General features: G+C 41.2%; 6 protein-coding genes across 7 annotated transcripts; 3 read left to right on the top strand and 3 right to left on the bottom strand.

The window, feature by feature from the left end:
* Positions 1 to 15520: 15520 nt before the first annotated feature.
* LOC139448573 (sulfotransferase 1C2-like) lies at positions 15521 to 24594 on the top strand. Its single transcript, XM_071230142.1, has 6 exons — positions 15521 to 15683; positions 21236 to 21392; positions 21748 to 21929; positions 22589 to 22692; positions 23955 to 24135; positions 24497 to 24594. Exons 1-6 carry the CDS (start codon positions 15521 to 15523, stop codon positions 24592 to 24594), a joined length of 885 nt encoding a protein of 294 aa, XP_071086243.1.
* Positions 24595 to 37494: 12900 nt separating this feature from the next.
* Positions 37495 to 41446, top strand: LOC139448929 (uncharacterized). Its single transcript, XM_071230441.1, has 2 exons — positions 37495 to 37558; positions 41148 to 41446. Exons 1-2 carry the CDS (start codon positions 37495 to 37497, stop codon positions 41444 to 41446), a joined length of 363 nt encoding a protein of 120 aa, XP_071086542.1.
* Positions 41447 to 46193: 4747 nt separating this feature from the next.
* LOC139448492 (uncharacterized) lies at positions 46194 to 59148 on the bottom strand. Its single transcript, XM_071230038.1, has 4 exons — positions 59049 to 59148; positions 57463 to 57635; positions 50069 to 50152; positions 46194 to 46885 (listed from the first exon to the last, which is right to left on the bottom strand). The coding sequence occupies exons 1-4, from the start codon at positions 59083 to 59085 to the stop codon at positions 46478 to 46480; spliced, it is 702 nt and encodes a 233-aa protein (XP_071086139.1). The 5' UTR covers positions 59086 to 59148; the 3' UTR covers positions 46194 to 46477.
* Positions 59149 to 60709: 1561 nt separating this feature from the next.
* LOC139447060 (zinc finger CCCH domain-containing protein 13-like) lies at positions 60710 to 102329 on the top strand. 2 transcript variants are annotated; one of them, XM_071228216.1, is made up of 21 exons: positions 60710 to 60879; positions 62803 to 62942; positions 63921 to 64141; positions 66281 to 66426; positions 71376 to 71423; positions 78122 to 78213; positions 80147 to 80263; positions 81209 to 81835; positions 82299 to 82951; positions 83564 to 83653; positions 84355 to 84405; positions 84750 to 86112; positions 86784 to 87063; positions 87473 to 87629; positions 88575 to 88658; positions 89554 to 89639; positions 91876 to 91997; positions 94472 to 94644; positions 96266 to 96478; positions 98957 to 99144; positions 99382 to 102329. In XM_071228216.1, exons 1-21 carry the CDS (start codon positions 60754 to 60756, stop codon positions 99532 to 99534), a joined length of 5130 nt encoding a protein of 1709 aa, XP_071084317.1. In that variant the 5' UTR covers positions 60710 to 60753; the 3' UTR covers positions 99535 to 102329. The 2 variants fall into 2 exon arrangements, with proteins under 2 accessions (XP_071084317.1, XP_071084316.1); XM_071228215.1 differs by having other exon boundaries at positions 89554 to 89645.
* LOC139448928 (involucrin-like) lies at positions 99593 to 101777 on the bottom strand. Its single transcript, XM_071230440.1, has 2 exons — positions 101745 to 101777; positions 99593 to 100207 (listed from the first exon to the last, which is right to left on the bottom strand). Exons 1-2 carry the CDS (start codon positions 101775 to 101777, stop codon positions 99593 to 99595), a joined length of 648 nt encoding a protein of 215 aa, XP_071086541.1.
* Positions 102330 to 115860: 13531 nt separating the features above from the next.
* Positions 115861 to 143437, bottom strand: LOC139448159 (sulfotransferase 1C4-like). The gene is made up of 6 exons (XM_071229678.1): positions 143230 to 143437; positions 128964 to 129190; positions 125891 to 126020; positions 122467 to 122561; positions 121372 to 121549; positions 115861 to 116448 (listed from the first exon to the last, which is right to left on the bottom strand). The coding sequence occupies exons 1-6, from the start codon at positions 143378 to 143380 to the stop codon at positions 116336 to 116338; spliced, it is 894 nt and encodes a 297-aa protein (XP_071085779.1). The 5' UTR covers positions 143381 to 143437; the 3' UTR covers positions 115861 to 116335.
* Positions 143438 to 144179: the final 742 nt, after the last annotated feature.

Here is a 144179-nt window from a genome sequence, read left to right as displayed (position 1 = left end):
ACATATTACCACAGTAAAGATACTTATTACTGCCGCTTATTTCTCATACAACGACAGAGGCATACAGGTTGTTGAGATTACACGGTATCAAGTAACACTTCACATTGCGGCAACATGAAACGCTTAGCGAGGTGTCACCTAAAAGCTGCACTGCATCTCAGTCATTGTGGTATGCGCTCCGTCGTTTGACAGTGACGTTTGCACACAGATATTATACAAGTTGTTTGAAAACTTTGAACCAGTTCGAAAATATTTGATTTAGCTTACAATTTTGAAATAAGTTCAGAGCAAATTCTACAAGCAAAAGTTGTGGCCAAAGCAGGGTCCACATATGTTCATTTTGTAAATTGTTCTTTGATTGTGCCACAGAAAAGTAGGCTTGAAATAGAAAGGGTGGAAACTAGACGTTGATGTAGGCTACTGGACACGCTTGCCTCGGAAAGATGTGCAACATTACAAAAACACGTAATCCCTCCACAAAAAAACATGGTACATGTTTTCACCATAAAATACCAGCCATAGAGCAGTAATTATTAAACAAACTACAACTTAAATCAAATTGTGAAAGTTTGAGTCCACAAATTGTTGTCTTGGAAATAGATTGTGATATTAATTCTGCAATTGAACTTTAGTTTGCAAATATTTTGTTTGTGTAAAATTAATCACTTCTAACCACATTGTTCATGATGAATCCTATATATGTTTGCTTAAAAACGATGTACAAAGAACTGGTTAGGTATGCCAGTTAATCTTTTTCCAAAGTTATATTTATCGTTACTGGATGCAAGGCATGGTAAAATGAATTGGGTTTCTTAATTTTAGCACTATTCAGCATTGGTATTGGTGTATGATAGCGGTTATATTAACTTATGACAAGAATGTTTTGACTATGTGATTCACGACACTCAAGTAACACCCATCTATGTACATTGAATGTTTATTCAAATTACCTGAACATGGTTTTATGAGCGAAATATACACATTGTAAGTCCAAATGATCTTATTAAAAGGGTCTCTTACCTTTTGCTACAACCAATATTCTTGATAACATATACATGCATAACATTAGGACCCACATCACAGTTAGCGATAACATCAAAACAAAAGCAAAGTATATATATCCATATGTATCCATAAGTATTCCACACAGGTATGTTATGATTAATGTTCCAATTCGGTCGCCAAAACAGCATAAGCACATGATAAAGGGAGAGAAATCCACAACCTGCCGGCCCCATTCTGCTATACAATTAAAGTAATATCCTGACATTAAGCCAAACGATATGGAGGTGATCCATAATCCAATCCTTGAGTTTACAGCCCACAAATAGAGCGATACAAGCGTCACACTGAGGCCAGTCAGTCCTGCAAACATTATCTTCACTTGACTCACCCATTTTGATAGACACATCACTACGGTTTTCCCACATAACATTGACAGCCAAAATGTCCCAGTCATTTCAGACAGAGTCTGAACACTGAGGTTCAGATCTGTTCCCAATCCAAACGTGACGAGATATTGCCCGTAGGTCAGTGCAATGCTATATGCAGGGCCGGTGAACATCACCAGCATGATGACGAATGTGCACGAATACAGAGTGTAGGCTCTAGGAGTTTCTGGTATAGGCTCATGGGGAGTATCTTGCAGTGAGTCTGGTTCCTTGGGGAAAATATGCAAATAGACAAATATTCCACATGGAATTATATTCAAAGAACCTAGCAGTGCATAAGGGATTAATAGCCTTCCATTGTAGCTATTTCTTGTAACATTGTATTGAGACAAGGAATCGTTTTCTCCACTGGAACTGTGATCAGTGTCATTCGAATACAGTGAAACATTCCAAGAAGGGTTCCACACAGTCGGGGTGTGTTTATAGTCGCTAAAACTGTGGGTGGTATTGGGCATCGGTGAGGGTAATTGGGCATCACTCAGAAATGGTACAATCAGCAAAGGAGATATAATACCACCAATGGCAAAACCTAAACCCAACACATGAAAGCATATGGGACTGGAGGGCCACAAAACGTGCATCTGACAATATCCACCTGAAAATAAAGAAAATATACATTGTATTATTTTGTAGTACAATGTCTAATGTTAATGTCTCATTGTATGATTAACAAATTTATGACACATTAAAGGCATTATTTATCATAAATAAATATCATCAAATGGTATCTGACAGATAAAAGGGGCGTTTAACTTTGGTTACCCTTTTCTATAGAAGATTTCCCTAAAACTAGATGCATGAAATTCCACTCATGGGAAGATTTGATTCTGTCATTGATACCGTTCAATGGAGCTGTATAAAGTCTGTGCACCTACCCGTTGATAGTACAGCCACAGATACTCCTAAACAGAACACATCAGACATGAGGAGGACATAGGAACCAGTTACTGGAACGAACGTCAGCGTGACTCCACTGATGAACAGGCATGCAGATATAACAGCTTTGGCTTCGAAACTTGAGAAGATGTAAGTTGCACCCATTCCTCCCAATAGGGTTCCGAGGTACAGGACCAGCATCATGAAGCTAACCTGAGACAGGGAGATCTGGTAGATCATCTGCAGGTCGGGGAAGGAAGGTCCAAGGATTGCCATTGCCATAACCTGTAATATAAAAATGATATGATTTACATGATAGACCTCACTCTGATAACTGTATCCCCAGGTAGTGTACTGTTGTTGACATACGAGGTTAAATCGAACCGTTTTCTGTAATTTGGGGTGTTTTTTAACTGGTGTATGAATAATATCTTCCCTTGGAACACCAAGTTACAGATTACAACATGCATTTGGTTTGGGGAAGTCAACTGAAGAATATGACTGGTGTTGAGAAAGTGTGACAATGGAGAAAACAGAATGACAAACTGTAGTTAAGTACCTACATAAATCTGCCTATAACCAACAATAAAACGAACAGGAAAAACATTCTTGTGGATGACTTTCGATCTTAATCAAGTGTTAAGGAGTGGTCTACAAAATTTAAGTGAGGAAGAAGCAGCACAGAAATTGGCTTTAGGTCTCGTCTTGCTAGAGGTGCAAAGTCTGAATCGTAGGCGTTTCCAACAACATATGGAATGGAAACATTAGGCTGATTAATCACAGCATTCAGAAATCTGAAATCCTTTGTAGCCACTTCACTAGCATACTGCTTGAGTATAGATGATATCATTACATTTCATCCATGTTGGCGGCCATCTTTGAGTTTCGTCGCCATCATACGGTATTAGGTCTTTGAAAGGCATTTAGAAGTGATACACATACGGAAGAGAATATATGGATGTCAACTTCTTTATTATGAGGAACACAACGTTTCAGAGCATATATATGTACATAGAAGGACAACCAAATTAATAAGATAACAGAAGGTGGAAAATAACAAAGGGTAGAAACTAACAAAGGAGGCTAACAGATGATTGGCGCTGATAGGTGTGGTGAATTCTATTCATCATTGATGTTTCATCGTATTTAGAAACAAATACACTGAAATTGTTGACATCTTGCGGTGCATCATTATGCATAAAGACACATTATACAAAGAGATATACCATTACATACTCTGCAAAAAAGGTAAGGGACAGTGGGAACCAAAAAGCCATATCTTCTGATCTGTATGGTACTGGTAAATAGAAATGATATGATCATATCTACTGGGGATTAGGCGATAGGATCTAAAGGGTTCTAATGGTTGGTGAGATGAGAGGGTGACGCACTAGGTTGTCAAAGTGGTCGGTGGTCAAATTCGAAATGTTCATTTTGTAACCAAAGTCAATAATATCGGGTAAAACCACTTCAGACACTTCTTTGAAGAATGCTTCTGATGAGTCGACTAATTGTCAGCTTGACTGATGTTGTTCCAATGAAATTTGATTTTGACGTTGACATAAACGTCTGCCAATGTCCGAGATGTGTTCAATGGGGAAAAGGTCAGGAGTGAATGCTAGCCATGGCATGACATGGATGTTTTGCTGTTGGAGAATTGGGTCACTATCCAGGCACAATGAGCATTATCGTCTTGAAAGATGAAATGTTGACCACGACGTTGCCCACGGGTGGTGCAATGATATTGTCCCGATAGGATTGGCCTGTAGCTCTGCCATGGAAAATATGAAGCACAGTTTGGCCAGTCGTTGTGATACGTCCCATTCCATTATTGACCCACTCTAAAAAAGGGGTGGTGTAAAAATGCAATTAACAACAATGCTGTACTGCCTTAAAAAATATGATACGTGATGTTACGTCCCAGCATTTGCACAAAGGGTGGAACCTAATTCTAAACGACGTCGTCCCGCCCCTAAAACGATCGTGCTTTACATCGATTTGTCAGACATTTTTTCCAACGCCGATTATCACTTAGTAACCCTTTTAGCGAACACCTGCTTTCATCACTGATATTCAGTGATCGATTCACATAGCGTTCACCGCTATTTTGCATTTTTCCGTGACACAGACAAAAGTGGAATATTATACGTTATTTAATTACGTTAGAGCACTCTGCCCTTTGAAGTGTTTGTTAGCATAGCATGAGGTTATGCATTCAGTAACGATATAGATATGCTACATCTATTAGCGCATCACCGAGAGGCTTACAAACATCCCTTGATATTGTACATACATATGCCTCAAGTTGGCGACTAACATATGATCCATCAAAAAGTGCAACAATTGTGTTCCCCAAAGCATTTTAAAGGGTCTTGATAAAAGATCTCCTTCAGAATCTACTATTTCTACTATTACTTTGGACTTTGGACAATTACTGCATATATTGATAAATGCAAACTTTTATTTCTTGGTCGTTTATGCAATCTGAACTATAATAACTTTGCAAAAGATATTTTTTGCGCGTCCATTGCAAGCCCTGTCAATTCAAAGACAATCTGTGGAGAACTTAAATCAACACTTGATGAATACAATCTGGGTCCCTGCCTTCGTACATACACTCAGTACGGTACTTTCCCTCCACAATTGAAATGGAGAATTCATGTTACTGAAACTATATGCAAGTACAAAGAACAACTATGGCTCACAGATGTATCAAACAAAGCTAGCATGTCCTGTTATAAGAGAATCCATACGAAATTAACATATCATGAACTTTGGCAATTAGCTTTTTTCTGTACACGGAAAATCGACCTGCTTTACAACTTGTGCTCTCTAATAGGCATGCTTTCGACTATCACAGCCACATTAGTTTACATTGTGAAGCTCTTATATCAGAAAGAAATGCGTTTTTCTCTACTCTCATTGACTTAATTGACGTTCAAAAATATGTTGATTTTTTTTATCTATAAATACATGTACATAGTGTTTATTCCTACTACAGCGTGATAACCTCTTTATCATATAATGTCAATCTATAATTCTATGCTTTAAAATCGCTTTCCCTCTCTCACAAACATTACCGAAACATTGCGACTTTTCCTGGAATGCGCGCATTAATATTTTTTACATCACAGGGTAAGTGATGTGTCAGTCGGACAGTGACAGTAGCCAATATAGTTCCAACTGAAATCTGTTTCTTATACAGTGGCGAAGCAACATATACGCAAAACAACAATTGTTTTTAATTGCCTTTCGCGGCAATCCATCGATCTGTCCGCTAGAGTAACTGCCCTTTGGGAAGGGAAGCTACTCATACCCTAGTCTATGAGACGTCACGGCCACGGTCAGACGTTGTTGACAGTCGGTCTGTCCTGTCATAACGTTAAGAAGTGTAGTCAGATGTTCACACAGCGACAAAACGAAACAAGGTAACAATTCAAACATATTTCGGCCAAATACAACTATTTTAATTTGTGGAGAAGGTTTCAACCCGCAGAGGTCTACAAGCACAGATATTGCTTCTGTTCCCGCTTGGCTAGGCCTCGTGCCCTCCCGATGGTTAATTTTGACTCGATCGCTGAATGACGAGGGCGACGCCATGTTTGTTTATAAACAGTGAAAGTAGTCCCTACTTGACCTTTGATATTTGCATCTCTATCCGCATATGACCCCAACGGATATCGTTTTTATCCGTTGGCTTTATCCTGCAGAGAAACCTACCCATTATATGATGAATATCTTATATCTGCACATTACAGTCCAAGAACAATCATGGATGAAACAACTAGCCACCGCCGTGACACCGCCATAATATTCGGAAAGGTATTATATGTGTGGCAGTGACACTAGCAGATGTTTAATCATTTGCATATGGCTCGGGTTCGGTCACTTAAGCTTTCATTTTCAATACCTGGATTATCCATTTCAGCATTCAGTTTTGCGTGCCATGTGTTTAGGAGTTCAAATTGCGTCATAAGACTTTTGCTAAAAAGTTGTTTGATCAGTGTAAAATATATTCACGTCCTTATTAAAGCTTACAAAACGTTTTTTGTTAGACGTGTGGAGAACATGTATTCCCAAATGTGACGAATCTGTGACCAAAATGATGTCCGATGTAATTCCCTATTTTTACTTGTACCTCATGTTCCCATTGGGTTTTTTTCAGCAGGACGATTGACTCGCGTGTATTTCAGATAGATGCCACCCATGGAACATACTATGCTCACATTTTTGCGAACACCTGGTGTCATCACTAAGTAATAACGATTCATGGACATGTGCTTATGCTTTAGTCGCAATCATAAAATGGACACTGCTTTTGGTATTAATTTCTTTAATCTAATAAATCGACATTGATTATCATGACGCATGTTTTCTGGTTTCAGCTCAACAAATAGTTCAAATATGAATAACATATGCAAACAGCATTATGTACATAAATTTCATGATTAATAGCTGTAAACTATGAATGAACATTAGACCCGATCCAGTATTACATACATCATAAAGTAAAAGAGAATATTAATGAGAATAAATGAAAATGTGAGTTCATTTTGTTCTCCTATTCTCTTTGAAGCTTTTGTTACATCGGATAGAACCCAACGAAGCAGCACGTTTGCATACAGACATTTCATGACGCAGATTGCCTGTAGGTATGAAATCAGTTATATTTACTTTTAGTTTGTCATTAATGCATTGATATGATCCTAAAACGACACTTAGTACACATAATTCATTCATTTATGTTACATTTCCACAAATAATCAAAACTAAAGATGTCATTCGGGATTTTTGGTCAAAAGTATATATCTTTGTTGGGCCCAATTGGAACTGTTACATTTCTAATGTTTGCAATAATACTTTAAATACAAGCCTGTATAAATTATTTCAAATATGTCGATGATCTGATATCTTTCAATAACTATCAACTAGCCAATCCACTTCCACTGATTTACCCAGCAAAATCGGAAATAAAGGAGACCAGTGAGACCGCCCTCGTCTGTTTCATATTAAGATTTCTGCGTAAAAATGACACGTGACAAAACACTCTCCACACGACTGCATGACAAGAGGGATGGCTTCAACTTTCTAATAGCCAACTTTCCCTTCAGGTCGAGTAATACTCCTGTAGCTCCAGCGCTTGGTGTTTACATTTCACAACTTTTGAGATACCATCGAGGATGCTCTTTCTACCGCGATTTTAAAGAGCGTTCTTACGACTCTTGCTCAGAAGTCGTTCAAGGCATCAGTAAAGCTTTCAAAACGTTTTATGGTAGACATGTGGAGGATATTTCCACATTTGGGTCCGATTTTGCCCGATGCAATTTCCTATTTCGACTTATACCATATGTTCCAATGTTTTCTGATGAACAATTGACTTGCCTTTACATGTGTTTGTGATGGGTGCCATCGGTGGGGCAGAATACACTCACTCACCTGGTATCAACACTATTTGATAGTGATTAATGATCATGACATAGTCAGAATCGTACAATCGAGATTTCCATTGAATATGGAAAGGGTTTTGTCGCTGTTAAATATTATCATTCTGGAAAGGTCTTAGTCGCTTAAATTCACCGAGATTACAAACATTTCATCATTGCAGAACAATCATCGGTTATATTGTTTTCTTTATGAATCTTAACAATAACTTTTTCTGCGGATAAATATACACTCTTCAAAAAAAGAAACGCACAGGTGTTTTGAGAATTCCAATTTAGACTCTGTTCCCAGCAATCGTCATAAAGACAATTCTTATGTTTGATTCCCGTTAATCATGTCATGTTTGATGTGCACTGCGCGCAAACACATCTCAAAAATGCAAAGGATACACGGAAATTGCTTTCAGAAAAGGTTTTCAGCACAATGCACGTGCAAAATGTTGGAAACAAGAGTAGAGACACCGACTATAAAAGACCGTACAAAATTCACCAGTTCATTACGAATTTTCTGACGTGAACGGAGATCGAAAAAAAGCCAAAATTAACTGCAGCTGACCGAAATATCGCCACTGGACGTTTGGAAGCAGGGGAGCACCATACCTCGACTATTGGATGGATATGCCCGCATTAATTCGACTCAAGATCATCCCAGGAGTGGAAGACTAAGACTGCATCATCTTCGGGTGGATTTACTACAGCAACGGACACTGCAGGACAAGTGCCTGGTATGCGAAGAATTTCCGACCGAACCATCAGAAATCGTCCGAGGGAAGTGGGAATTCGAGCGAGACGACCAAAGGTTGGACCTGTCTTGCGACGTCTACATCGTCAACGACGTGTCCGGTGGTGCAACAGGGTACAGGCATGGCATCTCAGGAACTGGCGACACGTTTTGTTCAGCGATGAGTCACGTTTTCTTCTACAACGACGGGACCGCCAGAGGGAGCTGTTCCAACATGACAACGCTCGGCCCCACACAAGACGTGCAACAGTTAATTTCCTTGTTAATGGACTGGTCCGTCAGCGTCACCAGCGTCCCCACACACTGGCACAACTCGCGAACGCCTTACAGGAGGAATGGCGAAGAATTCCCCACGACAAAATCCGACTATTTGACGCCCCCTTGTGGCTACACATGTGCAATGACTGAACTGAAAACATGCTGACAATGACGACAATGCTTTTGTCGATCACCGTGTCTAATTTCATTTGATTGTGTCTCGCATATTCTGTGCAGATACTTTTACATCCGCTTAATAAATATCCTTATTTTTTAACTATGCGTTTCTTTTTTTTGAAGAGTGTATGAGGTATATGCAACACGAATCAAGCCTGATTCTCAGGGATCTCCGTCATATAAGCTCATATACTTAGCCTTTGCTGAAATACACGGGAGCACTTTCCGAAAGCTGTTTTCTGATAATATAATTGCCACATAAAGAAACTGTGCACGGAGAAAATATATTCTGGATTGAAATACAACACAGCAAGAACAAAATGATGCAGACGCTGTAGCAGCTGAATGATCGGACCATAAGAAAATGTCAACGGGACCTGAACAACATCTGTTACGATGACGTCAGAAGATCAAAATGGAGTAGGGGGTCAAACGACAAAGTCACAAAGTCAATAACGGGTATGACCACCCTGTGCGTGAATCACAGCAGTGCATCGGCGACGCATGGAGTCCACCAAATGGGCATGGAAGGCCTGGGGAATGGCCTGCCATATCCTCCTCAAATCCTGTGCCAAGTCACGGACGTTATCTGGAGGATGTGGAAGACGACGCAGACGGCGCTCCATTTCATCCCACACATACTCTATTGGGGAGAGATCTGGAGAATTTGCAGGCCATGGCAGTAACATGACATTGTTATGGTGAAGGAAATCCATTGCGATCCTAGCCGTGTGACGACGAGCGTTGTCCTGATGAAATGTCAATCCCGGGCCATGACGTTGTAGGAAAGGAATGACCAAAGGCCTCAGAATCTGATCTCCGTAGCCAACACCGGTGAGATTGCCCTGAACAACCACCAAAGGGTGCCGTGCTGTTATCCCACCCCAAATCATCACAGAGCCACCTATAAAACGATTCCTCTCCACAATACAGTTGCGTGCATAACGCTCTCCCAAACGCCGGTAGACACGTTGGCGCCCGTCACTGTGGGAAATGTTGAACCTCGATTCATCTGTAAAGACAACATTTCTCCACCATATTCGAGGTTGGCGAACATGATTTCGACACCATCTAAGACGGTTGACTCGATGACGGTGTGTCAGGATGGGACGTATGGCAGGGCGTCGTGGTCGAATCCCGTACTGACGTAAACGATTCCTGACAGTGTTGGGATGGATACGGCGCAGTCCAGGAATTGTCTGGGACGTCGTTACTGCCGTTTGGAACCTGTGTCGGAGATGTGTAACTCGAATCCATCTGTCCTGTCTTGGCGTTGTTACTCGGGGACGTCCTGAACGTGGATGGTCGGCAACGTCATTTGTGTTCTGATAACGCCTCACCAATGCCGATATCGTGTTACCATGGCATTGGAAATGTGTTGCCACCTGTTGTTGCCTCATTCCCGCTCGGATCATTCCAATGGCTTCATGACGCTGTGCAGCTGTCAATCTTGGCATGATTTGCTTGTGATATGCTTGTGTCTGCGCCTGAGAAGTTTTGAATTTTTGAATGACCACAGATCATGCTTTCCAAAATGACAGCGAATTTTGAGTTGCACATGCTGTGTACAGCTGCACAGGATGCACGTGCAGTAACACATTGCACGTCCATAGGCCCCCATCAATGACGTCATATCGCCTGGCACGTGCATGAGTGTTTGAATGTCGCCAATAATTGCTGTGTTCAAACCTATATTTCATATATGGACGGTGTGCCCTTATATCTATATTTTCTCCGTGCACAGTTTCTTTATGTGGCTAGTATACTTCCAGTGTTAAGTTGCACTACATCGAAGTTATGATAGCTCTGCAGGCATGAAGTGTATCAGATTATAAATGCATAAATTATATTACATATTTAAAAAGGATCCTTAGGAATTAAGTTTGTGCAGTGTATCTGTTTTAAATTTTTAAAAATGAAATTATCACTGTTTTAGATTACAGATTCATGAAGGGCTCAGTCATGTGAAATTCAAAATGAAGATTAATTTGTTTCTGTCACTCATTCGAGAATGTTTATGGCACACGTAATGCGGACAGTCAAACGTAATTCATTTAAAGTTAACATCTTTGTAAATATCATCACACTTTATTATCATAAACAGCAGGAACACTATTTCATTGTTTGCTCAACTGGCAAGGAGGCGTCGTCTAACAGGCTTATTTTTCTTCCCTCTCCAGAGCCCAGAGCCCAGAACAATCCTTAATGTCTTAATTTCGGGAGCTTTTCATAATCATGACTTGCCAAATCATGATACGTTTATTTATAATTTTTTTTTTTTACTTTTTTACATATAACTGATATAAAATGAATACTCAAAAGTCATACATGTGCTCAGCAATACACGCACACTTATACAAACATATCAAATTAAGGTATTACATTTTGCAGTGCAGATGTCTATTGATGTATATATGTATAAAAAACACATTATTGCTTTGTTTCTGTGGGAATATGAAACATAAGTATAGAATATGGACCGTTACATTGCTGGGTCAGATCCAATTCAAATTAGCTTCATCTGTTACAATCATCTGATCCTTGTCAAGGCAAACTGGATGTAGATACTGTAGGTCAGTAACATGTAAATCATTTGACGTTTGCAACACTGTTAATACAACCGACATTATTGAGATAGAAAAGTATTATGAATTCATTGTTTTTAATTTGTCAGATACAAAAGCAGTTTAAATACCCTTGAATATGTATTTGAACTATATATAGGCTCTTTTGTTTCTACAAATATACGTTTCTAATATCCAAAATAGAAAAATACCATAATGCTATCTATCTTATACGATCAAAACTGTGATGTGATCATGGTAGTAATTAGCAGCAAACAGCCACAATTCACCAATTCAATCTTTTTATACACCATGCTCCAATCCTTACAAATACCAAAAAGGATTTCGGGATTTCCATCCCGTTTATTTAAAACATGGTATTTTGATGTGTAGTATTCACGATATTTTTTGGCCAACCTCACGTTGCATAAGACCTTCACATTTCGCGTACTGCCTCGCCTTGTCGCTTTACGGAAATACGTGCATGTATACAATTAAAATATATTTCATATTTGAATATGCGGTATTCAAACATCAATGGCAACAATGTAAATGCCGGTTGTCAAAATGTCAACAAAGCTACCTAGAATTAACGATCAGTTGATCAGGTGACTCCGGATGGCTTCAAGTGGCTTATAATTACACTATCAGCAGTCGTGCTCATCTCTAATACAGCACTGAAACACGGGACATATATTTCAGGACATGACAATGGATACGTGAATGTTGCCGACAAAGGCGAAGGCTGTTCGGGGCTTACAAGAAATGATTTGGCGTCATTGAGCCCCGAGCGCGCTGTAAACAACTGATCTGGCTGACACAATGTTTATTATTAACAGGCCGACGCTTTGCAGCTGGAACAATGCTGGTTAAGACATAAAACAACACTGAATTACTCCCTCATAACATATACAATGTACTGATATATTTTGAATTTCTTACCTCGAAAGTGGCCAGATACATACTTAGTCCAGACTGGAAATAAATATTATGCACTAGCTTGTGCAGTGTTCTTAACATTATGATCTTTCTGTTTGGTACTGCCGAGTGCTGTGTGTCTGTAGATCTAGTTTCTGCGCATGTTTGTATTATAATCTAATAATTACGCCTACAGGTTTGAAAAAAGTATGTTAATTATCATTGTTCTACGCGTTTATGAATAGTCTGTATGATACAGAATGTAATTACTACCAGCAACGATTAAATACAACAGCTGCGACTTTACCATGAACTTGATGGCTCCACCAATGAAATTATTTATATAAAAGAAAAATGTAGACATTTAATGTAATGTGGATTTGGAAATAACACAAACAAATCATCTCAATTAAAAGCATTTTTGATGTTGTTTACAACCAATGAGGACGGATTTGATGTTGACAGAGCAGGAAGAATAGCCTGGATTCGAACCCTTGACCATGAGATCCTTCCCGCTAAGAGGCGCAACTCTTGATGTGTCGAGTCTAGTCACACGTGGTCCCTATGTTCAGTTTGATATGGAAAATACATTTGCCAAATAAAACAAGCACTGACTGATAACGTTGGGATCTGTGAGTGATGCTGTGCTGTGTCGTCAACTTAATGTGGGAGGAACGCCAGCTGTGACACAGGTCGTAGACGTTTGTCCACGGATTGTTTATATATCAATTGAATACAACTGCCGAAGAATCCATGCTCAGGTCCCCTGCAAAGTACCTATAGTCCTCGGCGCTACAATCACGAAATATTGTTATAATAAATTACCTTTTTGTTTGTTTGTTTGTTTGTTTGTTTGTTTGTTTGTTGTTTAACGACCCACTCAGCAATGTTCCAGCAATATGACGGCGGTCTGTAAATAATCGAGTCTGGAACAGTAATCCAGTGATTGATATCATGATTAACATCCATGCAATTGGAGTGAGTGTGAGTATTGTTTTACGCCGCTTTTAGCAATATTCCAGCAATATCATGGCGACGTGACGAGCGAACGCTTTGACCACAAGGCTACCCGACCGCAATTGGAATACTATGACATGCATCAACCAAGTCAGCGAGTCTGACCACCCGATCCCGTTAGTCGCTTCTTACAACAAGCACAGTCGCCTCTTGCGGCAAGCATGGGGCACCTGATAATACTCAATAGTCTGGAGCGGCAGTATAGTCATTCAGTTTTTTGTGATTCGCCCTCTTATTTGATGCATCCCCATTCTTCTGAATTCAAATCAACCATCACTGGTTCATTGACATGCTCCCCATATTTGGAAGTAATCCCTCGACATCAGGCACGGGTTTCCAAAGTTAGATGTACATATCTAGGTAAGATAGCAACAAGATATGGATGCATATACAGAAGTGTTTGCAGATGGAGAGTGTTTCCAGGTACCAGTATCCTGTCTTCTCTGCTTTTATAAACGTACGATGACGCTGAGCATACGTTATAGTATGGTGGAATTTCCTTGTCCGTATTCACATCTGTTGAATTTACTGGTAAAGTATGTTCTGTGACTGGAGTTGACAGTTTGACAGTCACCGAGCTTGAAACCCTCGCACCCAGGATGCAAGGTACAATGTCCAGACCTGAGTATTTGCACGCCACATTTATATGGCTGTCATATTGCTGGTTTTGCAATGTAGTTGATATTTTAACCACCGAATTGAGACACGGTCTGGTTCCTGCTACCAGCTCGTGCTCCGATCAATGAGCACTCAGTTTAGATCCCGCCATGCAAGCGGTAATGTTCCTCGCTTGACAACATTGTGTGGCATCCTCACTAAACAAAGCTTCAGGCAGTGATAGCTTCCGCAAAATGTATGAGAATAGCACCATACGTTTAAGAATAAAGAATTATACACTTATACCATACTATATTATCAAATTCTTTGGTTTGTATATAAACTTTCTGATAAAATTATATGCTGGTGTCAGGAATTCCAGATTATCTAAGAAAATGTTCAACTATATTTGATGAATACTGTTATAAGTCGAAACACCAAGTAAATGTAGATAACGTTCGCCAAAAAGGACATACACTCTTATGTGAAATAATGTTCTCCAGCTTATAAAAGAATACCTTTATCTTGGTATCTTGTTTACAAACACCGGAAGACTTTGTGAACTCCAAGAAAGACAGGTCAGTCAACGAATGGCAACTAATAATAACCCGAGCACAAATGGTCCAGAGGAAACACCTCGACCTACAATGGTTAAGAACAAACTGCAACTCAAACAACAATGGCCAAGATAAAATAATATACCAAGCTACAATGCCTTAGTACAAATAATAGCTCTAGCAACAATGGTTTAAAACAACTAGTTCCTCGAGCAGCTTAATGAGACATTCTGGGGTGATGGAGTGTGTGAGTTGGGTTCAAATTTTAGTTTCATCACGTCATGTCAGTTTAAAGTGGGAGGAAAGCCCAAAGCGATGCAGGTCTCAGACGTTTACTACATTGTTGAAACCCATGACCAGAGGCAAGGTGCTGGCGAACCAACAAACAAGAACCGGGATTCGAAACCACGTTTCTGTTGTTCCCACGCGACGCAACTCTGCACAGTGAATTCAGGCATTAGATGATTGTACCACCTAAGCCCCCGTGTTATTCTGGTAATGGTAGTAACCTTGAAATATGTTAAGTATATATAAGCGAAATACATCATTATCAAAATCATAAAAAATCTCTCCCAAAAGCAGAGTCCATTGTTCGATTCCGACTATATCCGGTGCATTTGAATTTATCGAATTGTGACCAGGTGTTTGTGAAAGATTCCAAAATATTTTTCAATTCAACCTTCCATGGATGGTCGTTTGTTTTGGAGGAGTGTTTTGCCAGAGATCTGTACCCAGTGGCCCTTCCCACAATGACTTAGCAGTCTCACTGGCAAACCCTCCAGGTGAGGCCAGGTCAACGTGACAGTCAGCGTGAAGGCTTCTTTATTCTCATTTGTGATTAGAGTGTACCTGCCTGACACTGTCCGTACATATATATGACCAAAGGTTACCTTCAACAGTACAGTGACGACCGTGTTCTAACATGGCCAGCAGGGCTGAGGAAGCCATGAAATGTGGCTTTGACATGCCGCTTGTTACGTATGAGGAACGGATCACCACGACACTAAGCCTCCCTCATCTTCTCACTATGAAGACTCGTCGCTTACGTGAGGACGATATATTCATAACCTCCTACCCTAAAACAGGTACTTACATTTAATTTTTATTGTCATAGTTCTTAGAACTGCATTCGTTGTTCCTGTCGTGTCTGTTCAACGTATGTGAGGTATATCCCATGAATCTGTTCACAGGGTACACACAGTACATAAACGACACTTTATCTGAAGTGTCTGTTCAATGTATATAAGGTATATCCTATCTATTGTGTCACTAGGTACACACTGTATGTATACAACGTGTTCACTGTCCCTGTAGTGTCTGTTCAATGTGTTTGAGGTATATCCTATGTATTGGTTCACTAGGTAGACGCTGTACACATACAACGTGTTCACAGTCCCTGTAGTGACTGTTCAATGTGTATAAGGTATATCCTATCTATTGGTTCACTAGGTACACATACAACGTGTTCACAGCCCCTGTAGTGTCTGTTCAATGTGTTTCAGGTATATCCTATGTATTGGTTCACTAGGTACACACTGTACACATACAACGGGTTCACAGTCCCTGTAGTGACTGTTCAATGTGTATAAGGTATATCCTATCTATTGGTTCACTAGGTACACATACAACGTGTTCACAGCCCCTGTAGTGTCTGTTCAATGTGTGTCAGGTGTATCCTATGTATTGGTTCACTAGGTACACACTGTACACATACAACGGGTTCACAGTCCCTGTAGTGACTGTTCAATGTGTATAAGGTATATCCTATCTATTGGTTCACTAGGTACACATACAACGTGTTCACAGCCCCTGTAGTGTCTGTTCAATGTGTTTCAGGTATATCCTATGTATTGGTTCACAAGGTACACACTTTATGTATACAACGTGTCCACTGTCCCTGAAGTGTCTGTTCAATGTGTGTCAGGTATATCCTGTGTATTGGTTCACAAGGTACACATACAACGTGTTCACTGTCCCTGTAGTGTCTGTTCAATGTGTTTCAGGTATATCCTATGTATTGGTTCACTAGGTACACACTTTATGTATACAACGTGTCCACTGTCCCTGTAGCGTCTGTTCAATGTGTTTCAGGTATATCCTATGTATTGGTTCACTAGGTACACATACAACGTGTTCACTGTCCCTGTAGCGTCTGTTCAATGTGTTTCAGGTATATCCTGTGTCTTGGTTCACTAGGTACACATACAACGTGTTCACTGTCCCTGTAGTGTCTGTTCAATGTGTGTCAGGAATATCCTGTGTATTGGTTCACAAGGTACACATACAACGTGTTCACTGTCCCTGTAGCGTCTGTTCAATGTGTTTGAGGTATATCCTATGTATTGGTTCACAAGGTACACACTTTATGTATACAACGTGTCCACTGTCCCTGAAGTGTCTGTTCAATGTGTGTCAGGTATATCCTGTGTATTGGTTCACAAGGTACACATACAACGTGTTCACTGTCCCTGTAGTGTCTGTTCAATGTGTTTCAGGTATATCCTATGTATTGGTTCACTAGGTACACACTTTATGTATACAACGTGTCCACTGTCCCTGTAGCGTCTGTTCAATGTGTTTCAGGTATATCCTATGTATTGGTTCACTAGGTACACACTGTACACATACAACGTGTTCACAGTCCCTGTAGTGACTGTTCAATGTGTTTCAGGTATATCCTGTGTCTTGGTTCACTAGGTACACATACAACGTGTTCACTGTCCCTGTAGTGTCTGTTCAATGTGTGTCAGGTATATCCTGTGTATTGGTTCACAAGGTACACATACAACGTGTTCACTGTCCCTGTAGCGTCTGTTCATTGTGTTTCAGGTATATCCTATGTATTGGTTCACAAGGTACACACTTTATGTATACAACGTGTTCACTGTCCCTGTAGTGTCTGTTCAATGTGTTTCAGGTATATCCTATGTATTGGTTCACAAGGTACACACTTTATGTATACAACGTGTTCACTGTCCCTGTAGTGTCTGTTCAATGTGTTTCAGGTATATCCTATGTATTGGTTCACAAGGTACACACTTTATGTATACAACGTGTCCACTGTCCCTGAAGTGTCTGTTCAATGTGTTTCAGGTATATCCTATGTATTGGTTCACTAGGTTGACACTGTACACATACAACGTGTTCACAGTCCCTGTAGTGTCTGTTCAATGTGTGTCAGGTGTATCCTATGTATTGGTTCACAAGGTACACACTTTATGTATACAACGTGTCCACTGTCCCTGAAGTGTCTGTTCAATGTGTGTCAGGTGTATCCTATGTATTGGTTCACTAGGTACACACTGTACACATACAACGTGTTCACGGTCCCTGTAGTGTCTGTTCAATGTGTGTCAGGTATATCCTATGTATTGGTTCACTAGGTACACACTGTACACATACAACGTGTTCACTGTCCCTGTAGTGTCTGTTCAATGTGTATCAGGTATATCCTATGTATTGGTTCACTAGGTACACACTGTACACATACATGTTCACTGTCCCTGTAGTGTCTGTTCAATGTGTGTCAGGTATATCCTATGTATTGGTTCACTAGGTACACACTGTACACATACAACGTGTTCACTGTCCCTGTAGTGTCTGTTCAATGTGTGTCAGGTATATCCTATGTATTGGTTCACTAGGTACACACTGTACACATACAACGTGTTCACTGTCCCTGAAGTGTCTGTTCAATGTGTGTCAGGTATATCCTATGTATTGGTTCACTAGGTACACACTGTATGTATACAACGTGTTCACTGTCCCTGTAGTGTCTGTTCAATGTGTATCAGGTATATCCTGTGTCTTGGTTCACTAGGTACACACTTTATGTATACAACGTGTTCACTGTCCCTGTAGTGTCTGTTCAATGTGTATCAGGTATATCCTATGTATTGGTTCACTAGGTACACACTGTACACATACATGTTCACTGTCCCTGTAGTGTCTGTTCAATGTGTGTCAGGTATATCCTATGTATTGGTTCACTAGATACACACTGTACACATACAACGTGTTCACAGTCCCTGTAGTGTCTGTTCAATGTGTGTCAGGTATATCCTATGTCTTGGTTCACTAGGTACACACTGTACACATACAACGTGTTCACTGTCCCTGAAGTGTCTGTTCAATGTGTGTCAGGTGTATCCTATGTATTGGTTCACAAGGTACACACTTTACACATACAACGTGTTCACTGTCCCTGAAGTGTCTGTTCAATGTGTGTCAGGTATATCCTGTGTATTGGTTCACTAGGTACACATACAACGTGTTCACTGTCCCTGTAGTGTCTGTTCAATGTGTGTCAGGTATATCCTGTGTATTGGTTCACTAGGTACACATACAACGTGTTCACTGTCCCTGTAGTGTCTGTTCAATGTGTGTCAGGTATATCCTGTGTATTGGTTCACTAGGTACACATACAACGTGTTCACTGTCCCTGTAGTGTCTGTTCAATGTGTGTCAGGTATATCCTGTGTATTGGTTCACTAGGTACACATACAACGTGTTCACTGTCCCTGTAGTGTCTGTTCAATGTGTGTCAGGTATATCCTATGTTTTGGTTCACTGGGTACACACTGTACACATACGACGTGTTCACTGTCCCTGTAGTGTCTGTTCAATGTGTGTCAGATATATCCTATGTATTGGTTCACTAGGTACACACTGTACACATACAACGTGTTCACTGTCCCTGTAGTGTCTGTTCAATGTGTGTCAGGTATATCCTATGTATTGGTTCACTAGGTACACACTGTACACATACAACGTGTTCACGGTCCCTGTAGTGTCTGTTCAATGTGTGTCAGGTATATCCTATGTATTGGTTCACTAGGTACACACTGTACACATACAACGTGTTCACTGTCCCTGTAGTGTCTGTTCAATGTGTGTCAGGTATATCCTATGTATTGGTTCACTAGGTACACACTGTACACATACATGTTCACTGCCCCTGTAGTGTCTGTTCAATGTGTGTCAGGTATATCCTATGTATTGGTTCACTAGGTACACATTGTACACATACAACGTGTTCACTGTCCCTGTAGTGTCTGTTCAATGTGTGTCAGGTATATCCTATGTATTGGTTCACAAGGTACACACTTTATGTATACAACGTGTCCACTGTCCCTGAAGTGTCTGTTCAATGTGTGTCAGATGTATCCTATGTATTGGTTCACTAGGTACACACTGTACACATACAACGTGTCCACTGTCCCTGAAGTGTCTGTTCAATGTGTGTCAGGTGTATCCTATGTATTGGTTCACTGGGTACACACTGTACACATACAACGTGTCCACTGTCCCTGAAGTGTCTGTTCAATGTGTTTCAGGTATATCCTATGTATTGGTTCACAAGGTACACACTTTATGTATACAACGTGTCCACTGTCCCTGTAGTGTCTGTTCAATGTGTTTCAGGTATATCCTATGTATTGGTTCACTAGGTACACACTGTACACATACAACGTGTTCACTGTCCCTGAAGTGTCTGTTCAATGTGTGTCAGGTATATCCTGTGTATTGGTTCACTAGGTACACACTGTACACATACATGTCCACTGTCCCTGAAGTGTCTGTTCAATGTGTGTCAGGTGTATCCTGTGTTTTGGTTCACTAGGTACACATACAACGTGTCCACTGTCCCTGTAGTGTCTGTTCAATGTGTTTCAGGTATATCCTATGTATTGGTTCACAAGGTACACACTTTATGTATACAACGTGTCCACTGTCCCTGAAGTGTCTGTTCAATGTGTGTCAGGTATATCCTGTGTCTTGGTTCACAAGGTACACATACAACGTGTTCACTGTCCCTGTAGTGTCTGTTCAATGTGTATCAGGTATATCCTATCTATTGGTTCACTAGGTACACACTGTACACATACATATTCACTGTCCCTGAAGTGTCTGTTCAATGTGTTTCAGGTATATCCTATCTATTGGTTCACTAGGTTCACAGTGTACACATGCAACGTGTTCACTGTCCCTGTAGTGTCTGTTCAATGTGTGTCAGGTATATCCTGTGTCTTGGTTCACTAGGTACACATACAACGTGTCCACTGTCCCTGTAGTGTCTGTTCAATGTGTTTGAGGTATATCCTATGTATTGGTTCACAAGGTACACACTTTATGTATACAACGTGTCCACTGTCCCTGAAGTGTCTGTTCAATGTGTGTCAGGTATATCCTGTGTCTTGGTTCACAAGGTACACATACAACGTGTTCACTGTCCCTGTAGTGTCTGTTCAATGTGTATCAGGTATATCCTATCTATTGGTTCACTAGGTACACACTGTACACATACATATTCACTGTCCCTGAAGTGTCTGTTCAATGTGTTTGAGGTATATCCTATCTATTGGTTCACTAGGTTCACAGTGTACACATGCAACGGGTTCACTGTCCCTGTAGTGTCTGTTCAATGTGTATGAGGTATATCCTATCTATTGGTTCACTAGGTTCACAGTGTACACATACAGCGTGTTCACTGTCCCTGTAGTGTCTGTTCAATGTGTATGAGGTATATCCTATGTATTGGTTCACTGGGTACACACTGTACACATACAACGTGTTCACTGTCCCTGTAGTGTCTGTTCAGTGTGTGTCAGGTATATGCTATGTATTGGTTCACTAGGTACACACTGGGTGTGGGAGATTGTCAACATGATTGTGGCAGGCAATGCTGAGTATGCTAAACACTGGCAGAACCATGCATTCCTTGAATACAGGAGTGAGGCACAGCTGGACGAGATTCCATCTCCGAGAGTCTTCTTTACGCATCTCCTACCTAGGTAAGGAATATCGACAGTCAGCAAACACCAACACAACACAACACAACCACATAGTAGCCAGGAAGTTAGCCTCAGCAACATTACAATGGACCTCGGTGACCTGGTTGATAGTATGTCATGGAGTAAATCGTTACTCATAACATCCATCACAGGTCCTGCGTCCAGGGAGCTGAGGTATCCAAATGAGTTTAACATACAGAATTATATCAACCCTGTGTGAACCTTTGTTTAGAGTTTGTTTGATTTGATACTGGAGAGGATAAAGCCCTAAAGCCACCCACACGCACTTGATTACATCTGATTGATATACTGCTAATATTACATTGAATCTTCTCTCACTTCATTCTAACACCAGACAGATGCCAGAGGAGGTGTGGGAGCGGAAATGTCACGTCATCCACATAGACCGTAACCCAAAAGACGCCATTGTGTCTTTTTATGTACAGCAGACAAACCAAAACTGGATCAACAAGTCTAAACCTGCAGCGTTCACAGGCACGTGGGATCAATATGTCAATGCCAACATCTTGGGAACTGGTGAGTCTAATCTGGTCCAGGTAGGAATGTTTGATTCCGGGCTGATTCCGGATTAGAACTGGTGCCTGTAACCTCAGCTTGTGGCAAGAGACGACTTAGTGGATCAGGTGGTCAGGCTTGATGACTTCGGTAATAGTGTGTCACCTTACTGATTTGTGAGACTTGACTGTTTATAGGCTGCTGTCATATACTTGTAGGATTGTTGAGATCGGCAGTACGCGGCAAACAAACACAATATACAATAAATGGTCGACACATCAATAACGTTCGAGAATTTACTAACAGATGGCACAAGTATAAGTTAAAGCAACTGTCATTCACCAATAAAATAAGCAATATATATATTATGTAACTAACAACATCCATACATCCCCTGTGTTAATATCTGGATTAATGGGGTCATTGAAAACTGATTTGTTTCCATTTTTAGGATAAGATAAGAAAAAAAGGTCAATGATCTTCACAACAGCTAATCACTTGTCTACTTTCCTAAAGTAAAACATGTCGCTATTAATTTTACCAATAGACAAATCTAACATTCATCCTAATATATTGCAAAGATACAAGAATGTTTTTAACGGTATTGTTCAAGTGTGTGATACCTCTGCTCAAATGACCATGTACAAGTGGATGATGATCTACAACCTCGATATTTCCAGTCACGTTTGACTCCATTCTGGGTCATGTCTTGGCATGGAGTAGGATCCCGGAACTGCACCCGGCTGTGCCCTACTGTCAAGTTCAGTTTGAGGATCTGAAAAAGGTCAGATGTTTTTTTTCTGTATGTTTTCTTTTTTCTTCTTCATCTTTGCACCATTCTGTCCTGATCAAATATGTCCAGATTACACAAAGTATGTTTAATGTAATGCTGAAACGTAATTTGTATCGGATGGTATGACTTTATTTGCTGGTAAAAGATAGCCAGAATTTTATATTGTGTCATCACAAAATTAAAAACATGTTTAATATCGAGTTTCCTATGTAAATCTGTGAGAAGTGGCTATATTACCGTATTGTATTATATATTACATTTTAAGACGTTAGATATTCTAGTCACAGTATGACCGTAATACTGACGACGTGACCATACATTTGAACTATGGTTCATCACTTATCGTCATGACGTATATGGGTTTCGTGGATGCGACCTCGTATAATCTTCGACTGACACAATGATACAATGTATGCCATTGTCTACCTGGAATGTATCTGATTTGACACGCACTACAACCCAACGGACATTCATGGTTAGAATAGGTCTCCAGCACTCTAGAAGGCACTATGGATCGGGTGGTCCGGCGGTGTCATTGTACCCTGGCGCCGCAGGACGTCACGCATAATATCAATCACTGGTTTGTCTAGTCCAATGTATTATTTACAGGCCGCCGTCATATCGCTGAAATATTTGTGAAGGCGGGTAAAACAGCAATTAAGAAAAACAATGATATACCCTAGTTTTACGAAATATTTGTGAAGGCGGGTAAAACAGCAATTAAGAAAAACAATGATATACCCTAGTTTTACGATGTCAAGACAGTAAAATTGAAATAGATAGAATTTGTAGATGCCATCTTCTTTATAATGAGGAACAAAACGTTTCGGGGTATATGTTTACTCCTTCATCGGGTGAATGAATGCTAGGATACAGAGAGTATATATATTTGCATATGTACATGTAAAAAGATAAAAGGTAATAATATAGCAAAGGTGGAAACATTAACAAGCGAATCCAATAATTAATTAGCGCTGATTGGTGATTGGTGATAAGCAATGGACAAATAAAGGCCAGGAGTTAAATTAGAACTGATGACATTAAGCAATCGACAAATAGAAGTTTGTCGTAACTTTTTCATTGCTAATTATCACCATTGCTAATTAACCCCCTGCCTTCTTTTTGTGTTCTTTTGACATCCAAAACTTCGTATGTGCATGACTTCTAAACGCCATTTTAAGACCTGTAAATTTATAGAAACACATGTGTACAGATATCTAGAAAAGATATATGTATTTTATTATCCTACACAGGACGATGTGGCTGAGGTAAGAAAGCTGTCGCAGTTCCTGGGACGGCCGCTTGCGGACAAGGTTTATGTAGAAATAGCAGAGGCCTGCAGGTTTGACAAACTGAAACATGCATCTGAAAACTTGAAGGATCAAACCTTCCACAACAGGTGGAACAAGGGATCGACTGGATACTTCAGGAAAGGTACTGTTCACATGTGACGATTAACTCCTAATAATTGATACAGTTCGAATAATATTCAGTGGGTTCTTTTATGCCGTAATCGTTTTCCAGCTGTGTTTGGACAAATATGAATATGGGCTAGACAGAGTGAGCATGATCAAATTTGTATTAGTGGTCCAAAACATAAAAACGGCGAAAACAATTAGTGGTCACTAACAGATTTTCTGAACGTTTTCTTGTATATTTTCTTTAAGTGTTATAATTTCTCTTTTCTTTTACAATGTTCACTTACTATTTCTCGTATTTTAAACATTTCTAGAACTTTAGCCTATTTTCAAGGATCTCTTTTCACTATGTGTATGGTATCCTTCTGTATATCCAGGAGAGACTGGTGACTGGAAGAACTGGTTCACAGTGGCACAGAGTGAATCTTTTGACAAAGCGTATGAAGAAACATTTAAACAGACATTTCCATACTGAACATGTGTTTATTTGACCTCCACATTACGAAGAAGCTTTTCTGAAAAAGACGTTTTTGTTTGTGGTCACGTGAACGTGAAGAGTCAATTTAGCCAGAGACTGTGTTGGTGTTTTACAACCATTACTGTGAGAGGTTATCTCCGATATAATGCCAAGATTGTAGAGTTGCGAACCTTAATAGCACAATGCCAAAATTGTAGAGTTGCGTACCTTCATAACACCAGATTGAAGAGGTGCGTACCTTAGGAATACCATTCCAAGATTGTAGAGCTGCGTACCTTTGTAACACAATTCCAAGATTGTAGAGCTGCATACTTTAGTAACACCGTTTCAAGATTGTAGAGCTACATTCTATAGTAACACCATTCCAAAATTGTAGAGCTGCGTGAAATAGAAACACCATTCCAAGATTGTAAAACGGCTTGCTTAAGTAACACCATGCCAAGATTGTAGAGTTAAGTACCTTAGTAACACCATTCCAAGATTGTAGAGCTGCGTACTTTAGTAACACCATGCCAAGATTGTAGAGCTGCGTACCACAGTTTCACCATGCCAAGATTGTAGAGCTGCGTACCTCAGTAACACCATTCCAAGATTGTAGAGCTGCGTACTTTAGTAACACAATTCCAAGTTTGTAGAGCTGCGTGCAATAGAAACACCATTCCAAGATTGTAGAGCTGCGTCCTTTAGTAACACCATTCCAAAATTGTAGAGCTGCGTACTTTAGTAACACCATTCCAAGATTGTAGAGCTGCATACCACAGTAACACCATTCCAAGATTGTAGAGCTGCATACCACAGTAACACCATTCCAAGATTGTAGAGCTGCGTACTTTAGTAACACCATTCCAAGATTGTAGAGCTGCGTACCACAGCAACACCATTCCAAGATTGTAGAGCTGCGTACCACAGTAACACCATTCCAAGATTGTAGAGCTGCGTACCACAGTAACACCATTCCAAGATTGTAGAGCTGCGTACCTCAGTAACACCATTCCAAGATTGTAGAGCTGCGTACCACAGTAACACCATTCCAAGATTGTAGAGCTGCGTACCACAGTAACACCATTCCAAGATTGTAAAACGGCTTGCTTAAGTAACACCATGCCAAGATTGTAGAGTTAAGTACCTTAGTAACACCATTCTAAGATTGTAGAGCTGCGTACTTTAGTAACACCATGCCAAGATTGTAGAGCTGCGTACCACAGTTTCACCATGCCAAGATTGTAGAGCTGCGTACCTCAGTAACACCATTCCAAGATTGTAGAGCTGCGTACTTTAGTAACACAATTCCAAGTTTGTAGAGCTGCGTGCAATAGAAACACCATTCCAAGATTGTAGAGCTGCGTCCTTTAGTAACACCATTCCAAAATTGTAGAGCTGCGTACTTTAGTAACACCATTCCAAGATTGTAGAGCTGCATACCACAGTAACACCATTCCAAGATTGTAGAGCTGCATACCACAGTAACACCATTCCAAGATTGTAGAGCTGCGTACTTTAGTAACACCATTCCAAGATTGTAGAGCTGCGTACCACAGCAACACCATTCCAAGATTGTAGAGCTGCGTACCACAGTAACACCATTCCAAGATTGTAGATCTGCGTACCACAGTAACACCATTCCAAGATTGTAGAGCTGCGTACCTCAGTAACACCATTCCAAGATTGTAGAGCTGCGTACCACAGTAACACCATTCCAAGATTGTAGAGCTGCGTACCACAGTAACACCATTCCAAGATTGTAGAGCTGCGTACTTTAGTAACGCCATTCCAAGATTGTAGAGCTGCGTACCTCAGTAACGCCATTCCAAGATTGTAGAGCTGCGTACCTCAGTAACGCCATTCCAAGATTGTAGAGCTGCGTACTTTAGTAACGCCATGTCAAGATTGTAGAGCTGCGTACCTCAGTAACACCATTCCAAGATTGTAGAGCTGCGTACCTCAGTAACACCATTCCAAGATTGTAGAGCTGCGTACCTCAGTAACACCATTCCAAGATTGTAGAGCTGCGTACCTCAGTAACACCATTCCAAGATTGTAGAGCTGCGTACCTCAGTAACACCATTCCAAGATTGTAGAGCTGCGTACTTTAGTAACACCATGCCAAGATTGTAGAGCTGCGTACTTTAGTAACACCATTCCAAGATTGTAGAGCTGCGTACCTCAGTAACGCCATTCCAAGATTGTAGAGCTGCGTACTTTAGTAACACCATTCCAAAATTGTAGAGCTGCGTACTTTAGTAACACCATTCCAAGATTGTAGAGCTGCGTACCACAGTAACACCATTCCAAGATTGTAGAGCTGCGTACCTCAGTAACGCCATTCCAAAATTGTAGAGCTGCGTACTTTAGTAACACCATTCCAAGATTGTAGAGCTGCGTACCACAGTAACACCATTCCAAGATTGTAGAGCTGCGTACTTTAGTAACGCCATTCCAAAATTGTAGAGCTACGTACTTTAGTAACACCATTCCAAGATTGTAGAGCTGCGTACCACAGTAACACCATTCCAAGATTGTAGAGCTGCGTACCTCAGTAACACCATTCCAAAATTGTAGAGCTGCGTACCACAGTAACACCATTCCAAGATTGTAGAGCTGCGTACCACAGCAACACCATTCCAAGATTGTAGAGCTGCGTACCTCAGTAACACCATTCCAAGATTGTAGAGCTGCATACCACAGTACCGCCATTCCAAAATTGTAGAGCTGCGTACCACAGTAACACCATTCCAAGATTGTAGAGCTGCGTACCACAGTAACGCCATTCCAAGATTGTAGAGCTGCATACCACAGTACCGCCATTCCAAGATTGTAGAGCTGCGTACCACAGCAACACCATTCCAAGATTGTAGAGCTGCGTACCACGGTACCGCCATTCCAAGATTGTAGAGCTGCGTACCACAGTAACACCATTCCAAGATTGTAGAGCTGCGTACCACAGTAACGCCATTCCAAGATTGTAGAGCTGCGTACCACGGTACCGCCATTTCAAGATTGTAGAGCTGCGTACCACAGTAACGCCATTTCAAGATTGTAGAGCTGCGTACCACAGTAACGCCATTTCAAGATTGTAGAGCTGCGTACCACAGCAACACCATTCCAAGATTGTAGAGCTGCATACCACAGTAACGCCATTTCAAGATTGTAGAGCTGCGTACCACAGTAACGCCATTTCAAGATTGTAGAGCTGCATACCACAGTAACGCCATTTCAAGATTGTAGAGCTGCGTACCTCAGTAACACCATTCCAAGATTGTAGAGCTGCGTACCACAGTAACACCATTCCAAGATTGTAGAGCTGCGTACCACAGTAACGCCATTTCAAGATTGTAGAGATGCGTACCACAGTAACGCCATTTCAAGATTGTAGAGATGCGTACCTAACTCACTTGAATCTCTTCATACAGTCATTTTCATGCAAATCTCTCAGGATTTTACGAAACATCATTCACTGGACAGGTCGCACATTTCCACTGCTGCTTTATTGAACTATATTGCCTCTGACTCAGTTTTAACATTTAAATACCCAACGCTGGCGCAAATTCCATTTTTGCCAAATGTGTATATTTTAAAATGCTGTACGTAGATAAACAATGTGAATAATCCTACACCTTGATGCACCTTAATGCACCTTGGTCTGCAAGTTCATCTTTTTTTTTAAATACTTACATGTTGAAGAACACTCAAACCCATCCGGTACTTTTCAACCTACAAGGTGAAATAATGTGTCCATTAAAAGCGGGACATGTTATAGACGAGGTGATGCCCATTGTGACACTTCCGTCAACAAGCTAATCTAAATGTAAAGAGAGAAAGGGATTGAGGATTGTAGCACCTTCAAGGAAGAGAAAGGAAAGAGATTGACTGGTTCAATCGCGTTTGCCAAGGATGTCATTTTGGAATACAACTGTGCTCGTTTCTATGTGTTTATTAATAGCATTTCTCTCGTGCTCACATTTTATCGTTCTTTGATTGCAGTAATAAAGAAAATAATGAACAAACATCACGTTTCATGTTATTACACAATTACAAAGGAAGAGTCAGAGAATGTGTTGAAGAATGAATTTGCATTGGTATTTTTCCCGATAAATTGTGACCATATGAATACTGAAAAAAATATAAATTAATCCTTGAAGTTCGGTAAAACAGATTGGAAGCTATCTTAGTTTCGTGGTAAAGCAAACTAAATCAAAACAGACATATTTATACAACTGTACTGTATAGCAATGTTGTTACAAGTTATCAATTGTAGCCATAGATACCATCTTGAACAACACAAAAGAGCCTTTTGGTTCAACAAGTTTATTAATTGACATGAACTTGACAACATGCATCTTCTTTGATCTAGGCTAGTGAACACGCTTGCCTCGGAAAGATGTTCAACACTGCACAAACAAGTAATCCCTAAAAAACCCGAAAGTTCTTGGATATGATTTGACCATAAAATACCAACCAAAGACCAGTAAATTTTAAACTAACTATATCGTAAATCAAATTGTGAAAAGTTTGAGTCCCAAATTGTCTTTAGTGAGTAGATTGTGACACCAATTCTGCAATTAAACTTTAGTACGTTAATATTTTGTTTGTGTTAAATTAGTCATGACTAATCCCATTGTTCGTGATGAATGTGGTAAATATCCCATATATGTTTGCGTATAAACGATGTATGAAGAACTGGTTAGGTATGCCAGTTACTCGTTTTCCGAAGTTATATTTATCGTAATAAGATGCAAGACTAGCAGAGTAAATTGGGTTTCTATATTGAAGTTGCGACTTTATATAATTTGGATTTGGATAAAGTCTGTTAATAATCCCGAAATCATACGAAATTTGGTAATGTGTTTTGCTAACAGTGTAAGATCACACAGACAACTGGTTGCAAATGTTGTAACTATGTAACATGGGCCGATGGTCTAACAATAAACATAACATGTGACAAGGATGTTTGGGCTATGATTAACGACACACAAGTAACACCCAATTATGTACATTGAATGGTTACTTTTATTACCTAAACATGGTTTTAGGAGCGAAATATACACATTGTAAGTCCATATGATACTTTTAAAAGTGTCTCTTACCTTTTGCTTCAACCAATATTCTTGATAACATATACATACATAACATTAGGATCCACATCACAGTTAGCGATAACATCAAAACAAAAGCAAAGTATATATATCCATATGTATCCATAAGTATTCCACACAGGTATGTTATAATTAATGTTCCAATTCGGTCGCCAAAACAGCATAAGCACAAAATAAAGGGAGAGAACTCCACAACCTGCCGGCCCCATTCTGCTATACAATTAAAGTAATATCCTGACATTAAGCCAAACGCTATGGAGGTGATCCATAATCCAATCCTTGAGTTTACAGCCCACAAATAGAGCGATACAAGCGTCACACTGAGGCCAGTCAGTCCTGCAAATATTATCTTCACTTGACTCACCCATTTTGATAGACAAATCACTACGGTTTTCCCACATAACACTGACAGCCAAAATGTCCCAGTCATTTCAGACAGAGTCTGAACAGAGAGGTTCAGATCTGTTCCCAATCCAAACGTGACGAGATATTGCCCGTAGGTCAGTGCAATGCTATATGCAGGGCCGGTGAACATCACCAGCATGATGACGAATGTGCACGAATACAGAGTGTAGGCTCTAGGAGTTTCTGGTATAGGCTCATGGGGAGTATCTTGTAGTGAGTCTGGTTCCTTGGGGAAAATATGCAAATAGACAAATATTCCACATGGAATTATATTCAAAGAACCTAGCAGTGCATAAGGGATTAATAGCCTTCCATTGTAGCTATTTCTTGTAACATTGTATTGAGACAAGGAATCGTTTTCTCCACTGGAACTGTGATCAATGTCATTGGAATACAGTGAAACATTCCAAGAAGGGTTCCACATTGTCGGGGTGTGTTTATAGTCGCTAAACCTGTGGGTGGTGTTGGGCATCGGTAAGGGTAGTCGGGCATCACTCAGAAATGGTACAATCAGCAAAGGAGATATAATACCACCAATGGCAAAACCTAAACCCAACACATGAAAGCATATGGGACTGGAGGGCCACAAAACGTGCATCTGACAATATCCACCTGAAAATAAAGAAAATATACAATGTATTATTTTGTAGTACAATGTCTAATGTTAATGTCTCATTGTATGATTAACAAATTTATGACACAGTAAGGGCATCCTTCATCATAAATATATATCATAAAACAGTATCTGACAGATAAAAAGGACTTTAAACCTTGGTTATCCTTTCCAAAACATGATTTCCCTTTAACAAGATGCGCATAATTCCACTTGTGAGAATATTTGATTCTGTCATTGATACCGTTCATTGGAGCTAAGGTTTGCTTCAGTGTTGTATAAAGTCTGTGCACCTACCCGTTGATAGTACAGCCACAGATACTCCTAAACAGAACACATCAGACATGAGGAGGACATAGGAACCAGTTACTGGAACGAAAGTCAGCGTGACTCCACTGATGAACAGGCATGCAGATATAACAGCTTTGGCTTCGAAACTTGAGAAGATGTAAGTTGCACCCATTCCTCCCAATAGGGTTCCGAGGTACAGGACCAGCATCATGAAGCTAACCTGAGACAGGGACATCTGGTAGATCATCTGCAGGTCGGGGAAGGAAGGTCCAAGGATTGCCATTGCCATAACCTGTATTGTAAAAATGATATGATTTACATGATAGACCTCACTCTGATAACTGTATCCCCAGGTAGTGTACTGTGGTTGACATACGAGGTTAAATCGAACCGTTTTCTGTAATTGGGGTGTTTTTTAACTGGTGTATGAATTATATCTTCCCTTGGAACACCAAATTACAGATTGAAACATGCATCTGGTTTGGGGAAGTCAACTGAAAAAATTGACTGGTGTTGAGAAACTATGAAAATGGAGAAAACAGAATGACAAATTGTGACTAAGTACCTACATAAAAAATGCCTATAACCAACAGAAAAACGAACAAGAAAGACATTCTTTCGTTCTTTATCAAGTGTTAAGAAGCGGCCTACAGAATTTACGGGAGGAAGAAGCTGCATAGAAATTGACATGAGATCTAGTCCTGTTGGAGATGCAACGTCTGAAACGCAAGCAAGAAAAGATACATGCAAAAAAGGTAGGGGACAGTGGGAATCATCAAGACTATCTTCTGATCTATATGGTATTGGTAAATGGAAATAATATGATCGTAGCTGCTGGGGAGTATGTGATCAGATCTAAAGGGTTCTAATGATTGGTTAGATAAGATGATGGCGAACTAGGTCGTCAAAGAGGTCGGGGGTCAAATTGGAGATTTGCATTTTGCAGCCAACGTCACCAATATCGGGTAAACCCACTCTGTTGGATGAAGAATGGTTCATGACTAATGTCAGCTTGACTCATGTTGTTTCACTCATCAGAGAGAGCAACACAGAGTTCATTGAAATTTGATTTTGACGATCACATATTCCAATGTCACAGACGTGTTCAATGGGGAAAGGGTCAGGACTGAGTGCTTGCCATGGCATGATATTGATGTTTTGCTGTTGGAGGAATTGGGTCACAGTCCTGGCATGATGAGCATTATCGTCTTGAAAGATGAAACATTGACCACCACGTTGCCCACGAGTGGTGCAATGATACTGTCCAGATAGGACTGGACTGTGACTCTGCCATGGACAATTTGAAGCGCAGTTTGACCAGTCGTTGTGAAATGTCTCATACCCTTATGGACCTACCCTAAAAGAGGGGTGGTGTAACAACGCAAATAACAGCAATGCTGTACTGCCTTAAAAAGTATGTTACAACCCCAGCAAATTGTGGGATAATGCTATACGACGCCAACGTCCATAAAACGCTCATTAGGACGTCTCAAAACTCGAGACGTCTAAAAAAAAGTCGAGAGTGAACATGGATTTGTAAGAAAACATGACATTAGTCCAACGTCGATTATCCCAGAGCTGACATTCCCTACACAACTGATATCTCTGATTCAAATGACGAGCAGTAAGTTGTAAGATGACACGTGTCATCTGTGCACCGCCTGGCCTGTAGTTTTACACCTGTTGCCTGTTGCAACCGATTTCGTAATGCCATCGTTCTGACTAATCTGTCCTCGGATGGGCTTGAGTGTTTTGGCGTCCAGAACGGCGTCGATCATTGACATTATGGGTTTTTTATATCGGGCCCACACCTTGCTGATGACAGATTGAGAACATGCATCGTATGGGCAACACTATTCTAATGCGTGCCCACCTGATGCATGCCTGTGGCATGAAAGCCTTCAGCACGTTGCGGACGTTGCATGATCAATGCTGTTGCTTCCTTAATGAGTGTATGTTTAAAAAAAGTGTCTTTGGGTGTTTGGTTCCAAGAAAACAATATGCGTGACAATAGTAAATCTGACATACCACTCCTTGCACGTGCTGTCCGAGGTCACGTGCTTCATGACTCTCACAATGTTGTGTTTGGGAGTTTGATTGCTTCGGAAATGATCTTGCCACATAAATCACTTACTTTCATAGCCAGACAATGTGTGTTTTATTTTGCCCTATTTTTCTTGCAGAGTATCTTCGCCCAGAAGTATGTTCTTGGAATAGTTCCTTTTGACTATTCGATTAAAGAAATAATCAAAGCGTTGTAGACCGCTTGAAACGTCAAAAAGAGTAATTAGAACAATAAAGGTATATTTAGTTGTATTTGTTTATATCTTTTTAAATATTTTCACAGCCTTTTTCATATATATAGATTTATATTTGCGACAGTTACATAACTAGCGACCATGGTACTGACGCCAACAGAAAAATGGACAATTACGCATTGACCGCTATCAAAAGGTAATATATCAAGCTGGGATTTTTACTGTGTTCAATGTGTTCGATGGAACGATTTCTAAAATTATTTTGTATATTTGCTTGTGATGATCAGAAATTATGTGACAATAGTTATTCATTGAATGGTTGTTCTTGGAAACAGTTATCTTCGTGTTTTCATTTGATGGAACATTGTTGTCATTCAGCTGTTGGACAATGAGTGATTTGTTAGTGGGTTTGACCTCCACAGCCTGGCTGGTTTACACCTAGTTACCCTTTTAGCGAACACCTGGTTTCATCACTGATATTCAGTGATCCATTCACATAACGTTCACCGCTTTTTTGCATTTTACCGTGACAAGTGGAATATTGTATGTTATTTAATTCGGTTAGAGTGCGCTGCCCTTTGAAATGTTGATGTTAGTTGGAGTCGGTCATATATTCAGTAACGATATAGATATGCCATGGGCATAGTTGATTTAATTCGTCTAAAATGAAACAACCAAAAAACTTGACACACCATGGCAAAAGATTACCTTGCATCAGACTTTTTATGTATATTGAGTGAGTGGCGGGTACAGCCGGCAGAGCTGGACATACCTACACTTTTCGCGAACACCTGGTGTCAACTCTGAATTTCAGTGGTCCACCCACAGATTGTTCACTGCTGTTTTGCCTTTTGCACTTTTGGTTATTTTATTAGGCTGACCTTTTATCTTGTCACAATAATACTGTATCATCAGCTTGAATCAGAACTCAACGTGACCTCGAGTGCGGACTAAACACTGAGTTTGTTAAAGTGCGGGTAATGTGTAATTAAGAATCCATTGTTTGTTATGATGCATGACTACTCATTAAACATTTTCAGTTTGCTACATTTCAATAAGCATAATTTTACAGTTTTTTCTTTGTTATTTTTATTCGAAATAGATGTACTGGAAATGTGATTGAAAACAATTATTCATAGGCAGAACTCTGCACATTACAGTCCTGGAACAATTATGGATGAAACAACTAGCCACCGCCACGACACCGCCATAATATTCTGAAAGGTAATTGCATATGTGGCAGTGACACTAGCTGATAATTAATCATTTGCATATGGTTTGTGTTCTGTCACTTACCATTTCATTTTCAATACGTGGATTATCTATTTCAGCATTCAGTTTTGCTTTCCATGTGTTAAAGATTTCAAAGAGCGTCATAAGACTCTTTTGGTGGTCATTTCATTAATCTAATAAATTGATATTGTCATGATGCATGTTTTCTGGTTGCAGCTCAATAAATAGTTCAAATATGAATAATCTAATGCAAACAGCATTATGCAAATAAACGTCATGATTAATAGCTGTAAACTATGAATGATCACTAGCCCCGATCCAGTATTACATACATCATAAAGTAAAAGAGAATATTAATGAGAATAAATGAAAATGTGAGTTCATTATGTTCTCCTATTCTCTTTGAAGCGTTTGTTACATCGAATAGAGCCCAACGAAGCAGCACGTTTGCATACAGATATTTCACGACGCAGACTGCCTGTTGGTATAAAAACAGTAATATTTACTTATGCGTACCACATACTGTTTAATTGCTCATTAATGCATTGATATGATCCTAAAACGAAACTTAGTATATATAGTTCCTTCATTTATCTTACATTTCCACAAATTATCAAAACTACATATGCGATTCGGGATTTTTGGTCAAAAGTATATCTCTTTGTAGGACCCAATTGGAACTGTTACATTCCTAACATTTGCAGTAGAGCTTTAAATACAAGCCTGTATAAGACTCGTGTTTGTGTCATGTTTTCGGGTCTGTGAAACCTTGAGAACCATGGAAATATTCGACGTTGTACACCATTGTCGCATATCTCCGATTGTCTAAACGTAGCGGCATGTAATGTATTTTCTCGGAAGTTCTCATCATAACAAGTTTGATCACAACGAATATGTTAATGTGAGTATGTAGATAGTATATGCACCACACTCGTGATACGGTCAGCATTCACAATTTTGGGCTACAATCGAACATTCTCGTCTTACGAACATTTCAAACGGTGGCATAAGATTCTTGCTCCAAAGTTGTTTCATCAGGGTTACATCACTGAAGGATTTAAAGATTTTAGAAAGTGTTGTGGTAGACATGAATGAACATTTCCAAATTTTTTCGCATAAGCGACCAAAATTTAGTCTCTATTTACTTGTAGCGTATGGTCCCGTGTTTGTTTAGTGAACACTTGACTTGACATGTGTTTGTGACTGGCGCCACCGATAGCATAGACGTATTTCATGCCCATGATATAGTCAGTGTGGTGCAAGGCACACTGAATTTTGCAATCTCATAAACGAACCAAGTTCCATTCTGTTAAACCATTTGATTTTTCAACTTGGTACACCACTATCTCACATGACAAACCCTAAGGGAAAACTTCATTCCTTGATCCATGGGGCTTTTGTCTCAAAACGTGATGATGAAGGATGACTTCAATTTTCCAACAGTCAACTTGTCGAGCAATATTCCAGCAGATCCAGCCTTTCGTGTTTACATTTTAACATCTTTTGAGATAAAATCAACGTGGTCTTTAAACCAAGATTTCAAAAAGCATCATTCCACTCTTGCTCTGAAGTTGTTCGATCAAGGTTACAACATTCAATGCCTCGGTAAAGCTTTCAAAATGCTTATGGTCGACATCTAGGGGACATTTCAGTGACAAAAATGATGTCCGATGCAATTCCCTATTTTGACTTGTACCATATGTTCCCGTGGTTTTTTTTCAGTTGTACAATTGAATTGCCTTTGCATGTGTTCGTGACGGATGCCACAGGTGGGGTAGGATACGCTCACCTTCTTGCGAACACCTGGTATCTTCACTGTTGTATAATGACTCATAAACACATGCTCGTGATATATTCGGAATCGGACAATCGACTCTTTTCGTTTTAATTTTTATCATTATGATTCTGGAAGGATTTTGTCACTTAAATTCACCGAGATCACATAACTTCGATCATTGCAGTACAGTCATCGTGTATATTGTTTCCCTTGTGAAGCTAAACAATTACTTCTACAGACAATGATATGAAGTGTATGCTTTTTTTAAATAAATCATTTCCACGTGTCATAAGATATTTCGAAAATATTTAGTTACTATTAATGTGTGATGTCACACTTTTTAAAAATAGAAATATGTCTTGATCTGGTTGGACTATATTCACAATGTTTCACAAAGTGATATACGTCATTGATGAAAAGGGAAATGAAGAGGACTAAACAATTGTTTCGTTTTGTTTGTTTATTTGTTGTTTAACTACGCACTTAGCAATATTCTACCTATATGACGGCTGTCTGTAAATATTTGAGTCTGGACCAGACAATCCAATGATTGACATAATGAGCATCGATCCATGCAATTGGGATACGATGTCATGCATCAACCACATGATCCCGTTAGTCGCCGTTTGCGACAATCATTGTCGCCTTTTACGGCAAGCATGAGTTGAAGATATTTTCTATCCCGGATCTTCACGGGTAAGAAAACAATTGTTCCAAGCCACGTGGACATTCAAAGATAGATAATTCTTCATTCCCATGTACGTACCATAGCTTTTAAACTTGAAAATATAATTGGTTAAAACATATTAAATATTTTACACTGCAGAGTCTAACGATTAACTACATCAAAATGTGTTCTTTCCAATCAACATAAACTATTTCTGAACAAAAGCAATTAAAGTGAAAATATGGCAAATAGGTAAATAATTATCTCCAGCTTGACACTCAGAGATATCCGTTATATAAGCCCATATACTGAGCCTTTCCTGAAATGCACGGGAGTACGTTCCCTTAGCCGTTTTCTTATAATACTTCCAGCGTTTAGTTCAACTTTTTCGAAGGTGTAAAAATAAATCTGCAGGAATGAAGTGTATCAGGTAATATATGTATCAATTATATCATATATTTAATAGGGGATCCTAAGTAATTTTTGTGTAATGTATATTTGTATTTTTGATGTTTGAGTGCACGGTAAATAATCAAAATAACGAAAACATCTATTGATTTATGGATGAGTTAGAAAAGGCTGATATTATCAGTGTTTTAGATTATAGATTCATAGAGGGCTCAGGTCAGGTAAAATGCTAGGTGAAAATTCATTTGTTTCTGTCACTCATCCGAGAACTTTCGTTGCACACGTATTGCGGTCAGTCAAACGTAATTCATTTAAAGTTAACATCATTGTAAATATCATCGTCCTTTATTTAGTTATAAATAGCAGGAACACTATTTCATTTTTTGCTCAACTGGTTTATGTCGTCGCAAGCAGGCGTCCCCGAACAGGTTTATTTTTCTTCCGTCTCCACAGACCAGAGCCCAGAACAATTCTTAATTTCGGGAGCTTTTCCAAGAGCGGATCTATAATTATTATATAATAAGAAGAATAACAGAACCGACTTTAAATACCTGCATGTCAATATTTCTCCTTACATCTCATTTCACTCTTTTTCTTCTGACCATATTTTTTAGAAATATACCAATTGCAAATCGACCAAAAAGCTATCAAGCAATCAGTTACTGAGTTGAAATATACGTACCCAATAAAATGTGTTGGATACACAGATACATATATATATTTCCTATAGATATATCTAAATGCTACATTTCTGTATATTTTATTTGTTTTAATTATAACTGATATATAATGACTACTCAAAAGCCATACATGTGTAATGCAATACTACAATACACGCACAATGTTACAAACATATCTTATTAAGGTATTACATTTTGCTATGCAGATGTCTATTGATGTAAAGAAATAAAAGCATAACATTATCGACTTATTTCTGTGGGAATATAAACCATAAGTATAGAATATGGAAAAATTAATTGCTGAGTCGGATCAACTTAAAATTTAGCTTCATCTGTTACAATCATCTGATCATTGTCATAGCAAACTGGATGTAGGTCAGTAACATGTAAATCATGTGACGTTTGCAACACTGTTAATACAATCACCATTATAGAGATTGAAGATAAGTATGAATGTATTGTTTTTAATTTGTAAGATATAAAAAGTAGTTTAGATAACACCCTTGAATGTGCATTTGAACCCGCATTTCGAATATACGCATATATCTATCTAGGCTTTTCTGTGTCTACAAATATACTTTTCTTATGTTCAAAATAGAATAAATATCATCATGCTATCTATCTTATACGATCAGAACTGAGATATTATCATGGTAGTCATTAGCAACAAAAGGCCACAATTCACCAATTCAATCTTTTTATACACTATGCACCAACCCTTACAAATACCAAAAAGGATTTCGGGATTTCCATCCCGTTTATTTTCAACATGATATTAAGATATGTAGTAATGACATCATTTGTCTGTTTCTTTTACAGTCCCTTGGACACATCTGAGTCACCTCCCTCAGTCAAATACCTACTAAATACTTGTGTCACATAATATTCGCAATATTTTCTGGCCAACTTCGACTTGCATATGACCTTCAAATTTCAAGTACTGCATCACCAAGGCTCTGTACTGAAACACGTGCATCTCGCATACGCGGCGATAATATGCACATAAATATTCCTATTTATATAATTAAAATATGTTTCATATTTGAAAATGTGATATTTAGACATCAAAGGCAACAAGTTAAATGCCGATTGTTAAAACGTCAACAAAGCGACCTTGACTTCGGACGGCCATCAAGTGGCTTATAATTTCACTATAAGCAGCCGTGCTCATCCCTAGTGTATCATTGCATCACCGGACATATATTTCAGGACATGAGGTATATTATTCTTAGGCAAAAAGACAAAATGCACATACACCAGCGTGAATGTTGCCGATAAAGGCGAAGGCTGAACGGGGTTAACCGTCTACAAGTGTAAATGTAGCATTGCCGCTCGCACGGCACATACCACACACGCTATAAGTTCAGGTTGGACCTAGCAGGTAAGTGAAGGGGCGATACATTAAAAAAGATCGCCCATGTTCAATATGGCCGCCACACCCTTTGTTAGATGTCTGTCTTTGTTGACATATTAAACTGTTGACGACATATAAAGGTGAGCTTCAATACCGTTGCACTAGTTTTAGAGTTTACAAAGAAAGGGTCTTACAAATATGATTTGGCTCATTTTGTGTCATTGAGCCCCGAGCATGTGGATCGTTGCTATCAACCGCTGGTCTGGCTGACACAGTGCTTATTATTTACTGGCCGCCGCTTAACACCTAGAGCATTGCTGGTTAAGACATAAAACAACATTGATATATTCACTCATCACATATACTGATATGTTTTGAATGTCTTACCTCGAAAGTGGCCAGATACAGACTTAGTCCAGACTGGAAATAAATATTATGCACAAGCTTGTGCAGTTTTCTTGACATTATGACCTTCCTATTTGATACTTGCCACGCTGTGTGTGTCTGCAGATATAGCTTGAGCGCATATATGCATTATAATCGATAATTACAGGTACGCCAATCATCATTGTTCTACACGTTAATGAATAGTCTACATGATATGAAACGTAATTGCCTCGAACAACGATTAAATACAACAGCTGTTGCTTAACCGAGACATAGCATAACCATTACACAAACTAATTAAAAGCATTTTTGTGTTGTTTATCACCAACGAGCAAGGGTATGAGGTTGACAGCCTGGACTCGAACCCTTGATCGTGAGATCCTTGCGACTAAGAGCCGCAACTCTTGATGTTTCTAGACCAGTCACGGGGGGGCCTATGTTCAGTTTGATATGGAAAAAAACATTTGCCAAATAAACAAGCACTGAATATTAACGTAGGGATCCGTGATTCGGTAATGTTGTGCTACTTAAGTGCCGTCAGCTTAATGTGGGAGGAACGCCAGCTGTGACACAGGTCTAGGACCTTTGTCCATGGATTGCTTATATATCAATTGAATACAACTGCCAAAGAATCAATGCTCATGTCCTCTGAAGGTACACTCCGCCTAGTCCTCGCCACAATACAAGAATCACGAACTATCACTACATGCATCAACTAAGTCAGCGAGCCTGACCAACCGATCCCGTTAGTCACCTCTTACGACAAGCATCAATCCAACAAGCATGAACGTACAATGACTCTGAGCATACGTTTTAGTATGGTGGTATTTTTGTCTTGCAAGTGCTGCTGATAGTTCCTTGCCCCTTTTCTTATCTGTTGAATTAACTGGTGAAGGATGTTCTGTGCCTTGAGTTTACAGTTTCACAGTCTCTGTGACGACTGAGAATTTCGGCTGACACACTTGTGTAATGCAGCATTATGTCAGACAACTGGTGTGTATGAGATGCAGATTTCAGTTTTCTTTTGTGCTGCTCAAACATCATCATGCGCCGTGTCAGTTTATGTTTTTGTTGTTATTTATCGCCGTAGTCATCCTAATTTAAGCTTTATCATAGCAACCAGAAAATTATCTTCATCAGACAAACCAGTGGTTGATATCATGAGCAACATGCTAGGTTGTTGGTTACAATTAGACCCAATCAACCTGCCACCGAGCCTAAATCCCTCTAACCCAGAGTGCTAGGTGCACTGCCAGGTCCAGACTCCAGGGTTTAATATCAAACAAACAAGGTACAAACCCAGCCTGACCACCAGTTCCATTTAGTCGCACGTGGGTTACCGATGGAGAACCAAAAGGAAAAACGTTACCTAAATATATCACAGTGGAGTTCCCTTTCTCCACACACAACCAGTGTCCCAACTACCAGTGTTCCAGCTACCAGTGTTCCCAGTGTTCCAACTACCAGAGTTCCAGCTACCAGTGTTCCCAGTGTTCCAACTACCAGAATTCCAGCTACCAGTGTTCCCAGTGTTCCAACTACCAGTGTTCCAGCTACCAGTGTTCCAGCTACCAGAGTTCCAACTACCAGTGTTCCCAGTGTTCCAACTACCAGTGTTCCAACTACCAGAGTTCCAACTACCAGTGTTCCAACTACCAGAGTTCCAACTACCAGTGTATGTGAAGACAAACACAATGGCATGATATTGTGAGCATCGTTTTGGGAAAAAGCCGTTGTCGGAATAAGTGCTTGATGATTACCTTTGAGGGATAGGACAACAGCCTGGTTCAGTTTGTACTTCCAGTTTCACTACAAAAGTCCATAGTGTCCATTCGCGAGACATGATCAAAGGATGTCACACTGACCATGATACATTTGCATTTTTTTAATATTTTCCTGGATATGTCCATAGTGAATTAGAAAGGGGAGGCCAAGGTCGTGTGGGTAAACTGTGGAACACATTCTTTGGTTAAATGTAAAATGTACACTATCGATAATACACGTGTTACTTGAGGTACATTTGACAACACTGGACATATTGACATGGAACTATGAACGTTTTACCATCATTTACGTGTCTATGTTAGGACTTTAATGTTTCCATAGAAAACAATTGGTATCAAAACTAACTAATGAGCCTGAGATTTTAAGAGACGACAACTAGATAGTAAAGGAAAGGGATGTTTGTGGTTTAGAATATTTTTTCGGCTACAGCTGACCACGATAAAACATTGTTATATTTACCTGGATATGTCCATAGTGAATAAGGGAGGGGAGACCAAGGTCGTGTGGGTAAACTGTGAACTAAATTCTTGTAGTGTAAAATATTATTTTTCAAAATTGTGAGATTCAAAACTAGTGATCGATTAATGAAATGAGAAATGAATCGGTAATTTAAGTGCGTGGAGGATTCAGGTAGAATAGCATTGTGGAGCTGCACCGTGTCTCGAGGATTGTAACATGGACATAACACAAACCATACATAGAATACAAAATAATACTTAACTGTATGTGTGTGAATAGCTTGTCAACTAGTTTCTGTCAACAGTACATGCATACCAGTCATACGTTGTTGTTTTTTACGGATTAATTGTCTGCTTTTATCAAAAACGAAAGAGTGAGTTGGGGTTCGGGTCATTATGAACAATATCTCTTCATATCTCAAATATATACTTTTCAGAAAGCACAATCATTATGTATTTGAAAATATGGATGAAATATTAAATGACGTGTTATTGTTTGGCTAAATGTGAACATATGATATCCCATTTAATCCCACCCAAAAAATCATCCCTACCAAACCTCGCCCAATTCTTTTTCCCACTCCGTCCCAAACCCTTCCAAATCCCGTACCTCTAAACCGTCCAATCCAGCCCAACCAAAAGCAACCATTCTCCACCAAACCCACCCCTACACTCCTCCCCTTTAATAGATAACATTTCAAAATAACAAATAGGAACACTGACAAAAGTACCAATACAACCTGATCACTAACTATTAAGATCATGGTACGTCAAATTTGAAAATGTCCTCCACATGTCGAATGTTGGTACCTTCAGCAAACAACTTCTGAGCAAGAGTCGAATGACGCTCTTGGACATCATGGTGGAAAGGGTTTGCTCGATTGTACTTTAAAGATGTGAAATGTAGACACCAAGGACTAAAGCCCCAGACATCAGACACTTGTGTCTGAAGGTAGAGATACATATCTAGTCAAATGCAACATCATATAGATGCATATGTCGGAGTTTTGTTACAGTGTTTTGAGGTACCAGTATCATGTCCGCTCTGCTTTTATGAACGTAAGATGACGCTAAAACATACGCTGATTGTCCGTATTCTGATCTGTTGAATTAACTGGTAAAGTATGTTCTGTGACTGGAGTCGACAGTTTGACAGTCTCTGTGGCGACTGAGAGTATGTGCTGAGATGCTTGTGCCAGGCAGCGTGACGTCTGAGTGTGTGTATGGCATGCAGATTCCTTCAGTGCTGCTTAAACACCATCATGCGGTCATGTACGACATGGGCCTATATCGACTTGACAGTTTATGTTACGTTTGTTTGTGTGTTATTTTACGCCGTAGTCATCCTTATTTCAGCTTTATCATGGCAACCAGAAAACACTCTTGACTAGACAAACCAGTGGTTGATATAATGAACAACATTCCATATCATCGGGGTGCAATAAGAAATAATCAACCAAGTCACCGAGCTTGAAACCCTCGCACCCAGAGTGCAAGTTACAATGTCAAGTCCAGACTTGAGTATTTGCACGCCGCATTTATATGGCTGTAATATTTAATATTTCACTGCGGGGATAAACAACAAACAAGCAAGATACAAGCCCACCCTCTCCGCCAGGTCCATTAAGTTGCACATGGGTTACAGATGGCCGATTCTGTCTCTGTTCCGTTACTCCGTAACAAGTTATTTTTAGTGGTATTCACTCACTCCTCTTTAGCAATATGCATGTGCACTCTTCTGTGTGGAGTCCCTTCTCTGTAAAACTTACTTTGAAACTTCTCGAGCCACCTATCTCACACAACTTGGAGCTTTATGGAAACTTGTTCAAATCAACATGGCCTTTGGTGACATGTGTCCAGGTGACTTGATGTCATTACGTGAAGGAGAAAAACAATTATCAGGTAGTTTTGATTCTTATTGTGAACTATCCGAGGATTATGTTGGTTTTCTCACAAGATCAAGTAGTCTTGAAAGCCAAGCAGACCTCAATTCACATGTTTCTACAATGAAAGAGTATAAGCAGCGTGTTAGTTGTGCTATCAGTAGATTTGATCATCAAATTCAGTCAACATTGGAAAATGCGTCTCACCAATCTTCGGCAAGAAGGTCCTCAAAACAGTCAAGTGCAACTATTAGTTCTAGGAGCACCCAACAGAGTCCTAGATTAGCAAGAAAACTCGCTAACATTGAAGCGGCCAAGGCCGGGGTACAGTATGCCCTTAAAGATATTCTTAAACAACAAGCTGCTACAGACGTGCAGCAACAAATATTCACAGCCAAAGCAATTCGGAAAACAGCCGAGCTCGAAGCAGAACTCAAGTTATTGCAGCAACAGAAAGAAGTTGCACTAGCAGAAGCAGAAGTCGCAGCCTTATGCTCGATGGATGATCATTCTACGCAATCACAAATCATTGATACTTGTTTACCGAATGATGACCCGGCGGAAGGTACCGAGATATATGTTTCGCAACTCCAACACGATATCATATCAGAGATCACGAAACTACTGTGCCTAATCAAAACACAGCTAACAATGCAAGCAATGGGGTGTCTAATCACCGAGCGTTTGTTGATAATGCTAATGCGCCATCCTTCCACCCAATTTCAGAGCTCTCTCTATTTTTATTGAAGAAAGACCTCCTTCTGCCCAGGCTCCGGTACTACAATGATCGACCTGAAGCTTACGGCATTTGGAAGGCAGGATTCATCAGTGTTATGGATGAGATGCAAGTGTATCCTATTGAAGAACAAGACTTACTGGTCAAATGGCTTGGGCCTGAGTCAGCTAAACATGTCCTCAGCCTAAGAGCTGCGAACGTTCACGATCCTCGGAGAGGGCTAGACCGTGTGTGGGAGAGGTTGGACGATAGGTATGGCTCTCATGAAGTTGTTGAATCTTCATTGAAGACTAGACTAGCCAACTTTCCCAGAATCACCAGCAAAGACAACAAGAAGTTGTACGAATTGTCTGATCTACTCTCTGAAATTGAAGCTGTCAAACAAAATGTGAAATACAAGCCACTCCTGTCCTATCGGGACAGCTCTTCAGGCATAATACCTATCGTTGACGTACGGCCTTCAAGACTAAAATGGACAAACCAAGCCTTCAAATACAAGGAGCGTCATGGAGTACCATTCCCCCCCATTTTCAATTTTTGTGGACTTTGTGAGAGAAGTCAGTAAGGTCAAGAATGACCCAAGTTTCGCCCATGAGAATGGTAACAGTTTCCATCCCAGGAGAGAAAAACCCTTTGAGATGAAGAAGCGTCCAAGAACAACAGTATCGTCTAGCAAGACGGACGAGAATCAAAAGTTTATCGTTTTTTAAGGCTCCCGACCCGGGGTTATCTAGACCGCCAGATCACCTCCAGGGGTGAGACGGAATCCCAACGGGTATGAACTGGTACGCATCACTGTTAGATGGCGTACATCTGCACCCACAATCCAAAACACCATGCGTCCAGACTACCATTGTTGTAACTACAAGTGTATGTCAAGTGAACGTCAAGTAAAACACGTTGAGGCTACAAATGGCATGAAATTGAAATCCTCGTTTGGGGAAAAAGCCACTCTCGGAATAAGCGCTCGATGACTACCTTAAGGGATAGGACAAAAAGCCTGCTTCAGTTGGTATTTCTAGTTTCACTATAGTGTCCGTTCGTGAGACATGATCAAAGGATCTCACACTGACCATAATGAATTTCTTTTTTTTCTTTCTTCCCTGGATATGCGTTTTGTGAAAAAGGAAAGGGGAGACAAAAGTCATGTGGGTGAAATGTGAAATACATTCTTTCGTGGAGTGTAAAATGTTCACTATCCATAACGCACGTGTTACTTGAGCTACACTGGACAAATTTACATGGGTACGTTTTACTTACGTGTCTATGTTGGGACTTCAATGATACCAGAGAAAACAGTTGGTATCAAAACTAATTGTAAACCTATAGAAAGTGTGTTCTGTGTTATGATTGGCTACTTTGGATCACATGACCAAATGTCAAAGGGTGAGAATATGATTTGAATTCCCCGAAGTAAGCGACCGAATCACTGTGTAGGAATACATAATTACTCAGCATTTTTTGCATACTAATTAACAGTCATAACGTTAACGTCGTGTCAATCAAACCGGACTCAAAACGAAGCAATCTTTGTGAATAGGTCCAGGGTATATATCACAATAGGGTGGACATATGATACACGGTATAATCGAGGAGGAATTACCAATGTCCGGTATTTCATTTGTGTTGGTTACACTTGCCCCACGGGTTGGTTACATGAACCCAGTACATGTTTAAGAATGTCCGTTCTTTCCTGTATAGAGGGATGAGCATCAATACATGTAGGGACGAGTGTCTCAATCCCAACGGCCAGCGAATTCTGGTGTATGCATGATCTGCATAAACTACATTAAGACTGTCTTCTTACAAAAGCTTCTCCCTGATTGGTCCGATGTATTTCGCTGCCGTTTGGCTACCATTTGGAGTAGCCTTCATTTACTGAACCTTGACCTGCATAATAGTTTCCTTGACCTTGATTATTATAAGTTTGGCCTTGACTTGCAGCGACTTGTGCACGTACTTCAGCCAACTGTCTTTGCATGGTCTTCATTTGCCGCTGCATTTCCCGTTTTGACTTGAACCCGAGTGATCTTCCATAGCAACAGAAATAACATGTTCCTAACATGCAAAATAAGGACAGAAGCAAACCGACGGCGGCCGACACACCTGACGTTGCGATCAATGCTGTAGTGTCGGGGATACAACGTGCCGACAGCTTGACGTCCGATGACCGACAGAACACCACACCGAGAATACCGAAAACTGCACTTGCAATGCAGATTGTAATACACAAGACGTTGAAAACGTAATGTAGAATCACCTGCAAAAGAGATTAAATCGGATTATTCTCACTTAAAGCTACATTTAGTAAATATAACTAAATGCAACAATTAAACAATAAACATTACCCAAACCATAAACTACACACAATAAATAAACAATACACAATACCCAAACCATAAACTATTTACAATAAATAAACAATACACAACACCCAACCCATAAACTACACACAATAACTATATACAATATAAAACACCCAAACCATCAACTACACACAATCACTATACAATATGCAATACCCAAACCATAAACTACACACAATAACTATACAATATGCAACACCCAAACCATAAACTACACACAATATCTATACAATATACAACACCCAAACCATAAACTACACACAATCACTATACAATATGCAACACCCAAACAATAAACTACACACAATAACTATACAATATACAACACCCAAACCATAAACTACACACAATCACTATACAATATGCAACACCCAAACCATAAACTACACACAATCACTATACAATATGCAACACCCAAACCATAAACTACATGCAATATCTATACAATATGCAACACCCAAACCATAAACTACACACAATCACTAAACAATATGCAACACCCAAACCATCAACGACACGCAATAACTATACAATATACAACATCCAAACCATAAATTACACACAATCACTATACAATATGCAATACCCAAACCATAAACTACACACAATCACTATACAATATGCAACACCCAAACCATAAACTACATCCAATATCTATAAAATATACAACACCCAAACCATAAACTACACACAATCACTACACAATATGCAACACCCAAACCATCAACGACACGCAATAACTATACAATATGCAACACCCAAACCATAAACTACACACAATAACTATACAATATACAACACCCAAACCATAAACTACACACAATAACTATACAATATGCAACACCCAAACCATAAACTACACACAATCACTATACAATATGCAACACCCAAACCATAAACTACACACAATAACTATACAATATGCAACACCCAAACCATAAACTACATCCAATATCCATACAATGTACAACACCCAAACCATAAACTACACACAATCACTACACAATATGCAACACCAAAACCATAAACTACACACAATCACTACACAATATGCAACACCCAAACCATAAACTACACACAATAACTATACAATATGCAATACCCAAACCATAAACTACATGCAGTAACTATACAATATACAACACCCAAACCATAAACTACACACAATCACTATACAATATGCAACACCCCAACCATAAACTACATCCAATATCCATACAATGTACAACACCCAAACCATAAACTACACACAATCACTACACAATATGCAACACCCCAACCATCAACTACATGCAATAACTATACAATATGCAACACCCAAACCATAAACAACATACAATATATAAACAATATTCAACACCCAAACCATGAACAACATACAATATATAAACAATATGCAATACCCAAACCATACACTACAAACTTAAATGCGGTAAATATACTTTCAATTTCATTAATAAATAAACTACATACGGCAAACCGCAGGTACCGAAGCTCACCTTTATTAGTTCATAAACGACGTGAGTTCCATGTTTATTTTTCATTAATACATCATAACTTATTCATCTGGAGGGTTGGGGTCCCAGTTGATATTTCACACGACTTTGTTTGAGATACGGTCAAGTGATCTTTGTGTGCAAACATCACTGAATCACAGTCCAGTAGCCATCGGTCACACCGTCCGATTTATCATACTGCATTATATCAGTCGTCAAAATAACTGAGAGGTTTGAGTGCTACGAAAATATTACTGGCCATTTTGACAAATTTATCTTTGATGAACACGTACTGGAGACTTTGACCTTTCAGCCGTCTATTCAAATCGAGCCATTGTCCAAGAGGTCAATTATACCAAGCTAAATTAAAATCGTAGAATGTGTAAGTAGGTTCAAAGCTGTTTGTATGATTATTTCATAATTAATTACCTTGACCTCAAGCATATGCCAGAACAATCATCTATCATATTAAAGAGCTGTTTATGGTACAACCAAACTTCTTGCAAAGTGGCAGACGAACTTGGATATTTGACTGAGTCACATCCTTTTGTTGACAACGAGATACTTAAAGATGTAAAAACAATATTAAACGGTTTCTGAAGCGGCACCGATGTTCCAACAACCTAAACTAAATGTCCATGTTCTGCTTCTAGCGTATTTTTTTCTTGTTTTTCAAAATGATAAGTAACTATTGATGAGCTTGTGAAAATTGTCATGTCAATATGATTTTGATGTCTAATTATTAGAAGAAGAGGTACTGATGGGAGAGCGGGCATCGTGAATACTTCGTATGTATGAACTGTATTGGGATGCAGTTGATATTTTAACCAACGAATTGAGACACGGTCTGGTTCCTGCAACCAGCTCGTGCTCCGATCATTGAGCACTCAGTTTACATCTCTCCATGCAAGCGGTAATGTTCCTCGCTTGACAACATTGTGTGGCATCCTCACTAAACACAGCTTCAGACAGTGATAGCTTCCGCAAAGCATTCATGTATGAAGTAGGGTTCATATGACTTGACTCGACTAGCTTGACTTGATTCCTCGTGTATATACGGGTGATAGTGGAACATTGTAATATACATAGCCCAATATAGGCGACGATGAATTGATTGATTGGTCAGCAATATTCCAGCTATATGACGGTGGTCAGTCAATAATCGAGTCTTGACCAGACAATCCAGTGATTGACACCATGAGCATCGATCAACGCAATTGGGATACGATGACACGTATCCAGACGAACCAGTTAGTCGCATCTTACGACAAGCATGGGTTGCTGAAGACCTATTCTATCCCGAATCCTCACGGGTAGTGACGATACTGACGAGTGACATAGTCTTACATTGACAATGTCAATACGACCGTGGTACACTAAATAGAATCTAATAAATAAAAATAAATAATTGTGAAGCAAAACATGGCTAATACACGACTGAGAAATATCGACAAGAGGGTATGAAAATAACACCCATACGTTTAAAAATAAAGAAATATAGACTAACTTAGATTTGTTTCATAAATGTCCCAATAAAGGAGATAAAAAATGCTCGACTCGATATACACACGTTCTACTTACAAGGGCCTTAACCTTAGTTGCAACGTCGTCTTTGTTGAAGCCAATGTTGGAAGCCTGAAATCCACACGCGGCACCAATGGCAACCTGAAATAAGATATCATTGCAAGATGAGAAACGACATTAACCTTATGGGATGAACGTGGCCCCAGCGTGTTCAGTAACGAAGAATCTGGGTTTTCAGTTTTCAGTTTCAGCTTTGATTCGTAGATATTACCGGTATATCGGCATATTGTGGTTCACACTTTCCCAGATATATATCACAATATCATTTTTAATGCTCGGTGTATCGGGTGATTTCAAAAATTTAATCATGTGTTTAATGTTATACACTTGCCAAATACACTGAGCGAGCATCCGTACGTATTTATCAAATGGGTGTTCAGTATTTTGGAGAAAAAAAAGATTTTTCGAGTATTATGCGCAGACAAAAATGACATCGTATCCCTTCAGCCTATTTTATGGTCTCTGCTTCAGCGAATCCAGGTTAAACCAATGGGTGACAATAAACTTGGTTCTGTACAAATTTGAAATTTGAGATAAAGCATCACTGGACATATTGATGTAAAGTTTAAATTGTAACTCTTGTTCTGCTAGGAACTGTTTTACATGCAGAGATGAAGTTTAACGTGTGTATTTTCTTGTAAACAAAGTCTGAACACACGTTTTCTCCCTGTCGACCGGTGATTCGGGTAAAAATTACCCGATAATATAACTTCAAACATTTTTATGAAATTATCGGAAGAATTGTATCTGAAACAATTATTTTATCAGGAATATCATGGTTTTTTAATTGCAGCTTTTACTATATATATTTAAAATAATAATAGCCATAAGCGTTGCACTTTGGTACAGCTGATCGCTATTGCCGGATATTTCTTACGATGGAACAATTTGACCAGTCACCGGTCCAGGCGCCCGCGCTCGCGATCTTGAGTGAGTGAGTGAGTTAAGATTTAAAGTCACATCGGCAATATTTCAGCCATATAGTGACTAAATCAAGTTATACAGTAATAATACATTCACATAGATATTAAAATCTATCAACAAAGGACAGTAAAAGTACTAGTCTATCACAGATACAGATTTAAAACTAGCATGTTATCATAAAAATGTGACTACTCTGAACAATACATTATAAAAATGGGCTAGAGATCACCAGCAACCAAAGTTAGGACACCATACTAGGGACCATGGGGACTTACGGTACATCTGCTTCCTACATGGGACCCCAGCAGGATTTACACCGTCCCTTTGGCTACTGGTGAGAGTTAGACAGTTGAAGCCAAAATATTTTAAAATAACAAGCATACTACGATTAAAATCCAGGAAAATGAAACATACTTTGAAGGAAGTGGGACTTACGCACCCTCTCAGGGGAGCAATCATTTTACGATACTTCAACCCCCTTTGAAGGTACAGCCACAAACAATCACAGTTATCGAATAATTCTACCAAATTAAAACCACTTATTTTTACAATTCATACAATCAAAATTTATCTATTAACTCAATTTCTCTTAAAAAACCAAGAATTAAATGAGTACTGACATTATTAAAAAGATCCTTTAATGAAGATGAATGATAATATTATTTTTACAATTCATACAATCAAAATTTATCTATTAACTCAATTTTTCTTAAAAAACCAAGAATTAAATGAGTACTGACATTATTAAAAAGATCCTTTAATGAAGATGAATGATAATATTTATCCCTTGTGAGAGAGAAATCGACACAATCAAGCAAAACATGCTTGACGGTGATTCTCTCATCACAAGGGATACAGAATGGAGGATCTTCAGCTTTTAACAAATATTCGTGCGTATAACGAGAATGGCCAATACGACATCGTCGCAGAATGACCTCTTCAAATCTGGACTGACAACCCAAGTAAGTGTAACCGATGGTTTGTTTTATTGCATGTAGCTTATTTACACCTACTTGGGTGTCCCACTTCTTTTGTATAAGGTCCCTGATGTAACATCTAATAACATGTTTAATATCACTGTATGGAATAAAAAGTGGGGTCACAGATTTGTTGAGTGCTGCCTTTGCAGCAGCAGCAGCCATTGTGTTACCCACAATGCCGACATGGCTGAGCAACCAACAGAAGACAATGTCGTATTGGCCAGTGGCAAGGTCATTGTACATTTCTAATATATCCAAGATGAATGGATGACCCGAAGACACGTTTTTAATCGCCTGAAGACAAGACAGTGAATCAGAAAATATTATAAATTGTTTGTGGATGGACTGCTGTTGAATGTATTCCAAAGCTGTGAGTATTGCCTTAGATTCGGCTGTGAATATAGAGCTATTGTCGGGTAATCGGGAAGAGATAGTTTTTGATCCAATGACAGTGGCACTAGACACATTGCCACCGTCCTTGGATCCGTCAGTGAAAATAGAACGGTGAGAATCATAATTGCTCCTCAACTGTAGGTAATCCTGTTGATAGTGTAAGTCATTAGTGTCTGATTTTTTGTTATTAGCAAGCGTTAGATCCACTGTCGGTCGAACCAATTGCCATGGAGGAGATGATAAAAGTCTGTGTGGAGATACGGTATCAAGTTCTATCCTTGCAGCAGTAATATGGGATTTCATCCGAACCCCAAGAGGTGGAACATGTTTGGGTTTCTTCTGAAACAGTTCTTCATATTGTGGATGAAAAACTGTATCATAAGCAGGATTTGATAGATTTGAACGCAGTTTTGCAATATACTGAAGAGACAATTTAATACGTCGTTGGTGAAGAGAAGGCTCATCAGCTTCGACATAGAGGCTATCAATAGGAGATGTCCTGAAGGCGCCAAGACTCTCAGGCCTTGATGGTGGACTGTATCTAATTTTTCGAGATTACTCTTACAGGCTCCACCATATACAATCGAGCCATAATCTAATTTGGAGCGAATAAGCGATCTGTATAAGTGGAGGAGGGTTGTCTGATCCCCTCCCCACTTAGAATTTGATACGACTTTCAGTAGATCTAAGGCCTTCAGGCATTTATTCTTCAGATACTTAATATGAGGCAAATAGGTCAAATGATGGTCAAAAACAAGTCCCAAAAATTTGGCCTCCTCAACAACCTTGATTGGAGTATAGTCAAGAAACAATTCAGGATCTTTATGAGGTTTATAACTTCGACAAAAATGAATACAATTTGTTTTGGATTTTGAAAATTTGAAACCATTTTTTTCACACCAATTCTGAATTTTATTTAAGCAAAGCTGCAATTGTCTTTCAATAGTGCGCATATTTTTGCCACGACACGAAATGTTAAAATCGTCAACAAATAATGACCCATCAATCGAGTCATTTAATACAGTTGCTAAACTGTTAATCTTAATACTAAACAAAGTGACAGACAATATACTGCCCTGTGGGACACCCTGATCCTGATTATAATGATCAGACAGGGTAGAGCCCACGCGGACTTGAAATTGCCTGTCCGTTAAAAACTTTGATACAAATTGAGGCAAACGGCCTCTCAAACCAAAGTCATGTAAATCAGTCAAAATACCATGTTTCCATGTGGTATCATATGCCTTTTCCAAGTCAAAAAAGATTGATACCGCATGTTGTTTATTTACAATGGCATTTTTTATAAACGAATCCAAACGTACTAAATGGTCGATGGTACTTCTGTTTTTTCGGAAACCACATTGAATGTTAGTGATTAAATTGTTGGTTTCCAAGTACCAGACTAATCTATTGTTGACCATACGTTCCATGGTTTTACAGACACAGCTAGTTAATGATATCGGTCGATAATTTGAAGGATCTGAATGATCCCGGCCAGGCTTTGGTATAGGTATGACAATGGCATTATGCCAAGAAGATGGAAAATTCCCTGAAGTCCATATTTCATCAAAGATACAAAGCAGAACTTCTAAACATGATTCAGGCAAGTGTTTTAGAAGTTGATAATGGATGTTATCAGCACCCGTTGCAGTATCATGGGCCTGTCCAAGTGCAGTATTTAGCTCATGAATTGAAAATATTTCGTTATAATCTTCACCATTGTCGGAACTAAAATTAATACTTTTCTTTTCTTGTTGTTGTTTGTATTTTTGAAATTTAGGTACGTAATTAGATGAAGAAGAGTGTTTGGCCAAAGTTTCGCCCAGTTTATTTGCAATGTCAGTCTTATCAGTCAGTAATCTATCTCCATCTTCAAGATGATGAACAGCAGACTTTGAACCTTTACCTTTGATTTTTTGTATCATGTTCCACACCTTTAAAATCGGAGTTCGGGAATTGATTTTTGATACATATCTTCTCCACGATTGGCGTTTTGTTTGTTTAAATGTACGCCGTGCCTTGGCGTTTGTTATTTTAACATTATTAAGATTATGTACGGTAGGATGTCGACGGAAATACTTTTCCGCCTTCTTCCTAATCTTTCTGGCCTTTTTACAATCTGTATCAAACCATGGTTTACGAATGTGTGGTATTACAGAGGACTTAGGAATAGCTTTGTCAGCAAGTTCATTTAGTTTATCAGAAAACACCTGAATGGGATCAGGGACAGTTATTAAAATATCAGTTGTCAATATTTCCTCACATAATGATTTAAATAAAGGCCAATTTGCCTTTGAAAAATTCCATCTTGTTGAAGGTGACTCATCAGCTGGGTTGTTGGCAGTAAGAAGAGAAGGGAAGTGGTCACTCCCACACATGTCATCATGGACTGACCATGTAAATTCGGTTAACAGATTTGAATCTGAGATTGAAAGATCCAAAACAGAATAAGAACCACTAGCAGGATGTAAATAAGTTTTTGTGCCATCATTAAATATACAGAGATTATTATCAGTGATAAAATCTTCAATGACTTTACCCTTAGAATTTGTGCTATCACTTCCCCATAGAGGATTATGACCATTCAGGTCGCCCATGATGATACAGGGTTTCGGGAGCTGGTCATATAACGATTGTAGGTCAGATCGCTGAAGAGCTGAAGAGGGTGGAATATACAATGAGCACAAAGTAAAAACTACGTGCAGTGTGAGTCGAACTGCAACAGCCTGTAGATTGACATTCAGAGGAACAGGATTGTGGATCACATCCTGCCTCACCAAAATAGAACATTCCCCAGAAGCCTTAACACTGGGAGGAGAAAATGAATGATGCGAAAGGTATTTTCGCAAGTCGAACTGATCTGTAGGCTTGAGATATGTCTCCTGAAGACAGAATGCTGACGGCTGAAAGTCCTGTACTAATAACTGTAGTTCATTAAAATTTGACCTAAGTCCTCTGCAATTCCATTGTATCAGATTAAGAGCTCTGTTCATGGAGGTTCAACCGGCGAACGTGAGCGTGTGGAGGGGGCATTCCCATGATCTAGGAGGGAAGGAGAGACCTCCATGGTTAAGGGTTCAAAATGATTTTGAACCGTCACAGTGGTGTTAGAAGAGGAGGGCACAGTCAGATGCTGAAGTGCCCTTGCCTTCTTCTTCAACTTTTTTTTCTCTGTTTTTGTAAGATGTGCATCTCCCTGGGCTATATCTTGTGATGGTTCAGGTGTTGAATCATCAGTTTGACAAGCGGAAGATGTTTTAAAAGTTGGAGGTACTTCCTCTAGTAATCTTTGCATGTTATTTATCCAAGATATGTCTGTTTGACAGGATATAGAAGCTGTGTGAGGTCTTTTAACAGAAACTGGAGCAGAAGAAGAAACTGCAGCCGAATATGAAACAGACGGATTTGGATTTGATTGAACCGGAACTAATTTTTTGGCTTCAAAATAGGAAATATTTTGTGTGCATTTGATTTTCATAATTTTTGTTTCATAGTCAAATGTTGGACAAGATTTTGATGATGCTAAATGTTCACCATTGCAATTTGCACACTTGATGTCACGTGTGCAATCAGTGCTCTCATGAGCTTCACCGCAACGGGAACATTTAGATTTGCCATGGCAAGATTTTGCACCATGTCCAAACTTTTGACATTTAAAACAACGGGGAGGATTTGGCACATATACCTCCACTCCGATGTTGCAGTAACCGGCTTTAATAGATTTGGGTAGAGTTGTCAATCCAAAGGTAAACAGGTACGTATTAGTGTTGATGATGTCTGATCCTTGTTTCCTAGTAAACCGTTTCACAACAGTGACACCTTGAGATTTCAACTCGTCTGCAATTTCTCCTTCTGACATGTCAGAAAGACAGCGTGACCAGTCCCTGACAATGCCTCTACAAGAGTTAAGTGTCTTGTGCTCTGAGACAACAACCTGGGTGTTTACAAACTGCTGTAGACCCAGCAGATTGACAGATTGCTGCCTCCTTACACATTCCACTAAAAGAGAACCACCTCTGAGTCGAGTGACATTTTTTACGTCTCCGCAGACACCTTGGATGCCCTTGGAGACAGCAAATGGATTAAGTTTCAATGGACTTCCATCTGCAGCTTCAATAACCAAGAATTTTGGCCAGGAATCAGACATAAAAGAGGATACTTCTTCATCTGACGAAGAAGAAAGATGTCGTCTTTTATTTGCTTTAACAGAACCAGAGTGTAATGTATTAGCCATGGTAGAGTGATGCGTTTCAGCAACCCTGCTCCCCACCCGCCACCGAGTGTCAACAAGGACGATGTTGCAGCGGAAACCAGACTGCAACATCAGGGCTACAGGGGTGGTATACTCCAGAAATACAGATGTGTATAGCTGAGAGATCTGAAAGAAGAAACGCCAAGATGGTTCGACCTGAGACATTTTTCTTGAGAAACTCAGAATACAGAGGTCCATATCACCAGATTGGCCCATGAGCCACCGCCTTCTGGCATAAGACTCTAGGCAAACGTTTACATAATAATTTGGGATGTCAAACACGTAATACATGACCAAGACCAAATAATACATTAATATAAATCACATTTGTGCAAACACAATAATATGCACAGGGCCTGGCATGACCAGCCGATTGATAAGACCGGGCCCATCTTACCACCCGTCTAGGCGAAGTAAGGGTCGAAGTAGTGTGTTGGGCAAAGGAACACAGTTCCAGGAACCAGTGCCCTCAACTACCAGACTCCCGTCCTCCGCCGACACAGGGACGCAACCCACGGCAAACAGGTTGCCCATTTTAGTCGCCTCATACGACCAGCAATGGGAGGCTGTGGAAATATTCTGCCCCGGTTCCACACGGGGGAAGAGCTATCAGCGTTACCCAGCACTCACCACGAGGAGGTTGCTCTTCACGAGTGCCCGCGATCTTGAAGATTTTATGTTGACATATAAAAGTCAAACAACAACAAATACGACTTTTATTTCACGAGTCAAAGTATGGCATTTATGATATATGTATCCATTCTCTGTCAACTAAAGATACACATTTGTCCAGTATTGAGTCGACGGATTCGCAAACCAAGTAAAAGTAAGCAACGCCTTACCAGTACCCCGCTCCAGACCGGTGCGGCGATAATGTACGGGAACTGTGGGTTCTTGGCAGCAAAGGATACTGCAACGATCCCGGTAACCACGGAGATCGAGGCCAGGCCCAGCTGAATCAGACATATCTTCTTCAAAGCCAGGAACCCTCTGTCACGAAATTTCTTTACCTGTTCTGAAACGCAAAAATACTTTTTTACTGTGCTGTCGCGGTGGCTCAGTGGCCAAGTCATCCGTATTTTTTATGTGTTTCTCATCTATAACCCCAACCAGCAAGAGAGCGCGCGGGCGAAAAAGATAAATTAGAAACAACTTTTTTCACTAATTACGTAACTTATTTTATGAAATTTTAAAATTGAGAACTCTTGGTAATAGTCTTTAAATTAATGTATGACGTAGAACGTGTCGCTTTGCTTTTGAAAAAAATATATAGCTGAAGAGGGATGAAACTGACTTATATATATGTGTTCTTTTATGAGTGCACAATGGTAAGAGTATTTTTTTTTTAATCACATCGGGGCATAAATTTCCACAGCGGGGTGCAACATTGAACTTTTTATTATGTCACATTGGAATGAAAGTTTAGGGCGGGCGGGAGATGGTTAACACAGACCAAATACAGCCTGAAAACATTCGATCATCAACCCGATTATTAGAAACCGGTTTGCTTGCCCATGTGGAAGATGGTGCCCCCTGAAGGCGACGAAAAACGACAACTCCCGCAAAACAAAATTGAACACTGAAATACAATGGTAACAAACCAAGACCAATTATTGGGTCGTATCGACTTATTACCATCACTGGCGGGAGATAAGGGGTGAGGGTGGACAAGTATGCCAGCCTATTGTGTGCCATGGACATTTGCGTCACAGAAATCGATTCCACGTACTTCACTACAACATCTACGTCATCTCATACATATTCAAATTTAACAGTCACTGCGAATAATTATTTTTTGTCTTATGCATGTCTGGAAAATGTCACATATTAATCATTCGCCCATGACAATGCCGCTTTGACTTTATTCATTTTAGGCGGAAGAAATGAGCTACATTCAGTTAGATGGCAAATTCGTTATTTTCCAGTTGCCCCAGCGGTTGAAGGGATGTAACTCTGTTAGCCTGCATATATTCGCTGGCTCCCGCATTCAATTGGGAATTCACGGAAATAGACCCGGCGTGTGATCGGGCTAGCGGCGGTAACCAGCGAACCATAAAATCGGACACAATCGGACAAATTCGCCCCGGAAATAGCCGATCAGTGTGTTGACAATTGTAAGCTATGAGAGTGAGATCATCTTAGCGCTAAGATCGCATTGAGCCAGTGAGACCAGATAATGACGAATTCTGTTAGACAACAAACATGACTCAGCACGCTGCAGTGGTGTTTTCAGTTTTACAACAAAACAGAAACATGATTACTTAAACCGAAATGACACACAAAATTATCGCGAGGACAGGTGAACTGTCGCCTTGATCGTGGTTTGGTTTTGTCATTAACGTGGGCCAAACAATGCAGGAGATATCAATCAATAACCACCTTAATGGCCAGGTGACATAAATAACTATGTAAAAGCTAGTCGGCCTACCTCTTTCCTCGGGGTTCAGGTCATCAAAATCGCCCATTTTTTCACGCTGCAATCAATGAATGGCTATGCTTCTGAAAGTAGGTCTACACTAACTACGTCATGCTTCTAGTTTCTTGTATCTCGACCGTTTGCCTAGAGTTATAAATAGCCGTTTGTCCATTACGGTACATACATCTGTCGCGTAGTGGATCAAGTCTGTAACGTGATATTTTCGACAAACAATGTTTATTCGATATGATGACAGGGTTCATTCTGTCAACAACTACGCTGTACCCAAGTCTTTCGGGCTAGGAGATTGTATACGTATTGGTTTAATTATCCAAAGCCTGTTATAAGTTGCAGTTTGCGGATCTGTATAAATCACAATTTTGATGCTGGCCACGATTGACAGTCATTAGTCCTGAGAAAGTGCTTTAGAAGAGTCAAAATCGCTGAGAAGTGAATGAGTATGGTTTTACGCCGCCCATAGCTATATACAATATCACGGCGGGGGAACACCAGAGGAGAATCGAACCCGGGGCTTCGGTGCGTCGAGCGAACGCTTTAAACCACCCGTGGGTGTTGCCGCAGTGGCGTGGTTGGGGTTATTTCCGGGTGGGTTCGAATCCTTACGTGTGTGTATGGTGGTAGGGAGGGGGGGTGGGGTTATTCCGACACTCGTTTATCCGACAGTCGGCTTTATCCGACACAGATGATGGAAACCGATTTAATCAGTGCTATTTAGACCCGTTAATCCAACAGTCTCGCACTCCGACATACCTAATTTGCAACGAATTGCTGAAATCACACATTAATCAGTCTCGTTAATCCGACACAGTGATCAGCGTACTTTAGGTCAAGTCAGAACGACCTTTCGCGAACTTTGACCGACCATTGAAATTGCCGAAATTACTAACAGGAAGTCGACATTAGCCAGTAAAAATGCAGCTGGGATGAAGCTCCCCATCTATTGCTTTTCCCAATAGTCTGTGTCGCAGACCCGGGAAGCAGAGACCATAAAATAGGTTATGGTCTCTCCTGAACCTCAGTGTATCTTACCTTCCGCCCAGTTCTTTCTATAATGCAAGAATCCTAAATGAAGCAAGTCTAGATCTAGATTTTCCTCAAGTTTAGCAACCAAACTGGGGCTTTTTTTTCAATTCAGGTGTTTTTCTTTCAAAATTATATAAGCTTTAGTCTAAGTGTCCCAATTGCGTGGATCGATGCCCATGATGTCAACGACTGGATTGTCTGGTCCAGACTCGATTATGTACAGACCACCGTCATATAGCTGTAATATTTCTGAGTGCGGCGTTAAACAACAACAAAAACAGAGCGATATTCATTTTCATTAATATCATCAGAAAGTTTGAAAATGTGTGGTCAACAGCTAAGGCTAAAAAAATAATAGTCTTAGTTCTCAGGTACTGCCGACATCATCATAAAGTTCATTGCACATTTCGTTTTTGTTTCCATTTTTTTTATTTTTGTTGTATTGTTTTTAAGTATTAGGATTTTTATATTTTTGGGAAAATGGAAAAAAATGTGCGTCAGACTTAATGATGATGCGGGTGGTGCCTTGTAACCAAGACTATTATTTATTTTAGCCTAATGTAGACACTTGTTTTTAGCGAGGGTTAGATACGAAAAGGATTCAGAGTTGCCTCCCCTCCTAAAGCAAAATGGCTACAATTCACAGCACAAGTAAATTGTGATCATTCGGAAGATGAGCAAACCCAGGAGGAGGGTGACAGTTGATACCGGGAAGCCTGTCTCAGAAGAATCAGAAAAGAGGAAGCCCAGCGTCTTTGAAAGACTGGGACCAGGTGGTGGACAGAGAAAATATGAGGAGGCAAGTGATACCGGACAAACGAACCCGACCTTAGTTTTTAAAACGAAAGACCAACGATCACGCTTTCATCTCCCATCTCCCATCTCCCATCTCGCACAACTGAATTACTCTTGCGACAATGAAGCAGAAATTGCTGTATAGATGCGGGTTGAGATCAGAGCAGTCGCTAATTGCATCCCCGATGTTTAGTTTTTGCGCATTCTTTATGTAGATTACACCTTCTCTGTCATCTTAGTTCGAGGACCTCTCACTCTCTCTCAGTCTCAACAATGTTTACTTTTAGCGACGCTTAGGCTTTGGGAACCTATAATATAAAACTACCTGAATAGAGTAACAAGGTCACTGATGCACAGTTTCAGTGCATATGTTTTGACTGTAACTGAATCATTGTCGCAATCTGAAGGTAATCATGGTAATTAATAATTAGCGAATTGTAGGCCTGTGTGTAGAATAATCATCATGAGCATCAGCCTAATCCTTAACTATTGGGTGGTTTAGCAAGGATCATAGTGCACTTTACCAGGGTTAGAAACTGGCACTAGTCCTGTAGTCCTTGCCAAAGTGCCCAATAGTAAAGGTATCCTAAGGACTAGTAGAATTTTGCCCTTTTTATAGGTTTTGCTATATGCTATCATTATAAGGACTAGTGGACTGAAACTGTTAGTTTCTACCGCTGTTTACCAGGTGCACTTTTTCAGATCCAATTAGCTCTGTGGGGGGTTCGAACGGGCTTCGCTGGTTTACCAGTTTGGCTAATTATAAACTCTTGTCCATTATCATACTTTAAAGTACGTGGAACACCAAAAATATAGATGAAGTGAAGTCCAACCGAAGCTATTTACTTTGCAGTTTTAGTCTTGGTAGCTTTTCCAACAGCTACTCTTGAATAGTTGTCCACGATGTTGCATACGGATGTGTATCCTTTGCTTGGCAACATCTTCTTTCAGTCTATCTGCCAACATGAGTTTGAAAATAAGGCGATGATAGGTTTTCTTATTCCCATAGTTTGAGGGAGTTCCACTGCACTATCACATTGTTCGCTTGAAGCATGAATGGATTCAGCTGAATGTTTATGTGTGATGCTTGTTATATATATAAGATGGTTTACCTTTGTTCAAGGCATAAAAATTGAAATTTCAATATGGCTGACTGGTAGCCATCTTTGATTCATACACCAAAGATATGGTGTTGACATTCTCTCATATTCTCCCCTGAACATCCTAGTCAGACGAAAGAAGCTGACCATGTATCATCATGTATGTTTCTCCAAATCATAAAATTTTAGTGTTAGTTAAGTGTCATAAGTACTGAAGTACTGAAGACTCAAAACTATTTAAGTGACTGTCAGTCAACATTATGAACTGTTTGGTGAGCTGTTGTGTCGTGGAACTATTTTAGATATGTTCCAGGACTCAGTCCTCCTAGCAAACTGAAGCACTGCTAACAGGCCTCCACACAGGAATAAAGTCAGTTGCTATTGCAATTTTTCAATGACATCTGACAACTCAATCCCTATATACAGTTGCCATCTGGTTTTCTTTCAGAATACCAGTATACTAGACAAATGGATCAGCAATAGAAACTTAACAGTTTCAGTCCACTAGTCCTTATAATGATAACATATAGCAAAGCCCATAAAAAGGGGCAAATTTCTACTAGTCCTTATGATATCTTAACTGTTGGGCAGTTTGGCAAGGACAACAGGACCAGTGCAAGTTTCTAATGCTGATGGATGATGTTTCACAAATATTCTTTCCACAACTTCATTGTACAGTTTGACAATATCCATATTGACTATTTGCGATCAATACAAACACATTTGAAGACACTAGTTTTGTGGTTTGTTAACACATTTTCACTGAATCACAAACTCATATTCATAAGCATTTTTAGCAATACCTTTATCAATATCTTGGTTTTCAGAGAGGTGAAAAGTCTAAGAGCCAGAGTCAAAGTTTATACCTTGATAAGTGTCGACACTGGCTACTCACAGGAAATTGTCCATTTGGTGCCAAGTGCAAGTTTCAGCATGGTCCCTTTATAGCCAAGAGACCAACAAAGAAGTAAGACTTGGACTGTTCTGTCACTCATTATACACATCCCCTTTGACATCATCCATTGGGGGAGCGGTCGGGTAGCCTAGCGGTTAAAGCGTTCGCTCGTCAAGCCGAAGACCTGGGTTCAATTTCCCACATGGGTACAATGTGTCCCCCGCCGTGATATTGCTGGAATATTGCTAAATGCGGCGTAAAACCATACTCACTCATCCATTTGGAGTATTACTTTAAAAGTCACACACGTCACAGATATGTTTATGCGACGAACTAGCTGCATATGTTCGCCAGGAATGCTGGTTGCTATTCAGCATGTTCAGAACATTGGCCGTGGGCAGCCATTTTTACATTGTGGGGGTTTGCAGATTCAACAAACCAGAGCTGAAAGAAATTAAGATAAAACAACAATTTATATTTATATTTTTCTATTTATATTTATATTTATACTTCTTTTTATAACAAAAATACAAAATATTCAACCACAAAAATCATGAAAACTTAAACTAACCATTAATGTGGGGAATCATTTAAAAATGTTGAAACTCCCTGCACTTGAAATAGTATTACTATTTATTTTTCCCACTAAACCTATCAACTCAAACAACTTCATGCCTAATGTAGCAAAAATCTGTAACCCAGAAAAATGGTGACATGCTTCTGATATAATTGAAGAAAGATTCTGATTTTATAACAACTATAAAACTATCTTTAAACATATTTAAGGTAATTTGGTATGGGGAAAGTGATGCTAAAATGTTACAAGTATTTTGGGGGACCGTGAAAACTGATACACAATTAGGCAATGCCAGCAAAGTATTGCACAGTACTAACACCAATCATGATGACCCCCTCGCCTCTATAATTTATGACTAGTCCCTAGTTAGATGAACTGCAAAGCCTTTTGCTGCCTATTATTAGACTATTGTGTTAACATTTTCGTTTCAAACAGAAGAATGGTTTTCAGCAAAAAGTCTTTTTCTTTTCCAGTCGTAGCGACGACGACGGAGCAGAAGATTTGCGACTAAAAGTTAAAGGCAGCACAGAAAGACATCACCCAGAGGGTTCCGTGTCACCTGAATCCAGGTCAGGGTCAAGGTCACGGCACGATAAAGAAACCAAAATCAAATCTACGGTTGTTGTTAAAAATACAACTGGTGGAGATAGCGGAGACGAGGATTCTGAAAACTCCGACAACTGGGACGCTGAAGGTTAGATCTGTTCTACATATTCTCATGGGTTACTATGCTCAAGTGACACTGGTGGTGCTGTTATCTAAGGTGCCTAACGGAATCGGGTGGTCAGGCTCTCTGACTTGGTTTGATGCATGTCATCGATCCCAATTACGTGGATCGATGCTCCCGATATTAATCACTGGATTGTCTGGTCCAGAATCCATTATTTACAGACCGCCGTCATATAGCTGGAATATTGCTGAGTTAAACAACAAACCAACCAACCACTGCAGAGTTGCATCCCTCTGTTGTGTGCCAGAAACCTATGGTCATGGGTTCAAATCCTGGGTCCATTTGATTATATTTCTAGGTTTTTCGGTTATTTACAGACCGCTATCATCTACCTGGAATATTGCTGAATGTGGCGTTAAACAACGAGCAAGCAAAATGTTCATAGTCGTAGGGCTGGGACGGGTAACTCGGTTACCCGGGTCGGGTGGGTCCTGAGTAGAACCCGGGTACCCCTTACTACCCAGACCCGTGGTTAGTCACATGACATATTGTTTAATGACAAAAACTCACTAGAGCTCAGTGGTTACACTACAAGTCGCTAATGTTCCAATTCCTTATGATGATGCACACATTCCTTTTGACTTGTATATGTTTGAGTAAAGATAAAGCTTCAGTCAACTTCAGCGTATCAGAGCTCCAGATAAGCTTTTGGTGTTGTGGGTATTTTACCCATGAATTTTAAAATCATTGGGTATCAGTAATTCTAGGTGCGTATTCAAATTTCTGTTACCCACTAGTTTTTACACATGTGGGTATTTAAGTTAAATATTTAAAAACTCTATTCATCTAGTCCCTGCAAACTGGTGTCGTGTGGGTTTGAGAGCTTTATAGGACTCAAAAATACCACCATACTTCCACAAGAAAGTGTGATGGCAAATTATCATGATGAGTTTGGCAAGGTTGACGGAATGCCAACTTATAATTTCAATATAAGTTGCTCATTTGCTAATCAAATACGCAGGGTTACTTCACAATATTTTGATGATACGCACAAGTTTTATTTTTGTAGCGTATCTGTAATGTTCGTTGCGTATTTGATACGCTTGGATTATATTTTACTGCATATTTCTGCATTTCTGATGCGTATTTCACGCAGATACGCAGCTTATCTGGAGCTCTGGCGTATGCATGATTTGATCATTTCATAAGAGACCATATATCTATTGTATAGTATCTGGTTTCATACATGTATCTAAACAGTTTTTGCCAGGGCTACAGTTAAACTATTCCCAATTAGACATTGCGTTCCCAACTCTTGAGACCTACAGCGGGTACCAAGTATGGTCGGGTAATAGGGGGTCGGGTACCCGGGTAGTAAATCTGGACTCGTCCCAGCTCTACAAAGTGGCATTAAACTCACTCAGTCATCTTTGATTTTCCAATGTACCTAAATTCTGTATTGACATGAACCATTTGCCACCAAAGCTTCGTTTTAGAAGTGATGTCATCGCTCCTATCTCTAACTTAGCACAAACTTTCTCTTGTTTGTGACAGTATTGGGTTCAATTGTTACTTGTTTTTTAATCAGTCTCAAAACAAATCTGTGGTAGTGCATGGGTCAAGTGTAGGTCAAAAGGCTAGGATTGTTTCAGACAATATGTCTGGTGGTCAGACACTCTAAGAGCCTCTGTTAGTTAACATCGCTGTTAGCCACACAGTTTATGAAAAATATTTATTATCCATAGAGGTAGGAATAACCGAGTTCATAAAAATTGTAAGTGCACTCGTGCCAATATCACTTCTTGCACACCCTTGTATTGTTTACGTCATCTGGACGGCATTGTTAACATCATTCTTATTGTCATGTTAGGTCGGAAGGATGTCACACTAGAAATGACATTAAAGCTGAACATTGTTTACATCACTCCACAAATTGTGGTTTTCTAGGACAAGCTTGGTGATCCTGCATTTTTCTGAAGGGAAGCTCCAAAGGATTAAGAAATTATGGGTAATAAAGAAATTATTACACACATGTGGGTCATACTGATTTTACGAAAATCCCTCTCGCTCAGGAAATACAAGAATTCTGACACATGTATCGTAAAATCAGTATGATACACATGCTCGTGTAATAATCTCTGTGTGTGTTTTATTTGTTTTCAGTATTAGATTACAAGAAAGAACTGGAACTTGAAAAGAAACGTCAAGAGATTCAGCGAGCACTGAGCCAGTTAGCAGCATCCGAGGGAGAAGAGAGGGAAAATATCACCATCGAAAAGAAGGTGCCCTCCAAAGAGAAAATAGCCAGGGTAGGCATTACGGAATCATCTCGTGTCCAAACACAGGGCACTGTTACCATGGTTACAACAGTTATCCATGGTAATGCTCAGGACATAAGTTGACCATGCTTATCCCAGTAAGGACTTCTGAGACATATATCACCCCCGACCACAAAAACAGGGCACTGTTACCATGGTTACAACAGTTATCCATGGTAATGCTCAAGACATAAGTTGACCATGCTTATCCCAGTAAGGACTTCCAAGACATATATCACTCCGGACCACAAACATTGGATATTTGTTTCAAACACTTGGGCCTACCTAAAACTAGTATCAGTTTTCCCATACCGTACGTTCTATCTTTTTTTAGAACTTATGTAGATGGGTAATGTCAGAGTGCATGACTTTTTTTTGTTGCTTGTTTTCATGTTTCATTGTTGTCAGTTCAAAAGTTTTAGATCAGAGGAGGGTCATACGATTATGTGTGTGTCTTGGTCCGAATTGTTTTGGGTGAGATCCGGTACCTCTCTGGTATATCTGAATATCATCCCCAAATCTGTTTGTTTCCCTAAGGTTCACCCCCTGGGGATTCCCTACTAGGGTAGGTTCCCAGCAGTAGCACCCTGGGGACCACAAGGATCGGTGGTCAGGCTCAGTGACTTGCTTGATTACGTGTAACCTTACACTGACAGTGTAGATCGTTGCTCACAATACTGATCACTAGATTGTCTGGTCCAGACTTGATTATTTACAGGCTGTTGTCATACAGCTGGAATACAGCTGAGATCCGGGATTGATTCCCGACATGGGTACAGTGTGTGAAGCCCATGTTTGGTGTCCCCCGCCATGATATTGCTGGAATATTGCTAAAAGTGACGTAAAACCATACTCGCTCACTGTTTCTAACCAACAAACAATGACATGGCCTGATTCAAACGAAAGGAAAATCATAGACCAATGATAGCTCAGTTTACATACAGTAAACATGTGGTAAACTACGTTTATAACGAACACACTTATAGAGAACTGACGAGTTTAACAAACATATTTGTTATATATATGCTGTACATATGCTTATAATGAACTACGGATATAACGAACTAAGATTAGTGGTCCCTTTGAGTTCATTACAACTATAGTTTACTGTAGTTCGTTGGTAATTAGAAGACTTCTTTTCTTTAGAAAGGAATCGCTACCACTGTAAGTCGTATGCATAGTCTGGTGATGGAGGAAAATTAGACCAACACCTAATCTCTAACAGGAACATATTTTACCATGTCTACAGATTAAGACAGTTGTTAAATTATAGTTATGAAATATAATAAAAAGGAGCCAAGAGACTTTCTTTCTGATACTGCAGCAATCTAGACTTGCCAGACATTATAGACTTTCATGGGCTGGTTTCAGGGTCTATATGACAGACTAGAAGAAATATATAGTTTATACAAACCAGTAGTGACAACTTGATGTTGAGGATTATAGATAGGATGTGACCCGTGAAGATCCGGGGTGGAATAGGTCTTCAGCAACCCATGCTTGCTGTAAAAGGCGACTATGCTTGTTGTAAGAGGCAACTAAAGGGATCGGGTGGTCAGACTCGCTGACTTGGTTGAAGCATGTCATTGATCCCAATTGCGTGGATCGATGCTCATGATATCAATCACCGGTTGTCTGGTCCAGACTCGATTATTTACACACCACCGTCATATAGCTGGAAGATTGCTGAGTGTGATGTAAAACAACAAACCAATCAACCCAGATAGGATGTGTACAATGCATCATTACATCAGACTTGTCTAATGCAGGTGTCTAAGTGTCTATATGAGTTTTTCAGTTTCTGTCACCACAGATAAAAGTCCCCTGGCGCTAGTTTGCATGTGGGTCCATGTTTGTTGATATACTACTCAAATGAAGTTAAGGACCTCCCAATTCATCTGTCAAATAAGAGTTAAGCCAGTGTCGAAAGCAGGATTGTAAGGGATCTATTTATAAAATTTAGAGGGGGCACGGGTGGCCCAGTCGTCTAACCCGCCGCAATTCACTGTGCAGAGTTGCGTCCCTTGGGCAAGCAAAAAACCTATGATTGTGGGTTCGAATCCCGGTTCGCCCCGATTATGTTTCTAGGTTTGTCAGCACCATACCCATGCTCGTGGGTTTCACCGAAGTGGATTATGTCTGAGACCTGCATCACTTCAGGCTTTCCTCCCACATTAAGCTGACATGCCGTGATATAGCTGGAATACTGTTAAAAGCAGCGTTAAACCCAACTCACTCACTCACTACAATTTGTCCTGTTAGTGAATAAATGTTCACTAGGCAAAGTTAAATTTGGTTTGGGCTTACTTAACCTGAGTTGGAATTAATTTGATTTTAATTTGGAATTCTGTACCGCTGTTTGCTGTAGTCTTTATTTGGCAGCTGAGAATACCTGTTTACAAATGCAGGTGAAATTGAAAGTGTACCTGCCCTGTACAGAATATTCATTAATACATGTGGTCTAATACCACATATTCTAACTGTTGCAGGTTTGTAGATTAAGTTTTTAACTATAAGACAAATTACTTTAAATCAAAAGTTAAGTTACATGAACAAAAGTATCATTTTGTGTTAGCAATGGTATAAAACTAAGATGAAGCATTTCTTTCATTTTCTATTTAAGCCTTCTACACATGCCAAAACAAGCCCACTCTTTCACTCTGACACAATACCTCTCTGCATGAAACTTTGACCGCCCAGTCTAAATGAAGGATGCACACATTCTTGCGCCATATCAGATGTCAGCACCATACCCGTTCTCGTGGGTTTCACCGAAGTGGTTAACGTCTGAGACCTGCATCACTTCGGGCTTTCCTCCCACATTAAGCTGACACGCCGTGATGTAACCGGAATACTGTTACTCAATCACTCACTCATAGCAAGAATATTTTTCCTGTCTGGCAGATTTGATCCATAGTCATAGTATAGATATTATAATGTTTCAATTGTGTGCATGTGCATTCCTTAAGTCAGGAGTTCCATCACTTCTTTTGTCACGCATTCTTGTGTTTCCCCTACTTTAACGATTAGCCACTGAAGTGTATTTACTTGGTGTTGAAAGTCAATTGTAGGGTTTTTGTAGATCAAATCTGCCATTCTATATTACACACTGCACTAGATGGAAGACTAAATGGATGTATTTATGACAAGTCCTAACAGCATTTGTACCCGTGAAGAGGCGTGTAGAATAGGTCTTCAGCAACCCATGCTTGCTGAAGACAAAGAAAAAGTGACTATGCTTGTCGTAAAAGGCAACTTACATGATCGGATGGTCAGACTCGTTGACTTGGTTGATGCATGTCATCGTATCCCAATTGCATGGATCAATAATCATGATGTCAGTAACTGGATTGTCTGGTCCAGACTTGATTATTTACAGACCGCCATCATATGGATGGAATATGGATGGAATATGGATGGAATATTACTGAGTGAGGTGTTAAACAACAAACAAATTAATACAGTGTTCCCGTTTACTGGTAGTTACCAGTATTGTACCGGCTAAAATATATCAGGCTTGGACCGGTAATTCGTGTGACTGCCAGTCCCTGTGGACCGGCAAATAAAGTACCTTATAAATCTTATTATAATTATGAATCTTTGTTGTTGAACAAAATATATTCATATAAGTATATTTTTCAAACGAAGTCCACTTGTTGGTTACCATCAGGGTTTCCCCTTGACTGTTTTTAGTGCAAGGAAATGACCCTTTTTGCTTTGCTTCTTTGTTAAATATATTTTTGTAGCGACTTGGTTGCAAAATATCTCCTCTCCCACCCACCCCCAAATGAATATTGTTACTGAACTTTATGTGAATGACGTGTAGATCTAACTAAGTTACTTCAGAGATGACGTCATTACATTGAACATGATGTTGAAAGAATTTAAACCAGGTTATTTTCATATGTTTTTTATTGGTTGAAAGTTGGGACAGACAGACATTAGGGGGAGTAAGAACACTGCTGACAGCACTTGAATGAAAATAGGATCAGTGTAGGTTAGGTACTAAATACAAGATATAAACATTCACGAATCAGGTAAGTTAATTTTGTCAGATGGGTAACAAATGCTACAAATTGAAAGAAATCAGACATTGCCTTGGTATATTATTTCTATTGTTTGGATTCTTCACCAAAACACTTCCTATTCACTTTGGGGGGCACTAGTCCCCCAGTCGTCTAAGGTGCCTCGATTCGCTGTGCAGAGTTGCATCCCTTGGGCACGCCAGAAACCTATGATTGTGGGTTCGAATCCCGGTTCGCCCCAGTTATGTTTCTAGGTTTGTCAGCACCATACCTGTGCTTGTGGGTTTCACTGAACTGGTAAATGTCTGAGACCTGCATCACTTCGTGCTTTCCTCCCACATTTAGCTGACATGCCACTATATAACTGGAATACTGTTAAAAGCGGTGTTAAACCCAACTCACTCATTCCCCATTCACTTTGCGGAAAAAGTCACATTTCAAATACAAAATGGCTGCCTTAATCATCTTAGTCCTGTTAGTAGCTATCTTGTGAAGAGAATTTCACAAAAATATGGAATACAGATAAGTCTGCTGGTTAGTTTTAAACATGGAAAATGTTTTGACAGTTATATTGGATTGAATGTCTGAATAAAAAAGCTATCACAATAACAGCTTTGTGATATATATCCATCTAAAGCGGGAATTCCGTCTTTTTGATCTTTCGATTGTGATGTGTTGATATCGACCACACATCTTTGGGAGATGTACAGCTAAGAAAACAAGTCTTTCCAGTCCTTCTTTCTTTCTTCAACCACATGCCTGCAATATTTAAATATTTAATCATTAAAATTACAAATCATGTTATGAAAACAGTTTGTTGTCTTATTTGTGATACTGGGAATTAGCTTGACAATGTAACATTCAGAGGGATCAAATACGAAACATGTGCGCTACATTGTCTTTCATTTGATTTAGGAATCTGTGAGTTTTACCCTTAAGAAGAACAGACCGCAACCTACAAAAGTAAGTTTTAGATTTAATGTTTTACTCTTCTTCCTGTTCCTTTTTACTTGTCTGTGAAGTAGTGTTGCCATGCAGCTCTACCAAACTAAACTTAGACTTGGAGAAGCATGTTCCTGTCACATGCTTTGGACTTCACATGTTACCATTAAGGTAGTGCAGTAGACGTGATAAGTGACAGCTATCTTCTTTCACAGACCCCCTGGTGAAGGATGGGAGTTGTAACAGTAAGACCAAGCCATAATACAAAACCCCATTCCACGAGGCCATCTTAGCGCAATGCCTGTTGTAACTCTGAGAGTTGTTACAGTAAGACCAAGTCATTTAACAGGGCCCCGTTCCATGCAGCCATCTTAGCGCAATGCCTCTTGTAACTCTGAGAGTTGTTACAGTAAGACCAAGTCATTAAACAGGGCCCCGTTCCATGCAGCCATCTTAGCACAATGTTGTCACTCTGGGGGTTGTTACAGTAAGACCAAGTCATTAAACAGGGCCCCGTTCCATGCAGCCATCTTAGCACAATGTTGTCACTCTGGGGGTTGTTACAGTAAGACCAAGTCATTAAACAGGGCCCCTTTCCATGCAGCCATCTTAGCACAATGTTGTCACTCTGGGGGTTGTTACAGTAAGACCAAGTCATTAAACAGGGCCCCGTTCCATGCAGCCATCTTAGCACAATGTTGTCACTCTGGGGGTTGTTACAGTAAGACCAAGTCATTAAACAGGGCCCCGTTCCATGCAGCCATCTTAGCACAATGTTGTCACTCTGGGGGTTGTTACAGTAAGACCAAGTCATTAAACAGGGCCCCGTTCCATGCAGCCATCTTAGCACAATGTTGTCACTCTGGGGGTTGTTACAGTAAGACCAAGTCATTAAACAGGGCCCCGTTCCATGCAGCCATCTTAGAACAATGTTGTCACTCTGGGGGTTGTTACAGTAAGACCAAGTCATTAAACAGGGCCCCGTTCCATGCAGTCATCTCAGTGCAATGCCTGTTGTAACTTTATGATGAAGAATAGGAGTTGTTACAATAAGAGAATGTCGTTATGTAGGGCCCCATTCCATGAAGCCATCTTAGCGCAATGCCTCTTGTAACCCTATATTGAGGTCTCCAGTTCCTCATGCTTCTTGCATTGTCTTGTAAGATCAGACTTGGTGGTCACAGTGACTAAATTGCTGGTTGTGTCTCATCAGTTTATGACAGTGTTGATTGTAGCTCATTCTGTCAAACACCAGTTTGTCTTTTGACTTTCTCATGCTCTTTCCCCTTTTGCACTGCAGTCCAGGTATTGTGTACAACATTCTCTCCACCTATCCCGAGCTCTATCTACTCCATACTATAACCCAAGCTTTGAATTTTCATCAAGCATCCACAGTATTCATGTTGAAACAAACAAGAAGCAGCCAGTATTTTCCTACATAGGGGACCGTCTCCGTGGTAGAGCGTCCGCCCGGAGAGCGGAAGGTTCGGGCTTCTATCCCCAGCTGCGTCATACCAAAAGACGTTAAAAGATAGTACTTGTTGTTACCCTGTCTGGCTCTCGACATTAAGGGGCTAAAACAAGGACTGGTTGGCTCGGAGTCAGTACACTGTGTCTGAGTGGGGTATTCATGTTAAACTGCGGCATGGTATCTCAGTGAGTTAGCACTTTAAATCGGCATCAGTCCGGACTAGTACAAGCAGCCACACAAACACACACACACACACACACACACACACACACACACATACATGCACGTCGCTATATAAGTGCAATAATCTTGGACCCGACATTAAACTCCATTTCACCTCACCTCGCCTCCTACATATGACAATGATATGTGAAAGAATTGGACTTGATGCCTCTGGTAAAATGATCTGGAAGAGAATGAATGGCTTCGCTTGTAAATTCTAGCCATTGTTTTAGATATGTAAGTATCTCTTTTATTTAACAAAACTTACTGTTGCAGATCCCACCTCTGTAAACTTTGTTAGTCTCCTTTGTATTTGAATATGATGAGAGAGGTTTATTATATTTGTAAAAATTTCTGAAATTTAAGCATGATTTATATCCATATCACAAGGGTCTACTGGCCCAGTCAGGGAACAGCCCAACACATTGCCTGTAGACGTTGTGTCAGCCAAGGCCACACTTATTCATTTCATGGTTTACAGGTTTCATGTACTTCAACAGTTTATTTGTAAGGTCAAGCCTGCTATGAAGCCACTGACAAGGCTTCCACAGATTATCAGATTGCTCTACCGTTTTATTATCACAGTGTTAACTTATATGACACCTCTCTTCATGAAGATCTGACAGCTTCTCCATAGGAGGTCACATCTGGTGAACTCTCTAACCAGCCAACCCTGTCGTGGCTTCTAAATAATCGGTACTATTGAGCGAAGCATTCAGACAAAATGTTCTTATTTCTGTATCTCAAAAATGAACTTAAATGTCCAGTTCTTAAAGTAAATAGCGAAAGCCACCTCATATTGGCACCTATTCCAATAGAACATTTATCTTCTGTGTGGGGTTTCTTATGTTGAGATCAAAATTTCCAAATAAGGTTGGTCAAGAAATGAAGTTGAATAGTTTTAGAGAGCTGACTGACTGGCTCAGAACCAATGCAGCCTTCATTTAGATTGGGTTCTCAACGTTTGCTCAGGGCTCAACTGTGGCGACTTTCTATGGAGGGGTGTCAGATCTTAACCCAGAGGGATATATCGGTGGAGATGATATGATATTAATGAGGCCCAGCCAGTCCCTGTGGAGATTCGAGGGAGGAATTGGTCTCCAGTGTCCGATACCAAAAGAGCCCAAGATAGAGGATTGGGTGGTAATGCTCAGTGTCTATGTGCCCCGATCACACTGAGTGTCTATGTGCCCCGATCACGCTCAGTGTCTATGTGCCCCGATCACGCTCAGTGTCTATGTGCCCCGATCACGCTCAGTGTCTATGTGCCCCGATCACGCTCAGTGTCTATGTGCCCCGATCACGCTCAGTGTCAATGTGCCCCGATCACGCTCAGTGTCTATGTGCCCCGATCACGATCAGTGTCTATGTGCCCCGATCACGATCAGTGTCTATGTGCCCCAATCACGATCAGTGTCTATGTGCCCCGATCACGCTCAGTGTCTATGTGCCCCGATCACGCTCAGTGTCTATGTGCCCCGATCACGCTCAGTGTCTATGTGCCCCGATCACGCTCAATGTCTATGTGCCCCGATCACACTCAGTGTCTATGTGCCCCGATCACGCTCAGTGTCTATGTGCCCCGATCACGATCAGTGTCTATGTGCCCCAATCACGCTCAGTGTCTATGTGTCCCGATCACGCTCAGTGTCAATGTGCCCCGATCACGATCAGTGTCTATGTGCCCCGATCACGATCAGTGTCTATGTGCCCCGATCACGATCAGTGTCTATGTGCCCCGATCACGATCAGTGTCTATGTGCCCCGATCACGCTCAGTGTCTATGTGCCCCGATCACGCTCAGTGTCTATGTGCCCCGATCACGCTCAGTGTCTATGTGCCCCGATCACGCTCAGTGTCTATGTGCCCCGATCACGCTCAGTGTCTATGTGCCCCGATCACGCTCAGTGTCTATGTGCCCCGATCACGCTCAGTGTCTATGTGCCCCAATCACGCTCAGTGTCAATGTGCCCCAATCACGATCAGTGTCTATGTGCCCCGATCACACTCAGTGTCAATGTGCCCCAATCACGATCAGTGTCAATGTGCCCCGATCACACTCAGTGTCAATGTGCCCCAATCACGATCAGTGTCTATGTGCCCCAATCACGATCAGTGTCTATGTGCCCCGATCACGCTCAGTGTCTATGTGCCCCGATCACACTGAGTGTCAATGTGCCCCAATCACACTCAGTGTCTATGTGCCCCGATCACGCTCAGTGTCTATGTGCCCCGATCACGCTCAGTGTCTATTTGCCCCGATCACGATCAGTGTCTATATGCCCCGATCACACTCAGTGTCAATGTGCCCCGATCACACTCAGTGTCTATGTGCCCCAATCACGATCAGTGTCAATGTGCCCCGATCACGCTCAGTGTCTATGTGCCCCGATCACACTCAGTGTCAATGTGCCCCAATCACGATCAGTGTCAATGTGCCCCGATCACGCTCAGTGTCTATGTGCCCCGATCACGCTCAGTGTCTATGTGCCCCGATCACGCTCAGTGTCAATGTGCCCCGATCAAGATCAGTGTCTATGTGCCCCGATAAGTCCAGTGCAGTGAATAATTTCCTCCTGTTTCAGTCCCTGGTTGTTGATCCAGGCTTGAATATTTTACAGGCACAGTGATACAGGCAGAACATTGCTGACTGTGGTGTTACGCAACATACACTCATTCATGACCAGCAGAAATGCCCATATTGCCAGTTCTTCCCAACATTGCACTAAAATTCTGCAGATTATGTATAACACTGAAATCTAATTAAGAAACAGGCGAGGGGGAGTTGTTATTGTATGATAAACAACGACCATGAGTTGTTTATTTCTTTATTGATATATCAGTATTCTGTAAGCCTCTTTAAGGGTGTTAATATATTTGGGTCATATTTAAATATGGATGACTCCCTGAACACCAGGTCTGCAACGAATATGATACGTATCACGAATATATAGTAACAAATATGAATATTTATTCACGAATACAGTAAAAGGTCATCAGTTGATGTATTATCTATCATATTCAGTGAAACAACAAAATAATTTATTTGACTAGGTTTGACCATGTTGACAATGTTAATGATTATTATAATATTATACATTTATATACTGCACTTATCCCGGAACTAGTGTCTGCTAAAATGCGACAATGACCAGTGACTACATTACTGTCAAATTAAATATATAAAAGTGCTGTCCATAGTTCTTATGGATATTTTCAGTTAAAAACACACATTTTATTTCTTTTGTAACTATTCAATTCTTGTGTCTACAAATAACGAATTTAATTCATGAAGGGATACTGTTGATTCACTGAATACACGAGTGAATCATAACAGCCCTACTGTACACAATCCAATCTCAGCATTATCGGACAAGTCCATTTTATGAACATGGGGGTTAAGTTTGATATTTTCTGAGTATTCTCACAAATATGAAAACAATGAAAAATATGTACATATCTTTTATTGTCCACATACTACCCTCTCAAAACTAGCATCATTCAATTTACCATGTCATCAAGTTGCGAGGGTATTTTCAAATCTCCAGATATGGTGGTCACGATAGAATGTTTTAATGTGAAAAAAAAACCCGCCTTGTTCTTCATTGTTCTTTGCGGTTCATGGCATAGCTATCTTGTGTAAAGGGCTCATGGCTTCTAAACAGTAAAAGTTGTGAAAGTCCAGTGTAGCCACATGCAGCCAGCCTGGGACGCCATGTCTCCTGGTTGATACTAGATAGACCCAGGTACATCCTTGGATAACCATCATCACAGCTTTCATACTTCTCTTCACAATGTACACTCTTCTGTATTGAGCAAGGTACTGGATTTTGTAGTGTGTTTCCTCAATGTTTCTGCACCTATGTTGAAGAATGTAGTTCACTGGAACACAGACAGAAAGCTCTGTTTGTTCAAGAACCACTAGTTGCTGATTCATAGCTATGTACTGCCTCGCTTTTACCATCAGACATCCACTGGTTGCTGATTCATAGCTATGTAGTGCCTCGCTTTTACAATCAGACATCCACTGGTTGCTGATTCATAACTATGTACTGCTTCGCTTTTACAATCAGACATCCACTGGTTGCTGATTCATAACTATGTACTGCTTCGCTTTTACAATCAGACATCCACTAGTTGCTGATTCATAGCTATGTACTGCTTCGCTTTTACAATCAGACATCCACTAGTTGCTGATACATAGCTATGTAGTACCTCGCTTTTACCATCAGACATCCACTAGTTGCTGATTCATAACTATGTAGTGCCACGCTTTTACAATCAGACACCCGCTGGTTGCTGATACATAGCTATGTACTGCTTCGCTTTTACAATCAGACATCCACTGGTTCCTGATTCATAACTATGTACTGCTTCGCTTTTACAATCAGACATCCACTGGTTGCTGATTCATAACTATGTACTGCTTCGCTTTTACAATCAGACATCCACTAGTTGCTGATTCATAGCTATGTACTGCTTCGCTTTTACAATCAGACATCCACTAGTTGCTGATACATAGCTATGTAGTACCTCGCTTTTACCATCAGACATCCACTAGTTGCTGATTCATAACTATGTAGTGCCACGCTTTTACAATCAGACATCCGCTGGTTGCTGATACATAGCTATGTACTGCTTCGCTTTTACAATCAGACATCCACTGGTTGCTGATACATAGCTATGTACTGCTTCGCTTTTACAATCAGACATCCACTGGTTGCTGATACATAACTATGTACTGCCTCGCTTTTACAATCAGACATCCACTGGTTGCTGATTCATAACTATGTAATGCTTCGCTTTTACAATCAGACATCCACTGGTTGCTGATACATAGCTATGTACTGCCTCGCTTTTACAATCAGACATCCACTGGTTGCTGATTCATAACTATGTACTGCTTCGTTTATACCTCCCTCCAGCAGTACCAATTCCCCTCCCCAAAGTTATGAACGTGTAACCTCAGACGAGGCTGTGAACATGTGAAAGAATTGATACAAAAAGTTATGTTGTACTTTTCCAGCCATTTTCCAGTGACTACTCAGATTCAGACAGCAGTCCAGAGAGAACCAAAGCTTTTCCCGAGAAGTCACCAAAGAAGACATCCCCTCCAAGGTAAGTGGAATCGCCAGTAAACTGAGACAGTATGCTTCTCCCTGGGGAGTGTATATTCCAGGTTTCCTGTGAGCCAGGATGCAGGATTTCAAATGACCGTGTTGATTCCTGCTGCAGCGAGTTTGTTAATCTATAGCATGTAGTTACCACTCATTGAGCTGGGTCCACTGATGTACGGACGTACTCCTGCATTCAACTGACCTTGGACCGCCTCCTTGTCCAGTCAGTAGAGCATCTGCCTGGACAGCAGAAGGTTGGTGGTTTGATCCCCACCCACATCATACCAAAAGGCAATAAAAGATGGTATTTGTTGTTACCCTGCCTTGCACTACGCATTAACAGAGGTTCAGAATCTGTATAATGTGTCTGAATGGGGTGTTCATTTTAAAACTGGTATCTCAGTGGGCTAGCACTATAAATGAAGGGCATTAGTTCAGAGAAGTACAAGCAGCCATGTCACTGTACAAGTGCAATAATCTAAAGTGCAATGTTAAACCCATTAGCCTGACTTAGCCTGGGCTGCATTAGACAAAGTAGGGCTCTGTTATTTCTTATATGAGCTTCGAGGCAGTCGGGTAGCCTAGTGGTTAAAGCGTTCGCTTGTCACGCCAAAGACCCGGGTTTGATTCCTGTCAAGGGTACAATGTGTGAAGCCCATTACTGGTGTCGCCCGCCGTGATATTGCTGGAATATTCCTAAAAGCGTCATAAAACCATACTCACTCACTATATAAGATATCAACATTATGTACAGCCTCTTTAACATTGTAAATAAAATGTACAAGCTTTAAAAATATTAAACCGTATTTAAATAAAGATGACACCCTGAATACAATCCGGAACCAGTCTGACCAGTCACCGCCAAGGCTCCCATGCACGTGATCGCGAGAATTACATGTTGACATAGAATCGTCCAACAAAAACAAATATGACTTTTAACGAGTCACAGTATGGCATTTATGATATATGTATCCATTCTCTGTCAACTATAGTTCGTTTCAAGGTGTCAATAGCGGTAACCCAGTCATCTAAGGCGCCGCGATTCACTGTGCAGAGTTGCGTCCCTTGGTCACGCCAGAAACCTATGATTGTGGGTTCGAATCCCGGTTCGCCCCAATTATGTTTCTAGGTTTGTCAGCACCATACCCGTGCTCGTGGGTTTCACCAAAGTGGTAAACGTCTGAGACCTGCATCACTTCGGGCTTTCCTCCCACATTAAGCTGACACGCTGTGATATAACTGGAATACTGTTAAAAGCAGCGTTAAACCCAACTCACTCACTCACTCACTCAATAGCGGTAAACTGAACGTGGTTGCTGTTCATAACGGTCAGTTGTGCGATCTTCCGATCCCTTCACACACGATTTCACTGAAATTAATTAAAACAATATTAAAAGGAATTTTGAATAAAATTAATGAAATAAGTTACAAACAAACTTACTTCCCTTTCTCTGGAGCCAGGCCATGGCTTGATTCTTGGGTTAACAAAAGTGACTTCACCTCAAAGCATCTTTGTCTTGGTGGGAACCTAATGTAATGTAAATGTAACACTTGTAAAGTGTTCATAATGTGAACCTAAAGAAGTTCAAGTTTTTTGTTCACATGGAGAAAGAGATTGGATCGCTTCAAATCAAGTATATTTATGTGTGACCAATACATCAAGTAGACTTTAGGCCCATATTGGGCCGTCTTTGGGCCCACAACTCGACAAGGAGCATCTGATGCCAGCCGTGCCAAAGACTTGAGTCTTCTTGCCAGGACATGGCTCTTAACATCATTTCAGAAGAATTTAGTTATTATTAGCCAAGCTTACTAGACTGAACAAATTTACACTGGACTCAGGCTTCGGACTGTTGCTAAAGTCACAGACTCTTGATGCTTTCCTCAACAGGCTTCTGATAAAATGTGACACGAAAGTGTTGTTTATGTTCCAGTAAGAAGAAAGGTGACAAGAAGAAGCACAAGCAGAAGTCTCCCTTTGGTAAAGCTAAAGGTCCGCTGCGGACACCCAGCCCCTCCGAGATGGGCAAACACAAGGAACATAAGAAGAAGTGAGTCCCCTAGCATCTTACTCTTGGAGGAACATCTTTCTGAAACTTTCTGCGTTTAATAATTGTGTCTTTGTCCTTTATTAGATTGGATACCAAACTGTCTATTTATCAAGCAAGAGTTGTTGTCATTTAGCATGTCAGTAGTAGTGTCAGGGCCAATTGGACTAGTTTTGTTGGGAGGTCATGGCTTGCCCAGGTGTCTAAGGCACCAAAGATCTGTGCAGAGTTGCGTCCCTTTGGCATGCCAGAAACCTATAATCGTGGGTTTGAATCCCAATTATGTTTCTAGGTTTGTCAGCACCATACCTGTGCTCATGGGTTTCACAAAAGTGGCAGATGTCTGAGACATGCATCACTTTGGACTTTCCTCCCACATTAAACTGACAGCCGTGGTATTACTAGAATACTGTTCAAAGTTGAAAACTCACTCACGACATACAAATTTCACTTTTCCAAAGCAGATGTCTTAACTTTACTTGAGTGAGTGAGTTGGGTTTAACGCGTCTTTTAACTGTATTCCAGTTATATCACGGCGTGTCAGCTTAATGTGGGAGGAAAGCCCGAAGTGATGCAGGCCTCAGACATTTACCACTTCGGTGAAACCCACGAGCACGGGTATGGTGCTGACAAACCTAGAAACATAATTGGGGCGAACTGGGATTTGAACCCACAATCATAGGTTTCTGGTGTGCCCAAGGGACGCAACTCTGCACAACGAATCGAGGCACCTTAGACAACTGGGCCACCCGTGCCCCCTCACTTTCTTTGAGGTACTATTTCCTCAGTTCAGTACATTGCTGGGGACATAGGTAGGGAGTTAACAGGGAAGCACTGATTATGATCTGGTTTGTGTCCAACAAGACGACTTGAAGCAATGTCACTACGCTTGAGACCACATGTGTTTCATGCTCGCTCTGTTGACTACGGTGATGTGATGTGTTGCAGGTATGATACGGAGGATGATTCACCTCACAAGACCAAGCACAAGAAGATGAAGAAGATGGATAAAAAACTGGACAGATCCCCCGAACCAGATCTGCCAAAGTCCAAGAAAAAACACTCACCTCGGATTGACAAATTTCATTCTGAGAAGCCATCAAAGGCTGATAAAAGACTGTTGAGCCCAGATTTAGGGTCACCAACTGGCAAACGGTCGCATAGGTCATGGTCACCAACATCAAGGTCAAGGTCTAGATCCATCACCCCCATTCCACCAAAGAAGCAGAAGAACATTTCTCCGGGACTGGTAAAAGAGAAGGTCAAAGGTGAAAAGGTCAAACAGAAGAAGAAGAAAGGCAAGGGTAAACTTGGCGGTGATGGGTCTGCAGCCAGGGAAAGGCACATTTCACCAGTGAGGATTAAGAAAAAGAAGATAAAGGCGGAATTACCTTTTCCGATAAAGAGGGACATTGAGGAGGATCTGCCAGCACGCCACTCCGACTCTCCGGGGTCAGAGAACATGCCCCCGAGGTCTGTGTCCCCGGGATCCCCCCGCCGGAAGGAGCCCCTGGAGAGGGAGTTCTTCAAGGGGATGCTGCATGACAGGGAGGAGAAGAGGGAGACGGGGAGCAGGTGAGAGGGACTTGCAGTCAGGGATTCTTTGACACTCAATCTGATAGGATGTACATTCCTAAAGAGGATTTCATGTTACATAGTCCTGTATTGGGATAAGACTGATGGGAAAAGAGTGAGCAAATGTTGTTTTAGGCCACAGCTGTTTTAGATCTGAGTCTGGGCCAGGTAAACCAGTGGTTGATAGCATGAGACTCATGCCATGCTGTTGAAGGGTTGTTGACTCATCAGCCAGGTTGCACATTGTAACTACTCTACCTGACATTGGTCCCTTTACATGGGAAACTTGGCATCAATACTGCCAGGAATTCCCAATAGGATGTCTGGCAAATAAGCTGTCACATTATAATATCTATGTATTATTTAAATACTTCAATAAGTGGATAATTTTACTATGCCTTTGATGTGTATGTATCAGGGCATTTACACTGTTGTAGCCCTTTACTGACATTCCCTATTTTAGGAAGAGCAAGAGGAAGAGGTCCGAGACTCCACCACAGCGTGAACGTATTCCTCCAAGTAGGAGTGACCTTGGGGACAAAAGGAAAGGAGGTCAAAGTCAGGAGAGAAAGTTTTCTCGCAAGGAGCAATATAATGCCGATATCGACCGACCAAAGCATAGTGATGAGCGTGGGAGACGAGCATCACCAGATTCATTCCGATCTGAAGACAGATCACCCACACCAACACCTCCCAGTCGAAGAAACCACTCTCCCGATGGATCTCAAAGATCAAGATCAAGGAGAGGTCGTGATGAGGACATTGACGTGAATCGATCCAGGGACAGGCGGTCACCCGATGAGCGAAGAATGGGTAAAGAATCACGTGACAGGCGAGAGGACCTTGACCCTAGAGGTCAATCCAGAGAAAATTATCGGGAAAGATACGAACATGGGGAGGAACATCGCCGAGATCCAAGGGAGAGGTTTGATGAAGGCTTCCCGGAGTTCTCCGATCGGTACCAGGATCGGTCCAGATTCCAGGAGGACAGAGAACAGTTTGATCCAAGAGAACGACACAGACATGAACAAAGTTTTGAGCGAGGGAGAGAAAACAGGCGGGAGAGGTATGAAGGAAGGGACAGACTGGTGGCAGATCAAGGCAGAATGCATCCAGGTAGGTTCTTCCGCTTTCTTGCAGGTTTAATAAAAGCAAATCAGCAACTATATCAGAACTGGATAGATTTTTTGCTTGTTCATGTGTTTTATTCAGTTTTTATCCCCTGCCATGAAGTGGGATATGGTAATTGGCTCTGTCCATCTGTCCATCTCTCTGTCTGTCTGTCAATTTGTCAATTGTGTTTGTGACGTTTCGTTTCCGGATGAGAAGTCAGATTTTATTACGAAATGTTGCATATGTATCAAACAAATGCTGAACTGGTGCCTTTTGGTGTTTTGGTATTTCTTGAGAGAAAAAAAATCTTTTCCTTGGCAATAAACCAGACTTACTCAAATATGCATAGCATTGGTTTTTGGAGCATTACTCAGAAACAGTAGTATTTTATTATGAAACATTGCATATGTATCAAACACATACTGAATTGCTGCCTTTTCCTGTTTCCTTTTCAACAGTTTGGACTTAACCAAAATACAGGTTACTTTCATTACCCAAGCTTAACTTAAAAACCAATGGGTTGTAGTGTTCATTTCTGGATCATATATCCATAACTCTTTTCATATATTATCCATCAAACTTTATACCAAAAATGTTGCATGTTTTCCCCATCAGGTCAAGGAAGGGACTATTTTGGTGATCGCCATCAGCAGGGTATGCATGGTATGGGCCGCGGTGCAGGCAGAGGGCGTGGCGCATATGAAGGTAATGTTTTATACTGACAACAACTCCCACACACTCTTGAAATCATGAAGACCACGTCTATGGTCTAGTGGACAGAGTATCATTTCGGAGATCGCCTTCATGGTCTAGTGGATAGACCGTCTTTTCCCAGAGACCGTCTCCAGGGTGTAGTGTATGGAGTGTCTTATTGGAGATCTTCTTCAAGGTGTAGTGTACAGAGAGTCGTCTTGTAGATCTTTTTCATGGGATAGTGTATAGAGTGTCTTCCCAGAGACAACCTCTGTGGTGTAGTTGATAGAGCGTCTTCTCGGAGACCGCCTCAGTGGTATAGTAGATAGAGACTCTTCCCGGAGACCACCTCCATGGTGTAGTGGATAAAGCTTCTTCCCGGAGACCATCTCCGGGGTGTAGTGGATAGAGCGTCTTCCCCGAGATCACCAATTAGACTGACGAGTTGTGATATAACTGAAATGTTTATGAAAGCTACGTTGAACACAACATGATCACATTATGCATTCTAAATGAAAATTTAAGAGATGTACAGAAATTAAGACTTTTTGGTTTTTGGACAATAACGGACAGCTTTTTTCATATGTACAATGAAATCGTGTGTCAATTTGGTTACTTTTGGCTTCATGAAATGTTTGGGAACTTACAAAGTTGAACATTTACCTGTGCTCTGTTCCCTGTCAAAATGTTGAATTTGACATCTCATTTTTCAGGAGGCATGCGAGAGAGAGGCTATGCACCCGACAGACAGGAGCAGATGCGAGGTGATTCAGCCTGCTTATGTATTCATACCCTGTATTCAAAGTTTCACAGCCATACCATACTTATCCTACCTCATCCTTTAGTTTCTAAAGAATATGTTTCTTATCAAAAGTTTGGAAATATTTCTAAGGCTTCTTCTTTTACCTTGAGTGTTTTGGTAGCCTAGTGGTTAAAGCGTCTGCTCGGGCTTGTACCCAACATATGTAAAATGTGAGAAGCCCTTTTCTGGTGTCCCTCCGCTATAATATTGCTGGAATATTGTAAAGTTGGTGTAAAACCATACTCACTCACTCACTCACTCACTCACTCACTCACTCACTCACTCACACTTCTTCTTCACTTCCAGGTTACCCTGCTGAGTTTGCTGATCGACAGAGTCGTCGGTCTGAGTGGGAGGATCGTCGCCGTGGGGAGGTGTTTGGGCAGGGTCGTGAATGGGGGGACAGACATGACATGTCGCATGAGGAGAGGTTCGACATGAGGAGAGATGACCACAGATTTGATGAGAGATATTTCCGAAGAGATGATGAGCGTCAGATTGGTCGAGATGGAAGACCATTGAGCCGATCAATAGACCGAAACATGCGGGATGGCTGGAGAGACAGACCTGATATGAGGGAAGACAGGGTCGGATTGAGAGATGAACGAATGAGAGAGAACAGAATGGATGATAGACGTCGCGAGAGACATAGTCCATCACCCTTTGATAAACGTGGTTACCGGGACGATAGGTTCCCCCATGATGAGAGGCTGTTTGGCCGTGAGGATGACGACAGAATGAGAGAAGAGAGAATGCCAATGGAGAGAGGACGAGATGACAGGATCCGAGAAGACAGAGGACCTGGTGAGAGGGACAGAGATGTGCGTGGTGGGATGGACAGAGGAAGAGATGACAGAGGAATGATGGAGAGAGACAGAGGCCCAATGGACAGAGGGAGAGATGGTTCTGTGGACGAGAGAGGCAGGGGGAACCGTGGGCGGGATGACAGGGGACGGGAGGACAGGATGGGGATGGACAGAGGGAGGGAGGAGAGAGGTCCTCTGGACAGGATGAAAGAGGACCGTGGGTCTTTAGACAGAGGGGAGGACCGGGGATTCATGGATGAAAGGAGACGTGAAAGAGGATTCAGGGAGGACCGGAAGGGTGAGAGAGGCCCTAGAGATGAGAGAGGGTTTAGGGAGGAGGAGGACAGATTCAGAGATGATAGAGGATTCAGAGAGGACAACAGAGGAGGTAAATTTGAGAGAGACTTCAGGGAGGAGAGAGTAGGGAGAGATGAGAGACACAGAGATGAGAGAGAGTTCCGTGGATCTCGTGGAGACCCGAGCCCTGAGGATGATAGAACGCCAGATCAAAGGACCAGAGAGGAGAAGGAAGATCAGGAGAAGGCATCACGAGATGGAAGTCATGAGAGGCCGAGGAGCTCAAGCTCCAAATCAGAACGGACTAAGGATAAAATCTCCAAAGATGATAGACATAGTGATAAAAGTTCCAAAGACTCGAGAATGTCTAAAGATGAAAAGAGCTCCAAAGATGATCGCTCTAAGGAGAGGGGAGAACGGAGGAAGAGGGAAGATCGGTCCCCCAGAAGGGATGGGAAGAAGGAGGAGAAGGGGAAGTGGCCGCCGCCAGACGGGGAAGAACAGGACAGTGAGGCGGAGAGCGGGGAAGACTTGAAGCAGGAGGAAACTCGCAGTAGAGACTCCAGGTAGGCTAGATTTGAGTTGTGGAAAGTTATTTCAAAATTAGATGTGTTAAATTAGTTCTTTCATTGAGGAGCACAGATCAGTTCTTGTTCTAATGTGTGTCATTCATCACTCCTGTATACAACTTATAAAAACCTGGCGATCTGGTGGTCAGTAATTGTAAGGCCCACAAAAAAAATGGAGTATAAAAACATTTTCTGAGGAAGATCCTTGAAATGCTTTGTGACTCACCTACTTTAGTGACATGGGCTGAACCTTGTCCAACTTATTCCATAAATGTTTGTTTGTTTAGGAGATTAACATACTGTTTTCAACGTAGAGCTAGGTTAACTGTAGATTTAACCGCGCTAAATTGAATTTTGAACCGAACACACAGCATGATAAATTTAGCGCGGTTAAATCTACAGGTAACCTAGCTCTACATTGAAAACACGGTATGTTTATCTCCATTCTACCATGACTAAATAAAACGCGAACTCTTTGGTATTAGCAAATATACTGAGTGAAGCGGCATGGGTTGAGTCCAGTGTTTTGAGTGTTGCTTTATTTGGACCATGAGTTAACTGAAATACATTTGCCTTTAGATCAGTAGATGCATTTAGTGTATGTTATTGGCCATCATCCTTCAATGTCCTCACATGTGGCAGTTTATACACAATTAATTTTCATGAAGGAAACGAGGCCCTGACAAGGAGGAACTGCCACTATCTCCTATCCCCAAGCGCCTGCGTGAGGTCTCTCCAGCTAGTTCATCTCGCAGCCGAGGCAGTCACAACAGCAGGCGTCTTCTGGACCGAGATCAACAGCGTTCCCGTCGCCGTGGTGACAGTGGATCTGACAGGGAGGACAAGTCTGGCAGGAAAGGAAGTGTTGACCGGGACAAAAAGTCACGGAAAAAGGATGCTACATCTATTGATGCTCCAAGCAAGTCCGAAAAAAGTCGTAGCATTAGTGTGAGTTTTTCTATATGACTGGTACATATGAGTTTAGGATTTTATTTCTGAGGTGTATGTTTGTTCAAATTCAATATCTGCTTGTAGACTGTTACAAACAATAATTTGGTAAATTCTTGCTTAGAGTGCCAAATATTTAGACTGTAACATGTTTCTTAGTATGGAGAACTTGGCTTCTCAGACATTACTTTAAGAGGGGCCACAGAAGACCTAATGGTCTATAAAGCCACAATTTCATTCTGTTGAGTTGTTTCCCTTAGACATGCTAGGATCCTCTGATCACTGATTCAACCCAATAATGATCCATACCTTGCTCATTGCTTCACTTCCACATCAAGTTGACATGTTGTGTTAATGACTGAAAGAGGCGTTGAACCACTCACTCGCACATCATGATATTCTGTTCCAGCCCAAACCTAGCAAGGAGAAAAATGAAGACAAAGTAGACAAGGGGAAGGCCAGAAGGAGGTCGCTGTCGGGGTCGAGTTCCAAATCTAAAGAAGGAGTAGGGCCTCCAGAGGCTGAGGAGAAGAAGCCACAGCCACCTCCTGCTGCTCCTCGGAAAGGTAAGTGCTGACTCGGTCACTTACTTTCAGGTCGGGGATTGCCCAGACAATTTGAAAGCCTTACCAATTCATGTTAACAGAACAGGTCCATTATAACACATGCTTGTTGTACAAGATGACCAAACCATAAATAACCATGTCAAATTTGATTATCCACAAGACATCAATGTATGTAATGTGTGCATTTGTAAAACACAGGGGAGCCCGGGGCACATTGGGACAAAATATGTGTTTTGATCCATATCTTCTAATACAGTTGTTATCGAATTAACAACAGATTAAATCATTGACACTTTGAATAACAAATGTGTGAACAAAATCTACTGCAGCAGCCAATCTGAGATAATCTCAATCAAAAAGAATTCTTTTGGTCCGGGCGGTGGGGTAGCCTAGTGGTTAAAGCATTTGCTTGTCACGCTGAATTCTTGGGTTCGATTCTCACGAGTGCAATATGTGAAGCCCATTTCTGGTGTCCCCTGCCGTGATGTTGCTGGAATATTGCTAATAGTATCTTAAAACCATACTCAGTCACTCATTATGGTCAAGGTGCACATGTACTCTTGCCGGCGCAGATTGGGACAGTCACTTATATCACTGTTTGAAAAGTAAATGGAATTTAAATAAAACATGTTGAAAGTGTAATTTGTGGGAAAAAAAACCCTGTAAGTGTAAGATGTTTAAATAACATCAACTGTCATTAGCGATGACCAAACTGTTACAATTAATGTCCTTGTCAAACTGATTATACCAGGACAGCAAGGTTATCAGGATTTTCGTGGATCGACTGTTTTCTCTCCCATTGTCTCCATTTGAAAGGGGAAGGCCATGGTGCCCAAAGATTGTCCAAGACCCATTTAAAATAACAACCACTGGTTGTCTCGTCCTGGCTAATAGTGGCTACATCCCAAAGTTGAATTTAACATTTATGTGCATTGTGTTCAACAGCTGATGACAACTTGTATGATGAAGACAACATTTCTGCAATTGTCTCCCTTGGAGGGAAGTCTTCCCTTGCGGATGATGACAGAGGTAAGAAGTATTGCCATAACGCGTTGGGTGAATGAGAGACAGGGAATTGAAACAATTGTCTTGTCTACTTATACTACGATGTTAAGTGACAGGGAATTGAAACAAATGTCTTGTCTTCTTACAGTACGATGTTGAGTGACGGCAAGTTGAAACAATTGCCTCGTCTTCTTATAGTACAATGTCTGTTCTGTGAAGTCAAAATATCATTTGTTGTTATTTCCTAAGCAGAAAGATATGAAGAAGCTTGGGCCACCATCCTTGACAGTAACCTCACATTTGCTGTTAAGTAGGCCCATCACAGTTTCTTTAATAACCAGTTCTGGTCTGATTAGACTTGTTCAAACATGTGCAAATCGGTATTTGTGTGACAACGTATAACAGATATTATTCAAGTTCAGATGTTCAAGAACATGGAGACCAGATGATAACAAGGAATAATAAGGTTATCTCTGTGTTGACTTAAAGAGAATATTAACCCTCATTGTGTCGTGACGTGGCACTCCAAGGCAATACTACTGTGAGAGCTCACATTGAGAAAGGGTGCATCAGAATGTTGCTAGGTGCTGTTGGTTCCTAATATTTGAAAACATATAATGTTTATATCCTGACCCACCTTTTCAAACTAAAGAAGATCCGGGGTAGAATAGGTCTTCAGCAACCCATGCTTGCCGTGAGAGGCTACTTACGGGATCGGGTAGTCAGACTCGCTGTCTTGGCTCATGCATGTCATCGTATCCCAAATGCGTGGATCAATGCTCATGATGTCAATCACTGGATTGTCTGGTTCAGTCTCGATTATTTACAGACTGCTGTCATATAGCTGGAATATTGCTGAGTGCGGCGTTAAACAACAAACAAACAAACTTAATGGCCTGCAAACTCTCTCCTTCCACAGCGTCGGACCACGCGAGTATCCGGTCGGTGCAGTTCAGCGACTGGTCGGAGGACGACATGGCGGACAACATCCTGAACCAGGCCGAGGTAGAGGTATGGCTCATGTAGGCACGGCCGGTGGCACTTGGCCGATCAGTTGGGGCTGCATGAGTTTTCTGTTCTTCTGCATGAGATACTTTAGCCTGTAGTCCTTATGATGTGTGTTGGAGTGTGAAGTGATGGATATATGTAGTTGTGAGGCTACCTTTTGTGTTGACAAGCCTGAACTTGGAATGAGTTGCAGATTTTAGTGAACACACCTCGTCACTAACCTGAAAATATTTTCCTAAAATCATGCTTTTGGTAAGATTTTTCTCATATATGAGCTGTCCCCTTGTGAAATCATGAATGAGCTGACCCCTTGTGAAATCATTAATGAGCTGCCCCTTGTGAAATCTTTAATGAGCTGTCCCCTTCTGAAATCATTATTGAGCTGACCCCTTGTGAAATCATTAATGAGCTGACCCATTATGAAATTAACAATGAGCTGTCCCATTGTGAAATCATTAATGAGCTGACCCCTTGTAAAATTATCAATGAGCTGTCCCTTGTGAAATCATGAATGAGCTGTCTGTCCCCTTTTGAAATCATTAATGAGCTGTCCCTTGTGAAATCATTAATGAGCTGTCCCCTTGTGAAATCATTAATGAGCTGTCCCCTTGTGAAATCTTTAATGGGCTGTCCCCTTGTGAAATCATTAATGAGCTGTCCCCTTGTGAAATCATTAATGGGCTGTCCCCTTGTGAAATCATTAATGAGCTGTCCCCTAGTTAAATCACAAATGAGCTGCCCCTTGTGAAATGATTAGTGAGCAACTTCTTTTTCAACTTTGTGTTAATTCAGTTGAATTTGGAAACATTATTGTCAACCGTTTGATTATCATTTTTGGCAAATCAGTCCATTCAAGTCCATTGTAGATAACCTTGACCTGTACATTCCTCCTACTTCTAATGTATTGGTGGTTAGAAGCATGTGGTAAGATCCAGCTTCATGTCTAAATTGTATGCCTAGAAACCATTTGTAGGTGTGTTTCTACGTGCACTGTAGACAATTTATGTTGATTACAAGTTCTTAGTCATGTAACTCTTGTTACGTGTTATATTAGGGATGACACTTTCAGGGATAATTCTAGGGTGGGGCCTTGTGCTTTTAGCCCCTAGATTTGAAAAAAGGCCCACATTTTCAAAGGCAATGGGGCATTTTAACATTGTGCTGTATGGCGTACCTCTGGAATATTTGAAATTTTCACATAAAGGGCCCATGTCAGAAAATTCCAAGAGTGAATCCTGCACTCTCTTCAAAAATACAAAATCTAGTACTTTTTTGAGTGGAGTCCCATCCAGAATTCAAACCGACACTCTCAGACTAAGGCAGCTAAGTGTCAGCGGTGGCTAAGTGGGTTTTGTCGCTCACTTTGTGTGCTGTCGGTAAGGTACCTTATTCTGACTCCACCCAAAAAAGTACTAGCAATTGTTCTTTGCTAGGAAAGTGTACTCCCAAATATAAGATATGTTACATTTGACCACTTTCTAAAAGGCAGTGTCTATTGAATTTTAACTCTTGCTACTGCAATAAAACTTTTGGTGAAAAGTTCTTGGATTCAAGTGCAAAAATTATTTGTAGTGTGGAAATGTTTTGCATGTAAAAAACTACAATTGTGAATATGTATCACTTCATGCAGAAAATATTTGTGTCCTATGAAGACCTGGGGTAGAATAGGTCTTCAGAAACCCATGCTTGCCGTAAAAGGCGACTATGCTTGTCGTAAGAGGCGACTAACTGGATCGGGTGGTCAGGCTCACTTACTTGATTGATGCATGTCATCGCCTCCCAATTGCGGGGATTGATGCTCATGATGTCAATCAATGTATTGTCTGGTCCAGACTTGATTATTTACAGACCGCTGTCATATAGCTGGAATTTGGCTGAGTGCGGTGTTAAACAACAAACAAACTATAAATGTTTGTAGAAGAAAGTAGGTCTTTGGACGAATTTTTTTGCTTTTTCATCACAACTTTTACGAATTGGGTACAATTGTACAATTTGGTAGATTCATCAATCACTGACAATTCACTGTTTAGTGAATGAGAAAGAAGGAAGTTTCTATAAAGACTGTTTTTTGCAATGATGCTGTTTTCAGTTAAACTGTTTTTACCAGAGGTGGTTATTGTGATTTGAACCCTGATTGACCAATCAGAATCAAGCAGTTTCCAAATTCTTGGTAAAATCACTTTTTAGAATTGTGTGAGGTTAAAGTTGACGAAGGGTCACATCTTGTGTCCAGATCGAGAGGGAGGAGCGCCGCCAGAGAAGTCCCAGTCGAAGCAGTCTTGGCAGTCGAGGAAGTGCCCTTGACAGGAAGATACATGTCAGCCAGGATCACATGTTGGAAGTCATCAAAGAAAGGTATCTGTTGCGAGTTATTAACCCTGATAGGTCTTTCTGAAGTGTTTGTAATTAAAGTAACTGTCCAAGTACAGAAGGGGGCACTGGTGGCCGAGTCGTCTAAGGTGCCGCGATTCGATGTGCAGAGTTGCGTCCTTTGGACATGCCAATAACCTGTGATTGTGGGTTCAAATCCCAGTTCGGCCCGATTATGTTCCTAGGTTTGTCAGCACCATATGCGTGCTGGTGGGTTTCACTGAAGTGGTAAACGTCTAAGACCTGCATCACTTTGGGCTTTCCTCCCACATTAAGCTGACACGCCGCAATATAACTGGAATACTGTTAAAAGCAGGGTTTAACCCAACTCACTCACTCACCCAAGTACAGAAAGAAGAAGGGTTATTCTCAAGTTCATGCAGACATCAGACCTCGTGAAAAGCCTTAATATCAAGTGTCAACCATAAAATGACTTGAAAATCACCAAGATAGCTTGAACAGCCTTGAACTTGTACAAAATGACAAGGATGTTTAAGTGTGATTTGTTTGCCAAAGACCATGAAGAATTCATGACAGACCTTATTTATTTATTTTGGGGTTGTGAAAATAAGTCTTGTTGGAAAATTTGAGATGTTCATACTGCTCTTTAGGTCTTACAACTAATTATGTAATATATAGTATGCTGGGTTTAAGATATTGAAAGGCTGAGGCTAATAACCCAACTAAAATAAAACTTGAAAAGGCTGGAATAGGCCTTGAATGCTTGTGTTCCGTATCTGTATGAACCTTCACTGTGCATGGTGTACTTTTTAGTTATCTTGCAAAATTCCCACTTTACTTTATCCCCCAAATCTGGCTGCCACAGGAGTATCAGGTGGCTGAGATCTAGCGATGTCTCCGAGGAGAAATTGCTGCTATGAAATTCCGTCACATAGCTTTGCAGATCATTTGTTACCATGATGTCATGATCAAATGGCATCTCTAATCTGTGTCACTCTAGTCTACTGGTAGAGAGGAAGATCCGGGGTTTCGATCCCGGCCACATCATACCAAAAGAGGGGCGGTCGGGTAGCCTAGTGGTTAAAGCGTTCGCTCGTCACGCCGAAGACCCGGGTTCGATTCCCGACATGGGTACAATGTGTGAAGCCCATTTCCGGTGTCCCCCGCCGTGATTTTGCTGGAATATTGCTAAAAGGGGCATAAAACCATACTCACTCACTCACTCATACCAAAAGATGTCAAAAGATGGTACTTGTTGTTACCCTGTCTGGCGCTCGGCATTAATGGGCTAAAACAAGGACTGGTCAGTTCAGAGTCAGTATACTGTGTCTGAATTTGGTATTCATGTTAAACTGCGGCTTGGTATCTCAGTGGGCTAGCACTATAAAATTGGCATCAGTCCGGACTAGTACAAGCAGACACACATGCATGCAGGTTGCTATATAAATGCAATTATTTTCAACGCGATGTTAAACCCCCTTTCACCTCATCTTTAAATCTCAAAATAAAAAAAAAGCAAAAGTGTTTATAACTTTTAGACTTTAGAAATACTTAAAAATGATAGATATCTTTGTTTTTAAACAAAAAATGATTGAAAAAAATACACTTGCTGCATGCACTGTTTGGGAGTTCAGGGTTGGCCTGGCCTTGTTTTTTTCACATGTGCAACACAACTTTCTCATGACAACAATATGCTATTGCTTTAAAAAATGTTAAAGGCAATATGTGTATTTTTTTAGTCATTGAGATGCTATTGTGCATATCAATTAATGATGACTTAGAAAACCAAGAACCTGTTTTATCACACACTGGGTATCATGATTTATAAGGGTGAAACGTAACTCTGAAACTCTTAGTCACCATGATGCTTGAGCTGCATCCTACAAGTCACCTGTCTGGGATTGGTTTGGTTTGGCTTCTCTGTTAATTCTGGTGAGCAACTCCAGTTTACAAGGAAGAAACAATCTGTTGCCATTTATTTACTGTATTTACTTGAGTATAATGCGCTCCCCCTCTAGCGCCTGCAGCATTTTGGAGATTTTTTTTTAATATTATGCGCAGAAAAAAATTACACCGTACCCCTTCAGCGAATTCCGGCAAATGAACGGGTGATAAGAAATTTGGTCAGTACAAATTTGAAATTGAGTTCAAAAAACATTTTACAAAAAACTATTTAACAGAGTTATGGCCCTTGTTTAACGTTTATCAGAAACCAGTACAGATGACATTTTGGGTGAAAATTTAATCTTATGCTTTTCAAAGGCAACTGAGGATCATTATATTTTCTGGTGAGAAACATTTCATTCTTTCTCCATGACACATGTAAATGTATTGAGCCGATTAAGACAGGTGCCAATCGTTTTCTCAGAAATAACAATTATTTGTTCACAATTACATGTATGCAAGTATGGCAGGGTATGCAAGTATGGCAGGGTATGGATGAAGCTGTTTTCTTGTGTTGATGGGAGCCGTACTGATGCAAGGTGTATTCCCTCTAGAGTGCATGGGGAGTCCGGCAGCATGGTGTCCTGCGAGGGAGAGGAGGGTGGACCGGGTGTCGGGCAGGACAAGGACAGGCAGTTTGAGGATGAGATGGATGCCCTGCCCGAGTATGAACAGATCTCTTCAGATGAAGATGGCTTCATGGAAGATGATGGTGAAGTACAATCAAGTAAGTTTTCTCAGTCGGAGTTCTTGTCTTGGCGTTACGTTTATCACAAGTCGAAATCAATCTCATAGTTTTCGCTACCGCTAAACAAAGATCTGAGGACATCCCATTACGGGTCACGTCAGAACGTCCTTTCGCGAATTTTGACCGACCAATGAAATGACTGACAAGAAATCGACATTAGCCAATCAGAAGGCAGCTTTCTCGAGCTTTACAACACTAGTTTCAAACTGGCGACTACGCTTCGAAACATATTTTGGTGTATTCTCGATTAAAAAAATTAAAACTGATAAGAAGAACATTCAGGAATGGCTTTTAGATGGCCTAGATTGTATGGATATAATCATAAAACTTGTAACTGTCGTTCGGAATACCCTCTGTTAAATATTTCGAAATTGCATGATTAGAAAACCCATTCCGTCTGTCACTTTCATGATCTGGTAAGAGACGCTCTGATTGGTTGGATGAAAGGTCGTTCTGACCGTGACCCTTAATGGGATGTCCTCAGATCTTTGCTTAGCGATAGTGAGAACTAAGATCGGATTTGAATGAGATTGAAGTCAAAATGAAACTGCCCCTCAACATATAATAATGTCATCCTAAATCCACCAGAAACAGTACAATTAACTTCTTTAAGTGGCATTTAGAAGTTGGTGTGATGAAGTAAGACAAGTTCTATGGATGAACAACTTCTTTATTACAATTAGTGCGACGTTTCGGTGTAGGTAAAGATGTTAGGATCTACACCGAAACGTCGCACAAATTATAATAAAGAAGTTGTTCATCCATAGAACTTGTCTTAATTCAACAGTACAATTAGTTGTGTCCGGCAACATGCAACAGTGCAAACTGCAGTTGTCAATCCAGATGCTGCTCACATTCACGACCACTGGCTTGTCTGGTCCAGGCCCAGACAGTTATCAGGCAGCCTCCATTATCAAGTGTATTATATCCCTTTTCTGTCATGAAATATACCCCGGACCCCTCAGGAGAGTTATTTGATTGGATGGCTCATTTTAGGATTGTGCCATGCAAATCGGGGGGAAAAGGAGGCTACGGTGAGAAACAGGTCCACAGTGTTTACTATGATCAAATGATTCACTGGATAATTGAGGATGGTGTAGAGGCTATCTATAATACAGCAGACTGTGTCCTGGGTCACAAGTCTCCCGACCAGTAAAGAGACGATTTAGAATAGGTCTTTTAGTAAATTAAGTTTCAAACTGGTCCAAAACGCTTGTCAAATATCCCCACTCCCTACTGGATGCAGTACATACCTTCAGGCTGAAGTCAATCATGCTGTATGCTGGCATTGAAAATAAACAAAATGGTCATGTGTCTAAAGGATCCGTGAAGATCCAGGGTTAAAAAAGGTCTTCAGCAACCCATGCTTGCCTTAAAAGGCGACTATGGTTGTCATAAGAGGACGGCTAACGGGATCAGGTGGTCAGGCTCGCTGACTTAGTTGATGCATGTCCTCATATCCCAATTGCGTAGATAGATGCTCATGATGTCAGTCACTGGATGGTCTGATCCAGACTTGATTATTTACAGACCACGTAAACAAAGAAACCAGTCCTCCCATGTCCTCCAGGCCTGCAATGATTCTTGTGTCCTGTTGCAGGTATTGTAAACATCCTGGACATCGACTGGTCCAGCCTCAAGGATGCAGCCAAGCCCAAACCTAAGGGTTCCGCTCTCCAGCGGTTCAGCCCTGCCAGTATATTCAGCCAGATAGGGGTCTCACGGGCCTATGCTGGGGATGAACTGTTTGAGAAGATCAAGACTGTGTGTCAGAAACAGCTGGACGAGTCAGAGAAGACAGAAAATGATGGAGGTAATTTGGGCCAGAGAAGATTGTAAGGATTGATTTGGTCTCAGGACGTACCTGGGTCCCCTCATAGTGATCCCAGTACACCCTGGGTCACCCTCATAGTGATCCCTGTACACCCCGGGTCACCCTCATAGTGATCCCAGTACACCCTGGGTCACCCTCATAGTGATCCCAGTACTCTCCGGGTCACCCTCATAGTGATTCCAGTACACCCTGGGTCACCCTCATAGTGATCCCAGTACTCCCTGGGTCACCCTCATAGTGATCCCAGTACTCCCTGGGTCACCCTCATAGTGATCCCAGTACTCTCAAGGTCACCCTCATAGTGATCCCAGTACTCCCCGGGTCACCCTCATAGTGATCCCAGTACTCCCCGGGTCACCCTCATAGTGATCCCAGTACTCTCCGAGGTCACCCTCACAGTGATCCCAGTACACCCCCGGTTACCCTCAAAGTGATCCCAGTACAACCTGGGTCACCCTCATAGTGATCCCAGTACACCCTGGGTCACCCTCATAGTGATCCCAGTACTCCCCGGGTCACCCTCATAGTGACCCCAGTACACCCTGGGTCACCCTCATAGTGATCCCAGTTCTCTCCGGGTCACCCTCATAGTGATCCCAGTACTCCCCGGGTTACCCTCATAGTGATCCCAGTACTCCCCAGGTCACCCTCATAGTGATCCCAGTACTCTCCGGGTCACCCTCATAGTGATCCCAATACTCTCCGGGTCACCCTCATAGTGATCCCAGTACACCCTGGGTCACCCTCATAGTGATCCCAGTACTCTCCGGGTCACCCTCATAGTGATCCCAGTTCTCTCCGGGTCACCCTCATAGTGATCCCAGTACTCTCCGGGTTACCCTCATAGTGATCCCAGTTCTCTCCGGGTTACCCTCATAGTGATCCCAGTTCTCTCCGGGTCACCCTCATAGTGATCCCAGTTCTCTCGGGGTCACCCTCATAGTGATCCCAGTACTCCCCGGGTTACCCTCATAGTGATCCCAGTACAACCCGGGTTACCCTCATAGTGACCCCAGTACTGTCCGGGTTACCCTCATAGTGATCCCAGTACTCCCTGGGTCACCCTCATAGTGACCCCTGTACACCATGGGTCACCCTCATAGTGATCCCAGTACACCATGGGTCACCCTCATAGTGATCCCAGTACACCCTGGGTCACCCTCATAGTGATCCCAGTACTCCCCGGGTTACCCTCATAGTGATCCCAGTACAACCCGGGTTACCCTCATAGTGACCCCAGTACTGTCCGGGTTACCCTCATAGTGATCCCAGTACTCCCTGGGTCACCCTCATAGTGACCCCTGTACACCATGGGTCACCCTCATAGTGATCCCAGTACACCATGGGTCACCCTCCTAGTGATCCCAGTACACCCTGGGTCACCCTCATAGTGATCCCAGTACTCCCCGGGTTACCCTCATAGTGACCCCAGTACACCCTGGGTCACCCTCATATTGACCCCAGTACACCCTGGGTCACCCCCATAGTGATCCCAGTACACCCTGGGTTACCCTCATAGTGATCCCAGTACACCCCAGGTTACCCTCATAGTGATCCCAGTACAACCCGGGTTACCCTCATAGTGACCCCAGTACTGTCCGGGTTACCCTCATAGTGATCCCAGTACTCCCTGGGTCACCCTCATAGTGATCCCAGTACTCCCCGGGTTACCCTCATAGTGATCCCAGTACACCATGGGTCACCCTCATATTGACCCCAGTACACCCTGGGTCACCCTCATAGTGATCCCAGTACACCCTGGGTCACCCTCATAGTGATCCCAGTACTTCTTCTCCTATGAAATTGCCAGTATGACAGAGCTGAACTTCGGCATCTGTGTTTCTCCTTTCGAGGACATCATATTTTATTCAAATAAAATTTTACTATATTTAGTCTTAGTTTTAAGTTCTCAGTATAAACACTGTATTTCTTCGTAATATCAAAGCTGTCAGTAACTTTTTTGTAAGTGTCTGTCTTTGTTTTGAACATTTCAAACTGTCATGACTTCCAGTTGGAATTCACAGTTAGAATAAGTCCCCAGCAACCTATGCTAGTCATGACTGTCATAGATCTGGTGGTCAGGCTCAATTACTTGGTTGATTGAGTGTCATAGTACTCAGAACGCCGAAGACCCGGGTTCGATTCCCGACATGGGTACTATGTGTGAAGCCCATTTCTGGTGTCCCCCGCCGTGATATTGCTGGAATATTGCTAAAAGCGGCATAAATCATACTCACTCACTCACTCATAGTACTCAGATGGCAACCGATCGTTGCTCAAAATTTCAATCACTGGATTGTCTGGTCTCCAGAATTATTCACAGGCTTCTATCATATGGCTGGAATATTGCTGAGTGTATCCTTAAACAACAAACAAGCAAATATTTGATAACCCTTACTTTTCCAACCGGTCTGATTGCAGTCTACCACTGTAGTACAGAAAGTATTGATGTTTCAGCCGATGGTAACAAGGAAAAAACATCCCAGAAATTTGTTCTACATGACTCAGTAGCAGCCTTCCATTGTGCCGCTCTGCGTAAACTCCGGGAGCGAGCCAGTCTCCTGAAGAACATTGGCTCCCATCGCAGAGCACTATGTGCACGCAAAGACCTGGAGATTAGGAGGAGACTTTGTAAAGTTGATAAGGTGGGAATTGTTACACAGCAGTTTCTTGATAATTTGTCAAAGACTGCTTGTAAATGAACCAGTTGTAATGTTGTTACTCTGTAAATACAAGGTACCTTGATCTGTCACGAAATGTTTTCCAGTGAACACAGTACCAAACTATTCAGCAACATGGTGGAAAACATTTTGAGTTTCCCGCAAATTTAATTTGTTTTCATACCCTGTACACCATCTGATAGTATGATTTTGTTGAAGCAGGTGTTTGACCAGAGTCCAGTGTACCCCAGCCATGTGATGGACACAGATCTATCCAAGCTGAGTGTCCAGCTGTTCCGCCAGGGCCGAGACATCACACCGGACAAGAAGGGGCCTGAAGCAGAGGCACAAACAGAGGTGTCATGTCCAACATAGCTGAGACAGAGACACAAACAGCGGTGTCATGTCCAACATAGATGAGGTGTTATCAGGGTCAGATATTCAGATGCTGGTCCACGGAGGTCTGATATTTCAGTTGCTGGTCCACAGTTGTCATATATTTCAGTTGCTGGTCTACAGTGGTCTGATATTTCAGTTGCTGGTCCACAGTGGTCAGACATTTCAGTTGCTGGTCCACAGTGGTCTGATATTTCAGTTGCTGGTCCACAGTGGTCAGATATTTCAGTTGCTGGTCCACAGTGGTCAGACATTTCAGTTGCTGGTCCACAGTGGTCAGATATTTCAGTTGCTGGTCCACAGTGGTCTGATATTTCAGTTGCTGGTCCACAGTGGTCAGATATTTCAGTTGCTGGTCCACAGTGGTCAGATATTTCAGTTGCTGGTCCACAGTGGTCAGACATTTCAGTTGCTGGTCCACAGTGGTCAGATATTTCAGTTGCTGGTCCACAGTGCTCAGATATTTCAGTTGCTGGTCCACAGTGGTCAGATATTTCAGTTGCTGGTCCACAGTGGTCAGATATTTCAGTTGCTGGTCCTTAGTGGTCAGATATTTCAGTTGCTGGTCCACTGAGGTGAGATTTATCAGTTGCTGGTCCACAGAGGTCCTGTATTTCTGTTGCTGGTTCACGGAGGTCAGATATTTCAGTTGCTGGTCCACGGAGGTCAGATATTTCAGTTGCTTGCCAATTGTGGTTTCTGATACTTTAGTTGGTGATTCATGTGTTTTCGTTTTATTTGCTGACCCATTGTGGTATTATATATTGAATGGCTGATACTTAGGGGGCTTATGACTGGGTTTTTTTGTTCCACAAGAGTCAGATTTTACAGTTGCTTAACCATTTGGTCAGCTATATTTCAGTCAAGAATCCATCCTGGTCTTAGCTATATTTCAGTTGCTTAACCATCTGGTAAGCTATATTTCAATAACCAATCCATCGTTGTGTCAGCTATATTTCAGTTACGGATTCATCGCTGTGTCAGCTGTATTTCATTTGCTGATCCTTGCGATGTATTGGCTATTTTTCATTTACTGATCCATCGTTGTGTCAGCTATATTTCAGCTACTGATTCATCGCTGTGTCAGCTGTATTTCATTTGCTGATCCTTTGATGTGTCAGCTGTATTTCATTTGCTGATCCTTTGATGTGTCGGCTATATTTCAGCTACTGATTCATCGCTGTGTCAGCTGTATTTCATTTGCTGATCCTTTGATGTGTCGGCTATATTTCAGTTACTGATTTATCGTTGTCTCAGCTGTATTTCATTTGCTGATCCTTTGTTGTGTTATATTTCAGTTACTAATTCATCATTGTGTCAGCTGTATTTCATTTGCTGATCCTTTGGGGGGTCAGATATTTCAGTGTCTGATCCATTGTTGTGTCAGCTATATTTCATTTGCTGATCCTTTGGGGGGTCAGATATTTCAGTGTCTGATCCATTGTGGGGTCAGATATTTCAGTGTCTGATCCATTGTTGTGTCAGCTATATTTCAGTGTCTGATCCTTTGGGGGTCAGATATTTCAGTGTCTGATCCAGTGTGGGGTCAGATATTTCAGTGTCCGATCCATTGTTGTGTCCACTATATTTCAATGGCTGATGCATTGGGGGGTCAGATATTTCAGTGTCTGATCCATTGTTGTGTCAGCTATATTTCAGTTGCTGATGCATTGGGGGGTCAGATATTTCAGTGTCTGATCCATTGTGGGGTCAGATATTTCAGTGTCTGATCCTTCGTTGTGTCAGTTATATTTCATTTGCTGATCCATTGTGGGGTCAGATATTTCAGTTACTGATTCATCATTGTCTCAGCTATATTTTATTTGCTGATCCTTAGTAGGGTCAGATATTGCAGTGTCTGATCCATTGTGGGGTCAGATATTTCAGTGTCTGATCCATTGTTGTGTCAGTTATATTTCATTTGCTGATTTTGTTGTGTCAGCTATATTTCAGTTGCTGATCCATTGTGGGGTCAGATATTTCAGTTGATTTTCATTTGTGGTGTTATTTTCTCTGTGTGTTGCTGATCTGGTGGAAGTAAAATATTTCTGTTAATGGTCTATTGTGTCAGATGTTTTACCTTCTGTGGGATCAGAGGTTATTTCAATTTCCGATCCAGCAAGGCGTCCATTACAAGATGGAGATTGCTCCTGTCACATGAGGGCTCAGTGTGGTACAGGTGTACTGACAATCTTAGCGTCTCCAGCTTGTGTGTTGGTCATGTTATCAAAGGTTTTATGAGTCTAGGTCATCTAACAGATCAATGTCAATGTCAGCATCGCTTGAATGTGTTTAATAAAATAGTTTTGTATTATTCAATTCTAGTCTAGAGCATTAAACAGCCATTGTGTGAGATGAAAGCTTCATCTTAAATGTGTTTGTATTCTGATCTTATTGTGATGGCTGGCTTTCATGGATGAAATTATCCTAGATGTCATGTTTGTAAGTAAATACCAGAAATACTCCCGAGGGTTGTACATAGTCATTGTGAGATCTCAGTTCCCGTATCATTGTAACATATCATCAGTGTGAACGAGAACATTCATGGTTTAAACACCCATGTATTATTCATGCCATGTAAATTGCTTCTTTTCTCAAACCATGAAATGTACCAATTGTTCGATATAGGCTGACTTCATTTCTAAGTGCTCCATAGTATTTTTGCAGTATTTGTGAGTGCTATGCCTCAGAGTGTGTGGCAGGTGATTGTGTATATCAGCCAGTAGCGGTGAACGTCTGATTGGAAATATGTTCATGGTATCATTTTAATAAAATGTAAAACTTTTACTTGAGTATTTGTTTGTTTTGCTTACATCTGATCGTGCACACTCACCTAGGTGATTGGATGTTTGTGCAGGGCTGAGCTTGTGCCGCCAGTGCGGGTAACAAACTGCTAGTCCAGGTTGGTTGACAGACAATTAACCTGTGTAGGTATATGGCAGTATGAACTGTTTCCTCCCTTCATGTGACTGATTTCTGTTATAAATGTATTTGAAAAAAAGTCGAAAATGATTCGCGAGAATCCATTTGGGGCCAATTGGTGAATGAATGCTGTTTTGTTTGTTTGTTTGTTTGTTTGTTTGTTGTTTAACGCAGCACTCAGCAATATTCCAGCTATATGACAGCAGTCTGTGAATAATCAAATCTTGACCAGAAAATCCAATGTTTTACTTCATGAGCATCGATCTACGCAGTGGGGATACGATGACATGTTCAGCCAAGTCCTGACCATCCGATCCCGTTAGTCGTGTGTTACATGCCGCAGTCTCAGCTCTGTCATGGGAGCCTGGCGATAATCTGGTGTGGATCTACATCTTCTAGTAAACCCTGCACACACTGAACATGAAATCCACCATTTAGTGTACAGCTCAGCAAGGGGAGGCTAAGAGCCAAGTGGTTAAAGCGTTCGCTCGTTACATCGAAAATCTGGGTTCAATTCCACACATGGGTACAATCTGTGAAGCCCATTTCTGATGTTGCTCGCTGTGATATTGCTGGAACACTGCTAAAAGTGGCATAAAATCATACACACTCATTCTCCAGCAATCTGTGATTGAAGCAGCACTCATCCATGCATACAGTGGGAGTAAAATCATACTCATTCTCCAGCAATCTGTGATTGAAGCAGCACTCATCCATCCAAAAGTATGAGGGGAAGGTGGGAGTAAAATCATACACACTCACTCTCCAGCACTCTGTGATTGAAGCAGCACTCATCCATGTATACAGTGTGAGGGGAAGGTGGGAGTAAAATCATACTAACTCATTCTCCAGCAATCTGTGATTGAAGCAGCACCCATCTATGCGTACAGTGTGAGGAGAAGGTGGGAGTAAAATCATACACACTCATTCTCCAGCAATCTGTGATTGAAGCAGCACTCATCCATGTGTACAATGTGTGGGGAAGGTGAGAGTAAAATCATACACACTCATTCTCCAGCAATCTGTGATTGAAGCAGCACCCATCCATGTGTAAAGTGTGAGGGGAAGGTGAGAGTAAAATCATACTAACTCATTCTCCAGCAATCTGTGATTGAAGCAGCACCCATCCATGCGTACAGTGTGAGGGGAAGGTGGGAGTAAAATCATACACCCTCATTCTCCAGAAATCTGTGATTGAAGCAGCACTCATCCATGCGTAAAGTATGAGGGGAAGGTGGGAGTAAAATCATACTCACTCATTCTCCAGCAATCTGTGATTGAAGCAGCACTCATCCATGCGTAAAGTATGAGGGGAAGGTGGGAGTAAAATCATACACACTCATTCTCCAGCAATCTGTGATTGAAGCAGCACCCATCCATGCGTACAGTGTGAGGGGAAGGTGGGAGTAAAATCATACTCACTCATTCTCCAGCAATCTGTGATTGAAGCAGCACCCATCCATGTGTACAATGTGAGGGGAAGGTGAGAGTAAAATCATACACACTCATTCTCCAGCAATCTGTGATTGAAGCAGCACCCATCCATGTGTAAAGTATGAGGGGAAGGTGAGAGTAAAATCATACACACTCATTCTCCATAAATCTGTGATTGAAGCAGCACTCATCCATGCGTACAGTGTGAGGGGAAGGTGAGAGTAAAATCATACACACTCATTCTCCAGCAATCTGTGATTGAAGCAGCACCCATCCATGTGTAAAGTATGAGGGGAAGGTGAGAGTAAAATCATACTAACTCATTCTCCAGCAATCTGTGATTGAAGCAGCACCCATCCATGCGTCAAGTATGAGGGAAAGGTGAGAGTAAAATCATACACACTCATTCTCCATAAATCTGTGATTGAAGCAGCACTCATCCATGCGTACAGTGTGAGGGGAAGGTGAGAGTTAAATCATACACACTCATTCTCCAGCAATCTGTGATTGAAGCAGCACTCATCCATGCGTACAGTGTGAGGGGAAGGTGAGAGTAAAATCATACACACTCATTCTCCATAAATCTGTGATTGAAGCAGCACTCATCCATGCGTACAGTGTGAGGGGAAGGTGAGAGTAAAATCATACTAACTCATTCTCCAGCAATCTGTGATTGAAGCAGCACCCATCCATGTGTAAAGTATGAGGGGAAGGTGAGAGTAAAATCATACTAACTCATTCTCCAGCAATCTGTGATTGAAGCAGCACCCATCCATGCGTAAAGTATGAGGGGAAGGTGAGAGTAAAATCATACACACTCATTCTCCATAAATCTGTGATTGAAGCAGCACTCATCCATGCGTACAGTGTGAGGGGAAGGCGAGAGTAAAATCATACTAACTCATTCTCCAGCAATCTGTGATTGAAGCAGCACCCATCCATGTGTAAAGTATGAGGGGAAGGTGAGAGTAAAATCATACTAACTCATTCTCCAGCAATCTGTGATTGAAGCAGCACCCATCCATGTGTAAAGTATGAGGGGAAGGTGAGAGTAAAATCATACACACTCATTCTCCATAAATCTGTGATTGAAGCAGCACTCATCCATGCGTACAGTGTGAGGGGAAGGTGAGAGTAAAATCATACACACTCATTCTCCATAAATCTGTGATTGAAGCAGCACTCATCCATGCGTACAGTGTGAGGGGAAGGTGAGAGTAAAATCATACTAACTCATTCTCCAGCAATCTGTGATTGAAGCAGCACCCATCCATGTGTAAAGTATGAGGGGAAGGTGAGAGTAAAATCATACACACTCATTCTCCATAAATCTGTGATTGAAGCAGCACTCATCCATGCGTACAGTGTGAGGGGAAGGTGAGAGTTAAATCATACACACTCATTCTCCATAAATCTGTGATTGAAGCAGCACTCATCCATGCGTACAGTGTGAGGGGAAGGTGAGAGTAAAATCATACACACTCATTCTCCATAAATCTGTGATTGAAGCAGCACTCATCCATGCGTACAGTGTGAGGGGAAGGTGAGAGTAAAATCATACTAACTCATTCTCCAGCAATCTGTGATTGAAGCAGCACCCATCCATGTGTAAAGTATGAGGGGAAGGTGAGAGTAAAATCATACTAACTCATTCTCCAGCAATCTGTGATTGAAGCAGCACCCATCCATGCGTAAAGTATGAGGGGAAGGTGAGAGTAAAATCATACACACTCATTCTCCATAAATCTGTGATTGAAGCAGCACTCATCCATGCGTACAGTGTGAGGGGAAGGTGAGAGTAAAATCATACTAACTCATTCTCCAGCAATCTGTGATTGAAGCAGCACTCATCCATGTATACAGTGTGAGGGGAAGGTGGGAGTAAAATCATACTAACTCATTCTCCAGCAATCTGTGATTGAAGCAGCACCCATCTATGCGTACAGTGTGAGGAGAAGGTGGGAGTAAAATCATACACACTCATTCTCCAGCAATCTGTGATTGAAGCAGCACTCATCCATGTGTACAATGTGTGGGGAAGGTGAGAGTAAAATCATACACACTATTTCTCCAGCAATCTGTGATTGAAGCAGCACCCATCCATGTGTAAAGTATGAGGGGAAGGTGAGAGTAAAATCATACACACTCATTCTCCAGCAATCTGTGATTGAAGCAGCACTCATCCATGCGTACAGTGTGAGGGGAAGGTGAGAGTAAAATCATACTAACTCATTCTCCTGCAATCTGTGATTGAAGCAGCACCCATCCATGCGTACAGTGTGAGGGGAAGGTGGGAGTAAAATCATACACACTCATTCTCCAGAAATCTGTGATTGAAGCAGCACTCATCCATGCGTAAAGTATGAGGGGAAGGTGGGAGTAAAATCATACTCACTCATTCTCCAGCAATCTGTGATTGAAGCAGCACTCATCCATGCGTAAAGTATGAGGGGAAGGTGGGAGTAAAATCATACACACTCATTCTCCAGCAATCTGTGATTGAAGCAGCACCCATCCATGCGTACAGTGTGAGGGGAAGGTGGGAGTAAAATCATACTAACTCATTCTCCAGCAATCTGTGATTGAAGCAGCACCCATCCATGTGTACAATGTGAGGGGAAGGTGAGAGTAAAATCATACTAACTCATTCTCCAGCAATCTGTGATTGAAGCAGCACCCATCCATGTGTAAAGTATGAGGGGAAGGTGAGAGTAAAATCATACACACTCATTCTCCATAAATCTGTGATTGAAGCAGCACTCATCCATGCGTACAGTGTGAGCGGAAGGTGAGAGTAAAATCATACACACTCATTCTCCAGCAATCTGTGATTGAAGCAGCACCCATCCATGTGTAAAGTATGAGGGGAAGGTGAGAGTAAAATCATACTAACTCATTCTCCAGCAATCTGTGATTGAAGCAGCACCCATCCATGCGTCAAGTATGAGGGGAAGGTGAGAGTAAAATCATACACACTCATTCTCCATAAATCTGTGATTGAAGCAGCACTCATCCATGCGTACAGTGTGAGGGGAAGGTGAGAGTTAAATCATACACACTCATTCTCCATAAATCTGTGATTGAAGCAGCACTCATCCATGCGTACAGTGTGAGGGGAAGGTGAGAGTAAAATCATACACACTCATTCTCCATAAATCTGTGATTGAAGCAGCACTCATCCATGCGTACAGTGTGAGGGGAAGGTGAGAGTAAAATCATACACACTCATTCTCCAGCAATCTGTGATTGAAGCAGCACCCATCCATGTGTAAAGTATGAGGGGAAGGTGAGAGTAAAATCACACTAACTCATTCTCCAGCAATCTGTGATTGAAGCAGCACCCATCCATGCGTAAAGTATGAGGGGAAGGTGAGAGTAAAATCATACACACTCATTCTCCATAAATCTGTGATTGAAGCAGCACTCATCCATGCGTACAGTGTGAGGGGAAGGTGAGAGTAAAATCATACTAACTCATTCTCCAGCAATCTGTGATTGAAGCAGCACCCATCCATGTGTAAAGTATGAGGGGAAGGTGAGAGTAAAATCATACTAACTCATTCTCCAGCAATCTGTGATTGAAGCAGCACCCATCCATGTGTAAAGTATGAGGGGAAGGTGAGAGTAAAATCATACACACTCATTCTCCATAAATCTGTGATTGAAGCAGCACTCATCCATGCGTACAGTGTGAGGGGAAGGTGAGAGTAAAATCATACACACTCATTCTCCATAAATCTGTGATTGAAGCAGCACTCATCCATGCGTACAGTGTGAGGGGAAGGTGAGAGTAAAATCATACTAACTCATTCTCCAGCAATCTGTGATTGAAGCAGCACCCATCCATGTGTAAAGTATGAGGGGAAGGTGAGAGTAAAATCATACACACTCATTCTCCATAAATCTGTGATTGAAGCAGCACTCATCCATGCGTACAGTGTGAGGGGAAGGTGAGAGTTAAATCATACACACTCATTCTCCATAAATCTGTGATTGAAGCAGCACTCATCCATGCGTACAGTGTGAGGGGAAGGTGAGAGTAAAATCATACACACTCATTCTCCATAAATCTGTGATTGAAGCAGCACTCATCCATGCGTACAGTGTGAGGGGAAGGTGAGAGTAAAATCATACACACTCATTCTCCAGCAATCTGTGATTGAAGCAGCACCCATCCATGTGTAAAGTATGAGGGGAAGGTGAGAGTAAAATCATACTAACTCATTCTCCAGCAATCTGTGATTGAAGCAGCACCCATCCATGCGTAAAGTATGAGGGGAAGGTGAGAGTAAAATCATACACACTCATTCTCCATAAATCTGTGATTGAAGCAGCACTCATCCATGCGTACAGTGTGAGGGGAAGGTGAGAGTAAAATCATACTAACTCATTCTCCATAAATCTGTGATTGAAGCATCACTCATCCATGCGTACAGTGTGAGGGGAAGGTGAGAGTAAAATCATACTAACTCATTCTCCAGCACTCTGTGATTGAAGCAGCACTCATCCATGTATACAGTGTGAGGGGAAGGTGAGAGTAAAATCATACTAACTCATTCTCCAGCAATCTGTGATTGAAGCAGCACTCATCCATGCGTACAGTGTGAGGGGAAGGTGAGAGTAAAATCATACACACTCATTCTCCATAAATCTGTGATTGAAGCAGCACTCATCCATGCGTACAGTGTGAGGGGAAGGTGAGAGTAAAATCATACACACTCATTCTCCAGCAATCTGTGATTGAAGCAGCACTCATCCATGCGTACAGTGTGAGGGGAAGGTGAGAGTAAAATCATACACACTCATTCTCCAGCAATCTGTGATTGAAGCAGCACCCATCCATGCGTACAGTGTGAGGGGAAAGTGGGAGTAAAATCATACTAACTCATTCTCCAGAAATCTGTGATTGAAGCAGCACTCATCCATGCGTACAGTGTGAGGGGAAGGTGAGAGTAAAATCATATTAACTCATTCTCCAGCAATCTGTGATTGAAGCAGCACTCATCCATGCGTACAGTGTGAGGGGAAGGTGGGAGTAAAATCATACACACTCATTCTCCAGCAATCTGTGATTGAAGCAGCACTCATCCATGCGTACAGTGTGAGGGGAAGGTGGGAGTAAAATCATACACACTCATTCTCCAGCAATCTGTGATTGAAGCAGCACTCATCCATGCGTACAGTGTGAGGGGAAGGTGAGAGTTAAATCATACACACTCATTCTCCAGAAATCTGTGATTGAAGCAGCACCCATCCATGTGTAACATGTATGAGGGGAAGGTGAGAGTAAAATCATACACACTCATTCTCCATAAATCTGTGATTGAAGCAGCACTCATCCATGCGTACAGTGTGAGGGGAAGGTGAGAGTAAAATCATACACACTCATTCTCCATAAATCTGTGATTGAAGCAGCACTCATCCATGCGTACAGTGTGAGGGGAAGGTGAGAGTAAAATCATACTAACTCATTCTCCAGCAATCTGTGATTGAAGCAGCACCCATCCATGTGTAAAGTATGAGGGGAAGGTGAGAGTAAAATCATACACACTCATTCTCCATAAATCTGTGATTGAAGCAGCACTCATCCATGCGTACAGTGTGAGGGGAAGGTGAGAGTTAAATCATACACACTCATTCTCCATAAATCTGTGATTGAAGCAGCACTCATCCATGCGTACAGTGTGAGGGGAAGGTGAGAGTAAAATCATACACACTCATTCTCCATAAATCTGTGATTGAAGCAGCACTCATCCATGCGTACAGTGTGAGGGGAAGGTGAGAGTAAAATCATACACACTCATTCTCCAGCAATCTGTGATTGAAGCAGCACCCATCCATGTGTAAAGTATGAGGGGAAGGTGAGAGTAAAATCATACACACTCATTCTCCATAAATCTGTGATTGAAGCAGCACCCATCCATGCGTAAAGTATGAGGGGAAGGTGAGAGTAAAATCATACACACTCATTCTCCAGCAATCTGTGATTGAAGCAGCACTCATCCATGCGTACAGTGTGAGGGGAAGGTGAGAGTAAAATCATACTAACTCATTCTCCAGCAATCTGTGATTGAAGCAGCACTCATCCATGTATACAGTGTGAGGGGAAGGTGGGAGTAAAATCATACACACTCATTCTCCAGCAATCTGTGATTGAAGCAGCACCCATCTATGCGTACAGTGTGAGGAGAAGGTGGGAGTAAAATCATACACACTCATTCTCCAGCAATCTGTGATTGAAGCAGCACTCATCCATGTGTACAATGTGTGGGGAAGGTGAGAGTAAAATCATACACACTCATTCTCCAGCAATCTGTGATTGAAGCAGCACCCATCCATGTGTAAAGTATGAGGGGAAGGTGAGAGTAAAATCATACACACTCATTCTCCAGCAATCTCTGATTGAAGCAGCACTCATCCATGCGTACAGTGTGAGGGGAAGGTGAGAGTAAAATCATACTAACTCATTCTCCAGCAATCTGTGATTGAAGCAGCACCCATCCATGCGTACAGTGTGAGGGGAAGGTGAGAGTAAAATCATACACACTCATTCTCCAGAAATCTGTGATTGAAGCAGCACTCATCCATGCGTAAAGTATGAGGGGAAGGTGAGAGTAAAATCATACTAACTCATTCTCCAGCAATCTGTGATTGAAGCAGCACCCATCCATGCGTAAAGTATGAGGGGAAGGTGAGAGTAAAATCATACACACTCATTCTCCATAAATCTGTGATTGAAGCAGCACTCATCCATGCGTACAGTGTGAGGGGAAGGTGAGAGTAAAATCATACTAACTCATTCTCCAGCAATCTGTGATTGAAGCAGCACCCATCCATGTGTAAAGTATGAGGGGAAGGTGAGAGTAAAATCATACTAACTCATTCTCCAGCAATCTGTGATTGAAGCAGCACCCATCCATGTGTAAAGTATGAGGGGAAGGTGAGAGTAAAATCATACACACTCATTCTCCATAAATCTGTGATTGAAGCAGCACTCATCCATGCGTACAGTGTGAGGGGAAGGTGAGAGTAAAATCATACACACTCATTCTCCAGCAATCTGTGATTGAAGCAGCACCCATCCATGTGTAAAGTATGAGGGGAAGGTGAGAGTAAAATCATACTAACTCATTCTCCAGCAATCTGTGATTGAAGCAGCACCCATCCATGCGTCAAGTATGAGGGGAAGGTGAGAGTAAAATCATACACACTCATTCTCCATAAATCTGTGATTGAAGCAGCACTCATCCATGCGTACAGTGTGAGGGGAAGGTGAGAGTTAAATCATACACACTCATTCTCCATAAATCTGTGATTGAAGCAGCACTCATCCATGCGTACAGTGTGAGGGGAAGGTGAGAGTAAAATCATACACACTCATTCTCCATAAATCTGTGATTGAAGCAGCACTCATCCATGCGTACAGTGTGAGGGGAAGGTGAGAGTAAAATCATACTAACTCATTCTCCAGCAATCTGTGATTGAAGCAGCACCCATCCATGTGTAAAGTATGAGGGGAAGGTGAGAGTAAAATCATACTAACTCATTCTCCAGCAATCTGTGATTGAAGCAGCACCCATCCATGCGTAAAGTATGAGGGGAAGGTGAGAGTAAAATCATACACACTCATTCTCCATAAATCTGTGATTGAAGCAGCACTCATCCATGCGTACAGTGTGAGGGGAAGGTGAGAGTAAAATCATACACACTCATTCTCCAGCAATCTGTGATTGAAGCAGCACCCATCCATGTGTAAAGTATGAGGGGAAGGTGAGAGTAAAATCATACTAACTCATTCTCCAGCAATCTGTGATTGAAGCAGCACCCATCCATGCGTCAAGTATGAGGGGAAGGTGAGAGTAAAATCATACACACTCATTCTCCATAAATCTGTGATTGAAGCAGCACTCATCCATGCGTACAGTGTGAGGGGAAGGTGAGAGTTAAATCATACACACTCATTCTCCATAAATCTGTGATTGAAGCAGCACTCATCCATGCGTACAGTGTGAGGGGAAGGTGGGAGTAAAATCATACACACTCATTCTCCAGCAATCTGTGATTGAAGCAGCACCCATCTATGCGTACAGTGTGAGGAGAAGGTGGGAGTAAAATCATACACACTCATTCTCCAGCAATCTGTGATTGAAGCAGCACTCATCCATGTGTACAATGTGTGGGGAAGGTGAGAGTAAAATCATACACACTCATTCTCCAGCAATCTGTGATTGAAGCAGCACCCATCCATGTGTAAAGTATGAGGGGAAGGTGAGAGTAAAATCATACACACTCATTCTCCAGCAATCTCTGATTGAAGCAGCACACATCCATGCGTACAGTGTGAGGGGAAGGTGAGAGTAAAATCATACTAACTCATTCTCCAGCAATCTGTGATTGAAGCAGCACCCATCCATGCGTACAGTGTGAGGGGAAGGTGAGAGTAAAATCATACACACTCATTCTCCAGAAATCTGTGATTGAAGCAGCACTCATCCATGCGTAAAGTATGAGGGGAAGGTGGGAGTAAAATCATACTCACTCATTCTCCAGCAATCTGTGATTGAAGCAGCACTCATCCATGCGTAAAGTATGAGGGGAAGGTGGGAGTAAAATCATACACACTCATTCTCCAGCAATCTGTGATTGAAGCAGCACCCATCCATGCGTACAGTGTGAGGGGAAGGTGGGAGTAAAATCATACTCACTCATTCTCCAGCAATCTGTGATTGAAGCAGCACCCATCCATGTGTACAATGTGAGGGGAAGGTGAGAGTAAAATCATACACACTCATTCTCCAGCAATCTGTGATTGAAGCAGCACCCATCCATGTGTAAAGTATGAGGGGAAGGTGAGAGTAAAATCATACACACTCATTCTCCATAAATCTGTGATTGAAGCAGCACTCATCCATGCGTACAGTGTGAGGGGAAGGTGAGAGTACAATCATACACACTCATTCTCCAGCAATCTGTGATTGAAGCAGCACCCATCCATGTGTAAAGTATGAGGGGAAGGTGAGAGTAAAATCATACTAACTCATTCTCCAGCAATCTGTGATTGAAGCAGCACCCATCCATGCGTCAAGTATGAGGGGAAGGTGAGAGTAAAATCATACACACTCATTCTCCATAAATCTGTGATTGAAGCAGCACTCATCCATGCGTACAGTGTGAGGGGAAGGTGAGAGTTAAATCATACACACTCATTCTCCATAAATCTGTGATTGAAGCAGCACTCATCCATGCGTACAGTGTGAGGGGAAGGTGAGAGTAAAATCATACACACTCATTCTCCATAAATCTGTGATTGAAGCAGCACTCATCCATGCGTACAGTGTGAGGGGAAGGTGAGAGTAAAATCATACTAACTCATTCTCCAGCAATCTGTGATTGAAGCAGCACCCATCCATGTGTAAAGTATGAGGGGAAGGTGAGAGTAAAATCATACTAACTCATTCTCCAGCAATCTGTGATTGAAGCAGCACCCATCCATGCGTAAAGTATGAGGGGAAGGTGAGAGTAAAATCATACACACTCATTCTCCATAAATCTGTGATTGAAGCAGCACTCATCCATGCGTACAGTGTGAGGGGAAGGTGAGAGTAAAATCATACTAACTCATTCTCCAGCAATCTGTGATTGAAGCAGCACCCATCCATGTGTAAAGTATGAGGGGAAGGTGAGAGTAAAATCATACTAACTCATTCTCCAGCAATCTGTGATTGAAGCAGCACCCATCCATGTGTAAAGTATGAGGGGAAGGTGAGAGTAAAATCATACACACTCATTCTCCATAAATCTGTGATTGAAGCAGCACTCATCCATGCGTACAGTGTGAGGGGAAGGTGAGAGTAAAATCATACACACTCATTCTCCAGCAATCTGTGATTGAAGCAGCACCCATCCATGTGTAAAGTATGAGGGGAAGGTGAGAGTAAAATCATACTAACTCATTCTCCAGCAATCTGTGATTGAAGCAGCACCCATCCATGCGTCAAGTATGAGGGGAAGGTGAGAGTAAAATCATACACACTCATTCTCCATAAATCTGTGATTGAAGCAGCACTCATCCATGCGTACAGTGTGAGGGGAAGGTGAGAGTTAAATCATACACACTCATTCTCCATAAATCTGTGATTGAAGCAGCACTCATCCATGCGTACAGTGTGAGGGGAAGGTGAGAGTAAAATCATACACACTCATTCTCCATAAATCTGTGATTGAAGCAGCACTCATCCATGCGTACAGTGTGAGGGGAAGGTGAGAGTAAAATCATACACACTCATTCTCCAGCAATCTGTGATTGAAGCAGCACCCATCCATGTGTAAAGTATGAGGGGAAGGTGAGAGTAAAATCATACTAACTCATTCTCCAGCAATCTGTGATTGAAGCAGCACCCATCCATGCGTAAAGTATGAGGGGAAGGTGAGAGTAAAATCATACACACTCATTCTCCATAAATCTGTGATTGAAGCAGCACTCATCCATGCGTACAGTGTGAGGGGAAGGTGAGAGTAAAATCATACTAACTCATTCTCCAGCAATCTGTGATTGAAGCAGCACCCATCCATGTGTAAAGTATGAGGGGAAGGTGAGAGTAAAATCATACTAACTCATTCTCCAGCAATCTGTGATTGAAGCAGCACCCATCCATGTGTAAAGTATGAGGGGAAGGTGAGAGTAAAATCATACACACTCATTCTCCATAAATCTGTGATTGAAGCAGCACTCATCCATGCGTACAGTGTGAGGGGAAGGTGAGAGTAAAATCATACACACTCATTCTCCAGCAATCTGTGATTGAAGCAGCACCCATCCATGTGTAAAGTATGAGGGGAAGGTGAGAGTAAAATCATACTAACTCATTCTCCAGCAATCTGTGATTGAAGCAGCACCCATCCATGCGTCAAGTATGAGGGGAAGGTGAGAGTAAAATCATACACACTCATTCTCCATAAATCTGTGATTGAAGCAGCACTCATCCATGCGTACAGTGTGAGGGGAAGGTGAGAGTTAAATCATACACACTCATTCTCCATAAATCTGTGATTGAAGCAGCACTCATCCATGCGTACAGTGTGAGGGGAAGGTGAGAGTAAAATCATACACACTCATTCTCCATAAATCTGTGATTGAAGCAGCACTCATCCATGCGTACAGTGTGAGGGGAAGGTGAGAGTAAAATCATACACACTCATTCTCCAGCAATCTGTGATTGAAGCAGCACCCATCCATGTGTAAAGTATGAGGGGAAGGTGAGAGTAAAATCATACTAACTCATTCTCCAGCAATCTGTGATTGAAGCAGCACCCATCCATGCGTAAAGTATGAGGGGAAGGTGAGAGTAAAATCATACACACTCATTCTCCATAAATCTGTGATTGAAGCAGCACTCATCCATGCGTACAGTGTGAGGGGAAGGTGAGAGTAAAATCATACTAACTCATTCTCCAGCAATCTGTGATTGAAGCAGCACCCATCCATGTGTAAAGTATGAGGGGAAGGTGAGAGTAAAATCATACTAACTCATTCTCCAGCAATCTGTGATTGAAGCAGCACCCATCCATGTGTAAAGTATGAGGGGAAGGTGAGAGTAAAATCATACACACTCATTCTCCATAAATCTGTGATTGAAGCAGCACTCATCCATGCGTACAGTGTGAGGGGAAGGTGAGAGTAAAATCATACACACTCATTCTCCATAAATCTGTGATTGAAGTGCTCCTCCGTGGCCTGAGGAGGAGGACCGGGAATGTTGAACAAAAACAGATGGTCGGTTGACGGATTCGGTTTGAAAAAAGAAGGGGGGCACGTATCCCTGCACCCCGCCCCTCCTCGATGTGCCTACACGTTCTGTGCAGTGACATGCAATGCAGACTCCTGGAAAGGATTGCCTGCATGGTAAAGAGCCAAATGTCCGAGAAGTGTTTAGTATCTGTATTGTTTAGTCGTCATACCAACTAAGCCACATGTATCAGGACTCGCACTGGTTTAAGACAGTGTGACAGTCCTGAACATTTTAGCAACACTTTTCTACGTGTTTAACTATAACAAATATTGAGAATGCTAAACACCAGTTCAGTTTCATTGCCATCAGAAGTCTGTGTCTACTTTCACACTTGAACCATTGGAATGTCTATAACCTATTGACCATTTTACATAAAGAAATCTGCAGTCAACGTGAACATAGCTACAAACTATGTACAAAAAATGTCTACTCGACATGAAACAATAAACACTATAGCGTGACCCTTTCATCATGTGAAACTGCTCCAATCACAATCACTGGATGTTTTTGGTAAACCCTTTGTGTGACCTTTTAAGAGTGTCATGACAGATCACTTGTCTATCCCCTCCATGGCACTTCTTCCTCTGGGTCTTCCAGTGTGTCCTTGAACCACGCCTTCACGTCCCTACCCCTGCTCAGAGCTGATACACAAAGGGTATGTTCAGATCACCAAGCTGGCTGGTGAACTCTTGGTCAAACACCTCGTGTTGGTACACTGTGAAGTGATCTTTCCAGTCGCCCACCTTGCCTGTAACAGTTACAGGAGTCCTGTTAGTGTGATAACAGTCCTGTTGAATACTATTTTAGTCAATACAAGTTACATGGTCCCCCAGCTTAAAGGTGCGTGAAGAACCTATTACAATCACCTGATAGCAGTAGCATCTTTTGACAGTCTGGAGAACACATTGCGTGTTAATGAGTAAATGACCCCTTACAAATATGGCCCTAGCAAATTTGGAGAAAATGGCCCTTAATTATAATGAAAATGGTCCAAAATGTTGGAGAAAGTGGCCCCATTTATTAATTTATATTTTTCAATTACTATAATTAAGGCAACAGTATCAATTACCCCTTAAAAAGCAGAGAGGCCAGTAGCGATGACATATGCAACAAAACTTTTATAGTAGTGAGGATTAGTGATGGCCCCAAAATAGAATTTTGTGTCTGTGTTGAGGAAACTGCAATGTCTACAAGAAGATGTAGGACATGCAGTTCGAGGTGGTTTGGAACGCGATGCTTCCAGTGTGACAGCGGTGACAGCAAAGACGTCACCGTCGTGGGGGAGACCAGACAGATGACATTTCACACGTTTCCTGCTAAGAAGCTCTGGAGCTCCCATAAAATGAGCTCAACTAAATCTCTATTTATTTGTGTTTCTCCGAAGTTTGCGGCTAATTTTTCCTGCACTCACATTGTCGGCCCTACAGACAGCCTGTTGGATCGGGGTAGCTTGTCGTTTTGATGCATGTTAGGGTAAAGTGGAAAGTCATATCTTAACTTTTATTTCCCTTTTAATCATCTCTGTGTATGTAATATATATGTTTACTTAGATTACATGCCCTGCCACTAAAGTGTAACATGAGAGGTAAAAGTGTAACATGAGAGTAAAAGTGTAACATGAGAGTAAAAGTGTAACATGAGACTAAAAGTGTAACATGAAACTAAAAGTGTAACATGAGACTAAAAGTGTAACATGAGACTAAAAGTGTAACATGAGACTAAAATTGTAACATGAGACTAAAAGTGTAACATGAGACTAAAAGTGTAACATGAGAGGTAAAAGTGTAACATGAGACTAAAAGTGTAACATGAGACTAAAAGTGTAGCATGAGACTAAAAGTGTAGCATGAGACTAAAAGTGTAGCATGAGACTAAAAGTGTAACATGAGAGGTAAAAGTGTAGCATGAGACTAAAAGTGTAACATGAGACTAAAAGTGTAGCATGAGACTAAAGTTGTAACATGAGAGGTAAAAGTGTAGCATGAGACTAAAAGTGTAACATGAGACTAAAAGTGTAACATGAGACTAAAAGTGTAACATGAGACTAAAAGTGTAACATGAGACTAAAAGTGTAACATGAGACTAAAAGTGTAACATGAGAGGTAAAAGTGTAACATGAGACTAAAAGTGTAACATGAGACTAAAAGTGTAACATGAGACTAAAATTGTAACATGAGACTTAAAGTGTAACATGAGACTAAAAGTGTAACATGAGAGGTAAAAGTGTAACATGAGACTAAAAGTGTAGCATGAGACTAAAAGTGTAGCATGAGACTAAAAGTGTAACATGAGAGGTAAAAGTGTAACATGAAACTAAAAGTGTAACATGAGACTAAAATTAAAACATGAGACTAATAGTGTAACATGAGACTAAAAGTGTAACATGAGAGGTAAAAGTGTAACATGAGACTAAAATTGTAACATGAGAGGTAAAAGTGTAGCATGAGAGGTAAAAGTGTAACATGAGACTTAAAGTGTAACATGAGACTAAAAGTGTAACATGAGAGGTAAAAGTGTAACATGAGACTTAAAGTGTAACATGAGACTAAAAGTGTAGCATGAGAGGTAAAAGTGTAGCATGAGACTAAAAGTGTAACATGAGACTAAAAATGTAACATGAAACTAAAAGTGTAACATGAGACTTAAAGTGTAACATGAGACTTAAAGTGTAACATGAGACTTAAAGTGTAACATGAGACTTAAAGTGTAACATGAGACTTAAAGTGTAGCATGAAACTAAAAGTGTAGCATGAGAGGTAAAAGTGTAACATGAGACTTAAAGTGTAACATGAGACTAAAAGTGTAACATGAGTGGTAAAAGTGTAACATGAGACTTAAAGTGTAACATGAGACTTAAAGTGTAACATGAGACTTAAAGTGTAACATGAGACTTAAAGTGTAACATGAGAGGTAAAAGTGTAACATGAGACTTAATGTGTAACATGAGACTAAAAGTGTAACATGAGAGGTAAAAGTGTAGCATGAAACTAAAAGTGTAACATGAGACTAAAATTGTAACATGAGACTAAAAGTGTAGCATAAGAGGTAAAAGTGTAGCATGAGACTAAAAGTATAACATGAGACTAAAAGTGTAACGTGAGAGGTAATAGTGTAGCATGAGACTAAAAGTGTAACATGAGACTAAAAGTGTAACATGAGACTAAAAGTGTAACATGAGAGGTAATAGTGTAGCATGAGACTAAAAGTGTAACATGAGACTAAAAGTGTAGCATGAGACTAAAAGTGTAACATGAGAGGTAAAAGTGTAACATGAGACTAAAAGTGTAACATGAGACTAAAAGTGTAACATGAGAGGTAAAAGTGTAACATGAGACTTAAAGTGTAACATGAGACTTAAAGTGTAACATGAGAGGTAAAAGTGTAACATGAGACTTAATGTGTAACATGAGACTAAAAGTGTAACATGAGAGGTAAAAGTGTAGCATGAAACTAAAAGTGTAACATGAGAGGTAAAAGTGTAACATGAGACCAAAAGTGTAGCATGAGACCAAAAGTGTAACATGAGAGGTAAAAGTGTAAAATGGGAGTAAAAGTGTAACATGAGAGGTAAAAGTGTAACATGAGACTAAAAGTGTAGCATGATACTAAAAGTGTAACATGAGAGGTAAAAGTGTAACATGAGACTAAAAGTGGAACATGAGACTAAAAGTGGAACATGAGACTAAAAGTGGAACATGAGACTAAAAGTGTAACATGAGAGGTAATAGTGTAGCATGAGACTAAAAGTGTAACATGAGACTAAAAGTGTAACATGAGACTAAAAGTGTAACATGAGAGGTAAAAGTGTAACATGAGACTAAAAATGTAACATGATACTAAAAGTGTAACATGAGACTAAAAGTGTAGCATGAGACTAAAAGTGTAACATGAGAGGTAAAAAAGTAACATGAGACTAAAAGTGTAACATGAGACTAAAAGTGTAACATGAGAGGTAATAGTGTAGCATGAGACTAAAAGTGTAACATGAGACTAAAAGTGTAACATGAGACTAAAAGTGTAACATGAGAGGTAAAAGTGTAACATGAGACTAAAAATGTAACATGATACTAAAAGTGTAACATGAGACTAAAAGTGTAGCATGAGACTAAAAGTGTAACATGAGAGGTAAAAGTGTAACATGAGACTAAAAGTGTAACATGAGACTAAAAGTGTAACATGAGACTAATAGTGTAACATGAGAGGTAAAAGTGTAACATGAGAGGTAAAAGTGTAATATTAGACTAAAGGTGTAGCATGAGACTAATAGTGTAGCATGAGAATAAAAGTGTAACATGAGAGGTAAAAGTGTAACATGAGACTAAAAGTGTAGCATGAGACTAAAAGTGTAACATGAGACTAAAAGTGTAACATGAGAGGTAAAAGTGTAACATGAGACTAAAAGTGTAGCATGAGACTAAAAATGTAGCATGAGAGGTAAAAGTGTAACATGAGAGGTAAAAGTGTAATATTAGACTAAAAGTGTAACATGAGAGGTAAAAGTGTAACATGAGAGGTAAAAGTGTAACATGAGAGGTAAAAGTGTAATATTAGACTAAAAGTGTAACATGAGACTAAAAGTGTAACAAGAGAGGTAAAAGTGTAACATGAGACTAAAAGTGTAACATGAGACTAAAAGTGTAACATGAGAGGTAAAAGTGTAACATGAGAGGTAAAAGTGTAATATTAGAGTAAAAGTGTAACGTAAGAGGTAAAAGTGTAACATGAGAGGTAAAAGTGTAACATGAGAGGTAAAAGTGTAATATTAGAGTAAAAGTGTAACGTAAGAGGTAAAAGTGTAACATGAGAGGTAAAAGTGTAACATGAGAGGTAAAAGTGTAACATGAGACTAAAAGTGTAACATGAAACTAAAAGTGTAACATGAGAGGTAAAAGTGTAACATGAGACTAAAAGTGTAACATGAGACTAAAAGTGTAACATGAGAGGTAAAAGTGTAACATGAGAGGTAAAAGTGTAATATTAGAGTAAAAGTGTAACGTAAGAGGTAAAAGTGTGAATATGACCTGTAAAGTGTGTGAATGTGGTTCAAAAGAAAACGAAATTCATTTCACGTTTGAGTGTAAAGCCTATGATGCAATCCCTGACACATATTTGGCAGTGTGTGGACAAATTTACAATGTTGATAAATATTATAAATAAGTAGCAGTAATTGTACACATATTCTTAGAAACTGTTCGAAGTACACTATAGAAGCCTTAACTCAAAGAAAATCTGTATTAACAAATGTATCCGCCTAAACATACTGTCATTGATATCAAATGTTACTGTGTGAACACTGACAATGACAAAACCGAAATAACATTGAATTGATTTGTATCTCTGTTCATCTCCAGTTGCTTATATTGCTTAAAATAATGTTCTGTTCTGAAATATATGACCAATATGGTAAAACACACCCATGTTATCAAATCTGTTCTGTAATAGATGATTGATACGGCAAGCAAATGCCCATCCGGGATCTTATACCAGTGACTATAGCAGTTAGTATATCGCAATTCCAAGATGCTCATGACGTCAATCGCTGGATTGTCTAGACAAGACTCCATTATTTACAGACCGTCGTAACCTTTAAATGGAATATTGCTGAGTGGGGCGTTAAACAACAAACAACAAACAACATCGCAATGTCAGCGTGGAACACGTGGATACACACCTTTTCGAAGCAAGGGCGACATTTGGCTGTCAATTGAGTAGACGTCTTCATGATTCGTCATAGGATTCTGTTTCATGCTGTCGAAGGTGCAGTGCCGAGCTATTCTGTCAATCAGCTCGTCCCCCAGGTTACTCTTGCCCAGGAAGACGGCAAGCTCCTTGATTGCACCCGACAGGTCCTGTAATAGCGTAGACAATATCATGAAATTACCAAACAAAATATATTAGAATAGATGTGAGGTGAAATGGGGTTTAACATCGCGTCCAAGAATATTGCACTTATATAGCAACGTGCATGTACGTGTGTGTGTTTGTGTGGCTGATTGTACTAGTCCGGACTGATGCCGATTTATAGTGCTAGCTCACTGAGATACCATGTCGCAGTTTAACATGAATACCCCACTCAGACTCAGTATACTGACTCTGAGCTGACCAGTCCTTGTTTTAGCCCCTTAATGCCGAGCGCCAGACAGGGTAACAACAAGTACCATCATTTAACGTCTTTTGGTATGACGCGGCCGGGGATCGAACCCCGGACCTTCCGCTCTCCGGGCGGACGCTCTACCACTACACCACGGAGGCGGTCCCCAAGTCAGCGAGCCTGACCACCCGATCCAGCTAGATTGTTTCAAGAACTGTGAGTAGGCTATCACTATTTACCACCCCCACCCCCCCGCCCCCACCCCCTACATGCACTTGGTCTCTCGGCGTCTCCCTTGTGCCCGGCGGAGGTACATAGCTAACAGATGGGCGGGTACATTTCACATCAACTAGCTGCAAGAATTGACTAAAACTATAAATCTAATTCACTCGCCCAACAAAATCCTGGTTGTTTTAGGAATTGGGCCTCCAAGCAACTTTAAACATATATATTACCGTATCACTGTAACAAAACTATATCATCAGTGTTTTAATTAAAATGGGAACCTCTAATATTGAGTGAGAGAACGCTATCAAATTTTACTTTGTCTGAAGGAAAAAAAAAATAATTGTCCGCATTCCACGTGCAACTAATTGAATTTCCTTAAACTATGGCTTCCCAATATTCTGCCCTCGATTAAATTAAATTTAATGCTCTACTCTTTTCTATCTTCACCTTTTTCATGTCCTCGTAAAAGACGATGTGAACGTTGGCGTTGTGGCGTTCCTGCCACCATCCCCGGGTGAAGTCAAACCACGATCCGTGGTCAACTGCAATGAATACACCAATAACATCACCACACTTGTCTCTTAATTACACCTGCCCTTCAACTGACAAATCTAGCATTATTAGGCATGCCGAAGAAATATTTAGATTGTCGTAAAATTCCGGATTCAGAGTTGGGTGCGCACGCCCCGTTTTCGAAGCATACTAAACCTTCATATGAATAAATGTCAAATGTATTTAAAGTGTAAACGTATAAAAAAAAAACCACTATAACTAATTCATTTTGTGAATTGTTTTCAATAAAAACATAATGCACCTTTCCTTTTGTCAAAAACTGCATCCGCGCGTGAATTCGATCATTAAGAAGCATCGACATTCCCCCAGGGCCTGGATTCATACATCTTCCCGAGGCAAGGGAATTAACTGACTGTAAAAGTCCAGTTTCCACCCTTGCAGAAGTAGGCTGAAATTTCTGGGCTCGATCGTAGCGCAACTACTGTCTTTTATAATTTATGTCCCTTCTATGTCCCTCCTATTGACCAATCAGATTTCAACTCTCATATCACTTTCATTTGCTTCAAACAAAATGGCGGCGCCCAGTCAAGACGATCTGATCGTTACTCAAACTCTATACTGTGATAAAACAGGTCTTACTTCGCGAAGTGCATCAAATCACGAGAGCACCTGGATTAAAAACATGAAAAGATTTGAAAAATATCTGTTGACGCCGAGTTCGCGGTACACATGCTTGGCAAATCCTGCAATCGACCGAAATCTGCACGGTAGTTTACGAACCGGATGTTGATTTCGTTACGCGATTTTGATTGGACTATGCATAGACTCGTTAGTCCAGCCACAATATAACTACATAACTCCAGCTAGACCTTTATAGTCAGTTCCCTTACCTCGGTAAGATGGATTCAGTGCTCACAGCACAACAGGCTGCATGATGAACTCTCGTCCTACCCGGCTTCACGAGAAGCACAATATATTCTGTGGTTGCAAAATGACATGTGTCCAGCTCCGTGGCAAGGCACGTGGTTGAATGCGTGTCATGGTTCGCCGTGATTATGTTTCAAGGTTTGCCAGCACCATACCGTGCTCATGGTAAACGTCTGAGACCCGCATCACTTCGGGCTTTTCCTCCCACATCAAGCTGACACGCCGTGATATAATTGATATACTGTTGCAGCGTTAAACCGACTCCCCAACTCTCTACAATAATGATAGTTATCAAACTGATACACAACGATACACACAGGACTTCGTACCTCAGAAAGTGTCATAGATAAGAAAACCGCAGTGTGGATAAACGACGGATTTAGACATACTAAAGAGATATATGAACGAAATGCTTTCCCTGAGAATTGACTTTAATAATTGGACGTTACACTTGGGATATGGAGAAAGATCTGTTGTTTGCAGAAGGAATTGTACGACAGTCATAATCACGACCAGAGCTCTATGGATATTGACATTCGATCTAATGCAGTCTGCCCTGCACGGCCATATAAGTCATGGACGGATTCTGAATTGACATTATCTCTTATTTGCTATCCCTGCCAGCCAGACACCTATAAGCATAAGTGAATAAGTTCCTGGCTAATGGTACTGAATTCACAATTCTGACATTTTCACACTTACCTTAACTCTTTAAAGAAATGAATTACTCAAGGATATCTTTTATACACCACTGGGATCACATTTCGTTGAGACCATGAATTTGATGTTTGTCATGAGTGTTATAGGAGAGGATTAATGTTATTTCCCGAAAATAGTTTAATTTCTCAACTTAATGCCATGACACCCGTCTTATTAGGACGTCAGACATCCGGAAATGCAAACTTACTGACGATATTAATGTACTTAGTAGGAGATGAATTGTTAGAAAGGCATTACAATTTATGGATTACAACTTCTTTAATACTGTAAAGGCGACGTTTGGGTATAGACCATTATACCGTTGTCAGACCACGTTGTGTGACAACGGCATAAGGATCTATACCCAAACGTCGCCTTTACAGTATTAAAGAAGTTGTTATCCATAAATTGTGTCGACTTTGTTTATCAGAGGTTCATCGAGGATTCCATACTAAGAGGCCTCGGGAAACTTGGGAAAAAACATGATTTTCTTCAAATGTTTTTATATTTATAAATTCAGATGTATTTTAACATAATATTTTAATACTGCATTCAATGCAATAATGTAAAACTATGCATTAAAGCATCTCCCTCTTAATGGTACTGTTGTCAGTGAAATACATTTGTTTGTTTGTTGTTTAACGCCGCACTAGGGGCCAGCGGTCGCATTCTTTTGGAGACGCATTAATTTCACGTTTTACAGTATCGCCGTGATATAACTGGAATACTACGGAACAAAATTCACGCCCGTAGTTACCGTACGTCTCATGATTAAAACAAGATTTATCTACAATCAGGAATGGCATCGGTGAACAGGCAAAGCCTATTTGAACACCGCTCCCTACAAGTTCATTTAGACCCGGGTTGGAATAGGTCTTCAGCAACAAATGCGTGCTGTAAAAAGCGACTATGGTTGTCGTTAGAGACAACTAACGGGTTCTGACTCGCTGACTTGGTTGATGAATGTCATCGTATCCCAATTACGTAGATCGATGCTCATGATATCAGTCACTGGATTGTCTGGTCCAGACTCCATGACTATGTCGCGTTCCATTAGCAAACATGCTGAAAGCAGATTACTTTCGGTTTACTGGAAATATTGCGGCGTTAAACAACAAACAAACAAACAAGGTCATTTAACAATTAATAAGGGAAAGTTGTACATACAATAATGAAATAATGTATCTATTGTTTGCGAAAATCTTGATGCAGAAGTATATAATATGCAAGTCACACATAAATACACACATACACATATTTTTTTAATTTGAAGTATCGGGATATACGGCTTTTCCATTGGACGAGAGGTCGGTCACATGATCGCGAAATTGATGTTCATGAGTATATGAACGACACAATTTGACGTTCATACGTTTTTCACGAGACCGTGTTCTTGAAATGACGTAAACACTGACCAAACCGGCGCATCCATGCATATATGCATATACACATACAGGCTTGGAGACATATACTTCAATGTACCAGTATATAATACGCGTTTACAACCGTTATCATTGTATAGAAGACAATATACACCAAATTCTAAATTGTAAACAAACAGATTGTATTATTGCAGGGTTAATAATAATATCAGTAGATATTTAAGTATTTTCATATAATACTGAATACATATGTCTTATGTGATGACATGGTGTGGTCTAATGTGATGTTACACGCGAATTATGGACTATCTGCCCTTGTCAGTGACGCCGACCCAGGTGCCCCCACTCACCGTGCCCCGACAGGAACATATAGAGGAACTCGGCCCACGTCCCCTGGTAGTTTCCGAATGAAGAGCTGGACTTGTAGAAGTGGTAGTACGACACACACAGATCCTTGGGGTTCCGGAAAAGCACGACGATCTGAGAAGCAAGGTGTCGGTGAAATGCATAAGGGCTTGCACATATATTGGTACACTTTATGTCTTTTGAAAACGTCCAAAGAAGATGATGTCCAACTCGTCTGATAGGAACAATTCCGATCTCATAAATTTAACCATGGTCAAATAGTAATGAAACAGTTGACAGCGCGATTAGGTTATTATCAAAACAACCATGCATTGGTGTTTTCTAATTCCAAAGCGGCTTAGCCAAATTATTAATTTAAGTTTCAAACTGGTCTGAAACGCTTGTCAAATATCCCCACTCCCTACTGGATGCAGTACATACCTCAGGCTGAAGTCAATCATGCTGTAAGCTGGCATTGAAAATAAACCAAATGGTCTTGTGTCTAACGGATCCGTGAAGATCCAGGGTAGAGTAGGTCTTCAGCAATTGGTCAGACTCGCCGACATGGTTAATGCATATCATCGTATTTCAATTGCGTAGATCGATGCTCATGATATCAATCACTGGATTATCTGGTTCATACTCGATTATTTCCGGACCACATATGTGTGACGTTAATTATTTGACACCTAGGCTTTGGTTTGTTGTTTAACGCCGCACTCGGCAATATTCCATCTATATGACGTCGGTCTGTAAATAATCGAGTCTGGACCAGACAATCCAATGATTGACATCATGAGCATCGATCCACGCAATTGGCATGGGCGGTTACAGAGGGGGGTGGGGAGTTGCGCACCCCCCTTTTTATTTCGAAAAAAATCTTTATTTCTGTATAAATAACCACCAAAGACAATAAATAGATCTTAATTGTGCAACAAGATGTCTTGTGGACATTTTGAATTTCCGACTTCGATGCCGTGAACAGTCTTGGTGCCCCTTATAGCCAGGAACAGCTCTAGAGACATGAAGGAAAGTACCTCAATCTATTCAGAAGCAGAAACTGTGGGAAACGGTGAAAAAGCTCATACGGACAAAATTGTGTAATATTCAAACAAGAACTGCATTCCTCGAAACTATTGTTATCTGTTTCTATGAAGATAGTAATCTCTGTCGGTTTCAAATCTCATGGTTATATAAAGAGACGGAGGGGTTGGTCGCGCGTGTGTGCACGTCTTACAATCACGAATATAAGCAGTCACACAAACAGTGTATGCCCATCCCTAAATAAACAACAACTGAACGGCCTGTGCACGTTTAGGAACTATTTCTGACACAATTGTCGATATGTTATTGAGTATTCATTCAAAGATCTGCACAGAGCCAGAAATAAATTAAAAGCTGAACATCCTGCACAGAACAATATTAACTGCATATAGAATGAACTGTTGTCGTGTTTCAGTGCTTTTACCGTATTTCCTTTATTAGGCGGTCTGGTGTCTATTCATTTCCCGCAGGGCGTTGACCTTGCGTCTGTTAAACCCTGCTGTTTATAGATGACACAGTGGCAACGCACGACCTCACCGAATCCCATATTCCAGTCACATAAAGGGTACATTTGCGGGAATTTGGTAATCGTTACATGCGGTAAGTTAATGTGATATAGGTCATTAATGTCATCGGATGTTTGCCCCGGACTCTAACAGACAAGACGTCTAATAGAGGCCCGGCTTCTATTTTTGTATGACCCGGAGTCAGTTAGAGGCCGGCTTGCGAGAAGAACCGGCGTCTGTCTAATAGAAGAAATGCGGTATAGACAGACCGGATACATCCATCGATCTATCCATGACGTGACTATCAAGTACTTCATACTCAATGTACGTTAATCAGTGAAACATTTCTAATCACTACAAGTGTAGTCAGGGAATGCGTTTTAGGCCTTAGTCAGCAATACTAAAACTGTACACGGCGCCATAACCCAGTGGTTGATAGTATGAGCAACAGTTGATGTGCTATGTGACCACCCAATCGGAGAACTGGTATTGCCTTTTATTACTGGGTATTAAGACAAATATCAAAGGAAACTGTTAATCATACCTTAAAATATAGGAGAGGTATGTGTCGATGCTAATGCTGACTTGTAAGATGTATTGCCTTTTAAGTTCAGTGCCTGATATTGTATTATAGTACCCTAATGCATTTATTACACATACGTATTATGATATTATCACCAACTGTGTGATGTTAATACCAACTGTGTGATTTTAATACCAACTGTACGATGTTATCACCAACTGTGGGGTGTTATAACAGCTATATTATGTTATTACCAACTGTGCGATGTTGTTACCAACAGCAGAGCCACCTGGTTATTAGGTTATTACCAAATGTATGCCAATTGCCTTTGTGATCCTCTGTTTCGTGACCAATTCTAAAGAAGTGTTACTCTTAAAATTCTTGTGTTATCAGGTTTCAAAAGCAAAATGACATATTTCGCATTAAGCTTCTTCAAACTGGGACCCTCCGCTATTACTTCAAACAAACCAGTCTTTAATAAATGGCCATCCCCTTGTTCATGGTGTTGAAAACGTCCAACGATTATCAGTCGTATTGTCATTACAGTGGGCGCACATTGAATGTAGACCTACTTATCATAGAAATACAAGTACTGTGAATTGTATCTAAGCCATAACGATTGTATTATTCGGTCCTCAGATCTTGCATCCATTAGTTGACAATACGGACGACGGATTTGCCTCTGACGACCACAATGAGCGACCTATAGGGAATTGATGTGTCATCGTGTCCCAGACGTAATCCGAAGTAAACCACTGGTTCGTCAGGCCTAGACTGTATTACACAGAGGCTGCTTCACTATAGCCGGGATAATGCTAACTGCGGCGTGAAACAGTATTCACTCTGTCGCTCCTGATCAGACAAATCATGAAAACAAAATAATACTTTTAGAAAATTACGAAGAAATAGTGATCTGAAAGTAATGCATTTGAGATCTGAGGCGGGGTTGACAGACACGGGTGATGCCAGTTTTCAGCATGTTTAAGCTGGCGTCATTCTCCTCACCTTGCAGTTTTTCTGCTGGATTTGTCTTGGCATCAGTTTCACCTGAAGGTGGGACTTGATCACCCTCGGGGACGGCATCGGCTCGGCCAGTTCTAGACCAACCTCGTTCAAGACGTCATCTTTGAACTCGAGAAAGGGGGACCGGAAGTAAACGGGCTTCTGATAGGCCGAATCAAAATTCCCATCACTCATCACCAACCACAGGATTTCCTGCATCCATGTTGTACCTGAAGAGCAGTATTGACATGTATGTTAGTTTACAACTGCGACTGATTGCAACCTTATTTAAGTTAGATCCTTCGTGTCAGCTTGATGTAGGAGGAACGCCCGAAGTGAGGCAGGTCTCAGACGTTTAAATTACCACTTTGCGCTGGTAGAAACATAATCCTAGCGAATCTGAGATTCGAACCCGCGATCAGAGATTTCTTGGACTCCTAAGGGAAGCAGCTCTATACATAGAATTACGGCGCCTTACACTACTGGGCCACTCGTACCCCACGTCTAAGGACGAACTTGTGGTCACATGATGGTTCTTTGAACAGCCGGAATCGATTTTTAAGCCAAGATGGCGTCCCGCTTTCGGGCGTTGTTAGGTTCACCTTCGATTGAATCAAATAGACGGATATGGTTTTAAGTGAATAATGGATTCAAACTAACTTTATTGAAAATCAATAGGATTAGAAAAAGGCTCCAGGAGCTAGTCGATCCTTTCCTTTTTGAATATACAGAATGATTTACATATCAATACACGTGATCAACGGTATTTTAAACAAAAAACATAATTGGACACAAAAGCACGAATTAGTGAATTATTTTAGTTGATAGAATATAATATTATCCAGCTTCAGAAACGAATATTTTGACACTGCCATCTGATGGTGGGTCGACACCTACACTGAACCGCAAAAGAAACGTCACCATGGATAGATATATGAGAAACCTTATTTGTCCAAACACTGTAAACATACTTTGAGACATGTTAAAAAGATGAAACGTGGCAAAACTGATCATCAAGGTTGAAATTAAAGTGTCAAATGTTCTTAAAGTGAAACACAACACTAATCTCTGAGAAAATGACATCACAAGTCAGTATCTCGTGTGTCCGCCATGTGCATTGGTGACTGCCGTGCAACGTCGATACATGGAATGGATGAGGCGGTTGAAGAAGGCCATAGGCACTTGAGCCCACACTCTGAGGAACGCCTGACGCAGTTCAGCTGCAGTTGTCGGCCTTGGTCGGACGTCATTCAGCAGTCTTTAAATCTTGTCCCGCAGGTGCTCAATGGCGTTTAAATCGGGACTGAGGGCAGGTCACTGCATGGTTCTGATGCCATTCTGCTGGAGGAAGTCTCTTGTTGGTCTCGCAGTGTGGGCACGGGCGTTATCATGCTGAAACTCGTGGTTGCGGTGACGTGCCAAATGAGGTATGGCGTGTGGTCTCAAGACTTGATCAATGTACCGAGCTGCTGTGACACCATTGCCTCTCGGAGACCACAGGGTCGACCCTCTGTGCAAGACCAATTCCACCCCACCAAACGAGTCTCTCTCATCAACACAAGCATCCGAATAACGTTCCCCACGGCGTCGCCAGACTCTCTCTGTCTGTCATTTTCTGTTGAGATACAGTAATGGCTCTCGTCTGAGAAGAGGACTCTTCTCCACTGCTGGTGGCGCCAATGCTGGTGTTGTGTTGCCCACTGAAGACGGTCCCGGCGACGACGTGGTGTCAGAATGGGTCCTCGGTGTGGCCTGGGACTGTGGAGGTGTCTGCTCGTCAATCGTTGACGCACGGTGCCCGCACTAATGTGTCGCTTGTGTGTCCCAATGGTCTGTCGAGCAGTTTCCGCAGCAGTAACAACGCGATCTTGAAGATGCTGTCGCACAATCTGACGATCCTGACGTCGGGTGGTGACCCTTGGTCTTCCACTACGTGGTCGGTCATCTGTAGTGTTGGTGGTCTGGTACCGTTGCTGGAGCCTGTATATGGTCCTTACGTGGACTTGAAATGCATTGGCTACTTGCCGGGCGGTTTGTCCGGCTTGCAATCGTCCAAGGGCTTGGTGTCGCTGACTTCTTGTCAATCTTGTCATGTGAATGAATGTTATCCGATCTGGATTTTTATAGGGCAAGAAATGGGGGAACGCATGTGCATTTCAATTTGCATGGAACTGACGTGCATCGGGTTACCATGGCCGTTGCCATGATGCGTTTGGGCGATCGGTTATATTGTCATCTGCTTTGTTTTTTATCATCAAATTTCATTGTTCCGGACAAGGTAATGTTAAATTTAAGAAACTTTGACAAAAATTACCCAGATATTTAAATGACATCTTTTCATGCAATGTTACGTTTGGGGTGACGTTTCTTTTGCGGTTAAGTATAGAATACATACATGTATAACGTATGATCATATTTTACCCCAAATTTTGAAATTTCATGTTATAATAATAATCTACGCGTTGTAATATAATAACGACCTTCGAGTGAATAATGTAAAGCACTTTCAGACACTGAACAATTACGGAAATGATTTTCTATCAAATTTGCCTCAAATGAGTTGACTTTAAAATGTATGCCTGAGTTTTGTATGTAAACTATACACGACACAGTGCTTTGTATCTGGCGTATTTTCTGTTTAACTTGGTTCTTTTGCTACTGGAAGGGTCCAATGGAACTGAACGTCGCGGTCAATAGTATTGCACTTACGTATAGTACGCTATGTACAGCAAACACACAGTACGCTAAGCATTGTTAGGGAGATAACTCACATGGAGAAGAATGATTCATGGTTATATAAAACTACGCACTCATAACGTTGTAGGTTTCAATTTTAACAATATATGCATGTCTCCACTGATCTAGTTCATTTTAAAATGATATAACAACAATGTAACTATTACTTAAAATATAAATTATTAAAACATATTAATAACTTTACCATTGATGATATACAAAACCTTTTTTTGTCATTCCGTCCAGTCATTGTGTCTCTGACATAATTATTCGTTCAATTCTAGAGAGTACAACAGACGTTGTTAACATCTGACGTGTCAACAAGGGAGGTTTTATGCCATTCACTTCAGTTAAAATTATGAACATTTATCATGTATACCACTACGATTGTGTCAAACTTAATACCTCTTGTTCCTTGAAAACAATAACAAATGTTCCAGAAGTCATTGTTGTGAAAACATATTACTAACTTTGTTTTCATGATATCCTTGTTAGCTATTTTTCTGTTACATATGAATTAAAACTCATGTGTCGTGTTCTCATCCCTGATTTTGAAGGTACAGTAAACTACGGTTATAACGAACACGTTTATAACGAACTGACGGATATAGCGAACTTACTTTTTAGTCCCGACTATTTGCTGTAGTTATGCTGTATATATGCTTATAACGAATTACGGTTATAACGAACTAACATTAGTAGTCCCTTTGAGTTCGTTATAACCGTAGTTTACTGTACCACATACAGGTTACGACTTGTTTCACCATCTGGGTTACACATGTGCGCTTTCTGACAGTATAGGTACAATAGGCAGATATGCAACACAAAATCTTCGCTCTGTGTTCATTCTCAGGATGAAAGTTATCTTGTAATCAGTAAGCGTTTCACGAACACCCGTGAAGATCCGGGGTAGAATAGGTCTTCAGCAACCCATGCTTACCGTAAAAGGCGACTATGCTTGTCGTAAAAGGCGACTAACAGGATCGGTTGGTCAGGCTCGCTGACTCGGTTGATGCATGTCATCGATCCCAATTGAGTGGATCGTTGCTCGTGATATTAATCACTGGATTGCCTGGTCTAGACTCGATTATTTACACACCGCCGTCATATAGCTGGAATATTGCTGAGTGCGGCGTTAAACAACAACCAACCAACCCAGTCCCCTCACCGCCCTTAAAGGCGAACTTTGCTCCTGTATCTGACAGCCTGTCTTCAGTGTCACGTGTGAAACTGAGAATGAACTGCCAAGATCCCCTTCAACACAACCCTCGAACCACCATAATCACACTCGTATGAATATCTGCGATCAATGTGATCTCAACACTACCCTCAGTGGCAGTGTTCGTGCTGAACCAAACAAGAGGGCCTTTTACGGAGCACGGGGCCATGCCATAAACCTGAGTTTCTAACCTCGAACACATTAAAGATCAACTGCAGGTTAAATCGCTTAATTGCGCCCGTATTGGACTTTACATTAGGAGTTATATCCCCTTAATGGAAGTGGATTGGTGCGCCAGACTGGCCCATGTTCTTAAAAATCGATTAATGTCTTCCGTTTTCCATTCGCTTTTTATACCAAGTGAGTTCTGGGGTTTGCTTTTCGGCTGGCTTTCAAGTAGCTTGTTAAGATTCCACCGCTATACGTGCATTCGCCACGGCTGTGATGGTGTGAATGGAAACCGTCCAATACTTCACTCTTGAAGATGCACGACTTTGATTAACTCGTGGGGACAGTCTCAAAGTTTCCAGTACTATTTGTTTTTTAGATAAATTCAATAAATGCGTTCTACTTGCAAAATCAAATTCCAAATGTGTTAAACACTGAACCAATCTCGACATGATAAAAACTAATAACACAACTTAAACAGCGCGGTATATTTTTGTAATTCTTCAACTTTTTTCACTTTGAGAAGACCATTATTGACATGTTGGAATCGACTAGGTATCCTGATGAAGGTGTTTTCTCGTGTAGAATAAAGAGACTTGATAACATACTCTGAACAAGTGTATTTATATTAACAACAAGTTTGGTTCTGAAATATATGGCAGACTGACATGGACAAGATTGTATGATTTCTAAGCAGCCGCAAGAAAATATCACTGACTCTGTCCTCGAATAAAATACGGTGACATTCTCACTTCTGATCAATACTTTTTTATTCGTGAAATCCATTTCCGACACTTTAATTGAAACTGCATGCCAAGAAGTCTTGTAAAATAGATTTTAGAAGTTGCGAAAAAGTTTAATATGTTTCTGCCTCGGAAATGAAGACGAGTGAAAACCTTCAGGGCCCTCCGAGTCTGCAACTCACATGGTGACTTGTATTAATCATCGTAGTAATTCATTTCAAAATTCTGATTTAGAATAACCGTGTCAAATTAAAAATGTGAGGCAACTGTAACCCGTTTCACATGAGTGATTGAGTGAGTTTGGTTTTACGCCGCTTTTAGAAATATTCCAGCAATATCACGGCGGGGGACACCAGAAATGGCTTCACACATTGTACCCATGTCGGGAATAGAACCCGGGTCTTCGGTGTGACGAGCGAACGCTTTAACCACTAGGCTACCCGACCGCCCCCGTTTCACATGAACAAAATCTTAACAATTTCAAAATATAGTAACATTAGTGCGTTGAAATAGAGGGCAAATAATTTACTCATTCTTTAAAAATAAACTGCAGCATGGCATCTGACCGCAGCTACTATAGTATACATGCGTCGGCCCTGCCCCACACTGAAGCACATGTAGCACACGGAGTGTCATCTAAGGCAAGGGAATTTATTCGAAATTGGCCTCTGTTCACCCAGCAGTGAGTGGGTACCCGGTAGGATGAGATGACTGTTAAACTTCCAGCGCCTCACATGCAGCTTGGGGTGTATACTCCCCAGGGAACTGAGAATGAATAGCGAGAGCAGGGTACTGTCTTAGCGCCTAGAGCATGCATATGCATCGGAATACAGCGACAGCGACATATAAATGGTTTAGTTGTAGTAGTGGTGGTGGTAGTAGTAGAAGATGTAGTAGTAGTAGTAGTAGTAGTAGTAGTAGTAGTAGTAGTAGTAGTAGTAGCAGCAGCAGCAGAAGCAGCAGCAGTAGTCGTAGTAGTAGTAGTAGTAGTAGTCGTAGTAGTAGTAGTAGTAGTAGTAGTAGTAGTAGTAGTAAAAGTAGTAGTAGTTCTGTGTAAAGGGAGATAAGTAGTTTCGAAAAGAGATACCTACAATGAAAATTTCACAATCATGTGAGTCACTTTTACCATTACGTCAATGATATGTTTTGGAGACTCCTTCAGAAAGGAGGCAAGCCGAGCCGAAACAACCCAGTGGTTCATAGATCAACGACCGGCGACGTTGTTGTAGGCGTGACACACAAGCATAGCAAATTTCCATTGCAGCCACCATACCTTGTATATATTGCTATCACAAATACACCTTGACATGCCTATGGCATCTGCCCTAGGCAAGGTTAACACTGGAAGCTGGACTTCTATAGTCAGTTAACTCCCTTGCCTAAAGAAGATGGCCAATGGAAACTTCAAGTATTTCAAGTGAGTGAGTATGGTTTTACGCCGCTTTTGGCAATATTCCAGCAATATCACGGCGGGGGACACCAGAAATGGGCTTCACACATTGTGCATATGTCGCAAATCGAACCCGGGTCTTCGGCGTGACGATGCTTTAACCACTCGGCTACCATACCGCCCCAGTATTTCAAGAAAAAACATTCGAAAGAAGATATATGTATTTGCTATCGTGGATAATAACATTCTCTTGAAGTAGGTTCTATGTTGTAGAGATGGGGTTGTTCCACAAAACGGCCGTGACTTGCGACAGCCGTATCTATACATTACATCGTTGTCCGTTCCACTGTTTCAAGTCTTGTACATATACATTACATCGTGCCTGTCCGCCCCACTGTTTCCTATCGGGCCTTGTAGAAAGAACCCTGGTTTTAAAGACAAGAGGCAACATGTTTGTGCAACGCCATAGATGTATATTTATTTGTTTCAATATAAGAGGGGGCGGGGGGCCCAGTCGTCTAAGGCGCCGCCATTCGCTGTGCAGAGTTGCGTCCCTTGGGCACCCCAGAAACTTATGATTGTGGCTTCGACTTCCGGTTCGCCCCGATTATGTTTCTAGGTTTGTCAGCACCATACCCGTGCTCGTGGGTTTTACCGAAGTGGTAAACGTCTGAGACCTGCATCACTTCGGGCTTTCCTCACACATTAAGCTGACACGCCGCGATATAACTGGAATAATGTTAAATGCGGCGTTAAACCCAACTCACTGACTGTTTCAATACAATAAACTGTAAACCGTGTAAAGAATACCAGACGAGGAAACCAAGGTTGCTGTGCTGTGTGTTCATATGAAGAGGTTCGCTCGTTACGCCATATGTCTAAGTTCGTTCCTCCACATGGGTACAATGTGTGAAGCCCATGTCTGGTGTCCCCTGTCGTGTTATTGCTGGAATATTGCCAAAAACGTAAAACCAATGCAGCTCACTCGCTCACTTCCTTATATTAAGAGAATGGCGTTTGAAACAAATTCACATTAGGCACGTCTGTTTAAACTGTATCCTATCACACCTGACGAACGATGCCCCACCGTAAGCTCAAGTTTGTGTTATTGTTTCGTTTTTCTGAAATGAGCCAATAAAATAAAACTCATATTAAATATTTTCTGTAAAAAATGGAGCTGTGGTTCGATACAGAAATAAATCATAGAAAACAGAAAAATTACCATATAATCAATTAATTGTTCAGCCAATCGAAACAGACTTTTAACGACCATGGGCAAATTGACTACCACCTGATACCACGCAAAGTGCGGCCAAAGAAAAACATAAAACCAAAACCACTGAGAATTAAGCTAGTGTGTGTTGTAACAAATCTCTCCAGTTTTCACAATCAATATAAATAGGCGGCTTCAGTATCACCCCATTCCCGTAACGGAAGACAGGTAATGGCTGACGCCAATACCGTGACATAAATGCTCGATTTCAACGTGACACAGTGCACCGTAACAAGCAGTCCCACTGCGCTATAACCCTGTAATAAGTCCATATCGCGTGGGGGCCCCATGTTGCGGCACGTCTCAACACCCGATGTTTATGGTGCACACACAGAGTCATTATTGCGGTGCAAGACAGCTTTCACAAGTGTTTAGGCATTCTGAAGCAATAGCCACTTGATTGTAAGTTTGTCACCACTTGTGTGTAAGTTTCTCACCACTTGCGTGTACGTTTCTCACCACTTGCGTGTACGTTTCTCACCAGTTGCGTGTACATTTGTTACCACCTGCGTGTAAAATTGTCACCACCTGCGCGTAATTTGTCACCACTTGCGTGTACGTTTGTCACCACCTGCGTGTTAGTTTGTCACCACTTACGTGTACGTTTGTCACCACCTGCGTGTAATTTGTCACCACTTGCGTGTAAGTTGGTCACCAGTTGCGTGTACTTTTGTCACCACTTGCGTGTAATTTGTCACCACTTGCGTGTAAAATTGTCACCACCTGCGTGTAAAATTGTCACCACCTGCGCGTAATTTGTCACCACTTGCGTGTACGTTTGTCACCACCTGCGTGTAATTTGTCACCACTTGCGTGTAAGTTGGTCACATTTGCGTGTAATTTGTCACCACCTGCGCGTAATTTGTCACCACTTGCGTGTACGTTTGTCACCACCTTCGTGTTAGTTTGTCACCACTTACGTTTACGTTTGTCACCACCTGCGTGTAATTTGTCACCACTTGCGTGTAAGTTGGTCACCAGTTGCGTGTATTTTTGTCACCACTTGCGTGTACGTTTGTCACCACTTGCGCGTAAGTTTGTCACCACTTGCGTGGACGTTTGTCACCACTCGCATGTACGTTTGTCACCACTTGCGTGTAACCTTTTCACCACTCTCCTTAACGCCATTGCGATAAAGGGATTTGGTATAAAACCAATCACATTCATATTATATCATTGTTGTTTGTTGTTTAACGCCGCACTCAGCAATATTTCAGCTATATGACGACGGTCACTTAATAATCGAGTCTGAACCAGACAATCCGGTGATTGACATCATGAGCATCGATCCACGCAATTGGTACACGACGACATGAACTTATCGGGTTGAAATCATGTTGAGGGACGGATATTTGACCTCCGTCGCTTAGCGCAATGGCGGCTGGAAAATCGTTACAGTTCCGGTATCTAACTCGATGAGTAAATATATTGTTGCACGATCTAAAACATACTCGTATTTGGAGGCAAGTTCCTTGGGAAGAGAATCATGTTGCACCTGTCCTTAGATCACGACGCATACACATAGCTGAACCATATAATGCACAAAATAGCGCGATGCAGATTTAGATCAGGGATCTATTAGGAAAACACTCACTGTTTGACAGCCCGTGGCTTTCTGTAGCGACGAGTCAATATCAAAATCGTTTATGAAGAGCAGCACGCAGAGATACGGTTACGGCAGCTAACACAGGACAAGATATATATTTGGTATAGAGCTGTATCAACTCGACTGGAATAGTGGTTAAACAGGAGAAATTCTAGCACTGTATCTTTACACAAAGAAACATTTTAAGCACCCCCTGTATATTTTACAATGACTGGTCGTACGAGCGTTGGCTTTGAAACCCTGACAACATAACCTCGGGAAAACGAATGTGGTTTCCAAGACACCTCTGACAATAAGAAAACAAAAACTTTATCCTGTTTTGAGATTTTCATGATTCCAACAAAATCTCAGAGGCACTGTATTTGTGCAAAAACAATTGGCACAAAACGTATGGAGGTGCTGAATCAGGAATACAATTCCACATCATGATAACTGATGATGAAAATGTCATTTCCAGTCCAAAGATAACATTCATGACACAAACCATCAAAAGCGAGTAAACCCGCCATGTGCCCGGGTGACAGCTTCAGGCCTCCGTCTCTCGTCCTTCCAGGAAGTCGATCTGCTGAATGGGATACAGCCATTCCCGATGAAGAGCTGCCTCCAATTGGTCCAGAGTCTGTACCAATGGGTCCGTTGCCTGTATCTCGACGCCCCAGGATGTCCACAATATGCTCGAGCAGATTCAGGGCAGGCCACGGCAGTCATCGCAGCCTCGTTCTGGAAATAAACTGTTCCTGCTTGGGAACGATGTGGCCTAGCATTGTCATCCATGTTTACAGGTCGGGTGGCGAGTGGGTGGTTGTGGAAATCAGCACATTGAGGTTTCCCTTGCTGGCGACAAGATCAAGATTACAATCGTGGGACAGGCAACCCCAAACCATTGCCCAGCCTCCACCATACGGGGTCGTAGGTCTTATGTTCCGGGGTGTGTAGGCCATGTTTTATGCCTCCTAACCCTCAGTCGGCCATCTGTGTCATGGACCAGGGACCTGCTCTCTTCGGACCAATGGACTCTTCACCAAGTCCTCAGATCCCAAGCTCTCCGAGCCAAACACATTGCTAAACGAATCCTTCATTGATGATCGGCATGGAAAGAACGCTTGATTACCCTTCTGTACTTCAATCCTGCCGATGTCAGTCGATTCCTCACTGTTCTGGTTGACATCCGTCAATTGGGAAACGATGGCCCTTCAGAACAGTGAGTGAGTAAGTGAGTTGGGTTTAACACCGCTTTTAACAGTATTCCAGTTATATCGCGGCGCGTCAGCTTAATGTGGGAGGAACGCCCGAAAAGATGCCGGTCTCAGACGTTTACCACTTGGGTGAAACCCACGAGCACGGGCATGGTGCTGACAAACCTAGACACATAATCGGGACGAACCGGGATTCGAACCCACAATCATAGGTTTCTGGCGTGCCCAAAGGGACGCAACTCTGCACAGCGAATCGCGGCGCCTTAGACGACTGGTCCTTCGTGTCAAGGGGGGGAAGACATGTCTCGATACAAACAATTGCGTGAATATAGGACAACATGTAAACTACATTCACTATGAAAATGAATGGTAAAAAAACAGTATGTTGAGGTATATACAAGTGATGTAAGTTACTCTTATTTTACTTTATTTTCTAATGGTGGAATGCATGTCTTTAACATGACGACTGTGTGGCATGGTGTAGTGTATTGTGATACATTTTCAACCCTTAATGAAAGTCAAGGATTCTTTGTCAACCCTAATGCAAAAAATCAAAGATGAGGTGTCAAAATCAAAACTGTACATCAGAAAACCTCAAGAACATTATTTACAGACCCACTTCAAGTAAAATGGTTCACAAAATGGTCGCGTGAGTGTACATCCATCGTACGTATCGCCGTAAAATGTTCCTGTAGGTGTTCGTCCATCGTACGTATGGCCGTAAAATGTTCCTGTAGGTGTTCGTCCATCGTACGTATGGCCGTAAAATGTTCCTGTAGGTGTTCGTCCATCGTACGTATGGCCGTAAAATGTTCCTGTAGGTGTACGTCCATCGTATGTATCGCCGTAACATGTTCCCGTGAGTGTAAGTCCATCGCACGTATCGACGTAAATTGTTCCTATGAGTGTAAGTTCATCGTAAGTATCGCCATAAAAGGGTTCTCTGATGTAGGTCCATGGTACATAAGGCCTTAAAACGTTCAACGTAGTGTACCCGTGGCCTTGTGCAGCTACTGGACCATCAGTACTTCAAGGATATGTCTCAGAATAAGAACGCGGTTTACACAAACGTGAAGTACTGGCGATGCTGTTGGATAGTGGTGTTCCGATTGTGATCTAGGTTAACTGAACTTTAAATTGAAAATTAGCAAAACGACGCTAACCGATTAATTTTGGGCATCGATCGGTTAGGATGATCCAGTCATCAGTCCTGATTTTATATCCAATTGCCAACACTACTAACAGTCAAGCTACACCTCGTGTTGCTGTCGCACGCGTCCTGGAATGAAGAACAAGACTCACGTAATTACTCGCATCCGTGTACCAGAATCTACCACGAAAGGGTCCATTGGTTTCGAAGCGGTACCAAGGCACTAGGTTAGACTAGGTCTTCAGCAACCATGTTTGCCGCAAGAGGCGACTATGCTCCTCGTGAGGGGCGACTAACGGGATCGGGTGGTCAAGCTCGCTGATTTGGTTGATGTCATCGAATCACAATTGCGTGGAAAGATGCTCATGATATTAAATAATGAATTGTCTGGTCCAGACTCAATTATTTACAAACCGCCGTCATATAGCTGGAATATTGCTGAGTTCGGCGTTAAACAACGAACAAACAAACCAAGTCACTATGTCGCATTTCATTAGAAAACATGCAGAAAGCTGGTTATTTCCGGTTTACTGGCGTGACGCGTTAAGCTTAAACATTAATAGATATCATATTCTGTTATTGATCAAATTTGGAGACGACGTAAATGCGTGTTTGGGTGCAGATAAGTCAAATTATCCTGATAATCAATCGGATGAGTTTTCAATTAAGTAATTGTGCTTCGGACGCCATACAAACACGTAAAGGTCCTACAGTACATGTTTGCACAAAATAACACGGTGATTGTGTGTGAGAAATGGTAGGCTGTCATGGGAAAATTACACAAAATGCTTATGTGTTATTAACTTGACGTCCCTTGGCTGTGCTGCAGCTTTGGTTCAAGGATGTCCGGTACATAATGCTGCCGATTCTATTACAAGCCCAACCCAGCCGAATATGGAGAAAACATCAGCTTCGAACCAACAACGTTCTGGGTAGTGAGTGCCATCTTTCTCACATGGGACGTTTTTGTACAGTGATTAAATCTTCCCGAGGTAAGACCGTCCACTAGCCTTTTTATCAAAGTCCTATTTCCACCCTTGCCACATCAAGCCCCTTTTTCTGTGCTAAATATGATATGAACATTTCACAAAATCAACATCCACGACGGGTATGAAGAATGACTTCGTATGAAAGAAATTTACCGCTGCCTGTCGTTGTTGAAACGTCTTTTTCATCGAAAACGATTGCCTATGTTTTTGTGTCAGGGGTGAAATCGCGAATTATTTCGTTATCTGATCGCTAGGTCGTCGCCTATGGTAGTCGCCATCTTAGTGAAGCTGTACAAGCTAAGAACAGCGATCTGATTGGATATTGCGTTTTCATTACAAGGGGCACAACTCGTGATCTACGCGAGGTGGTGCCAGGGTCGAGCCAAGAAAAGTGGCCGTGATGCGCCAAGGGTAGAAACTAGGCTTTGATGATATAGGCTCGCAGGCTAGTGGACACGCTTGCCTCGGGAAGATGCAGTGATTCAATTAGAGCTGTTTTAACGTAGGTGTAACTTTGTTTTTGAAGTTCTCGGCTGCCTGACAATGTGTTACATATGCCATACGTTGGTACGTATCAAAAGAACCATCACTATGGTCTCTGAATGTGACTCGGGGCATAACGTATATGTTAGTGTGTCAAACTATGTGCCAGATTCAGCACCAGCAGTCTCTACCATTCCAGCTTAAACCCTGTGTTTTCGTGGTCAACTGAGTGACGTCACACATTGTATACTAGGTGCATTAACAGCATTAATTCATTGTGTTACCACCATTGCATTACTATCATTATTCCTGAAACGGTTTGATCTCTCCTCGTCGGTCTTACAAGCAATGGAAGCATGCAATATTTTCATCTCTGGAAAATGCAATGCTGGGCTAACTATAAGAAAGTCGCAGTCTACCCACATGAAACCTTAACGGTTATAATAAATCGCCGGACAAAAGAAAGTGTACGCGTGAAAATTGGATTTGACCAAAACATTTGAAGAGTTATCAAAACGTTACTAGACTGAAAGCAGTTGCCGAAACACTGCAAACTTAGGTCCAAAACCCAAAACCCAAAAATATATAACCATCGAATTACCTTTTCATGTTTATTTCATTTCTAGCTACTATCAAACATGGGTGTATATTTGGTATGGAGATTCGCTAATTTCAGGAAGTCGCCTCGCCGCGTCTTCATTTCTATAAGACACAATCAATCGCTTCCCCAATTTCCCCAATCAAAACTAATGATTAACCACAGTTACATTAAAAATAGAAAAGATTGTGTTTTAATATTGGAAATAGCAACCCTGTTCTGTGAATATACGACTTGAGTGATATTTTTTAAAAAAACACGTGATAAAAGCTTCATCTATGCATGTAATTTACGTATTATTAAAGATGTCACTATAATACGTGATAAATATTTCATACCATACAGGGGTAGACACCTTTGGTCATATCGAACTCGCCCCAAAATTTAGCTATTTTGCATAAGCCACAAGTCCGAAACGAGTTGCGGACTTGTGGCTTATGCAAAATAGCTAAATTTTGGGAGAAAAACAACTTTGTCCAGATTTTCACTAGTCTTGGTCTAACGGACTAGAGGCCGTATCTTTTTCTGCCGTGGGCTATGCTATGGATATTTCATATATAAATGCTTAAGCAAAGTAATTTTAACAACTAGTCAATGTCTACTCATAAATAATCTCAGTGATATTCAAAGTTATTGACCATGCATATTATGAGATAACTCCCGATGTACAACAGAAGTCCCATGAGTCCTATGAAACTAACATCGTGAGGGACATTACCTGCTTTCGGGTAGGTGACGATAAACACATCGTCATCTCTCACTTCAAAATCCTTCACAGCATCCAGAATATCCGGTGGAGTATATCCAAAAAACAAAATGCCGTCATAGACATGTTCCCCGGGTAACTTGTGACTGATTTCAGTCGTCATAATTCGAATTGTTCCAACGCGCTGAAAGTCTCCCGAGAGCGTAACCCCAGCGCTGCCAGAATGTTTTCTGTTTGTGGGACATGTTGACAGTTGGATCGCTTGTGACTCGGGCGAGTCGATATTGTCGAAGGGGAGACAGGTATGTTCTGGGCTATCGATTGTCACGTTAATGAGATTGCTGTGGTATATATTTAACTCAGTGTTGAAGTCGATAACGTTAGAATATTAGTATTGCTTCATGATTAATAGACAATTCAGAGTCATACAAGTGCACCCAAATCCCTCATTAGTATATGGGACGACCCGGTATCGCGCGGACCTGTGAGCAAATAGCAGACGATAAAACATTGACATTGATTGTAGTTGTTTTATATCAAATTGATTATGGAGCTATGGTTGGACATATCTATTCCCGCTCATGATTGGTGGTAATGGCAGTTTATTGAAACAATAAAGACTCATTCTTCAATGTTTAAGTGTTTGGAACGCCGCTTTTAACAGTATTCCAGTTATATCACGGCGTGTCTGCTTAATGTGGGAGGAAAGCCCGAAGTGATGCAGGTGTCAGACGTTTACCACTTCGGTGAAACCCACGAGCACGGGTATGGTGCTGACAAACTTAGAAACATAATCGGGGCGAACCGGAATTCGAATCCACAATCTTAGGTTTCTGGCATACCCAAGGGACGCAACTCTGCACAGCGAATTGCGGCGCCTTAGACGACTGGGCCGCCTGGATGAAAACCCAAAGTATGTATGTCCTAACCGTTTACCACTTTGATGAAACGGACGAAATACG

The sequence above is a fragment of the Haliotis cracherodii genome, unplaced genomic scaffold, assembly GCF_022045235.1.
Source record: "Haliotis cracherodii isolate W230 unplaced genomic scaffold, xgHalCrac1.p SCAF_7, whole genome shotgun sequence".
Lineage (NCBI taxonomy): Eukaryota > Metazoa > Mollusca > Gastropoda > Lepetellida > Haliotidae > Haliotis > Haliotis cracherodii.
The sequence above is the reverse complement of the archived record's forward strand: the minus strand, read 5'-3'. Positions and strand labels throughout refer to the sequence as shown.

What these genes read in the sequence shown, in the direction of transcription:
- LOC139448929 (XM_071230441.1), top strand. Translation starts at nt 37,495, where the DNA reads ATGGATGAGTTAGAAAAGGCTGATATTATCAGTGTTTTAGATTATAGA. An exon ending in TAGATTCATAGAGGGCTCAG is followed by an intron (nt 37,559 to 41,147) that starts GTCAGGTAAAAT and finishes AATATATCACAG; the next exon opens with TGGAGTTCCCTTTCTCCACA.
- LOC139448159 (XM_071229678.1), bottom strand. Translation starts at nt 143,380, where the DNA reads ATGACGACTGAAATCAGTCACAAGTTACCCGGGGAACATGTCTATGAC. An exon ending in TCCAGCAGAAAAACTGCAAG is followed by an intron (nt 126,021 to 128,963) that starts GTGAGGAGAATG and finishes CTTGCTTCTCAG; the next exon opens with ATCGTCGTGCTTTTCCGGAA. An exon ending in GTCGCCCTTGCTTCGAAAAG is followed by an intron (nt 116,449 to 121,371) that starts GTGTGTATCCAC and finishes TAACTGTTACAG; the next exon opens with GCAAGGTGGGCGACTGGAAA.
- LOC139448492 (XM_071230038.1), bottom strand. Translation starts at nt 59,085, where the DNA reads ATGGGCGATTTTGATGACCTGAACCCCGAGGAAAGAG. An exon ending in CCTGAACCCCGAGGAAAGAG is followed by an intron (nt 57,636 to 59,048) that starts GTAGGCCGACTA and finishes TTTGCGTTTCAG; the next exon opens with AACAGGTAAAGAAATTTCGT. An exon ending in CGGTCTGGAGCGGGGTACTG is followed by an intron (nt 50,153 to 57,462) that starts GTAAGGCGTTGC and finishes ATCTTATTTCAG; the next exon opens with GTTGCCATTGGTGCCGCGTG.
- LOC139448573 (XM_071230142.1), top strand. Translation starts at nt 15,521, where the DNA reads ATGGCCAGCAGGGCTGAGGAAGCCATGAAATGTGGCTTTGACATGCCG. An exon ending in AACCTCCTACCCTAAAACAG is followed by an intron (nt 15,684 to 21,235) that starts GTACTTACATTT and finishes TTGGTTCACTAG; the next exon opens with GTACACACTGGGTGTGGGAG. An exon ending in TGCCAACATCTTGGGAACTG is followed by an intron (nt 21,930 to 22,588) that starts GTGAGTCTAATC and finishes CGATATTTCCAG; the next exon opens with TCACGTTTGACTCCATTCTG.
- LOC139448928 (XM_071230440.1), bottom strand. Translation starts at nt 101,777, where the DNA reads ATGACCAACACACAAGCTGGAGACGCTAAGATT. An exon ending in AAGCTGGAGACGCTAAGATT is followed by an intron (nt 100,208 to 101,744) that starts GTCAGTACACCT and finishes TCCGTGGACCAG; the next exon opens with CAACTGAAATATCTGACCTC.
- LOC139447060 (XM_071228215.1), top strand. Translation starts at nt 60,754, where the DNA reads ATGAGCAAACCCAGGAGGAGGGTGACAGTTGATACCGGGAAGCCTGTC. An exon ending in CCTTGCGGATGATGACAGAG is followed by an intron (nt 88,659 to 89,553) that starts GTAAGAAGTATT and finishes CTCCTTCCACAG; the next exon opens with CGTCGGACCACGCGAGTATC. An exon ending in GACTTTGTAAAGTTGATAAG is followed by an intron (nt 99,145 to 99,381) that starts GTGGGAATTGTT and finishes TTGTTGAAGCAG; the next exon opens with GTGTTTGACCAGAGTCCAGT.